Source organism: Motacilla alba, chromosome Z (genome assembly GCF_015832195.1).
Source record: "Motacilla alba alba isolate MOTALB_02 chromosome Z, Motacilla_alba_V1.0_pri, whole genome shotgun sequence".
Classification (NCBI taxonomy): domain Eukaryota; kingdom Metazoa; phylum Chordata; class Aves; order Passeriformes; family Motacillidae; genus Motacilla; species Motacilla alba.
The window spans coordinates 53,287,096-53,408,991 of record NC_052046.1 but is presented as its reverse complement, the minus strand read 5'-3'; the positions used below and the strand labels follow the sequence as shown (position 1 = coordinate 53,408,991).

The following is a 121,896-nucleotide window of genomic DNA, read 5'->3' as shown; positions in this document are numbered from 1 at the left end:
TTTTTTTTTTTTTTTTTTTTTTTTTTTTTTTTTTTTTTTTTTTTTTGTTCTGGTGGTATGAATAAAAGTCCAATTTTTTGTATTTTTCCATCCTTAACACTAAGTTTGATTTCTTGGCATCAGTCATCAGTCTGACTACAGTTGCATTTTGTCCATGTACACAGAAACTTGTGATTCTTAAAGGGGAGCAAGAAAGAGTTTTCCTTGTTCTGTAATTTCCCTTTTTTTTTTTTTTTTTTAGAGTAAGAATGCAATCAAGGCCTTCAAAAATGTGCAACACTTCCAAGCCAGGAACAGCTAATAGTGCATAAAATGAAGGATTTAGAAACTACAGCACTAGACAAGGTTTTCAGGGAGGAAAGTGTTACTCCCTTTTTTTCCTCATTTCTAAGCCTTTGGGCCACACAATTCTACCCCTTCCACTTGGTCAGCTTAGCACTTCTTGGAACCATTGGTCAGCCAAACTGGCTGAAACCCCTGAAAATTAGACTAATAAAGCAGTCAAGCAAAAAGCGCAAGAATAAAGTGGGTTTTTTTCCCACCCAGTTCACTGACAAAGCAGCAGGGCTGACATAAGGGAGAGAGAAAGCTCGGAGTGGATGAAAACCAGGATGAGAGGTCTTAGCTCTGATCCAGAGGAGCGTAGCTCCTTTTAAAAGTAATGAGTTGTGAGAGGGGGTCTGGTGCCTTCATATCAGATACTGATGCCAGGTGTGCTCCTGAGGATCTGGCACTTGTGTATTTTGTGGCAGTTTTTGAATATTCTGGAACTCCTAGATGTTTGGGACGGTATAGTACAAAGTGCTTGGTGATTGGGTGAGATGATTATACCATCTGATGTAAGATTTTAATCACAAGTATGCACAACTTATCACACAGATACAGTTTCTACATCTATTTCACATATCTAAAGGTCACAATAACATTGTAGTTTGTTGACATTATCTTCACTGAGACACAGACATAAAATAAATCCTTTCCTAGTGACTGATCCTTCTCCCATACATTCTGCAACTGGAAGGAAAAATGAGGAACCATTCACTCTTGTCTTTGCCTAGGCAAACAGTTTGCACTCTAGGATTCTTACCTCAACTGTTTTGTTCACGTAATAGAGAACCAACTAATTTTTGCAACTTGCCTGAAATACTATTTCTTCAGTAATGACGATCTAAGATCCACTGATTGTTGACCAGGTATGAGTCAAACTCCTGAAAAGTAGCACTTTGGCCTCTTTCTGTTACTTCTATCATGACACAGGTGAGCAAAAAGATCTAAGAAACACACTACTCTTGCAGTAGTACTGCAATAATCCAAAACTCCTTAAGAAATCTTCCTGTCTGCAAAGTCTGAGTTTTCTTTTCCTGAGACATAGGTTTTATTTCTTTTCTCCCATGCTTCTAAGTTTCCACTGTACACAAGCCAAAAGAACTCCAAACCTTTTATAATACTGTCAAATTACCTTTTCCACTGTAACAAACCCTAAATGTTTTGAACATCTGGCTGTAACAAAGATACTCTGGAAACTGTAATATTCAGACAATGATGATGGAGCATGTATAATTAAAAAGTAATTTTGGAGTAATACATCTCTCCAGTATTTACCATAATAAGAAGCGTTTTGGGAGAACAGTAAGTCCAAATATTCCAGAAAAACTAAATTTCAAGGAATGAAGATGCTATATAGTATGAAGATATGGCAAAAAATATTGTATTTTTTAAGCAACAACATTTTTCAGGGGCAGAAACTGTACAATATTAGTTTTTCAAAAAAACTATTTCCATCCCTCAAGCAACACACAATACATGCATTTAAGTGACACTTTAAGAACAGCAAATATTATTTTAAAATACTTTTAAGTTTAAAAATGCATCTGACACTCCTTCCTTAAAAGAAAAAAAATATTAAGAACTGGTCAAATAAGGATTTCCTGCAGCATGGTGAACAAGAAAATCAGCTTAAACTGTATTCTGAGAGCAAAAAACTTCAAATTATTTACACAAAACTTAATGTATCTTTTGATACTGTTTTCAAAATTTCTATTCCTTTCTTACCTGCAGTATGACTACTGTGAAAAAGCTCAAGATAAACCTACAGTAAAATTCTTTCACCATCTAAGTTGTGACCCCAATGTATTGACTAGATGGAAAAATTTGTTTGCTTGACAGTACTCAAAATGCTACAGATAATCAGAAGGCAAAACAGAGGAAATATCAGTAGCTCCACTTCTCAAACTAAAGCTATTGTTTTGCAAGACTGCTACTAAACTAACAAGTTGGAAAGGCTTTAGTTTTTTAATGTCTATTAAATGCTAGAATTTATGGTTTACATCAAAAGAGGGACCGTATTTGTAAAAGTGTCAATTTCCAACATACCATGGTTAATTAAATACCAGGACATTTAAGTTTTCTAAATTACTTACGTCAGTCTCTCCAAAACATAGCTACTTCACTAATCTCTTAACTAGAGGTAGGTCATGTGTAGGCCTTGTTAATATGCTGTGAACACTTAATTAGTTCACTAATGTAATAGTCTGCAGGATAAATATGCACAGAGCTCCAAGAATAGCAGCACATGTGATAAATTAAATGTCTAAATTTTATTTTTTTCATGTGGGTTAACATGTATTTGTTTTCTCCTAGTATTTCATTCTTTTGTGAAGAATGTTTAACAAGGAAAGGGTCATGAGGTTAAGTAATCTGAAAGTCTTCTGCACCTTACAACTCAAGGCTGAGAGTCTAGCAAAATCTATATGCAGCCCTTTTCCCCCATATAGAGTTTTTGCAAATCATGCAGTCAATTCTGACTGTTATCCAGCATTAAAAGTCTCTTCTCCATTTTCAAACATTAAAAAGTGATTCACAATCATGTGGCAGTATGATTAAAAAGTACAGTCTATACACCTTGACAATCAAAAGAGACTGAATTATAAAAAGTAAACTGCCCTTATAGCTGCATCATCCTACATCTGTAAGGACAGTGACAGTTAATTTGTGAAAAAGGCAAGTTCCAGGTTTCTGTAAAACACGTATTACAGCTTTCTTGTGCTAGTGAACATTTAGAATACACAGGTTCCCAAGACATTTTCCTTCCCTCCTCCCCCATTTATAACATTCAAAGAAAACACATCATTTTGGCAAAGTTAAAAGGGTTTCTGTCTTGATGTTTTTGCCTTCAGTTTCATGTTAGAGGCACAAACTTCTGGACTTAAGCACTATAAGGCATAGTAGAAACCACCAATTAAAACAACAGCACCACCACCACCACCACCACCACCATCACAATGGAATATACTACAAGTGGGAACAGCTGTGTTATTTAAAAAGAAACTGTTTTGTAAACTGTCATACTGCAATGCTGTGTTAGGTGATTCATGTAAAGCTTGCCTTGGCATGCTGAATATTTTTTTTTCCCCAGAACATGCTCAAATGATCTAAACATTGCCACAGGTTCAACTTACCTAAAAAATACCAGAAAATAGCCCAGTGGCACACACTCTTGAAAACTTCTGCAATCACAATATAACTATAAAGCATGAGTAAACTTTTGTTTTGTTTTTATACAAAACTTGGAACCATGTTTCCTTCTCCCCCACCCAATATCCCATAAGGAAAAAAAAACCAACCCAAATCAAAAATCCCCAACTTTTGTTAGACAACCACTGTCTAGGCTTTTAGTTTGGTTGTGTTTGTCTTTTTTTTCTCTTTTTCTTTTTTCTTTTCCCCTCTTTTTTTTTCCCTTCCTTTTTTTGGCTACAGTTCCATTTATAGCACTGAATCCAGTGTGGGCAATGTATTCCCAGGTTAAAAAAACGGATATTATCAACAGCGGAACTGTGAAAACAGAAGCTCTGTTGCATTTATAGCATAATCAGGACCAATTTTCTTAAGCTGTATGTAAGAAAGAGTCACTGTTCTGATCCCCTATTCAGAATGTCAGTGTCACTTTTTATAATCTAGATCTACCTGCTTTATCTTCAATAAATAAAACACTTTAACACCTTAAAATAGTTAACAATAGTGACTTTTTGGTTGTTGTTTTTATACCTAAGGTTTCCACAGTTTCTGAAAGACTGGTCTGATGTTTTGCATTTTATCATGCTATTTTTAGGGCAATAGCATATATGCATTAGTACTTAGGGTACAACGGTTTGAAATCTCTCTGAATTTACTTTTCCAATAGAACTATCTGAAAAGTGAAAATAACCTAATGCAAATCAGTCAAATAAAAAATGAAATTTCTATTTAAAGTTTATGTTCCAATATGAGATATATTAGCATAAGTTCTTGTAATAGGATTGTTTTCTACAGCTGTATAAAGCCCTGACAAGATCTGAGCATTGTTTTGAATGTGAATCATCTCTGTCTTGGTGTCTCCAATTTACTTATACTCAGGAATGTGCAAATGATTTTATACAGCACGATGCTAGTACCGCTCTGTACTATAGTATTTTGTTTTGTAAATAAAAACAACAAAAAATCCCTAGTCAGAAATAAACTGACAAAATTTACATTCTTCTCTCTTAAAAAAGTAAATAAAATAACATTATTTAAAATGTGAATTAGCTATAAGACATACAATACAATTACATAGATACATATCAATACAGCACATTCAATTTGCCAAAAATTAATGATTACAAAGCCAATATGGATGCTGCCATATATATATATATATATATATGTATGTACAATGATTATAGCATTCATAATTGCACTATACCTACAACCAGTTTTAAATTACAAGGTGTTTTAAGAGGGAGCAAAAAATAGCAACTGTTCTTATTATCTTGGAATTCTTTTGAATTTGGGAGGGTTAAGGATGAAAAATATCTCATTAATATTTATTGTTAACTTTGGTAATCAACTAATAAACCATTCTTTTTTCCACCTCCCATCTGCTGCTATGTGGCAGCCGTTTTTGTGTTAAGTGCACTCTAGTGCCAGTTGACATCACAGATAATCAATCCAATTACATGTCTGAACTCTATACAGAGTTTTCTTGCTAGCAATCATGCACCTGGTCAAAAAACCTTTCAACCTAAGCTGCAGAATAAAGGCTCATCAATGAGCGCTGCACTTTTGTTGTAAAAAATTGCACATTTAAGTTTCAAGAATTATTTTCTTACTGCTTCATTTACATTTATAAATCTCTTCTAAAGCACAATGAGAGAGGCTATTTTGCATGAAAGCCTATCAAATGCCTGTGAATCAATTAAAAATCAACCTTATCAAAAAACGTTCCTGAACATGATCTCTCATCAATAACTTCTTGTAATACAACTGAAGGTGCCTTGACATTATTTCAGAAAACAATCTCATGTCATAACTTACAAAATGAGAGATCTAAATTGTCTTTAAATTACTAGACTACATGTGGGTGCATGTTACACCTTATAGAATATTCACTTACATGTTGGTTTTGGCATTAGAAAATGGTAGACTTTCTAAAAAAAGGGAACACATGAGCTGAAACTGTGTGTGTTAATAATTTGGCATTTGATTCAATCAGGTCAGTTCCCAACCCATCCATTTGGCATTTCAATCAGTATCTTATGTTTCAAGCACGTTGGTTTTATAAAAAGCCAGATTTGGCAACATGAATTTTGTACAATAAAAATAATTTTTCTACTGTGGAAAACACAGAACACTTAAAAAAGCTCTAACTTAAGAAAAAACACCCCACACAACTGAGAAAAACATCGTTTCAGGCTGCAGCCACTGAGGAAAATGTAGTGTCTATGACTTTTCTATCTGGCATTTGTGAATAAAAGAAGAGAGAAAAAATGGCACATGGCAATTAGAAAGAGGTTCTAACATTCCATGTACATCCCAGATTGTGTCTTAATTACTTCATTACTGTCTTCTGTGCACCTTTGTTAACTGTAAAACTATGGTTACATTTATTATCCTTAGACAACTGTAATTCTATTTTGCCATCCCAATATTCTAGTCTCAGAAGTGAAGACAGAATGAAGACACCCATGTAAAGAATTTAAAAATCACAGTATCAATACTCTTTGATCCTTCAAAGTACATACTGTAAAATTAGAATGACTGATGACTTAAAACTGTGATGATAGTGTTTTCCTGACCAAATCATTCAACAGAAAATATTTCACCCAGGAATGCAACTGGGGGAAAAAAAAAGGCTATTGTACCTTTTAAAAGATAAGGGAAGCAGGAAAGGAGGGGAAGAGAAGGGGTTAGGTAAAGAGGAAACCAGCTTGATTTTGCTTCAATAGCAAAAAACTGCTATCCTTTGTAAATGTATGACTGAGAATTTGAAACACATTGAGTCACACGGTTTTGCCTAAAAAATGAGGAAATGTGCTGTGAATGTACTTCAGCATCTTTTGTTTTTCCTCCATATACTTTAAATAAAATCATAATATTAACTACAAACTCTGTGGACATTCACAGAGTCCAGGCCGGCAATAAATTAGTATTATGCAAATTGTTTTCACAGATTATAATATAGTCCCTCTTGTATATCTTCAATCACAGAAAGTTGGTTTTGGAGGATGCCCCAGGTACAGTTAGACCAGGTTGTACTCCTTCAGGTTTAACTGTAGGATTGTGTCCTTGACAGCAGCAAAGACGAAGCGGATGTTCTCTGTGTCTGTAGCACATGTGAAGTGAGAGTAGATAATTTTGTCACTGTCTGGATTCAGGTCTACGAACATCTTCAGGATGAACTCTCGTGCTGCCTGTGCATCCCGTTGTGGTCCTGTAAGAGAAATTCAGTTTTCTTAAAGTCAACTTTGTATTCCCACTTCTTTAGAAGAAAATAAGGAAGGCTTAGTCTGTGATCCCCACCTAAAAGAAGATGGGGAATCTTTAACTAATCTATATTATCATATACTGGCTGCATTCCTTGTGGTAAGAAACTATTAAAAATAAAGATGGAAAGAAATCTCAGACATTCACCAAGTCAGAGCTGCTCTTTCACTGCTGACTATCTACTTTCTTCACCAAGATAAATCACCTGCTTTAAAACAGGTGATTTATAAATGCATAGAATGAAAATTTAAAAATTAGCTATATAATTAAATCTTTTAAAAGTTAGTAGAAATAGTGAATGTTCAGTCTAAACCTACTATATTTAAATTATACTTCAGTTATTTTAGCACTGCAAGTTTGTTAATTCTATATGGATTTTAGTAGGAAGCATACAATAATAATATCCTGAATTGGGTCTGACACTGTCATCAATAAACTTAATATACTTTAGGTGATAATAAAATACACAGTTGCTCTCCAGCTGAAACTCTTGCCTGTAGAAGGCTCATGTTCTAACCAATTTAAAGTATCTAGTCTTTTAGTTGGTATCTAAATTATGTAGGCTAATGATCCTTTCAGATCTAAATTAAAGTTGTAACTCTCAGAAGGACAGAGTCAATCTAACCAAAATACATTTTCAGCTTAAAAGATTGCAGAAGGTAAAGTAATTACTTCCAGCCTGGAACAGTGAGGATTCATTCATGTTCACAGCCGAAAGAACAGTGTGGAAGCAAGAGCATAAGCCACATGCTGGTGAATCCTGTTCCATTACTCTAGTGCTGCCACCAAAAGTCATTTGTTCCCTTGTTTTCGTGTTTCTGAAATGTGGGTTTCTGCAGAACACACATTTTCTGTGCTGTTGCCTCCTCTTACTCTTTTAATTAGTCCTGTTGTTACACAGCAATACAAATACCAGCATCCAGCTGTTATTTGTAGCTCTGTTCTTCAGTAATCATAAAATCAATAGTTTGGTGCCCAGCACATGTCCACACATTTCACCAGCTGGATATTTTATTTGCTTCAGACCTTATTTTTAATACTTCAAGCTTAAAACACTTCCAATTTGTGTAACTAAAATTTAGGAAGGGAACGTATGGAAGAGAAAACACATACTTTCTGGTGTGCTGCAAATCTACGTGGAGGAGGAGTAAGCTTTGGCAGTAAACGCGTATGCACGTGAACAGATGTACAAATATGCACATACATACAAACATGACACATTTTCTGAGATTTAGGGATGTAAACAGATAATAAGCTCTCTGAGGCAGGACAGAAGACTATCCAACACTTCTACAGCTTCTAAAACACAACTGGCTCTAGCCTTTAGCTTGGTCACCAGACTCTGTTACAGATGAAGAGCAACAATAATAAGTCTCACAATAGCACATATATATGGGAGTATTTATGAAGAAAACTCTTGGGCTTCCAAAGACAATGATTTCATCAAAATAAATCACTTAGTTTTTTAGACAGTTTCCTAGAATTTCATTAAACAGTTTCACAGTAGCTACACACAGAATTTCCTCAAGATCTACTGGCCTATTCAGAGATATACCCAAGTTTGCACACCTCTACTCTTATGTTATTTAAACTTTTATCTGACTTCAAGCACAGAGAAGTATGTTTATGACCTCAGGAACTTAAAAAAGTTAAATGAGTTAATGTCAAATTTAGATGGCAAAGTGGTTCTGGTCTAAGAAATCTAGAAAAGAACTGTCATGTAAGTTAGTAGCTTTCTTGCCCACCGCTCTTCCTAATCAGCAGTTTTCAATGACTGGCTCTATATGATACCATGAAGATCTATGCAACAAGTGCTACATCAATATTTTTCTCTTCTGTTCCTACCAAGTACAGCCTCTTTTAGTGTTTGCTCTCTCTTCCTCTCCTAGTCTGTGAGTCAATTGTCTAGTACTAGCATACAAAGCGTGTGTTCATGTGACACACTGACCTAGGAGCATGGCTTGGCCCCCCTTTCAAAGCTCTTATTAGTGCACTGTGGAGTAGAATTCCTTAATTTAATTTGCCACCCTGGCCAGCAGTTCTTGTCCCTAGGCTACTTTCTCCCTTCTGAAGATGAGACAAGCAATCCAAGTGAAAAATACCTATTTCTGATACCTTCCTCAGATCTCCCACTTCCCACATCCCCAATATACTGGAGATAGAAGAGCGAATCACATGGTGACCTCTGCAAGCCACAGACTCCACCCTGCCACAAGAAATAATTACATCAAACTGTAACTTTGTCTCTGGAGTTAGGTCCTGCAAGATCTACAGAATTAGGAAACAAAAGATTCTTGAAGACTAGCAGGTCTTCACTCACACATCCTTGATAGTCCATAAAGGCTTTTCCCCTCACCAATGACAAAGGAAAAGAGAAACAAAGTTTCTACTAACTGCTTGAATTAATTTTTTTTCCCCCTGGACAAGCATTTTACACAGGTTTTGTCAACATTTGAGAGGAGGTAACAGAGCAGACTATAGGGTCTACTAACCTTTGGGAAGGGAACCTCCCAAAGTCCTCTAGGGAACTTGTTACACAAAGTAAACTCAGAACAAGCATATTTCTATTCAACTGCCAGTTCTCTTCTGTACATTACTGTGAAACTAAATTTACACTGACTCAAATAATATGATCTGATCCTGCACACTTTTTACTGTTCTCTTCCTCTTTAACAGAAAACAAGAAGTACATTTTTCCCATTATTACTTTCCATATTTGAACACGATAGTTTTAATCTTTTTCTCAGCTTCCCAATCAGCTATTCCTTCCTGGTGGGACAAAATTGATTCTCTCTTTAAAAAAAAGGAACATTTAGTTCTTTAGACCTCTTATTATATGAGTTTGATTTCTCTCTATTACCAAGGCCTCCTCCACTCAGTTACCTCAAAATACGTAGCTTTTCACCTCATGAGAACTTCCTGAAAGTACAGCTTTAACAGAAACACTTATACAGCCCACTATTCTTTTTTTATGGACAAACACATTAACTTCACATAATCAATGTAAAATTAAAGCACAGTTTTAAAAGGTACAATAAAAGGGTGGAAGGGGTGGTTGCTTGTTTCTCTGAATTTTACAGAGAACTTACGACACTTCTTCTTAGGTATTCAATCTTATATAAAAACAAACCTCAAAACACCAAAAATATAGAATACTATATATACAGTTAAGGAATATCTTTGTATTTATTTTTAACTCTTGTATTTCAATTTAAACCTTCACTTAACTTTTGAAAAATGACAAAAAGTGGTTCATTACTAATATGACGAAACTCATCCTAAAGTCAACAATTTCCCAATAGAGGTTCTGCCATCCTACCCCACAAGTCATTACAGTACAAACCAAAATCTTAGCAGTCTAAAAATTCCACAAAAGTTCAATCACATTTTACAATTTTTTAGTATTTTTTTAAAGGAATATACCAAAGGATCTATCTGTCTAGCATTTGGTCAAGGCTAGCACAATTTGTCAGTACTACAGTGTAAACACATGTCATCATACTTACCGTCATACTCTGGAAAATAATCAACTAGATGGGAGTACATAATTTTCTCCTCTAGTAGATCTTTTTTATTTAAGAACAGAATAACTGAAGAGTTCTGGAACCATGGATATGTGATAATTGTCCTAAAAAGTGCTTTGCTTTCTTCCATCCGATTCTGGAATAAAAAAGAGAGCAGAATTTTGGTGGTCATGAGATTTTTTTTTTAAATAAATTCATGCATTTTCACTCCATTTGGCAAAAGGATCCATTTCTTGTTTTGCACTTTCCTACAATATATAAGATCCAATTAATTAAATTAAAAGTAATAAGCAAACAGCAAATTAAATATTCAGGCATCTTCCTTTTGCAAATTCAGCTAGTTAAGCCTAAGTATTCTTTAAAACACTAGTCACGAACATGAAAGTTGTAACAGGAACATTTGCTAAATCTGATTATGCACAGTTACAATCAGCCAACACACTGGTGGTTATTGAAATGCAAGTATTTCATGGTAGAGACATATACAACAACGCAAGACAACCAATTCAAGTTTAAGAACATTATTTATTATACTTGCCTTTCCCAAATTTTGAATAGAGTTCAGCAATTCTTAGAGATCAGCTTAAAATAACTGCAAGTAAATTTAAAACCTGAGAATATTTTGTCAACATCAAAGGTTCATGACACTGAATTTTTTAAAACTGCAAATTGTTAACTTTGTTTCTAGCATTGTTGCCAGATGAAGAATTATTTGCACCCGGACTAATACAATGCTTATTGTTCAGAACTCACTAGCCTACGAAAGAACACAACGCTTATTCTGTAGGAAGAAAAACTGGAAAGCAACCAGCCAGCCCAGTTATGTTAACTTTTACCAGTTTACCAGACAGTCAGGTATGACTTTGGGGTTGCTGACCAGCAGGTACCACCAGAGAACCGCAGGACAAAAGAATGCATGTACAGAGGGAAGGGACCACATGTCAAGGATTTTGGGGAAATGATGATCATACGTATGTTTATTCTGAGAAAATTATTGAATATGTATATAAAATACAGTATATAAAGAGAAAATGTCCTGTACTCAGCATGCACAATATTTGGAGGAGCTACCCCCTTGTGCATCTGGCTAAATAAAAAATGCCTGCTTCTTAATGCTACATTGGGGTTACATTTATTTTTACTGATTTTTTGGAAACAAAGCCATTGGATTAGCCTTTAACTTCTTAGCTGCTCCTGAAACCACTTTGCATTACAGCTGAAATACCAGCAAAAACTACAGTTATTTCTATTTGTAAAACTTATGTCATTGTAGAATAATGTTACAATTAGTTTAGTTCTGAACTGTTAGGCTGACTTGATGTGGTTAATACAGAGCCAGAGCAAATATGGTTTGTAACAGAGGAACTAACTCCTTTTACTATTATTACAATTTAAAGCTGCAGCCCCCTTAAAAGGCTATTTCACCACCAAATAGGGCTCCAGAGGATGATAAGAACATGAATCCTGCAGATTCTGCTGTTGCTGAGCCATACAACAATCTGTCAGATAACTCAGAAAGTTTTGCCGTAAGTGTGTATTTACTTCCATTAATTTGCATTTTAGACAGGCCAACATAAACATAAATGGGAACTTGAAAAACCCAAAACAAACATAAAACAAAACAGGGAAACAAAAAACAAATAGTAAGCTAATTCAATTTTGTAGTGAAAGCTGATGATTTGGTCTGTTAAACTTTATTGCGTGTTCCTGTAGTGCATGAAAATAAATAGTTGAATTTATATATTGAGAAACTAATGCAGACTAATAAAACATTTGCTTTCATGCAGTCAGATCTCATGACTCATTTTGATTTCAACAGTGCCAGGATTTCACTCTGAAAGGAAGGAAACTCTAATGTCAACACAGCTGAGCATAAAACCTAACTCCTTAGACAAACTGTTAATAAGATGGTATTTTCTACTCAACATTCTATATAGATTTCTTCTCTTAACAAGACCTTAAGAAAAGGCAATGGGAACTACCTAGTATAGTTATATCTGTTATATGGTCCACCTCAAAAAGCTTAGCTCCATGGCACACCTGCAACTCCAGAAATACTTGTTGGCAAGTACTAGTGTCTTCTTCACTACACTAAACAAGCTCACGTCTCTCACACTGTCCTCACAGGACACTGGCTCTGAGCTCTTCATGCTTTTCCCAACAGATTAGGTGACCATGAAATTGTATTTATAAACTCTTTGCAAATTATTTCAAAGGGAAATCGAAGCAAATTGTGTAAAGGACAGTAAACTGACATTTTGATATATTGTCATTTATATCTGTAGTCTGCAGATGTTTTGTAGGAATTGAAAAATGGCCTAGAGATTTTCAAGTAAATTTTATCTGCCTGTATAAAGAAAGGCAGTTTGCCATAACAGAATTAAAATGCTACAATTGTTTCATTAATTTACTGTGATTGACTAAGAAAAAATTTCAAGTGATTAATTTTTAACTTATCAATCTCTGCTTAACTTTCTGCTGTCTTTCATCTCTCTGCTTATCCAATTATTAAGGGCAATTCAACTTTTATGGTTGTCACAGCAGATAAAAACAAATTTTATGCCAAAGTAAATTCCTCCAATACTGCTTTTTATCCTCTAAAATTTGTCTTAAACCACTTTTCTGTTTCTAATGATAGCTCATTCCTTTCAATGCTTACTCTTTTCCTTTAATGAACATATGTGCCATAGTATTTTTTATCAGTTTAATTAATCACAAGGTCATATGGTTGAACTATTGTTTTGAAAAAGAAAAACTTTATTGTTGTTAAAAGAAAAACTTTTCTTTAACAGGATGCACTATTTCTTGTGTAAAAGACAGTTTCATGCTACAGTATTTTCCCTGGAAGTAGGGACAGGATTACAAGGAGTATGGAAAGAGACCAGCACTGGGGATCTGACCTTCTGTCAGATGCAACATGAAGGAAGCTTTGCCAAACCAAGCAAGACAGTGTGGCTCTTCAAAAAAAACCCAACCAAACAAAAACAAAACAAAACCCCAAAACAACTCCCCCTCCCCCAAAAAACAACCAACCAACCAACCAAAACCCCCTAAAAAAAAAAAACACGACAACAAACAAAAAACCAAAAACCAGCAACAATGGGGAGTAGGCAATATTTACTAGTTTGTCCAAGTACTTAATCTTCTTTTATGAGCAGTTCTATCTCACCAAACTGTTTCCAGAAAAATCTTATTTTAGTTTCAACAAAAAAATGCTGCAGATGGAAACTTGAATAAGTAATGTACGTAAGTGTGCAGCTAGATGTGGCTCAAGGATTTCTCAGTAGCTGACAGCCAGTGTCAGCAGTGAGGCCATCCTTCAACAGCAACCTCTGTTCAACAGCAGCAACATCTCATCATAGGCCCCCTGGCTTTTCACACGGAAAATTAGCAGCAGGATTACTGTTTTCACCATCCCTAATGATCTGCTGGCCTGGGCAACTTCCCTGCTCAGCTTTTGTCTGCAGTCAATCCCAAATTACATAAAAACATATTGATATCACCAGCTGTTCCTTTGTTTTTCTTGTTAGGATATACAGATGCCAGTGTAAAATTCTCCATCTTCCATACAACCTGACAAAGTTGCCAGCTGAATGTAAAAATATCATTATGAAACAGAGTAAGAAATACAGCAGACATACTCCAATAGTGAATTTGTTAACTATAAACAGGTTACAAAATTTTGAACAAAGTCATCCTAATATTTAAATAAATATAAAGAAAAAACACAGTACTTACTAATAAATTACATGACTGTCCAGTTTTATGACTAGAAATATGTTTATATGAAACAAAAAAAAAGGAATTTCTTTCTGTCATGTATCTCTTATATAAAATATTTTATGTGGAAAGTTTTTGTACAACCATTAAACATTAACACAAATACAAGCAGAAGTATAAACCATGTTTCCCCACATTTTTATCCAAATGCAAACCTACTCTTCCTTAAATTTTAATGGATTAAAAAGGAGTATACTTCCTTCCAATTTTCTTTTTATATGTACACTTTCAATTTTCCTATTAAAATGATGGATTTCTAGTTTGGATGTAAATACTGAAATTCTCTTTGCTATCTGTTGCTCTGGAAAAATGCAATTACTCCCACAATTAGAGTAATAGCAAAATTGAGGTAATTTATAAGCACTCAAGTGTTAGATCCTGAAGAATATCTGCAAGAACGCTAAAACAGCATTTAAAAGCTGTATCAGCTAGTACCCAGTGAAGGGAAAGCAGCATTTCCCAGCTAACAAGCAGTGCTTTGAAAGAAAACACTTTGTAAAATATTAATCTGAAACAACAGAGAAGCACCAGTGGAGTTTCACCCATTATTGTCTTTATGACTATCTAGAGTGGCATCTAGTGGGCGTACTGTAAGTGACACACTGAACGAAAAATGTAGTAATTACTTTTCTCTTTAAAAAATGTTAGCCATTCAAGCAGTGTCTTGTTAGAAAAATCAGGATTTCACATATTCTGAGGAACTACATTTTGTTGGAATGCAGTGAGAGAGAAGGTGGCAAGGAGGTAAACAAACATGCATTTTTCAGAAAACTATTTGCTCTGTGTACGCAACTTGTGTATGCTGGCAAAAATGCTTATTTGAATTAGAGGTGATAATGGTAGAAAATGAGATACTGATGCAAGAGAGCTTCAGAAAAAGCAGAGGTTAATATTTCAGCAGGTTAGTGTCACTGTCATTGGCTCTATTATTTTGGTTGACAAAACCTTTCATTGTGGATGTTTTTTATGTACAACTCTGTATTAAGTCGGAATGTCTCTATTATCCAACTAAGACCTCCAGCAATTATTTTCACAGAAGCAATGTCCATCTGTACAGAAAGACCTACAGTGTATTTCTTGGCTAAAATTTAATGAAGCTGCTATGCAAAACCTGGGAAACAGCAGAGGAAATGAGGAAGTGGGAGGTAAGTGTGGAGTTCTGCACTATGTAAAAATGTAAATACAGTATCGAAATTGGACGCGCTTCGCATTTTTGCCAGCAGTATGAAGTACAATCTTGTAGCTCCACTGCTGTAACTAAGTAAAAACTGCAATGGTTGTACAAAAATTTTAATGAGTAAGAAAAATGCAGTCAGAGGCTATTTCAAACAGAGCTCAGGAATAATTCCTTAATTTTGTTCACTGTCTTCAATCTTTCTGTAAACTAGCCTGAAAAAAATAGCTTCTGGTAGAGGACTGGGAAGATGACTCTGTAGATAAGAATTGTATTTTTAAATCACCTGGAAGAAGAACTCTGAACTCTCCAACAAACTGAATTTGCAACATTGCACTTGAAAGTACACAGCAATTTTATGTACCCAGCAGTGACACAGATGAAGCAAGTGACATCTGAAATCTGTTAAATCAACATGTTCAACAACCATCAAAAAACAAAAATACTGTCCAAAGCAAAAATGATCTATAAAGTAGTCATAAAACATGCTTCAAGTATTGTTGCCAAGTATTTTTAAAATGCAAAAATGGCTCTCAAATTATTTTTCATGATAAAACATTATTGCCAAAAACTTGCTATTTTTATAATACCTACATATATTTGAGAAAAATGAGTGAAAATATTTAAAAATCAAATTGTCCCTGAAAAAAGCTCTTTTCTGGACAGTTCTGACACTGGTTATTCAGAGGAAAAAAAAAAAAGGAAAGAAAAAAGAAAAAAAACCCACCCAAAAACCAGTCACATCTTTTCCAGTAGCAACATTTACAAGCAACATTTCTGGCAGCCTCTGTATGCTGGTTCATGATCATCCAACCCCTCTACTTCCATTATGAACCACCCACAAAAGAGAGAGAGGCTCTGACTCTTCCTAATGAAAATCTTTCCCAGCACTGATAGTTTACATTCAAAAGGTTCTTTATCCACAAGCCAAAAATAAATATGCATTTGTGTGCACAGATACAAAGAGATACAATACATCCAGCAAAGAGGTTTGACCTAAGTAGTAAATGTGCCATTTTCTCAAGTTTCCAAATAAACAATAAATTCTGGAGATTTGATTTCCCATGGGAAAAAATAATTAAATAAGTAAGTATGAAGACTATTTGAGGATTTTACTTGTAACTGCGAGTTTGCATTATCCCTCTGCCATATGCTCAATTGTTCTGGATTGTTGGCTGTTGATGAAAAAACCAGCCAAATGAAGCATTACATTTATTTATGATGTAGAAAGACTGAAGTCCTCTGATCTCAGAATTGTTTTCTTTCAGCCTTCACGCTAAGCCATGTATGACTAACCTGAGAATAAGTAACACAGTGCTGGAAGAGAAGTGAAAGCATGCTCAGATGTGAACAGCATGAGAGTTCTGATGAAAAACTGAAAGATGTTGTTCAGATAATTGCCTGTTTGAACAGTAAACATACTCTGAACTGTGCAGTCTCATGCCATTTCTTATTTTTGCACACCTCAGAACAAAGTGTGACTGGAACACTGTACCAATTTTTCACCTGTTAATGTATTACACAAATGAACACTACACAAGTTCAGTCTAGGCTCATCAGTTTTGCAGATGTATTTTTGTTCGAATTTAAAATTTAAGCTGCAAGCCCTAGGTTTCATGTAATTATTTTAATAAATTAGGTTTTTAATAATTTTAAAATAAATTTAATAAATTAGATTTAATAAATTTTTAATAAATTAGATTTTAACAGCAATATTTTTTAACAAACCAAGCAACATTGATCCTTTCTCTGTGGGGCAATCTACAAACAGTAAATTTTTCCATCAATCAAAAGTACCTTTATTCAGTTACTTGGAGCACAAAAACATTGCAGAAAACCACTCTACAAAGTTTGTTCAGTTTCAATTTGTAGCTGTGGCTGAGATACTGAAGCCCTAATTTTCTTAACACCCTGTTCTGCCTTCAACTGATAAAACTGCAAGACAGTTCTTCAGTGTAAACTAAGTATTGTGAAGGTAACTACATTAATGTAGATATCCACTGTCAAATAAAGTAGGGTTCTTCAGGGGTATTAAAGAAGCTATGGATAAACTTTATGACACGACTACAAAGATGCTCACCAAGGAAACAAAGAAAAAACCACTCCTTTCACACATCATACAATTTTTTTTTCTAGAATCAAAGAAGAAATTACATTGGAGTGGATCTGTACATGGAAGTCATCAGGTACAACTCCTTGCTCCCAGCAGGAAAAACTTTGTCATCAAATCATTTTACTCATGGCTATGTTCAGACAAGCTTTGAACTTCTCTCTTCAGGATGGAGATCATACCTCTCTAAACAAACAATTCTGCTTTCAGTCCTCATGATATAGGAACAACAAATCAGAAACAGTTTTACTGATGGCCATTGTATTTACAGACTATTAAGTCACTTTAATGATCCCCTGGTTGGTAATGTTTCAGACAAAACATTTTTAAGAGCAACTTTCTTCCTGGAGTATTTAGCTCCACGCTGCTTCCATGAAAGACTCAGTCAGATGGTGCCTTCTTTTTTTCATCTATTGTGTTTCAGAAACATAGACATTCTAGCTTGTCTGAGACCCCTTAAACTTCTGAAAGGTATTTTCAATGGCTATTGAAAATGTTGCTCAAACCACCTCCAGACCTACTGGTTCTGTTCACATATGAAATTACAAAATTATGCCTTCTCACTGCTAGTGCCACTTAAACATCTGGTACTGGTAAATGAACCTGATAGTCTACGTTTCAGAAACCTGGAAGACTTGATAGAAGGTCACAGCTGCACTGCTTTGGAAGTCTGTAAGCTCAGGATAAAAAGCTGTAAGACAATGAGATGCTGAAGACAGAATGAGAGAGCATAAAGTTACAGCAGCAGAATTCTCAACCAGTGCAAGCAGAAATCTTCACACACCTGGCTGCTACACCACTGAATGTCACACTGCAGCACAATGGAGAAGGTTTAGACAAGTTTGTGAGGAACTCTTCAGTTCTGAATGAAGATAATTGTACTTCATGCAAAAATCTATGTTAGAATATTTCAAAAGGGACTGATCAAGACTGGAACAAAAAAGATTCAATCTGGTTATCATACCAGGTTAGATGATGCAGGTCCTTAAAGCAGACAAACCACACTGTAAGGAATTGAAAGCCAGTGGACAAAAGATGGAGAAATTATCTTTATGGCATGATTTTTTTTAATGTCCATTGAGCAATACAGCATTTGCCAAGCTCTCAGAAGAGACAGATCCTAGAAAACACCTTAAGATGTGTGAAAGGAGAACAAGCAGGAAGTAATGGCAATATTAGACACAGCTAGAAGACACAGAATCATAGAATGGTTTAGGCTGGAAAAGACTTCTAGGATAATGTGTCTAGGATTTCTTAACCCAAAAAAAAATTTTTCCAATAATTTTAAAATCTCAGAATTCTTAAGCCATTCCTGCCTGCTACATACACTACAATCCTTTACCGCAACAACTGCAATCTGAGATAAAATCTGCAAATACATGGATTATAAGTGGATGGTACTTTTAATAAAACTTCAATGAAAATTGAGTGACAGTTTGATGATAAAAGGGAAGGGAAGGTGCTACTGTTTTAAGATAAATTCCATGGCATTATAATGTTAAAATTACCAATTCTGGCTCCAGCTAAATCAAATGTAATTTCTTAAGACACAGTATGAACTTTAAAAAGGGCTTTAAAACAAAAGGTATTTTTTAAAAGGTACAGTATTCTACTTAACAACAATCTCCTCTTACCAAGGAGAGTCACAATTTCCCTCCAATCCTGTAAGAATTTTACATTTTTCAGTTTAATCAAAATGTATTATCTCTGATGAGAATTATCTAAACTGGCATTTTCCCCCAGTATATTCTGGGCAATGTTCAGAATACTCATAATGACTTACATATAAAAATAATCTTTTATCAATGCATATTTCATGCTGTCCAATGCCTCTGTTGCTTTACAGCTTCTGAAAAAACCTCAGGAAAGATAGCATTTACTTTTTGATAGTTTAGAAAATGATATTCTGTCTTTTCTGGTTTTGATCTGAGAACCCTAGAAAAATAAAAATGTATACATTACCACCACAGATCTATACAAACTATGTGAAATCTTATATACCTTAAGACTTTTAGTGCACTAATAAATATCTACAAGCTTCAATAAACACTGTTCTCTATTTTGCTGCTTCTAAGTACTTAATCAGATGTGCAAAGATAATGAAACCCACTTTTTCATAGAACTTAATTTTACAGATATACTGTTATGTCTCTAGTTCTTCCACAACTGCAAGTGGTTACGGTTGTCTTACAAAGCTGGAACTATTTTTTCTAATTATTGCACTGAGACGCTGAGATTTGATATGTTGAAAGGAGCTATTTCTAACAAATATTCAAATGCAGCATCTCCTGGAAATTTAAAATATAAGAACTTTATTTAAACAAATAAGTTTATTTTAAACATAAGAAAAAGTTCTAAACTGTGCCATTTGATAAAATGGTCAATTTCTCCAAATTTGCTGGCATAATTCAGAGCTAGACAGAGCTAGAGTGTGGCCCACAAGACATATCATAAATCCATTTAACAGAGATATGATTCCTTCATATTTTATCTCACCTTTAATCCTATTGGAGTTTTCTGAAAAGCTGAAAAGGTCTAACATCTAGTAATTTAATTTATAACATGTTGTCGTTTGTCATATCACATCAGACTGATGGAATATTTATTTAATTTACACTACTATTAATGTAATTAGTATATTATGTTCTCTGGTTGAAATTTTGTACTCATTTTTAGCAGTGAATCTATTTTATCTATTCTATTTTATTAAGGGCAGAATTTGGACCAGTTAGTTATCTCTCCTTTGTTAGAAGTGTTTGTGTTTGTTAGAAATATTTCATAACTGTACATCAACTGAAATTTTTGCAGGATGTGTTAAAATATACCATCCTTACTGACTCTTCCTGTTTTGTATTTATGCACCAAAATCAAGTTACCTACAATCTAGAAACACACTTAAAAGGGATGTAATTGGGTCTGAGTATTGCCTGTTAGAGAAATCAATAGCTGAAATACAGTTGGACAGCCAGGCATGCTTATCTTCAGGACTGAAGCTCACAACTCCTCAGGTATTTGTCATGGGAGAGCAATTTCACGGATGTGTCATTTAGAAGTCATCCTGCACATGTCTCTGAATAATGAGCAGTTTCAACTCTTGCCTTATTCTCGATGTATGTCCCCTTATACAAGAGTCACATTCCTCAAAACTTTTAATTCTGAACTCCTTCAAGGGCATGAAAATAGAAACAGTTCCCAGCACCACCTCACATACATCCAGTGAGAGACACTAACAAAGACTCCCAACTAAGTGTAGCCTCATCTGATTTATAATCCAAATGTATTTCTCTTGAATAAGGTAAACAAGGAAACAGATTTACAACTGACCATCCATCAGGCACTACATTTTGAAATAAAAATCAAGAGTCTTTATTTCCTAATGAGGAAGGTCAGATAACCACTACCACCCCCTTCGCCCCTCCCCCCCTCCCCAATTACAAACCAGTAATTTTTAAAGATTTCTATTTACTCATTGAAATTATATTAATGAAAAACTGTATTAACTAAAAAGGATGCCACAAATGATTAAACATTACACTTTTCTTTGCAAAAATGTACTACAGGAAATGAGACTTCAGGCAATATGCAGTGGACTAATTAGAAAAACAAAGTAGGCCACCTTACAAAAACCATAGTTTAATCAGGCCATGAAAGCAATGAAAAGGAAATAGCAGAACACTGTAAATTGTCAAGTCAGATATTTTAATTTCATTATGAGCCACACAGACCAAAGAATTATTAGATTCCATCCTAGTATCACACTGATGGCATACATATTAAGAAAGCAGAACATTCACACATGCTCCCTCCACTTTGGTGCTAAAATTTCAATACTGCTCCACAGTTTAAAGCTAAGCATAAAAAGTATCTCTTGGCTGGTTACCAAAGTCTTCAAGTTAAACCAGTCTTCCCTCCTGAGGTTGTCACACCTCAGTGAAGAACAAAAATAGCTTTGTGGGTTGAATTTCCTAATTCAAGGTGTCAACCAACACATTTAAAGCCGTATTTCTGTCACACCCACATTCAGACAAACGCTTTGTGTAGAATAAATAAATACATTCTTCCATTAATTCTGGGACTGCAATGTTCAGAGATACAGGGCAGTGAAAAAGAAGGGAATAAGGCAGTGTTCTGGCATACCAAGAAAATTTAAACAGACAGGTGACAAGTTTGCTGGAAGGCAAAACTTAAACTGCCCAGATTGGTGCTCAGCTCTAACACTGTCTAGATCCTTTCCAGAGTCAGTGTAACACAGGCCCAAGTGTGCTGGAAAGCCTACTAGGCTATGTATGTGTAACTTGAAAACAAAAACTGGTTTGAATTAAAGTCATGAATATATTTTAAACTAAAAGTCAAAAAGGTTCAGAAGTTTTCCTCTGTTGTTAAAAACATAAATAGTTCAGCATGAAGTGTAAAAACCACCTGCAAGAAAGTTCAGAATTCCATGAAGCTTATTTTGGATAGTTAGAATAGTGTTTGAAAATTATCATAACTAATTTTTCTTTATGCAATTTCCAGTAAATTCTGCTTTGATTTGTATAATTAAAATGCTTAGTATTTGTATGTTGACTTTGTGGCTACAAAAGAATAATGCAAACAGAAAAAGACAGTACCAGAGACCTCCAGTTTGACTTAAAACAAACCAAGTCTGACAGATTTCTCTCTTTTAACTACCTGTGTCTTGCTTCCAAAATTACAGGAGATGAAGCTGGTGCAGACTACATCATAATTTCTGGACATTTGAATGACACAGATAATTACACACTTAACCTAACAATAGCTTTGTTTTATGAAAAACACTACAAATGTAAAAATTTCCAGAGCTTTTGAGCTTTTAAAAAAAAATCCTAAAGAAAGTTCAATATACAAAATGTATATTTGTATACTGTCCAGGGACACCTGTTTTACTTTACATCTACCACTGTTTTAAACAGTGTAACTTGTATCCAGCCATGAAGAAGATATTGTTGAATGCTCTCCTTTCCTCATCTCACTTTTTAAAATATGTGCTGAAAGATTTTCACAGAACAGTGCTAATGAGTAAAATTCATAAAAGTTCAATGAATAACTTTAAAAAAACTCTCAGGAGAGAAAAACTACCTTAAACATAAAAAATCACCCCTAGTCTTCATTCAAAATAATGGATAGTGTGCTTTGAACCCTCAGCCTACCCACTTGCTTACTTATCTTGTTTTTTTGAAATAAAAATACATTATACACCTTGGGCTTTAAGTCAAAGGAATGGAGTTTGCTACCCTGGGGCTGTTCCTTAGGAATCGATAAATTTTATCTTCATTTACACCGCCTATTATTGTGCCTCTGCTCATAACAGTAACTGAACAAACATTTCTCTGTGTTCAACTGTATTCCTCTTCAACACAAAATAGAGACTTATTTGAATCCTTCATTGAGCAGATCAGCTTAGCCCTACTTGAAGATTGAAACCTTCCTCCCCTTTGACCCCTGAAGTGCTTCTTTTTTGGGTGCCAGTTGTGCATGATTGCTCATAGATGCATTTAGAAAACACCTGGGACTGGACTGGTAAAACTGGTTTTTTTTGGACTCATGGTTTTTGCTGACAGTTGCTTACCTCATTATCTGACTCCACAAGCACTTGATCATATTCACTAAGAGCTACTAGGAACATGATAGATGTGACATTTTCAAAGCAATGTATCCATTTTCTTCTTTCTGATCGTTGGCCTCCTACATCCACCATTCTGCAAAATTAACAACCACATCAACTCCATGAACACTTTAAGAGATAAACACTCAACCACAAATACAGCAAAATACAAGAATTTAGTTAAAAACACAGTTTGGTTTGGTTTTCTTAATTTTTTTTTTTCCACCGATATTTAACAGAATCTGTTATAGGCACAGTTAATTATGTTTGCTTTAAGTGTGATGGGTTTTCTGTATTTGAACTATTGTGAACCTCAAACTGCTCGAAGTTATGAGATATAAAGGTCTCATGAGCAAAGATTTGGCAATGCATGCCCCATGTATTCAGCAACAAACAAAAAACAGATGGTGGACCACCTTTTTCTCTACCACATAACAGAATCAAAATCCACAACATGTTAAAGCTGCCCCATTTTAAGCAGACAAACAGAAAACAATATGTATCTACTAAAGGCTTTGACAGCCAAAATCAAAACTCATGTTTGCTTGCAGTGGATTCCCATTTCATGCCATGTCTCAGTGTAAACACAGGTGTCAAACTTGTAATTACAATTCCTTAGTTATTTTTTAAACAATTGTACTTGCACTAAAGTAGGGTGGTATCTCTCTAAAAATCAGCTAAACAAATGGTAACCTTTTATTCCATAATTTACATGAATGACAAGGAGATACAGTCGTATTTTCAGATTATTATGCATAGTGAAACGTTGATATATATTACTGAAAAGATTAATTGCAGATTTTCTATCAGTAAAAACTACTCTCAAAAATAAACAAACTTAATTGTCTTTGATCCTTTTGACATCTTTAACATGAGCTCCTAAATACATGTGGACAATTACATGAAGATAAATTCACCAAGCTCAAATTTTAAAACCAGAATAATTGCTTTTTATGTAGTTTAATTGCTTTTTATGTAGTTTAAATCAATATCCTTACTTGGCATTGCTAATGTAAAAGGAAACAAAGAAGCAAAGCAAGTGGGTGCTGAAACTTTTTTCCTACCTGAAAATGACGCTTTGTAAGTCGAATGGATATTCAATGATCCCTGTTGTTGGGACTCGAACTCTGAGCACATCCTGCTGGGTTGGCAGATAGGTGGAATCTGCTATGCGGTCCAAGTCATTAAGATAGCTATAAACAGGGAGAAACAACAGGAATGCTAGACAGTGACACCATCATCCCACGGAGGAAAAGAGAAAGGAAAACTTGGGAAGGAAGTGGGCTGCAAGGTAGGGAGAAGTACAACAGAAAAAAAAAAAAAAAAAAAGCAAGCATTATCGGCAGAAAAGAGGGGATTAAATATAAAAATGTACTCCGTCCCCACTTACATAGGTTCAAGCTAATTCTCCTACTAGACAGGTAGCATAATTATTATAGTTTTTTTAAAATCCCCTACAACTTTGCTTGGCTTTCACATGTAAATTCACCAAAGTGTCAATAACATAATTCTAGGAAATTCAGAGGCATAGTATTATATAAAGTGTGAAAAATACAAAATTGCTCTGAATCTGCAACATATTTCTTGATATTCAGTCTGCATGAATATCATGACTGAATGAACCTTCCAAAAAACAAATGGACTGCTATAGAATAGACAGCAGTCTATAGCAGTCTCGTAATAGATCATTACCAGTTATAAAATGACAGGAAGATAAAGAGCACTATTTTGAGACTAAATTAAAAATGGAAAAGACCAACCACTGACAATTAAAACACTCTCCAGATCTTGTTACCAGAAGGCAGCACAAACTAATTAGTGGGATCTCTGGCACCTGAACTCCTGCATTCACGCTGAAACTTCTGATTACACTGATAAGGCTGCAGTACTTGAAACACACTCCGGCTGGCTAGCAAATAACCCAAAATTGTATAAAATTGCTTGTAAATGTTCAGTAACTATAACAAAGACCTATTCTGCTTATTGGTTAATGGTGAGTTTCAACTATAAAGCACCAGTGTATTAAAGTATTTAATTAGTTGTCATGAAAAACATCCTCCAAAAAAAGAAGGTACCCATGTGTGTGTCCAGGAGCTGGACATCTAATGAAGTCAGTGCACCATGAAGGTTATGCTCTCCCCATGGTGGAAACGTGGCAGAAGGACTACTGCAGGAAACCAAGTTCTTTGACATTTGGCTAGTTCACAGCAGAAAAGTAACATACAGTTAGCCACTGAGAAGGGATCCCCTCATTCATTCTACGGCATGAGGTCAATGGTTTTGTAATTTATTACATGATGATGAAGTGTCACCAACTTCTGAACATGTTCTTTTCCTTGTAGCAATTAGTGAAGGCATTGTTTTTAAATAAACCCACACAAGAAATAATCAGACTTCTTCTAGATGTTCTGAATTACTTTTTAATAAAATAGTGAGAAGTTATCCTGAACAATGACAGAAACAAACAAGTTTAATTTCTACCTTACAGTAAAAATACAGAAGAGTTTGTTAACTTTTGGAAGAGCCAAATTATTATTGGCTCAATTATAAAATTATCAAATTTCCTTCACCATGTTTTATTAATGGAGTATCAATTCAATAGTAAATACTGATGTGAGAAAGATGTATTGAACACTATCTCAGTTAAGCCAGAAGGTACTAGTCTGAAAATATTTTCTGAGAATGCTAATTAGTTTCTGGCAGTGAGAAAAAGGCTTGAGAGTCTGAGTACTGCATCTGCCATCAGGGTTTTTTTACACAAAAAGCAGCAGGAAAAAGCTCACCATCAATTTGTTGGCAGAAAAGGGGAAAAAAAAGGTGAATGAAATCCATAGCCATCAGCATAAGAAAGTGACAGACTCCAAACTAGATTCTTATTCCCTCCTACCCACAGAACAATTAGTTTTATTTTTTGATAAAATTTTGGAAGAAGATAAAGAAGCATTGCCAGTCATTACACACTACAGTGGTATTCAAAAGAGCAAGAGAATTTTAACTGAATAAGTTGGCAGGTGGCCCATTTACACAATTGTCTTGTTCCATTCCTTTGGCAAGCTTTACCTGCGGTCTCCAAGGTGAGCCTGGTTACTGCATCTTTGAACAGTGGACATGTTACTATCTGGCAATGCACATCTGGCTGATTTTAGAAAGGTGATAAATCAAAGGGATAGATACTTTTAAATTGTTACACCTCCTTTGTGTTTCTAGAAATCAATAAATGAGCAGATGAGTTTTTTTGGGGATTTTTTGGTCTAAAGTTTCAGAAACACTAACTTATCCTTAAAAAATACTTACTTTTTCCTTGTCCTCATCCTTTACGCTCAAGTTCTGCTCACTCAGTAACCAAACACACCTTTTCACTCATTTCACTGTAGCCCCTACAGAGCCTACACAGTCCACAGAAGAGTCCTTATTCATCCTTATGGAGTCTTACTTAATTCCCTGGACTGCTTCACTTAACAGAATAAAGAGTGTTTGGCTCTCTAAGAACTGTCCTGAATTATACATTCAAACCCAGAACGGAAGGAATTAGTGTCAAAATCAGTAGGAGTCTCTCGCAGAAAAAAAACCAAACCCAAACCAGAAGGGTGCACCAAAACCCTAAAAGAAGAAAATCTTATTTACAATCATAATCAGAACCTACAGGCTAACAAAAGCCATTTAGAATATGTCCTGCTTTTTTTGTTATTGTTGTTTTCCAGTAATATTTAGCTCCTATCCCTTTTTCTTCGAACTTAAAACTTAATAAATTAATGTATTATTGTATCAATTTATTTAAATGAAAATATCCCAGGTCTTAGTTGTACAACTTGAAGTCTTTTATTATTGCTATTCTAATGCTGTGACCATACTGCAAATTATCAATTAAATTCTTCCTGGAGAAAAAAAAATTGTTTTAGTTTTGATTTCTGGTTTTTCTGTTTGGTTATTGGTTGTTGTTGTTTGTTTGTTTTAGTTTGAATTTTGTTTGTGTTTTTTCTTGGTTTTTTTTGGAGTTGCTTTATATTTTATTTTAGCAGACTCTTTTAACTTCTGCTGAAAAATTCCTTGTGCTGAAACTCAGATTTAAATCAAGTTTTGCACTATCGGTCTGAAGCAAATGAACCAGTATTTTCTGGTACTGACAGTTCTGCAGACAATTACATTTCCAGTTACCCCACAAAGATATGTAACTTCGTGTTCTATTAACTTCAGGGGGATTAAACATGTTTCTGAAAATCAAACTGAAAGCTCTGCCAGCAGCAACAACACAAAATTGCCTTCAAGATATTCTAACATCACTAAAAGTGCTGCATGTCTCTTTTAAAATTTACATAACCTCAGAAATAAAGTAAGAATTAAAAAACTCCATCTATTTTCTTTAAGTAAGAACATCTGTCATTGGGATTGCCATCAGGGTCTTTCCATTTTATGCACTGTTTTATATCATTGTCTGAAGACTTTTGATATGACAGAAATAAAGTATCTCTTTTCAGTCAGGTGCAATCTTCCTAGAATACCAATGAGGGCAAATCAACAAACATAACCTCAATACATTATCGTACCTTGTGTATTAATTGCAAAACACCACATCTCTACATCCATGGTACTACACAGACAAAACCCAAGGCACTTTCCCTTTATGAAGCCCAAGAATGGATTTTTGCATTGCATTAGAAGGGGTGGGGTGACAATCTGATTATTCTGAACAACTGGTTGTTGAGCTGAGTCACTATTTCAAAATGCTAAGAGGAAATATGTAAGTGAATGCAGCTGACTACATAAAAAGAGAAGACAACTAGAATACAATTAATATTCAAAGATATACCAGCAGCACACACATTTTTCACATACTACTATTCTAAATGCTGCTGTAACATTGAAATTTTATTATCTGGCTTACCATGGTTTATTTACTGTCACAATAAAGACTTTTACTTTTAAATCTTTTTTGTACCAAAAGAATTGGATATTTAACTATTTTTTTAACTGTCATGAAAGCTGGGGCTTAAAGAAATTCCCTGATTACCAGGGAAATGCAGCACACACATAAGCTTTAAACATTCTACAGCTTATCAAACTAGTAATTTGTTTATTTATAGATTAATCAGCTAGCAACTTTAAACTAAAACATCAAAAAGTGCTAGCTAATGCCAATTGTCTTCTCTTTCAACTCTGTTGGCTACACACCACCCTAGCTGCTCCTCTGCCCATCCCCAGCTGCCAGTTCTCTAACCTGCTTTTCAGTGTACAAAACTAAATGTAAACAAGCAATTGTGCAATTGCTTGATAACATATCTCCATCAAAATAATTTGGAATAGTGAAGAAACACTACTAAAACTGTTCCAATTATGGTTTATTTGATGGATATGTCCTTGGATGTGGCAAGTCCATAAACTCCAGCAGGAAAGCAGGGTGGAATTACTTCCTCCACTGGCTTATCTGCCACCAGAAGAAAACTTGTGAAGCCATGGCTATGGGAAATGTGTTGAGTTTTTTAATGCAGATGTATGAGAAGTAAATGAAAATTTGATGAACTTTTGTATGTATCTGCTTACTAATAAACTGATTCACTGTGGTTCTAAAGCACTTAGCTAATGCAGCCCTAAAGTACTGACAGCTATTCTGCCCTCCTGGGTAAAAAAATCCTACATACAAACAAAAAAATTTAAACCCATAAGAGAAATGCACAGTGTGTTTTAGGGTATATGCTCAGTTCGAAATGGATTAACACAAACTGCAATCAGTTTTACCAATGCACTTAACTCTCCAATGTATACTACAACTGGCTACACATGCACTCTTGCAAACAAACCACAAGACTTGACATAGCTACAAATTTACACAAAAGGAGAGTGGCCAATAATTGCACAGACCAGGTATTTTTTCAGGTTATTGGCTTCAAATTTTAAAGTCGTAATAACAATATGGTTGTTGGAAATACTCTGGAAGCCATCCTGAGATCTAGTTCAACAGTGCACCAGCATTACCACAGGAAATTCGGTTGTACAGGCAGCAGCAACTGTGCAAGACATTTAGGTCTCAGCTACATGGTACTCAGAGTTCATTTTCACCACCTACTGAGAAATCTTGTTTTGATGAGTCACACTGTAGTATACGGCCTCTCACCCAAACAGTACCTACTCAGACAGGCATTACAGATAGGAGAGAAAATGAGAAAATACATGGTTCTGAGTAAATCTACAATACAGACCAAGTTTCTAAAGTTAATTATATCTGTAATTAGTTTTAATAAAAATGAATTTTAGTGGCTGTCGAGGTAATTTTCCAAGGGGTTGCTATAGTGACAAGCAGACGGTACATTACTGAGGTGATGAGTATGTAATGAGCTGCTGGCAGTGGACCTCCCTTGACGTCAGGACAAGCTGCCAGCATCTAGCAACATGACCGTGATCTGCACGCTGACCAGAAGCACAGGGAGACTTTTGTTTCCCAGTCAGCACCAAGAGCTAAGTAATTATTTTTAATGCACTTTACATCACCTATGACAAGGTCCAAACCTGCAGCCAGCTTCAGGGAAGCTGCCAAGCTATGGATGTGCTAACAACACCGTTGAAAGAAAGCACATGTCAAAAGTACTGTTGGTCCACATTTCCAAATAAACAGCAGGAACAGGATTATGGGAATAGACTGACTCTGTACTTTCCTACATGTATTTCTCATATAGAAATTGAGCAAGGAAATGAGACTCCTAAGTTTAATAAGCACACCACAGTTGTTTTAACCAGTGAAGTTCTTTAATAAATTGAGTATGACTCCAGTCACCATGCACAAGTAGCACAATGCTGAGCCTTATTCTCCTAGGGCTACACCACCTAATGAAGACAGACCATCAAAACTTACTTGAATTTACTTTCAGAAATCAAGATCTTGGAGCACCTTCAACATGGGGCAGACACTTCAAAGAAACACCTCCTCCAGCTATGAGCTACTACTTACCAGCATCTTTGAGGTCACATTTTTCCAAGTAATCAAGTGATAAAGAAACATTTTCTAAGGAATAAATTCATAGGATGAATTTCTGTAACATTAAACTATATTCTAGTTCTAAACTAGCATATAGCCTAATTATCACGTGCAGGCAGTAAGGCATAAGCAGACAAAGGTAGAAATGATACAGCCTTCAGTCCATCTCTAACATAATTTCCCTTTCTGAGGTTAAAAATGAGACTAGTCTGCTCATCAGTACTGTCTAATAACTTTTCCTAAACTCAGCAGGCAAAACTGATGTAGCAAGGTGCTGAATTAATACTCACTGGCACACTATCAAACCCTTGGCTTAGGAGTGAGAGACATTTTGAGCACAGAAGTCCCTGGAGAGCAGAATGCATCTGAAACACGCTGCTGAGGAAAAAGGATCTGACTGGCACCATATGAGAAACACTATGTTATAAATCTCTAAATAAAACCAAACATGTTGAGATAGAAGTAATTATTGACACTGATAGAAAGGTCAGTACGAAACCAGTAAAGATGATTTATTATCACCCAACCAGCCAACACACCTCTATGAGAATGGGAGAATGAGAGTACAGGGAAAACAGGGAAGGGACAAACTTCAAGAAATTCTACAAATTCTGTTGTTTAACATAAAAGTTTGTTGGTGATTTCAGTATAACCACAGTTATAAAAGCAAGCCTTACCAGCAACATTTCACACGCAAAAGCTTTCTCATTGCATTCAATGACAAGACAGATTTTCGTATGATAGTAACCATAAACATTTACATCTTTTCAACCCCAAAGTTCAGAGGCTTAATGCAAAAAAAAAGTTTTTTTTTTCCTTAAGATTAAGATAGTTCATGGGTATGACCCTCTTGAAATGCTTTATTTCATACACAGATAATAGCAGTGCAAGAGAAAATAGAAACTTAACCCAAGTCTATGACTAAGGATAATTAGGCAAGATATTAAATAATATTTGATATATCTCTGTCCTTTGGAGCCTGACTGTTCTGGAGTGGGGTGGAGCTATACTCCATACTCTTGTTGGGGTTTGTTGTGGTTTTGGAGTGGGGTTGGATTTTCTCAGTTTGTTCTGCAAAACTTTGAGCCAGTTGATGAGGCCACTCTCCTAAAAAACCCTAGCACTAATCTGGACCATGTGCTGAAAAACAAAAGCCTTTCTTTTTTGCATCTTTGAGAAAACACACAACTGGCTTGACTTTCAACAGCAAAATGCTAAAGCTGCTGTAGCAGGATTTTTCCTGCCTCACAGAGCTGCCAGAATAATTGACACAAGTGTTCTCTATGCTGAAAGGCATCAGTCCAGTAAATGGAATTGATTTTCAGTGTACAAAACTAAATGTAAACAAGTACTGGCTGTGTTCTCAGAACTTCTGTAGATGTTTTCTAAGACTCTACACTACTGATGAAAAGTTGAAGTAAATTACCAGTTTCTAGAACTATCTCATCTTAATCTATAGTTTGAAGTGAGCTAGGAAGAAGTCTGCACTAGGAAGAAGTCAGCCTTTTTTTATCCATATTCCACCTAAGTCCTACCTAGCTGTCTTCCTCAATTTCCTACGTCACTAAAAGCCAACCTTAGCAAAGGCTAAAAAGACAAGTCAACAAATAAACAAATATTCATGCAAATTTTTCATTTTAGGAATTGTGGTGTAAAAATTATACAGTCATTAAGAACATGTTTGGGACTGCACAAAAGAATTCCTAAAATAAATACATACTGTACACTGCTTTACATGGTCCCATTTTCCTTTTTTATTTCCCAAGTTGTGGTGCATAGCCTGCAGTTTTTGTATGGGAAGAAGTACTTCGGTATGCATGTCCCATCTTTCTTCAGACATTGCTTTTATTTTTGGGACTATATCTAAAGCATAAGACAGGGTTATCATAGTTCCGCTGCTAGTACTTGATCTCTGAATTTAAGACTTTCATTTTTATTTCCTGTTTCTACTTTATTCTAAACTGTACATAAGGCTGTGTAAACTGTGAATACAGAAAAGCAAAATCTATGATTCTACAACACAAATTGCCATCAAGTATAGCTTTAGGACCTTCAGATATATTTTTACAAATGAAAGTAAGCAAGAACTAATCAACAGTTTATTAAATAATAATGCACTTATGCATCTTTTAAATTATCACTATATAACTATACGGTTTTGTCACTACAATCTAATGACTGCTACACAGATATTCCAGACAGTTGTTCACAACTTGCTATCAGTTCAGCTTCATAGCAGGTCCCAATTTTGGACAGCATTACTACTTCTGAAAGACCCATCAAGCTCTAAGAGTGCCCTACACCTCTATGAAATAAAAAAATGGTTGCTAAAGGGAATGCCAAGAAATGGACTAAACTGTGGTAGTAAAAACTTAAGATTCATGTGCTGATTTTGCCCCCTGTGTACCTCCAAGCACATTGTGTTTAACAGGTGCTAATTCCACTGAAATGTCCCTGTTTCAGAAGAGTAACACAGAAGATGACAGTTTTAGCTGACAGGTATAAATGAATTGTTCAGCTGAAGTTTTGCAAATACTTCACACTCAAATGGAATATTGTCGTAGAAAAATTACTGGATGACCAAAGCCTTACACCTCCTGCAACAAGTTTTACAAAAGGTGTACTTTACTGAGCAGACATCACTAGGTTTCATATCTTTCTTTCCTGTTATAAATCAGAGATAGGTGGTAAATTACCTCAGATTCACACTCTTGATCTCTTATTACACAGTAAAGTATGGGAATCTGCATTTCTATACTATCTGTCCAACTACCTGAGCTCACAGTATATGCAAAGGTGTGCAACTGCAGGAACCGAGCCATTAAAGGTGACCACAAATGCAGAAACAAAAGCCTGAAAGACTATACATGTATAAGATTGCAATGGCATGTATGACTGAACAAGCAGTACATTACATAATATCAAAATGTGCTATAGATATCCACTGACATAGCAAACACAGTAATGGGAAAATTATATTTAATTATCTGAAGTGTTAGAAAACATAGCCATGGAAGGGAAGCTAAACAGAAATGCTCAGCGCTTGTGTAGCAACTAGAAAGTCCTTGGTTGGAGGTACACAGCAGCCAAATACTTCAATTTCATGTGGCCAGAAAAAGATGACATTGAAAATCTAAGCCAAGCAAGGCTCTATGACACTTTCTAGGTCTTAACACTTCCTACATTTTGTCCATGAATGGTAAGACCTTAATGCCATACTGGAGAAATATGGTGATGAATCTTCAAAAATTCCAATTGCAACCTAAATTCTCTAACACAGAAGACTATTGACTCTCCTTTCCTTAGGCTTTGAAAAGGTATGATACAATCAAACTGTTGAATGGTAACCTTTTTACATTTGGGTTAAGGTCTATGCAGCTGGTACAGTATATTCTGAATTATCCTATCTCATCTCACATAGCTACTACTAAAGGCAATTCTCCATCTTAGTTTATATCTGTCTCACACTGTGAAGCAGCATCTTAAAGGGAAGTAATTTGATGTTAATTAAGTGGCTAAGTCACCCAGTAATGCACATGGAAAGCAAATAACCTCTATATACCTCCGGTGCTCTTTACTACAGAGAAGTCTAAAAGTTGATTTTAAAACAACATGAACATCCAAGCTTTGGAGTATCCAATGGTCAGGAAAGAGAATTGAATGTTAAGCCTCCAAGAAGTTCAAATCAACTCCCATAATGCAGGGAATTTTCTTTCTTAGACACTATCCCCTTTTCTAGCAAACATACACTAGATGTATTTTTACAGAGTACAAGCAGTGGGTATAAAATCATCAAAAATGAGGCTAACAATGACAAAGAATGACAAAACAGGCCAAAAGATGGCAGAAAGTGAAAGTAATATGATATACAGGACATACTAGAAACCTGAAATGTAATTTAGAAACAATAAAATAACAGGAAAGACTATGTGTAATCAGAGAACAATTTAGATTGCAAAAGACCTCAAACATCATTAAGTCCACCACTTATCAATCACCACTTCGTCACTTAGACTACAGTACTAAGTACAACACCCAATAACTTCTTGAACAACTCTAGAATGGTGACTCCACGTCGTGGTTTGAGAAGGAAGTGAGTTTTTTGGGAGGCGGTGGTCAAACCAATGGGTGCTCAGATGTGAATATTGGCACCTGGTGTGGCTGCTGAGGATATGGATACGTCTCTGAGAACACGGGTTTAAAAGCAGACGACTGCCAGGGGAATGCTTTCTTGGTTCTGGTCGGTGGAGAGGTCAGACCTCCCCTGCCCACCTGCTGGCTGGGCAGGGGAGGGGAAGCCACAAGGCGAGGTAGGCTGGAGCCTTGGACTGAGAAGGAAGCTGAAGGTCCCTGGCCCCAGCAGGATGGAAGGGTGGAGGAGCATTGAGAGACATCGGGCAGTTTGATAGCGCTGGCCTGGCCGAGAAGGAGAAGCAGGGTGGGGATGTGGCGAGAAGATGCAGCCAGCAGCTGTGGGAGTTCTGGGCAGACAGAGCCCAAGCTTTTTACTCTTTTCTGGGATGATGGAAACCTTACAAATGCTGATCCTCCGGGAGCTGAATGAGAAGAGAGATAGGGATGAAATAGGAGGAAATGGGCAAGTGTGATGCAGAGTTGTACAAGTGAAGGATAACTGAGAGAAGTTGAGAAGACTCCTAGGTGGGAGGAGAGGATGGAGTGGCCTTTGGCTGGACTTTTCTTGTATGGCCATGGACAGAACCATTTTTTCTGTGATACAGAGACTGCGTTTTAGAGGGGGGCAATGGCTTGGAGCCAAAAGAGTGAGCAATGAAGGAGTGGTGTGAACAGAGACGACGGGTGAGGAGGGTGGTGGTGCCCTCGATCTTCAGTGGAGAGAAAGAGCTTTGTTCTCGAGACCCCTTGGCCCCAGGGGGTGAATTTGGAGGGGACTGGTGTCCCGATGGGTGAGAGGCTGTTGTTTTTTGGAACTGGGCAAAGCATCCAGGAAGATCTCTGTTCTCAAGACCCCTCGGCCCCAGGGGGTGAAATCTGGGGGGGACTGGTGTCCCAAAAAGTGAGAGACTGGTTTTTTTCCTGGAACTGGGCAAAGCATCCTTAAAAAGGGAACCCTAGAAGCAGTTCTGGTCCATGTGCAGTGGTGAGAGCACTGGACATGGAAGGAAAAGGTCACAATGTGGCGCAAGAGGGACTCCTCTCTCCTTGATGGACTGAGAATTGATTATTTGAAGGGTGATGAATGAAAATCTAAGGTTTTATTTGATGCTGTGAGGAAATTGAGTGGGGGGAGGAGAAATGTTTTTGAAAGGTTTTCCATTTTGCAGTACATATTCATATAATTGTAAGTTAATAAATTCTTTCTCCTTTATTCCCAAGTTGAGGCCTGCTTTGCTCTATTTCTGGTCACATCTCACAGCAAACACCAGGGAGAGTGTGCTTTCATGGGGGCACTGGCATTGTGCCAGTGCCAAACCACTGACACTCCACCACTTCCCTGAGCAGTCTGTTTCAATGCTTAACAACTCTTTCCAAGAAAAAATTATTCTTAATGCTCAGAAAAATTAACCTCAGCTGGTCCAACTTGAGGCTATGTCCTCTTGTCACCTGGAAAAGTATCTGACCCCCAGCTGGCTACCCTCTCCTTTCAAGGCAGTTGTAGAGAGTGGTAAGTTTACACCTGAGCCCCCTTTACTCCAGGGTAAAGACCTCCAGCTTCTTCAGCTGCTCCTCACAGGACTTGTGCTCCAGACCCTTCACCAGTTCTGTTCCCTTTCTCTGGACATGCTCCAGCCCCTCAGTGTCTGTCCTGCAGTGAGGGGGCCAGAAGCGGGCACAGGATTTGAGATGTGGCCTCAGCAGAGCTGACTGCAGGGGGATGAACCCTTCCACAGTCTTTCTGATACAAGAAATATGAGATGTGGTCCTGACAACTGCACTATATATGATCCAAGCCAGGATGCCATTGGCCTTCTCAGCCACAAGCTGGCTTCATCTGCTGTCAACCAGCACCCTGAGGTCATCTTCTGCTGGGCAGCTTTCCAGCTACTCTGCCCCTGCCTGTATCACTGCCTTGGCCTGCTGTGACCCTAGGGCAGGACTCAGCACTTAACCTTGTTGAAGACTGATGTCAGAAAAGAGCAATATAGGCAGCAGACTGAAAATATTATTACAGCTACTACTACTACTACTACTACTACTACTACTACTACAAAAACACAGTGGAAACTACTGAGAAGATGAGAGGCTTGTGCAAGGAATGAATGAAGAACACACTTCACACAATGAAGACATTGACACATATGATTACCAGACACTGGCATATATGCTTACAAGAGAGCTGGTGGACAACAAACCATTCTTGGTCATGCATCAAGTCAGAAGACAATGAGCACCAAGTGGTTTTTTTGTCTTACTGCCTTGTGAATCCCAGTAGTAGCTTTACAGCAATTTGTTTCCTTGCTTTGTAACATTTATAATGATAATAAATTTGTTTGGGTGGGGTTTTTTTTGGTGGTAAACACACATACTGTATTTTTGAAACAAAGTTTCTTTTGTGTCTGCTGATTTTTTTTTAGTGGACTTACCTACCTGGAAAAAACTCTACTTGCAAACATAAGTATGCATAGCGGCTTTTATAAAAACTCATATACAGTGATCAATAAATCTAATTTAAAAGATTTTGCAGAAGTCCATAGTATAAACTATAATAAAGTCACCAAATCTGCAAAAACTCATGGTAGACTGATAAACATGCTGAGCTTGAGGAATAACCAATCAACTAGCAAATGTACCTTTTGCAAGACAATGTACTAGGAGGTTTTTTTGATAGCTACTTAATGATTATTCCCTACTATTTTTAATGCTACTCAAAAAATCCACTGCCAATTTAATTAAAAGTAGATCAAAACTATGGTATTCAGCATAATGTGATATAAAGTAGCATCAGATCATTATTTCCTACTTAGGAGAGTAATTCTATTTCTAGCCTGTAAGGTAGAGCACACCAAATACATACATTTAGTTCAATTTTAAAAGCAGTATCTTATCTGTTGTGGAAACAGTTAGGACCTACAAATACAAGAAATTCAAAATATGACACGAACTCTACTTCACCTCCTACTTAATCTTGCCACTCATTTCAGTACAGAAACAACATGAAAATATATTGTTAGTAATGTGTTTCTAAAATTTTCTTATCACTGTTTATGCATCATGAAATTTTTCTCTTTATGTAATATGTTTGTTTCCTTACCACCTAAAACCAAAACACAGTATGGTATGTTTGGGGACAGTGAGAATCTAAACAATACAAGAGAGATGTCATTGTGCTTTGCACCACTCTACACCAAAATATATGTGCAAAAATGATGGGTTGGGAAGGTAACCAGGACAGAGAACTGCACAGGACAAGAGAAACCCTATGCATAGGGCAAAGGGAAGTCATGGTGTGGTGATAATATTGCAACAGATCTGAGGAGACTTATGTCATGCATCCATAGTCTTCAGCTGCCGAAATTGGATCAGCAAGATCCTAGCAAGTTCATCTTGACTAATTCCCTTATAAAGTGCAGTACTAGAGAGGGATGCTTAGACTACTGTGCAGATAAATGTCATTACACACCTGTCATGTCTAATGTCCTGCTACAGTGAGCTTAATGGAAGCTTCATTGTGCACTTTCTTAAACAAGAGGCTTCCATTCACATACACATGTCAAATGGAGACTAGAATTATGTCACTGGAATTATTTTTTTTCATAGCTAATACAGAAGCCAATGTAGAACCCATGGAGGTTTTTGCCACGGCTTTAACAAGAAATCACGCTGTATTCTGTAGCACAGGTCAATATCAAAAGGCCATCATCTGTTTCCTTGACAGCAGATGAGAAATTTCACCTGACCTGTATGCTACATCACTATAAAATAACTAAGATTCATTCAGGAGTAAACCTTCAGGCAGACATCAAATTCCAATGACAAATTTCACATATTTTAAAAGTCAGATTCCAGTCCCAAGAAAGAGGTAACATTTCAGTTATTTTTTAGTCACACATGCATTTTTATTATTGTTGCTCTAGAACAAAAAAATTTAGGTGCTTTCCTGATTTGTTCCTGTTCTTTAAAGTTTAGACATTGTTTCCATAATAGAAAGACAATTCAGTAAAAAACAAATCCCTTTGTTTAGTACTGTTTACCTCACCACTAAGACTGCAAATGCCAGACAGGGAAACCAGAAAATCTGGAAAATAGGAGATCTTGAACATTTCAATTTTAATGAATCGTATGGAGGTCTACTTTGGCTGCACTTTCCAGTATTCACTCCTGCCACTCTCCATAAAATTATTTTTGCTCATCTTGCATTTGCGATTATGTGTTGGAAGAGAGTAAGCTGAACAGCTTTAACAAAAATCCCCCCCAGATGAATCATTCCTAGTTTGAATGTTAATTTAAGACTTTGTATGATCACAGACTGTCATTTTGTAAAATAAGCACAGTTATAATCCTAAAATAGATGTATACCACTCCTTAATTCAATTTAGTAAATGTATATTCAGCTATGCTTGTGCTCCATATACATACAAACATGTACACAGACATATAGTACAACAAGCTAAAAAGTAAAAATTACTTTGTTAGAAACAGAAAATTATATATAGTTGTTCATTGCTACCATGTACTTACTATTTAGTTGAATCTGATAATTGATATTCCCGTCGTCTATCGTAGCACTCCTGAATTCCAGGGTCATTCCATAGGCTTCTTATTGCATCTACATAAGGGTTCTCAAAACTTGACACCTTCTCTACATCAACTTCTCGAACTAATAGTGCATGAACCTAATTAAAACCAAACAAAACAGTAAAATGTACCTAATTTTCTATGTTCGCAGACAGCTCATACACAATGAACAGGATTAATAATTCTTCACATTGGTTATATCACCAACATGTATTTAAATTTGAAAAATCAAATATCATGAAGATGATCGTGAAGATGCAAAAAGGAGGTAACTTTTTAGCTAACATCACAGGGAGTGAAGTCGCTCTCGGGAAAACTGCATTTTCTTAGACTTCTTTCTTTTGGGACACCAATAATTGTTATCATAATATTGAAACAAAGAAAAAAATTAAAATAACAGACAAACCAGAAGGATTCTGTAAGTACCACCAAATTCAAACTGGTCATTAAGATCTAACTACTGATAGTTCAACTCAGTTGTTTCACAACCAAAATCTAGACAGTGTAGGTGACTGTTCAGTTCAATACACTTTTGACAACAGCGGACAACATTTTCCATGGCCTTCTGAGAATATAAGAATTTCCCCTTTATTTACCAGAAATCCTGTAGACACTTACTCAATTCTTTTTGGAAAACCATGTCTCATACATTTAGGATCTTCTTCATGGGTTTCTACAAGTATTTAAAACAAGATTCCAGAATAAGAAAACTGGAATTCTTGGGAATTGTCATCATGACATCTCCACTTGAGAAGATATTGAAATAGCAACCATGTCTCCTCCTTCTTTATGCCCCTCAGTAAACTATGGGCAGGGTTAAAAACTGATTCTGAGCTTCAACAGTGCTACAACTTTATGCTGGTTTTCCTGGCAATACTCTTCTTGCCACAATCCATCATATACTTTCAAATGTGTGGTTTTTTTGTATCTAGGCTTCATCACCTCTGTCTTCTTATCTTATTATCTTTATTATCATCTCTTATTTTTATAGTAGTGGGAAAGTAATGGAAAATAATTTCCATTTTCCCAATGCAAAATAATGCCCAAGTTACTAGGAGATACCCAATCCTACAGAACCTACTTCAAAAGAGCTGAAAAAGTTCTCGTAATTCAGCACTATTACTCAGAAAAATGTTCATGCTTTCTCTGTTCTTTGGTTTGTATGACTATGTTAATGGTGGTTAGATTTGCATAAGACCAGTGACCAGTTGACACTTCACTACTGTGAAGCACTTTTTTTCTTTGGCTATTTCTGTGCATTTAAATTAAACTAGGTTTTACCAAAATCCTGTATATATTTTCCTGAACTACCACAGTGGTTATGACAACAAATGGCAGTTAGCTGAATAAACTGAGTAAATAAAAATGTTTAGTGCCAAAAATGTATTTCACTTTTCCACCTATAGGAGGAACTAAATCAGTCATCTTTCTTTGTTTTTTGTTTTTGGTTTTTTTTTTGTTTTTTTTTTTTTGTAAATCAGTGCAAATCTTCAGAGTGAAACACTAGCCAAACCTCTGTGGCAAAACTTCATCACTATAGGCTCTGTATGAAGCAAAAATGCCCAGAGATATATCAGAAATCAGAAGACTGGCCTGTCATTTCTCCTGGACAATTCATTGAAAATGAATTGAAAATGTAAGGGTAAAGCAACCAAGAAGCAGAACATGTTTCCTAAATGCCTGATTTGTAATAAACATGCTAGGAAAGCCTCTCCATAAACATGGTACGGGAAAAGCCACAGACCCGTCTTCTCTTCGCTTTGTTGCTTTATTTGTATGTTTGTCTCCTTTGAAAAAGAGGTACCACCTAAGGACTGGAGAGGATAACCACCCCAGAAATCTGATACTGCCACAGGCTACTGCAGTCCTGTGGCTAAACTGAATTATGAACCAGAAACTGTTTCCAAGTCTGAAATTTCTCTCATAAAAACTGCAACAGGAGTTGCAGCTGACAGACAAATAAAGAAAACCACTGACTGAACAGGAGAAACTAAGAAATAGTTCATCTGCTTGCTGCCAAATGTCTGCCAATGGTGGCTTTCTTGTGAAACTCCCCCAACCCTGAATTAATTTTAATGGACTGATGGACAATAAAAGCAAAGTACAGTGAAGAACTACTTAAATGTTTCCTTACACATTATGTTTTTATTGCTACAAACCATTCACTGCCTAGCTATGTTTGAGATCAGATCACCAGACAAAGTAGGAAAAAAAGAACATTATTAACACAGTTGGAGTGGAAAATGTAGTAAAATAAATACAATAATATCACTTTCCTTAAGCAATGTCTTTGGCTTCTGGATCATACTATATGACACAAAAAATATGAATGAAAGCTAAAGTTGCAATTTCACGTATTAAGCAAGTTAGAATTTTCTACAGCAGTGTTTTTAGAAAGTCAGGACCTACCCAGACAGCATACTTAGTAAGTTCATTTTCAAGAATCATATGCATGAACATCCAAAATTATAGCACACAAAAATTTGTGGGAGATCTCAGAAAAGAGATTTGAAGTAGCTTCTGATCCAAAATGTTTATAATTTAATGGATAACTAAACACTTCCCCGCCCATTCTACCATGCAATTTTCTTGTATTGATATTACTGTATTAAAACACTGATGTGACTTCAGGTGTTTGTGAATACAAGACTTGTATGTACCTGTCTAAAAATCATGCCACAATTTTCATTAAACATCTCTAATTTAGAGTGTCTTACATTTTGTTGAAACATACTAAGACAAAGACTCATAGAATACCCTGAAGTGGAAGGGACCCATGAGGATGATTAAGTCCAACTTCCAGCCTTGTGCAGGACATCCCAAGAGTCACACCATGTGACTGAGAGCATTGTCCAAACGCTTGTTAACTCCCTCAGGCTGGGGCTGTGACCCTGGGGAGCTGTTCCAGCGCCCAACCCCGCTCTGGGTGAAGAACCTTTTTTTAATATCCAGTGTAAAACTCCTCTGCTGCAGAGTTTCATTCAGCCATTCCCTCAGGTCCTGTCACTGTCACCACAGAGAAGAGATCGGAGCCTGCCCCTCCTCTTCCTCTCACAAGGAAGTTATAACTGCAATGAGTTACATCTCCCCTCAGTCTCCTCTTCTTCAGGCTGAACAGACCAAGCAACTGCAGCCACTCCTCCCCCAGCTTCCCCTCAAGGCCCTTCACCATCCTCACGTCCCTCCTTTGGACACTCCCTTACGATTTAATATTTCATGTATTCTGGCACTCAAACCCACACGTTAGACTCAAGGGAAGGCCACCAGAGTGCAGAGCAGAGCACAGCAGAGCAGGACAATCACCACACTGTAAAATCCCAGCTAAAGAATGACAATGGCGCAGCAGCTTTGGATGATCCCAACACTTTCTGGTAGGTTGAACTTAAATGCAACTATGGATGTCTACTGTAACACTTAGAGAATGCTGCAGCTGTCAGACAGTCAGTATGTGCTATATGATAATTTACATATAAGGCTGCCAAACCCTCACAAAACCCGTTAGAGCAGTAGCTTCCTCACCATGGCTCCACTTGCAACATGAAGATACAAACAATGAAGGCACAAAGCGAGAAATAAGGGTATACAACAGCTTATTTGTTTCCTCGTAGTAGAAGGACGAAATCTCAGTTGGGTGAACTGAAATCCATCAGAATTTCAAAGGAACATACACAGAGCCTGTGTAAACCAACCTGTGATGTGGATCTATGTTCACCTTAGTAATGCCATTATGGGGCTACTCAAATATTTAAAATACTACACAAACATGCAAATGAAAACAGTGCATACAATTTGCACAATTCTCATTACTTCCCATAATTATATCATATTTTAATGGCCCTATGACCAAATTGGTTATTTGCAAAACATCCCCAAGAATTAAGGTATCTAATAAACAGATGTAAACTGTGCAGGTAAATAGTTCCATGAAGGAAGTAAACTCTTCCATGAAGGCAGGAAATTGCATGCCATTTCTGCAGAACTACTCAAAAATCTTACATCTCCAAAAATTACTAACATAATTGTAGTATTGTGGGGCATTTTTTTCACCTCCATGGAAGTCTTAATTACCAAAGTATTTCCAATGTTTTGCCTGTGTCTGGTATATAAGGCAATTTACCAGGGATATAGTATCATTTCAGATGTATTGGCACTTCAGAGACTTGAGGCTTGATGTAAAATACAGATATAACTCTGGTTTTCAAAAGCAAAATGAAATTGAAACATTTTCTAATATTTGAAATTATTTGACTACATTTAATGAAAAACATTACAGTAATTTCTAGTCATCTTTTATTCCCTGTGCTGCTGGAATATGAAGAAAAAACAGTTGAAACAAAAAGTACCTGTTATTTGAAGAGAGGGGGAACATCTCGCTCCCCCTCTCTGCTACACAAGACTCAAACGCCACAGAGATAATGCAATAATCTCCTCAACTGCAGTGATGACAGAGGCAAAAGAGAGATTTCACCTTCAGATTTTAATTATTAATTCTCCTTTTATATTTTTCACTGGCTCTAGTTGTTCCACCTATAGACTAAAATATGAAGATTTAATAAACAAAAATTATAGGCTCTTTTATCCTCTCTTTTAAAAGTTTCATACCTCTAACTCTCCAGATCCTCAAGAAGTTTGCCTGTTTTCTTTCTTAGAAGGTGAGATCATTAAGCATTACAACTTTGCTTGTTAATGACTGCATAGGGTGTTACACTCTTCAAATACTGGCATAGCTATAAAAGCTAAGCTGGAAGATGACATCACTGTGCAAAACTGAACAGCAGGTTGCAAAAACCTATCGCAAAAAAATCATAACTAATATTTACTTTTGTGTGTGTGGCATGTTACATTTGCAATGGATTATAAATTAGGCACTTTCATACCTCCTGCAGGTACTAAATGTAGCACCTTACATGAAATTTTCACACACTGGTCCTAAAGTTTTGCAGCTAGTGAATACTTTCCTGATGTGTGCTGTAAAAATGTGTCATTTTTGCTGAGGATCCTAGAAACAGAAACAGCTTTATTCTATGAAAAACAATTTTGCTTTGTAGAGCTGGGGAAATTTCTACAGCTGACTTTCTGAAATATCTCTATGGAGCAATCAACTGCCACATCCTTTCCACTGCTTTAGTAATTCACCTCCAAAGAGCTGGTTTTGTGTTGTTAGGAGACTAGATATTCTGCTCTGAAATTAGCAAAGTTTGCCTAAACATCCTACTTGTTTACATTCGCTTCTAAAATACTTCAAAAAACCCAAACAAACCCCACACATGCAATTTTATTCTAATTGTAAACTGTAGCTTCAATTACAGGATTCATTGATATATATTTAATTGCTTGATTAGGAGTGTATGACATTAATTCACACATTCAATTTATTATCCAGGCTTTGCTGAATTCCTTTATAAAGAAAACAGAGCAATGAGTAAAATACAGTACATGTAAGTAAAGAGAGATCCAAAATAACTAGCAAAAAGTTATTTTTGCTAAGTTACTTCTGGGTTCAAATAGTAAGCAGTCTCATTAAGTCACGTTTTGACTTGTTTTCCAAATGTTACTTTTACTGACAAATTTTCAAAGGTTTTCAGCAGATGATGACATTTTGGGATTAACACTTTGGTTCAGATAAATCCTTAAGACTCCCAAGGATACAATGGAATATACCTACTAATGTTCTGACATTTTCAAAAATTAATTTTAGCATTTGAATTCTAACACTGATAATCTGAACATAAAACTAAATCAAATCTTTTTCTTTAAGACATAGACACTAGCAACAAATTACAATCTCATCAAGTCCTCACAATTAATAACTGACAAGCACAAACAGGTAAAATAATTTTCTAGCAATGAAACCTACTTACAAATTTAATTCAAATCTTCAATGACAGAAACTAACAAAAACCGTTTCAAATTTGAACAAAGGCAAGAACTGGCAACAAGCTCTCCTCTCACAACAGTTTTTGTAGCTAAAAGGAATTATCTAAATTACTGCTCCATCTATAAAAAGATAGTATTATCACCAAGTAATCCTTGAATGTTTACAAAAACACATTCAAGCGTGCTGCTCTAAGCAACCTGGTCTAGTGGAAGATGTCCTTGTCCACAGCAGGGGGGTTGAAACTTGATGAACTTTAAGGTCCCTTCCAGGCCATTCTATGTATCTACAATAATATTTTCAGAAAGATATCAGTGTTCTAAGTATTTTTTCCTATATTTTTTTCTTTTTTTTGTGTGTGTTCTTTGTCTTCTTTTTTTCTCCTGAGGACAACTTTTAAGCTGAGATCATCCAACTATTATTGTGCTATAATCCTACAAATAATTACTGTACACACAACATATAACAAAATACTTCTCCTACTTCATAAACATCTCAGTTTTCAGACCTTTATAATATGCTTCACTGTTTTAGAAGAACAGTGCTTGATAAGTCTTGCAAATGGTACATTTTTCAGCCAAATTTTTGTATAGTGGTTCAGTTGAATTTTTGGAAGAAAATGCAGCAGAAACATGGACATACTGAAACCGTCTTTCCATTTACAAGCAAAATAACTGGCTGTACTTCACAAGCCTCCAAGAACCTGCTACCTCAGTCAATCACTGAAGTACACGACTAAGTGCATTAAAAAAAATAAAATAGAAGGACAATGTTCCAGTACTAGAATTCTCACTTAACAAGCGTACCATTAAACAGATCTCCCATGAGCCTCACTCCTGTGCCTTGGTTCCGCACTACAGACTTTTTTTAAGAGTACAAGCAGTAACAGCCTTGCTTGGTCTCATGGATTCAAACACCTAGAACTGAGAAGATGATGCACCTCTTCAGAGTCATGGACAGTTGATTCAGACAGTTTAGCATCTGCTTGCTTACACAAAAAAACTGCAGGAATTGCACTGCATTTCAGACCTAGAGAAGAACCTATGGTGAACCTAGGGCACGGGGAAACAAACAGCAGGCTCCTTTTAAGGGAATGTCTGGGTTTTGGCTGGGATAACCTTAGTTTTCTTCTTAGCAGCTGATACAGTTTTGGATTTAGTATGACAATAACGTTGACGACAAACTGATGTTTTAGTTGCTGCTGAGTATGTTTACGCTAAGTCAAATTTCCCAATCTCTGTCAGCCAGCAGGTGCACAAGAACTGAGAGGCAGCACAGCCAGGACAGGACAGGTGATCTGAGCTATCAAGGGGATATTCCATACCACAGAATGTCATGACCAGTGTATGAACCAGGGAAAGTCAGCTGAGAGGCACCACTCACTGCTGGGGAATGGGCTAGGCACCGTTCAGCAGGCACTGAGCAGTTGTACTGGGCATGTTTTGTTTCTCTTAGGTTTTGTTCCTCTCTTGCTCTCTTTTTCATTCCTATTATTATGATGTTTTATTTTGATTCAATTAAACTGCTCTCACCTCAGCCCATGAGGTTCAATATTTCTTTCTCTGACTCTTGTCCCCACCATGGATGTAGTGATCAAGTGGCTGTGTGGTACACAGCACTAGACTAGGGATTAAACCAGGACAAGGAAACATGTAATCATATCTGTGTTTCAATTCAGGAGAGAAAGTACTACGTGGAAAAAGAATCCTCTACACAACTCATACTAATTAGAGCTGTGAGATGTGATAAGTTAAAAAAAAAAAAAAGAGTACATAAAAGAAAAGCATTTTGCCTCCATATTTTTAAGCCACACTTTTTTATCTTCAAAGAAGCAGAGTGCCCTCTGCTGACTAATACATAACAGCAGAGGCAGTTATTTCAAACTGGTATTTCTAGAAATATCAGAGAACTGGGAGGGTCCCTTTCAAAATAATGAATGATTCCAGCAAGAATTTTCCTCTGTAAAATTTGCAACTAACTTAAATGGTCACATTTGTGTGCTGTCCAACCAAGGAGACTGTCCTTCTAAACAATTACCTCACTTCTTGGAAATAAACTCTGAAAGCTTCAGACTTACCCTAGGCATGCAAAGCTGCATGACACCCTATCACCTACTTATTTTGAGTGTGCTCATTAATCCCTTGATGTTTAGAACAATGAGTTGGCAAGACTAAAGTAAGGGGGCGAAATGTAATCCCAGATGAAAAGCTGTTGTTTAGAACAGGGTCACACAAGAATCAATTTAGCCCCAAGATGTTAAAGATAGCAAGCCAACATTATTTTCTCTAGAGAAACCACAGACACATTATACCCTGGTGATGAGTAACTATTTGAAAAATGCCTTGAGGGAAAATTAAAATAAAGTTTTATGCCATGTGTGACCTAAAAAAGTGATAGCTTCCTTATAAATTAGGTACTACCTTCTCCATTCCTAGAAATGGACTGTATTAGTGCTGGCTGGTATCAGACACCAAGAAGAGCTTATTTAAAGGAGGATGGCAAAACACTGCTGACTCCTCTTTCAAAGCTCCAAACAGAACACCAGTCCTAAAATATGCTGCCAACTTATATCATTAGGAAGGAGGAAGAAATAACCAATAGAACACATCTTTACAATACTGAAAATATTGAAACAAGTTTTCTATTTTTAAGAGCTCCAAAAGCTACTCACTTTGCTGCCTGGTCTGTTTAAAATTGATTCATATGCATTTTTCAATTATTAACTTAGCTTATTAACTACTCAGTATTTACAGAGAGGTCACAGTAGCCTTTTAAACAACCATTTGGGCAGGCTTATTTATTCACCAAAGCACAGTTGGATGAGACTCCCAGGAGAAATAAGGCATGTTCTTTATAAATGTACCATCAGTCATCACATGAAAGGAAATAAGATTTTTGAAGGGTTATGTTTGTGTCCTTATAGTACATTTTTAATAACCTATATGATTTATTTTATTGTGCTTTCAATAAAAATGACATCTATGCGAAGGTAAACAAAAATGAGGGCCTTTTGGAATTAATTTTGATTAAATTTTATCTGGAAGAAGTGGGGGGTGAATAACACAGGTGTAAAAGTCACAAACACAGTGTATTGAGAAAAACAGTCTCCTCATTACTAGTATAGCAAGGTTTCTGAATTCAGTCACCTAAGCCTGCTCTTCAATATACTCTGGAGATTCTCCAAGCAATGAGATGAAAATCTAGAAGTGAACATGAATGATGAAGCAAACAGTCACATCCAGACAATCATATTGTGTCTCCTGGAGTCAACAGGTTCTACTTAGCCACAAATATCTAAATTTATCCTCTTAATTCTGTCCTTTTTTGTTGTTTGTTAGTTTCAGAAATGTCCAAGGCAATTTCCCAGAAAATCTTCAAAACAAATTTATCAAGTTAATTTAAGGAAGCTGTTGATGTAGAAAAGACAAGCTGTTTGAATTATGTCCTGCTATCCAGGAAGAATGTTTATTAATAGGCCTTATCTACCCTCTTTACAAGTATTATCAGAGACAGGCAGCTACTTAGGAAATCGGCATGCAACTATGACACACATACAAAGAAACATTTTCAGTTGAAATTGCAATATTAATGCAAATGCTGGTACTAAGACTGAACAGGATGGTTAACAAAAATAACCTGTAATTAGTCTTTAGAACAAAATAATTAATTCACTGCAAGAAAAAAAAGACAAGATTTTGTTAAAAAAGCTAGCAAAGCACTCTTGCCTTATCACCTGATGCTATCATTAAAATTTGTTTTCTTCAGTGGGCTTTAAACTCTCTATCAATATGAAAATAACCCTAATTACTTTTTAGACAGGGTAAATAAGTATTTTGTTTCAGACTTCTGCCATAAAATGAATCACAAATTGGACTAAACATTAATAACATTTAGCTTCACTGGATAATCATAGTACATTGACTTAATGCAATCCCCCACCTGTAGAGCACATCTCCAACTAGGAACACTTTTGCATTTTTGCAGGTAGGTCAGGACATTATTAATCAAATAAAAGAGAGCACTGCTGGAGGGGAGGAATCAGAAGAAGCTTTATGCTGGTTTTGTAGCCATCCAACTCCCTCTTCAGAAGTGTTGATCACTAAGTCTGCAAAACACCACAGCCCCACAATCACTCAAATTTGCACTGATGGTGACCGACTTGACAGTGCATGCCACAACACCTGGCAGTTTTTGCATCTAGGTATGTGACCACTGATGTTCTTCAACAATCTCTGCAATGTTACATACAAAACAGCAGGGGACTTGTACAGGACAAAACACTCTTCCACAACTGTCATCACAAATCCTAACATGGAAATGCTATCAGAGGAGGGTAAAAGTTTAGAAGGCTAGAAAGTTGGAGAATACATGATAAGGACATGACTCTGCCACTTTCTTTGTATGCTGGTGAGCTTTCCTTCATACTGTTATTTTCACGCTATTAATAATATACATTCAAATGACTGATTTAAATTACAGATTTAGTTAAAAAGGTCAACATTGAACAGACAGAGAGAGAACACTCAATGATGCATGTTAACCTGATAACTATGGAATGTAATATGGAATGTCCCTCGTAATAAAGTCTGAATTTTATGATCTAAATGCACTTATAGATTGGTTCAGGCATCAACATAACAATGTTAGAGCACCTCCTATTATACAAAAGTACTCTCAGTTGCAATCTGTCATACCATCAAAACGGGGTTTTAACCAAAATCGACTGGCTGTGGATTATAGTGGATTTACAGTAGCTGAATAATTCACTGCACTGGCGCCACACTGGTGGCATTATGTTTAATTGTTTAAAAATCAATTGATGGAAAGACAGAAAATTCACAGTACAGTTCTAATAAAATACTAAACTTTCTCTTACTTGTGTCATGGGACAAAGGAACCACAGAACTTATGTTTTCCAGAAGATTTCAGTTCTGTTTCCCCTGCATCTTCTTCATTTCAGTGACTTCCTCTGATAGCACATTAGTTGTTGTAGCTTAAACTGCTCCACATTGAATTGTTTTAAATTTTAGAATACGGCTTTGAAAGCTGTCTTAGGTTGCAATCCAAGATGTACTCAGAAGTATGTATTCTATTACCATCTGTTAAAACCAGGTGGGACAGTGTTCTTTATCTCTTCCACAACTCATCCTCCCTCCAGGGGAATATCTTCTGTTAATGGGCCATTGAGTATCACTGCATGACTGATAAAATGACATCATCCCACTGTGAGATGCTCCACCCAGGGGGAGGAGCCAAGCATTCCTACCTGGATAAAAATCTGATATTTGGAACACCACAGTTAGCCTTTTCCCACTGGATTCCCAGAGGAAGACTAGACCCATCTACACCACCACTGGACCTTCAGAGGAAGATGAGACCCTTCTACAAGAACACTGCCTTAACAGAATCACATATGTCTCTCCAAAAGGACTGCAACCACCATTTAATCAGACTGCTACCAACACCCTGACTAATAGGGTGTCAGGTTGTATTCTGACTCAGTCAGTGTTTCTGTATTATTGCATTTACTTTAATTTTCCTATTAAATTGTATTTCTGACTAGGGATCCCTCACTGGTTTGCTTTCAAACCAGCACAAAACTCAACAAAAGCTACAACAAAAACCCCTTAGAAAATAGGATATCAAATTCTGTTGTAAGATTTTTTTTTTCCATGCAGTAATCACTCCTTTGATGAAAATGAGTCTTATTATTTTTCAAAATTAAGCTTTTCACAGTACAGAAAAGACTTCCTTATTTAGGGAACCTATGATAGAGAAAGTTACCAGTATATACAGAGGTCCCAGTAATTCACCACCAAGAGAAATATTTATCCAAACGTAAATTTGGATCAGCAATCACATTTACCTTTTCCTAAAACACTAATAACATAACAGTAAAATCATTCCATTCTATGAAAGAAAAAAGTTAGCATTTTGAGGTCAGCAATTCTTTTGCGCTTGTTAGGCCATCCTCTTTTCAGTTTAAGCAGCAGAAAGCTGGAAGCGTTTGCAGTGTTTCCTCCTGAGGGTCAGCACATGACTCAAGTTTAACGGAGGAAAAAATCACATAAAGAACAAAACAGTTTGGAAAAGAACTGCCTATTCTTGTGTGTGCCTGTGCACACTTCTGTGGCTGCTGGTCTGCAGAAGCCACCTCAGCCTCCTGCACCACAATATTACAAGTATTGCATAGCGCTGAGAGGTCCCAAATAGTGCCTCAGCTCTGACAGCCACTTGGAAAACATGTTAGAGAAGAAAAGAGTGAACTAGGTTTTGTTAAAATGCAGGTTGTTGACAAGCAAACACAGGTCTAATCAGAATTCAACTCTGACCCAATGAAGACCAAGGATTTGACAAGCAGTATCATCAAACTGTGTTTATATACATTTGTGGTTGGCGCCTCAATGCTTCCAGAGATGTATCAATGCTTGTTTTTCTCCCACATAATTTACTGTCTAACATAGGAATCGACAAATTCTGTTATGTCTCCTTGCAACTCCATTGCTGTAACTATAAGCAAAGCCTTTAATAAAGAAAAAAAAAGTGCTCAATCATTATCTGCCTTCGAATATACACATCCTTCATCTTTACAACTCACAGGATCAATGGCAACGTATTTGGTCTGACACTAATACTTCCATGTCAAGAAAAAAATGAGAACAGGGAGGCAAAAGAAAGGGAATAAACATCAAGATATAATTCTCTAACTTTTCAGCCGTTTTGCAGCCTCACTTTCTGTCCACTGAAATTTACAGGCAAATAACTCCTGTAATTCTTACTGAATAAGCACTGCGGAAATCACTACTCCTTCAAGAACCCAATAAAATAGGCAAACTCCATCAGGGTCTTACAGAGATCTGTAAGTTGTGTTGTATTTATCCCACTCCTTAACTTGTCTTGGATCAGACCATACTGGAAATACATCAACCATGTATACTTGATGAATGACAGTAAGTGGTTTGAAAGGCTGTGTTGCCTAATGACAGGTTTTGTATGTTCAAAATACCTGGAAATCCTTCTGTAAGCATTACTGTGAATTCTGTGGCCTTTATTTACAGCAAGTCTTACTTCTGTTCATACTAAGTACAGCTCCTGAGTGCATTTTCCTGTTGCATGTGCCACAAAAAATGCCCAAAAGAGCAAAATCAGTCAAGGGACTAAACAAAAAAAGACAACCCAAAATAATGGCAACAAGGAAGAAGAGATGGGAAAGGAAATGATATTTTTAAATACAGTATCCTGTGGGCAATGTCAACTCCTACTCTCAGAAAATCATAGGATTGTAATTATAAAAGGAAGACTGTGTACCCTGAAGTCAGGGAAATATTAAAAATACTCCTAGAATATTTAAACTGATGCTGCTATACTGGTCTCCCCAGTTTCATACAGATTCAGTGGGTGAGGTAAAGAATTTCTTATTTAATAAGAACACCAGAGAAACACAGCTCTAACCATATGGCTATAGATTTTTTTACTATTATTTTCACGGTAAAGGCATATTGCCTTGTTTTATGCTCAACCACCTAAAGCATCTTATTACATGTAAGGATAGCCCAGTATGAAATGTTCAAGTGATGTACCAGCATTACTCACACCAACAGAAAAACAACTGTTGACCCTTAGACACGCACCCCCCAAAAACCCTGAAGACAGATTATGTAAGTAGCCCTTTTCACCAAGAGTACTTGTCCATATTAACACTGGTCTTTCCTCCCAAAATGAATAAATAAATGAAGATGTTGGAACAAGCAACAACCAGAACAAGAACTCAGAGGCACAAAATTACTCATCCAAGTGTCACAGTGACAGCCTGCCATGAGCTTGTGATCCATAGGCAAATGGCATCAAACAAAGCAGAAGCAGCTGTTCCTTCTAAACTGTGTAACAATGGAGATGCCTAGCAGCTTCTACAGAGTAGAAGAAGCTGGGCATGCCCAGTGATTCTACACTTTCATAATTAAATTGTGAACTGCATTTGCAGAATACCAGGGACTGAATTTGACTGTGTACTATATTTGGTAATCCCTAAAGTATGTTGTCTGAGTCAGGCTGCAAAAGAAAAGCTGAAACTGAAGAATCTGGTGAGGGTAATAACTGCAAATAAACCAGGAAGAAGGCTGATAGAAGAAAAGATAATTTATGATTGAGAAGAAATCTCCCTTTTTTCATTCCTGCTTCCATTGCCTTTAGCTCACATTTCAAAGAAGGCTGATGCCAATCCTAAACCCCAAAAAATGTCACCACTACAGTTCCCATCTCAACACCTAAACTTTGACAACAATACTGTATATCTTAAATCTTTACTTTTCATACTAACCAAACGTGTACTTAATCCTAAAAAAAAACTTATGAAGCTGCTTGCCAGAGAGATTATAAATAGCCCATTCAGCTGATCCTTAAGACACACGCATCATCATTTTGGCTACAGTCATACGCAAACACCACACATCTTAATATGACTGTCTAAAAGAAATTGCAGAAACCTTTTACACAGAAGTACTACAGGAATGTATTTTACAAAAAGGTAATTCACATCTACAATCCCAACAAGTCACTGTGTTAGGTATACCAGAGGTAGCAAAACTTTCTGTTCTAGCTGCAATATTGTAGTCTGTTCTTGTGGGAACTCAGGACTCTCCTCTGGGTGTCCTGGATGGCCAGAGCCGCTGGCAGGGGGCTCTGAGACCCTGGCATGCAGCCAAAGACACACGTGGGGTTTTGATCTTAGCCCGGGGAGCAAATTACTAACTCTGTATGAAGAATTACAAGCCACACACACAAGTTTAGGTATTGTAGTAGAAGTAGTCATGAAGTGAAAGGAAGGATTTTTGAGTGCTGTACAGGGGGGTTTTAAGCCTTGTACGCAGGGGTCCAAGTTTTGTACATGGGGGTCAGGGGTTCTAAGATGGAGGGATTTGGGTGTGCCCTGTCCTCTTTCTTTCTCCTTCCTAACCTCCATGTCTTTGGTGATGTTGGCACTCACAGATTGGTCTAGAGTAGAAAGTCACCATTCAATATAGATAGCAGGCATTGGGGAAAAAGTATAAACATGTAGTACGTAATATATGATATAAAAGATGGCACCAGCCCCCTGGGAGGGCAGTGTGCCTTTGTCTGAGCTGCTGAACGGGCCACAGCAGTTCAGGAGAAGAATCTTTTAGATAACCAACAATAAACTACCTTGAGAACAGACAACAGAGGACTACTGAGTCTTTCTTTGAAAGCACAGGTTGGAGGAGAGACTTTTCCATCTTTCAGGGTCACCCAATCCGGGGCTGGAAACCCCACATGTTCTCAAAATTTAAAACAGACTGATCCTTCTGTGTTTGTACAAACCTTAATTTTTAATTTTCAGAAGTCACACACTATTGAAATCACTTACTCTGGACAACATTTACCTGAATGAGCCTATCTGAATCCTAGGGTTTTTTTGGTACAATCTGAATCATTAGCAAAGCCAGTACTGCAACAATAACTCTGGAAGAGAAAACAAGGCTTTGGGAATTGCTGAACATAGAGGAACAGAATAGACCTAAGAGAAGCAGAAGAACAATAATAATAATAGTTATTAATTAATACTGTGAATAAATGCCAGGCACAGCATATGTGCTTCACTACTTTTAAATGGTGTGGCTGAAAATAGTTCACAATTCTTAGTGCAAATGAAAACATGGAGCTACAATAGAAAACACTGAATAGAGGAAATAGTGTGAGAGAGGACCTGAGACTGCCATTTCTCAACTCTGCACTGGAGTTTCTCCAAAAGGCAAAGAGAAAGCAGCTCCAGCGCCTTGAATCAGGGCCTTACAGTGAACTGTATCTATTGACTTACCTGAAAAATGCATATTTATAAACTAAAAAAGGTGATTAGAAAAAAAAAAAAGAGAAAAAAGAGCCAAGCAAAACCCTTTCATATAAAAATTGCTTTCCTTTGCATCATGTGAGATGGGTGAAAGGGCCTTCTCCACCTTCTAACTAAAATCTATGATTATGATTTCACTCTTCTGATCAATACAGAGAAAAAACATTGTCTTTAATTAAAACCTGAAATCACTCATTCAGAATAGATTACCTAGCCTGTATCATCCTGAGGATTAATGTCTCAGCTATCACTAGTATTACTTAACTGGCAAGAAGAAGACTTTTACATAAGAAACTATCAAGCATATGCAATTGTGTTAATGCAATGGTATGCTGCTGGGGGAAGACATACTTCTGGCAACTTTGGAACCAGACAGTAACCCTCTGAAATCAGAACCATTAAGCAGACCAACCAGCAAAAGTGAAAACTGTAGAGCAAAAATTCCAGCAAACAAACCACGAACACGCGCATGAACTCGTCACCACTGCATCCTCAACGGTACTGTTTACACCTTTTTCACCCAAATCATGTTCCTCTTAATCATTTCGTCAGACAACCTTCCACTAGCCATTACTTTATTTTTTATACCACACTAAACTCTTAAAACTTAACAGATATACACAAATAGCTGTATATGAACAGCTCTGCTTGACAGCTCTGTCTGCAATTTTAAAGTCTTCTGTTTGATGAAGGCCTTGTAGGTAAGTCGATAAACTAGCCCCCTTCGAGAAAAACACCCAACAACAAGTAACACATCACTTGTTACTGCACTGCAAAACTAACACACTTTCACCACCTGCTGGAGCACAGCTCAGGAGCCAGACATTTATGCCTTAACTTCCTTTAAAGTTGTTAAACTGTTCTGAGTCCTTTCAGAAAGCTTGTAAGTAATCTAGCTTTTATGTTCCAGAACATCAGTTTATCATATAAAAAAGAGAAGATCAAACAAACAAAAGAAGAGGTACTGTTTACTGAACCCTAAAGGCAAATAACTCCTGTAATTCTGTACTTAATTCTGCACTGTAGATGGGAACAGCCACTTTATTTTCTGGACATAAAAGCTACATACCTAAATTGAGTTCACTCTTTCGGCAGTACGAGAGCTCTTAATGAATCACATTTACTGGATTCCAGCGCGGCATACATTTATCATGCAGTCCTTGAGGAACTGAATTTAAATAATTGCTTTGGGTTTCCTCTTTGATACATTATACAGATATATATATAGTTACATAACAACTGTAGCTCCAGATATGTGCCATGCTTGTTGCAGTTATACTCACTGATTAATTTTTAAATTAATTTAGGCTATTCCTTATGGAACATATTTTGTTCTTTTAAAAAAATTTCTTTGCATACTTTTCTGAACAGTGAGAAATACAATACTGGACTCTAATTTTTAATAAATCTATTTTAAGAATAAATGAAAGAGGTTCCTTCATTTCCCTTTCCTGCACATGTATACACGTAAACCCTCAGAAAAACTAAATGAAGTGTAGACATACTAATTCAGTAATCAGTCCCTCACTCAGATCAGGCTGATTACAGAAAAAAAAAGAGAAGGAATTGTATTAGGATGAAGACTTGGTTTTTATATGGACCTCCTGCTCATCTGTGTGCTCTGCTTTAGTTTGAACCTAGAGTGTGGGACATTTGAGATGCTCACAGATGTTCACAGATGGCATGTATTAATGGAGATTGTTAGTTACTATTTTCTCAATTTCTTGGCCTGGGAATGAAAGACTGGAAAAGACTTCTGAGTGATTTTGGTCTCTTGAGAATAAGGTGAGATACAGCAATTTTCAAGGTGCTAGATTTATTTCTCTAGACCTCCACGTTACAATAAATGTTTATGAAAATAATTTTGATTTATCCCTCATGGGAATAAGATTTTCTGCAAGAAGAATCCACCAGACAGGAAGAACCACATGGGCAGTTTCCAAGTGCAGGTGGTAAATAACACAAAGCACCCTTAACTCTGTTTCACTATGGAAAATTATGAGAGGAGTGGGTAACCAAGAACATCTGGTGTACTGCGAGCCCCTGCAGCTACCTCCATCACAGCAATCCTTGCCCATCCAATGGCAACTGAGAAGGAAAGATGCCAAAATGATTGTATGGAACATAAATGAGGTAAATACCAAGAAAGTTCAGTGGTGTACATATCCTCAGTTTGGATTTACTCATGAGATAGCTACTAGAAATGCTGCCTTTTAAAGGGCAGCAGCCAAAACCTACAGTTTTTTTAGAAATGTAACTGGTCAGCTGACATAAAATAATTTACAGTATTTGAATACAGACTGAAATGTATTTGAACAGAAATGTATTCAAAATGCATAATCCCTGTACAAATTTCTTAAATGTTCTGATTTCTAACATCTATACTACAACAATATCTACAATATCTGAATGAAGATACCACACATCCTGTGCTGTATGCATAATATTAAACTCCTTCTAAAGCTGATGGAGGCTAAAACTTGCTGAATAAAAATAAATCTGTTGTTGTCCTTGCAGCTCTTTAAGTGAGACCCAGAGTTATATCAATATTGCTCCTCTTTCACTAAACAAAGAAGTATTTTTTCACTTGTATAAAAATTTTGAAAAACTGAAGACTTTAAAATGGTGATTCATAAGTTCATTTTATTAAAAAATTACAGCTTAAGTTATAGTTCAATAGAATGGGTTTGATTAGAAGCAAAACATACTGATTCAAGACAAATTTTCCCCTTTTTTTAAGAATCACTATGAGAAACTTAAAACTCTCATTCTTTCTTCCATGTTATTTATTGAAGAAAATGAAGTAGAAGTGTTCATAGTCAGGAACTCTAAAAAATTCTGCAACTGAAAGAAGTCCTGCCCCTACATATGCCATTTACACCTTTTATGACACATTACACAATAAAGAAAGAAGGTGATTAAGTGATTTGTTGCTTTCTGTAACCATTCAGCAGTATTTAGATTTGACCACATATGTGTACCTTACTAAAATACAACTGAAAGCATCTACTGCTGGATGACTTGAAGTTTCTCTTCACACTACTTATTTTTCCAATACTGCTTCTTTCCTTATTAGATAACTCTACTTTGTGAGTTCTGAATATATGAAAATCTTTTCAAGACAGAACAATCTAGCTCTACACTTAAACTGCAAAATGGAAGTTTAACTCTGGAACCACCTTTAGAAAGCAGGCCTTTGGTGGTAACAGTGACTTTTTTCACCACATTATGAATCAAAGGGGCATTTAAGTCACTCTTAGGTGGTTTGGATGAAATAAATATACTGTCTATATGCATTACAACATCTGTTATGACAGAAACATTAGCATTGTATATTGTCCAACAATGAAAACAAAATGCTAAATAGAAAAATACATTTCAGAATGAAAAGGATTCTTTTCATTGGGAAGTTGCAATTCTACTGAAACTTAGGACAATCAAAGAATAACAGTTATCTGCAATTGTTGAACATGGATTGCAACTGGTGTGAATCAGTGTAGATTCACTGAAACCAGTAAGGCTCTGCCAGGATTTTCTAATCTTCACCAGCCTCTTACCCAACACCTTGTATTACATCATCAAACAAGCATCACCTTTTGATGAATATTACTTCAGGCCAGTAAATGGGGGACATATCATTGGTATGAACCCAGAATCTCTTCTGACAAATGGATTCTAACAGTTCACAGCCATTCTGGGTATATGAAGAAACTACCATGTAGCTGAAGTTAGAGATGTCATTACATATAATGTAAATATTTTCAATTAAGGCAATCCACTCTCCTATTGATATCTAATTTCTCCTAGGTATGAAATATATGCCAAATAAGAGGCAGGTATTCAACACAGTTAATAATTATGGTATTTATGACTGGCTTCATATTAGGTTGAGAAAAAGTATATATAAAGCAATGGATAAAAATGGATTCTAGATAACTTCATAAAATTATTAAACTGGAATGATGTGTAAAAATGCAGCTACTTTCAAATTTTCAGACTCCTCTTGGGTGGAATGCTAAGTAGAACACTAAGAAATTTCATAAAAGAATAACATGACTTCAACAGAATATGGCATCACAAACAAAAACCATTTTAGAGATATTAAAAAAAATTTCTTGGGAAAACATGAAATATGTAGAAAGGAGCAAAATATGAGAAACAACTTCCTAGTTGTACTAACTTCTTTAAAGTGTAAGGAAAGTGTTAAATATTACGGAAATTGTAAACAGATAAAATTTATCTGCTTTGTTATAAAATGGTATTTCTTTTTAGAGCTAGAAAATAAGTGTAGTGTAGGTTTTGCTTCTCATCATTTATCTATAGCAAGAGAAAGTAAAAAATGTTGACAAGAGATCATCATTACTTTTGGATCCATAAATTAAGAGGACAACAGCCACAGGCCTCAGAAACAGAAAATCAACAAAAAATTATATGTTATATGCCAATAAGGAGAAAATAACATTTGTAGAAAATAATCTGGAAAGTGAACATGCTGTGTCCATATATATTGACTGTAATGTGCTTAATACAGCTACAACAACCAGCTAATTTGAACTATAAAGCCTGACATTACCTCAAAAGAAGTAAATCCATTCAAATTGCACACCAGTCATCTCTTGCAGGCTGCAATACGTAATCAGAATTTAAACCCACTGAAAAAGGCATGGATGGCATCATCTTAAGAGAACAATGAATTCAAAGTTTTTCACACACTTCAAGGTCTCCCATATAGAACTCTTTTAAGCTTATTAGTCTGCAAGTTCGTGGGCAAGTGGTATTTTTACAGCCTCATGTTTAGTAACATGTATCTTGAAATCATTGGCAGAGATGTGTCTGTCATACGGTGACTGAGATAATGATAATTCATCTTCAGTTTTCAGTATCATTAACAGTTGAATTTAAATTAGAATAATTAATTAAATTATCTAACCTGTTTACTATGTATTTTGAGTTATTTCACTAAGGGAACAACATGAAACAGCATGCACAGAGGGAGTTTTCTTAATTCTGGTCTGTTTTCCAGTTATTTTTTCTCTCAAAAGGAGGCAGGAAGGCGAAGGCCCTTCACTACTTGAGAAGAAAAAAATTAGAGGTGGATAATGAAAAATTTACAGAACCAAGTTTTCAAACAGATACAGCTTCTCCATAAGCAAGGACAGATATTCTCAGTGGGAAGCTAAAAGTAGTAACATTAGCTTGGACTTCCTTACAGAACTCTTTGCACACTTCTCAGTTTATTCTTTCAGTAGCTTTGAGCTCCTACAAAAGTAACGTAATCCCTTTGAAAAACTCTTAAACAGGAGATAAATTGAAGTGGGAAACATAAACAACCCAAGGTAGTTTTGCTGGTCTAGATTACATACAACAGTATGGAGAAGCTCCACTAAAAACTTCCTTTTAAACAGCAGAACTCCTCCCTACTTTCCTGCAAGCCAGTAAGAAAAGTGTTCCCAATCAACTATTTTTTTGGCTCCAATCTAGATAATCAGCAAGATCATCAGAAAAGAAAAAAAAAATTTGAGAGATCAAGTTCTATTTTGTCTTCCAAGTCTGCATGTTCCTGCATGCATGTCAAGCCTTGACTTGGAGGATGCAAGTCTGACAGAAGGTTTACGGCTTAAAGAGAAAAAAAGGGGGCAGCAGGGGGACAGCACAAAAGAGGTGGCTTGAAAAAAACTGCTCGAGAATTTTGAGCACAAAAAGATGCCAGTTCTAGCTACCATTATACAAAATTAGGTGCACTTGACTTCCTTTTTGACTAATCTGTGATTGTTGGGTCTGACACTCCCTCTCTCCCATATCCCTGTCCTCATTCCAATCCTCACACCCTAAGGTCTTTCCTCCAAACTTATTTGCAAACAACACAAAAAAATTTGTTAGCCTGAACAAGGAGCAGAATAAAACAAAAGCCACAAAACCCAGTCAAAAGCAGAAAAGATGCAGAATGCATCTTTTGCAGAAAGCAAAGAACCACACAAAGACAGTAGCTTCTTTATAATTAGGGCTGAAACAAACTTTCCACTAACTTCACCAACACAAAGTTTCCTTTTAAATTTTTTACTCACTGTAATCTGACAGACGATTCTTTGGGAGACAGTGAGGGTTTCAGAAGAGATGAACTAATCACATGAACATTTTTTTTCTTGTAAATATTCAATGAAGATTTGTAACAATTTAAGAGTAATGAGTTCTCTTTTGTCCTCCTTTGTCAAAAAACATACTCAGCTAGATTATGAAACCAGAATACAAAACTCCATGTGAAAAACAGGGAAAGAAATAACTATCATTTTCTAGGATGCCGACGGGTTGCCTTCTAGCCTCTGATCTGTCAAAAAAACAAACCCATTTCCATTCCTCCAGATTCTCCTGTCTAAAGAGTAAGGATAACCCATTCAGTAATGCATTCCCCAAGAACTTTCAGGCATAAAACTCAAGTCCAATATGTAAAATTGTGAAGGAAGAATTTTTTTCCCCTGAAATGCAGTTGCCACATAAACTGTGATTCCCAAGGCTCTTGGTAGGGTAGGCATCCTATGGCTGACATTATATTGCCTCATCAGGCCCACAGAGGACAATATGAATCCCATCCAGGCCCAGAAAAAAGGGTCTAAAGGACAAATTGTAATCACATGAGAACTGAAAGGTAAAACAAAGCAAAGTATAACCATAAAGCATTAGGGACCTTCAAGGGAGGCAGGCAAGCAGGGAGACATCTGGGGCAGAAGGATAAATGGGACTGTTCTGGGACTTACAGGGTAAGCATCAAATTGTTTTCATGATCAATGAGGTTTTTTTCCTCTTATTTCCTGAATATTTACTAGTAAGTTCCTAAGCACTACTACAAATAATGGATGCCCTAACATATGAAGATTTTAGTAGGAATTTTTCCTGTGTAGCCAACGTTGTTTTTTACATCAACTAGAATCTGGTTCTAACCTTATTTTTATATTGTCTTTCTTACACAGCCTATGGTGCTTTCTCTAAGCTTTTAACTGGTATCACCCAGGATGTTAGATTTTTTTTTTATTTAATAGTGAAATGAGTTAACATAAAGTTATTTTAGCACTGATAATTTAGGGTTGGCATGCTTTATCCAGCCTATTCCAAAATTACTTTCGTCAAAAACAATTAAAGCAGCACTGAAAAAAAGATTCCCACAAAAACGTTTATCAGAAGATACATAATCAATGACATAGAGCTTAAAACCAGTTTTTCAAATAGCTTGGAACTTTTTCTGAACAAACTGCAGTAGGACATTCTCTTTTAAAAATGCACATGAAAGTCTGTACTAATAAAGCCAAACATCATAAAACTAAGAGCACTATTAACCAGTTAGCAAAACAAGATAATCGAAGGACAGAACAGTTCTGCAAATCCACTGAGACAAACCTTACCCCAGCAGGAGATTACATGACAAGCCATCTCATTTGTATAGTAACAAACACAGCTATGTTTCTGTAGCCTAACGACTGCCTGGTCACCTGTATGGAACATTTTCTGACCTCTGCCTAACTGTTTGCCATGACTCATGTTGTTGTCAAGCTAAGAGGTAAAAAACAAAACTGCACCAGTGAAGCTCTTCAGTGCTGTGTCACACCTGATGCTCACACAGCTCACTGCCTTCTCCTCTTCAGGGCCTCTCACATCAGCATCACGAATACCAGAGCTACCAGAGCCCGAATTCAAAACACTGCTTCTGGTTCTACAGGGTTCCCCACTTCTCGCTGATATTTTAGAAGAACCTGGTGTCTAAAGGTTTATTTGAATCTTAAATACAGCACATGCAGAGCTTACTGAAAGGCAGACGGAGTTTATGAACTAAGGAGTTAACTGATAAAGCATCTGCCTACTGTGTTTACAGGCAGGGGCAAGTAAGAAGAAGCAAAGCAGTTTCATTGACACCAGCAACATGTTAGGCAGACATAGCCGCGAACAATGAAATGGCCTCCTGCCTCCAACCCCTGAATGACACTCCATTTCACAGTTAATATAACAGCTCACATAGCAAGGTGAAAATCAGCTTGCTTTGTAACAACTATAAGCCACTTTCCTAACTTCCTTGATATGCTTGTTTTCCTTCAGTTTTCAAGCCTATTTCATCAATAACTTAAACTCTAAGTAAAGTATTACCACTTTGCTTTCCTTTTCCTTTTGTATTTACAGAGGTAAGAAGCATGACTCACATGCATATTAAAACAGTGCTGTCCTCCTGAGTTACAGGCCAGAAAGCTAAATTGCTCGTGCTGTTGTTCCTAACTTCAACAAGTTTACAGTCAGATTCATAATTATTTTTTTCAGCATTAGTGACACAATTAAAATACTATGCCAATTTTGTTCTGCTGCAAGTGCTTAAGGGAAGTTACAAAATGCAGAACTGTTGTTCCTCTAGACTTGAGCTCCTATGGAGGAAGAAAACCTTAAATGCAGCCTGAGACATTTATCAAGGGAAACATACACACAGAGGCTTTCATAAAGGCTCCTCTTCTTTCTACCTTGAGCAGGAGTTAAAATGCCATCACCTTGTAATCGGTTTAATGCAAAAGGGAGCTCCAGAAATTCCAGTCTAGGACCTTTAAGATATATAAGAATAACTAAGATAATACCACCTTCCCTTCCCTAGAAGATATTCACTGTGTGTTACTAAGACTTTAAAACAAAAAGTATTGCAAATAGTAGATCTGTGATTGTTTGGTTGATGTAGGGGTTGTGGTGTTTTTTGTGTGTTTTTTGGTTTTGGTTTTGTTTGTTTGTGTTTTGTTTTTGTTTTTTTTTTTTTTTTTTAATAATCTTTATTTTATTTAATTCTAGTACATTATGTTTAGTCTCCTTGGTAAATGGAACAGGAGTGAAAAGTCTCCAAAGAAAAGAGACAAATTAACTGACAGATGAATGACTATGACTATGGTATTTACACATACTACCAAAAAATATGTGACTTTGCCAGGTAACCAGCAAATTCCTCCCATTTACTTCAGCTACTGCCTCAGAAGCAACAACAGAAAAAAATCTCAAACATAACAACATACTGAAATAAAAAAATTTACTCATCATTATAGGATTTACTTCAATCAAGGTCTACAATAAATATTTGTTTCACAGTTAGGAGAAGGAAAAGTAATAACAAAGCAGATTAAAAAGAATACAGTTAGCTAGACAGTGACTCATCAGTAACACAACTAACTCTGCATTAAGTAACATCATCTATTCCTAGTTTGCTTGCCATCAAGCACCCAAATGTAAACCCAAGGAGTTGAGTGCTGCTCCTAAACAATGTATTTCTGGAGAAGGATTGGCATAAAGAGTTGCTGTCTATACAGACTGAAAACACCTTCATCCCGTTAGTGAGCACCTCCTTTTCTTCTTTTTCTTAGCCCCTTAATTAAAAAGGAAACAGTATTTCAGCAGTTACATCTTCAGAAGAGGTCTAAAATTAATTAGTTCAGGCAGTATGATTTGAGGTGTAGTTTTTTTTCACCACCCCCACAGACAGCAGAGCTAAGTGGAAAGAGTGACTAAGGTAGCACAAGGACACTGCCATAGATTTATATGGCTAAGAAAAAACAGTATTAAATATATCAAGTAAAAAAAAAAAATCACAGAATATTCCACTGACAAAAACAACAGTAACTGAATTTCAGTTACTTACTATTGCAATCTTCCTCTGGATGTTTTCCGCATATTTTTCATTTCAGTAAGGTATTCAGTAATATTAACATTTGTTATTCGGGCTCTTAACAAAGAAAATCTTCAGAAAAAAGGAAAACTGTGTCTTACAAAAACTGTGCTCATGTTGCTCACCAACTTGAGCTGGTGACTTACTGAAGTACAGTTTAAAACTTAATTTTAACTGGGTCCTATATAATAAATACAAATCACAGAAATAAATCTTCAATTTTCTTGAACAGAGATTTTATTACTGGCAGGACTCTGCATATCACATTTTGTAGCTCAGCCTTTACACCAAACATAGAAAAGATGCAGTAGGCCCCCTAAGAAGGAGTCTGTTAAGTCCCATACTTTGGGAGAGGAAAGCAGTCAGCTAGAGACTTGCCTTTTGACATTGCAAATATACTGACCAAATTATGAAACCTTTGTTAATGCTTATGAAGCATTTCAGGAATAACCTGGTATTAGTCTGAGCAAGTACTTATCAACATGATTAAGAGGACAACCACTGGACTCGTGACTATTAATGGCAAGTTGTAAGTAACCTTATAAAAGATAATACTTTTGGGCTAGGTCTAATGCATTTTTTACTAAAACAAGCAAAGATTTCTTTGAATACTTGTTTTTTTCCAAAAAGTTTTCACATGAATACTTCCACTAGACTTGTGAAACATGCTTGGAAGGATACTTGATGTCAAGAGGGAATGCCTTGTAGAATGAATAAATGGAAAGAACACAATTTTGGTTATAATTTCAACTACATCTTTAATCTTCATTACTTTGCTGAAGAAAATTTGTAGGGATGTTTTCTATCATCTCTGTGTAATCTGAAATACAGGTACTGTGGCTCCTGAATAAAAGCCTAAATACTATTTAACTGCCAAGAATAACTCCTCCTACTGATAATCTGTGTAAAATCAGAGGCACACAGGTTTCCATGGGTAAATTACCCATTCCTGCTAACTGCATGCGAAACACATGGCACTGGTTCAGCCTGCTGCTCTGCAGTGGTAGTGGGGCGCTGGGTAAATAAATATCGAGAAAGTAACTGTAGATCAAAGATGAAAACTTGGTGTTTCCTGAGCAAAGTTTTTTGATTTTTTTTGTACTGGAAGGTGCTTTGTTTTCTTGCCTTGTACACCCCAATGTCAGTAAACCAAATTTAGCTGCCCTATGGACTACAGACAATGATTGTTCAAGTGCACTATCTGTATGGCAATCACATACCCCACCAACAGTGAACTCACACTGACAAGTCAGAGGGGGAGGAGGAAAACACTTCTTAGCTGAGTCAGACTCTGGAGTCTGAGGCTGGCAATGCAATTAAGAAGTATCTTTCAGAAATCTCAACTGTGCTTTCACTGTTCATCTACTACGCAGAAATCACTTCTGTCAACAGCATTTCACTAGAAGATCTGGCATAGGAGGAAAATAAGCTTTGCCTTCCTAATCCTTATTTCCGACTTCTATTCAGTTGTAAATACCTTTCTGTTTTCATATAATTGAAACAGTGATAGTGGAAAGGTCAAAAAGCAAGTGTGTATTACATTAAAAAGATCAGAGGTGGTAATGCAAGGAAAAAACAGGGTGGTGACAGAAAGCATTAGCATTTATTTACTACAAACTGACTATGCACAATCCCGCAATTTCCAAAATTAGGATTCATTTGTTACAGCTTCTCACAGCAGAGGACAGATTTACTAACCCTAAAAGAAGTAAGGAAAAGGGAGTCAGTGAAAGCAGATTTAGCAGCTCAGATACCAAAAGCCCTTCCTTATGTTTAGAAAATGCTAGTACAATTACCAATACATCAAAAAAAATGCTCCAAAATGGTGCCAGAAATGTTTTAACAAGGAATGGATTTTGGTTTCAACTGTTTTAAAAAAACTGATGCACGAAGAGGCAGCATTAGTTTTGTCCCATTAAGAGAAATGTACTGAACCTCACCTTAAACTGTGTGTCTTGAAGCTAGATTACCTTTTTCCTGCTTGTAACATAGCAAATATTAAAATATTATAAAAATTTTGAAGGTAATTTCTTTATAAACTGCCTTACTTACATGTTAAATGGTAGTTAAATCACTGTTGTTTCATATCCACAATACAGAATTTCACTTCTTAAATATAACTTTCCCACCCTTAAAAAAATGAACACTCAAAAGCAGAACAAAACCCCTGACAATGTGTGAAATTCACATTCAGAAACCAACGAAGGGAGAAAAATTTCTTGACAGGCAACAGTTCACACTTTTAATCTCAAAATTAAGATGAACACATACATTTTTGTACCAGCAAAAATACTTTTCATCTTGATTTTTCTGATAAGTGAATAGTATCAACCTCTATAAGTTAAAATGCAAATAAATCTTCAACAAACAAATCAGGTCGGCAAGAAATGAAACCTGACAGCAAAACTTCAGTTGCTTACTTTAGTTTCACATAGATCACTTAGTTTAGCTCGGAGAAGTAGTCTGTTTCTTGTTTTAATCAATGGAAGGCGTATTCAATTAAGTGCATGATCCTATCAACCAGTATAAACATATATTAAAAATTACCTCCAAAAGGATCTGGTATGGATTTAGTGACAATTTCTAGAATGTTCTATAGTTGCATGTGAGGTCTGAGGTCAAACTTAGAAAATCAGCCAAGCAATAATTAATTAAGAGATAGGGGGTGTGGGGAGGAGATTAGAAAGAAAGACTTAAGTATAAGATAGTGATAAATCATCTTTGTGCCCTCCTTACTGTTGATGCTTTTAGCTTCAGGCACTACTCCAAGTTAAGCTAGAACATCCTCCATGCTGACCTACCTTTCAGCAGCAGCTAGTGAATCTAGCAGACACTGTTGTGCTTTCTCTACATTATCAAAGCCCATGGTGGTCAAATCACATCTCTGTACACTAATACTGAATACTGCAGGGGAGCAGAGGTAAATGTGCAGATCCCGAGGCTGGCCATAAGTAACATGTATCCAAAACCACTGCAGTCCATTTTTTGAACCAGCTCTCAAGACTGTAGAGCATATACTTCTGTATGCATGTGCAGTTGCCCAAGTCACTGAGCCACAAACATGAGTCCAGCATTCAGTTCTGCAGTGATACACGTTTTGAAGCAACACCAAACTAGCAGTGACTAATACTTTGGTACAATGATGGCATAAAGGGAAGAAACAGCTTTGTTTCATTCAAAGGTCAGAAAGGGGAAGAAAAACCAGGCAATTGCCACACTCAAACTACGCTGCTTGACGTTTCCTATTTTTGAATTAACTAACATTAATGTTAATTTAAATGCTGTGAGATACCATCCAAGATCCGTTTTAGGCTCTTAGCTATGCTGCTTGTGGTAAGACTGACATTTTCAGGGCCATATAAGCCACATAAAGTGACAGAGATCGAAGAAAGGATCCCCACAGCCTACTGCGAGTCACCAGGCATGTGAGAGAACTTAGCTCAAAGAGGCTGATAGTTCATGGCGATCCAAGGCAACACATGCTAAGCATGCTTACTGCTCCTCTCCGTTTATGAATCTGTGCTGCAAACTGGATGTGGGCTCATCCTGGGACTGCTCAGGACAAGACTGCTACTGCAAGCAGGACGAAGGGCAGAGTCTGGGACACTGGACAGAATCACAGTTAACGATACTGGAAAGGAGAGAGGAAAAGCTCTGCCTTTGAAGAGTCCCCCCACAACAGCTCTGAACACTTTTTCCAGCACTGAGTACAGAAAAAGTACACTTTTTCTTTACTGAGTACAGGCCTCCACATAGCAAGATGTTGTAAGACGAAAGACAGCAGAGACTAACAATCAGAATGGCAAGATTACCACAGAACAGAAGAAGTATTCTAAGAGCCTTTCCCTTATTCTATAATTGGTTGTGCTGAGGAAAAAAAACAGTTATGAAGTGCAGAGCAGAATACTTAGCTCACTTATTGATTTTATTTATAAATGGTAACAGTGATGGCACTTGTAACATACTGTAACAGTGGAGATTTATCATTGCTTCTTTCATTAGACTCATCTGCTGATGTAGTAAAGCATAATTAAGAGATGGATATGAATACATGTCTGAATTTTGCATGCAGTAGGGTTCTGGTTAAGTGTATTTTTACTCAGCCTTTCAAAACATCTATGAACTCCAATTTCTACTACAAAATTACTTCCTAGTGAAAGCATGCATTACGTTTCTGGTCATCATAAGGACGAGATAGTTACTGTCTCTTCTTTTCTAGTACTGTACAGAAGGGATGTTGTTTGTGCAATGCTGCCAACTGCAGACCCAAAATTATGGCATTGTTTTCTATTTGATTCCTCAGCCACTTGGAAACACTTACTTTTAACAAGAACTGTAGCAAAATTCCCTGGAACTCTGCAGCTGGTGTAAATCTCTATCTGCAAAGCAGGTGCTGGAAAATGCAACTATATCAGAAAGCCTGTGTTTCACAGTCATATCAACCATTTTTCCAACTATGTTAAATACTGACTCATGTGATTACTTCCATTACCCCTGCTGCTAGAGAAAACAAAGACTGTCCTGAGAAACTCACTGAATTCTAAGAAGTCCAAAAGCTCAAAAGGAATATGGGAACCAGGCACAAGGCACAGCAGTGTAAGAGTTCTCATTTAGTACCCTCCCTCACACTCTTCTGCCAAACACAATTGCACAAAATCTGAGAACACACAAAGTGAAAGAAAAAACAAAATCCCACAAACCTTAACACAAGAAGATAGATCTAACTGCCAAATATAAAATTTAAAAAACAGTTGTCTAAGGAAATATCTTACTTGATACCCTGTTGAGAAATAATTGTGTCATGTTCCAAGATTAATGAGACTTAATGAGACCATCTGAACACTGGAAAAGCATTACTAAACAAACTCTCTTCATGAATTAACCCTTTAGAAAGCAGTATCTTTACAACTAAGCCTATATATCAACTATATTCCTCCCTTTGCCCACATCTCTACCAATCCCTCTCCCCAAGGCATATTTATTTAAATTTCCTCTCATTGTAGTAACTTCATACGAGAAATCTAATTTTCATCCCTTTCCAAAGAGGAAAGAACTCATAAAATCTAATTCTTGTGTTTAGACCAGTAATGAAGAACACAATGAGAAATTGCATTACAATCTAGCAAAGCCAGAATTTGATTGCATTTTATGTTGGCAAGGATTCTGTCTGTTTCAGTACATCCAGACATTCACAACACCTGCCTGTGATGCGTTCATAAAAGGTTGTTTTCTACTGCATATTCTAGCCAGTAGATGATAAATCAGAAAAGACCTGCTGGATCACAGAAATCCATCCCAGTGTGCCTTAAGAAAGTAACTCTAAATAGTACTGAACTTCAAAGTAGAAAAACTAAAAACATTACTGTTGCAGGTTCCTTATTTGTCAGACAGGCAAAACACTACCCACACTGCTGATTCATACGGTATTATCAGACAGCAGTGCACAGGAAGCTCTACAGGAAGACCACAAAAGCTAACGAGTGTCCAAAAAGGGACAGATAGGCAGAAACATACCAGGAAGAACTTACACACCCCACTGGAATCAGGAAACTACAAAGCTAGTGAGTGAGCAAGCTATAGCTCCTACCAATCATTAATCTTCAAAAAACTACTTCATGAAAAAGTACACTTTTCTGAAAGAAAAGAGATGAGGAAAATTTGAGTAGTTTTTTACAGCAGAGAACTGCTATTTAAAACATTTTGCAATGACAGAGTACACCACTATAGCAACAGCAGCCAGTGAAAGTCATTGTTTATCACACAAGAAGGACAAGAGCTACAGGGCTTTACTGTCATGTTCCTCTCTGTTTAGGATGGTTTTGTTTATAAAAGCTGCTCCAGAAAAAGAACTCTTTTTTTAAAACAGGGCCATTCACAGTGAGTCTAATAATAATGTCACACAATTTCTTTTCCCTATCAGAAGTACTAGAATATCCCACAGGTGAAACTAAAAACTTCCACGACTCAGCTTAGAAAAATGCTGACGGGTGTTATGACATTTTTCATGAACAGGATTTTCAATAAGTAAGTGAACTATACACAACACAGTATCATTATAAAAATTCTGAAAAGAGTTCCTAAAAATTAACAAGCCTGCAAAAAGACATATCCCCTCAAAATCACAGAAGGGTCCTTAGAACTTTCCTGGCCATACTTTAAATACCACCTGCATGGTATGGTCTATATTCTCTCTTTCAGGAATGCTTCATTTATCTCAGTGTGCAAGCTCCTCTGAAACCTCTGAGAAGATGTGTCCATACATGCATTACTCAATCTTTTCATACACAGTCTTAAACACCTTCCCTTATGAGCAAGTTTGAATAAGATATAAGCAACTCCAACTTTCTTTAATAAAAATCCATTTCATACTGCATACGTAACAGTACATACACGTCCTAAACATATTTTCATGTCTTTTAGTCATGTCTCACTTCAATACTAACAGCTCCTCCATGGCTCATTATCAAAGTACCACTTACCTTGTTTTACTGCAAAAGATTTTTAAAAGCTCCTTACAAAGTGGCAAGTGGTTGGAAAAACTCCATCTTTTTCAAAACCAAGACTAAGTTTTAAGATTAATTTCTTCCCCAAATTCCTACTGCACAGATATATTAAAATATCTATAAATTATTTTTGAAAAATGCCACTACATTTCATTTTCTCCTGTGCCTTTCTTATTTGCAGACAACTGGCTACAGCAGAATTTACAATATCTGATATGTTTTCTCCCTGTTTTGAATGGTTTAATTTTCAGTTCTTCATCATTACCCTTTCAACTTTTTAAAGATCAAGATAGTATTTAAGATTGACACTGAAAGTTCAAGAAAAAAAAAGAGGAAAAAATAACTAAAGCAAATCTATTAAGTTCTAGGGTTATATTTTAGCTTTAAAGAAATCCTTTTTCAATCCAAACTTTGAATAAAAGCAGCTTTAAAAATGCAAAGGGTCAAAGGAATAATAAAAACATACATTAGAAGTGTTTCAAAAACATTCTGTGTTGAAATCGGTTTTACTTGATTCCATGGGTTTACAACTGAGGGTAAAACCTATTAGTACACTGTATCTACAAATTGGCTTAGAAGATTAACAACTAAACAGTAAACTAGATTTTAACACTGGCTAGAAGGTCATATTAAGAAAAATTGTAAGTCGTTATCAGAAACAACCTTAACTACTCTAATTGTACCAGCTTTTCCACAGTATCATTTGTCTCAGAAACTCCTATGTATGACAGGACTAATGAAGAGAGACATGAGAGTTAGAGAAATGTTAGAAAGCAGCTCTTCGTAATTACCACCCCTACAACCCAACATTCAGCTTTTTCTGTCATGTTTGAAACTGTTCACAGAAGTGTCTTGCTAATAATGAATTATTTTCTTACCTATCCAGTAATTTAGGTCCACCATAGCAATCTGAACATTAAACAATCTACAGTCAAGAGCTCTACGCTTTCTCGACAAAGATGAAGCACACAACCATAGCCTTGTGATTGTCTGTTTGTTATGTAACTGTTAGGAAAAAAATTAAATGTAACATGACTAATGTCATGCTTTGATTTTCCTCTGCCAACCTACACTTCCAGAAGCAAAACCCTGGATTCTTGCCTCATGACTCACCTTTATGCAATCACTCAAAGTGAATACAAAATCTAAGAGTGGAGCTACATGTGCCCATAGCCTAAAAACAGGTAGGCATGTGATTGGACTGATGAAGTGTGAACATGTAATCACCTCTTCATGAGCAGACTTTAATACTAATTTAACCAGGGAGAAAAAAAGAGCAAAATAATCTTTCAGAAAAAGCAACAGGTCAATATGAATACCTCTACTAGGCAATATATCCAACAACACAAAACAAATTAAACTTCAGAAACAAAAAAAAAGGGGGTTGAGGGGAGGCAGGAGGGAAGGGCAGATTGCATTTTGATTTTTTTGTGGATTTTTTAACTACTCTTTTGTCAAGCCAAGGCTGAATTTTATTCTAAGAGAAAACCTGCTTGCATCGTAATTTTTACAATATAGGAAGAGCATACTGAACAAGGGACTGACAAAATCTGGAGAAAAATATTGTCCATTTATTCTGAAGAACTATTAATTGATTGCAATAAACCTTATTTCAAGCATCTTGTGCTTACTAGGAATTATAATGAAGAAATAAGTAACTTTTAGTCATTCTACATAATAAAACCAGAACACAACAGGATCTGAATTCCTCAAAAAAAGGTTACTGCGAGAAAGAAATATTCTTCTAAATTTTCAGAGGAAAATATGACAAAAATACTTCAATCTGAAATGAATTTAGAGAAGTATTAGACAAGCTTAGCCTATCTCCTCTAGAAATTAATTAAGTAATTAGGAAACTATGACTTCGAAATATCTCCTTCTTGAAAATACTTATATATGATTATGTTTATCCATTATTTTTACAAAACTATATTGTCTAAATACCTATATGTATATAATGGCTGTTAATCATTAAGAAAGTCAGAACCATTCCAACAGTACACAATCTCGCTACTTTAAAATATATACCAAACTCCCATTACACATAAAAGTTGCCCTGAGCAAATGTCACATCTTCATTGTGAGTGAACACACTCATGTAAACATTCCCTGGAGAAAGGAAGAGTTTTCATTTACCTATATGTTTATTTTAAATAATGTATTTGAAACTCTTCACGCAAGCATTCAACTCTGCTTCTCCAGCTTACTTCTCATATACCATCATCTTCCCTACACATTTGAAAAATGAGCTAGAACTTGGGCTTCTGTTGGGATGAAGTATGAAACACTTGAGCAGAACATGACAAGAGGAAACAAGTAATTTAGTAATCCATTACAGCAATACAGATAAATGGAAGTGCCCTCAGCTCTAAACAGAGAGCAAGCATGAGGGACTAGGAGAACAGAATGTAAACTACTACATATATGGGGAGCTTTCTGCTTGTTAATTTTAATTTTATTCAAATATAAAGAAGGAAAAGAGCAGAAAGTAGGACAAAATGGTATGCCAGAGGTAAGTACATAAAGGTGAAATGCATGTAAGACTGAGAAGGTGCCAGAAAAAAAGGCAGAGAATGAGAAGAGCACATGACTGACAGAAGATAAGAAAGACAGCTGAGGAGAGGCTGCTATCTATTTGAGATAGTTGAAATCCTCACAAAGCTTCTTTACAAAGCACTCAGGAAGAAACTGCTTGTGGCTTCACTGGAAGCCCTAAAGCTCATGGATCAATACCCCCATGGGAGGAAACACAGATATCAGGGAAATGGGCTTTCCCTCATATCACAGCTTCCAGCGAAAAAAAAGCAAGCCGTCTTTAGTTCCTTTGTCTGAATACATGTAGTTCAATGACCACAATATTTTAAATCTTCTATACACTCTTGCATGTTATCTGACTGCAGCTATCTATTTCTTGCTAAAATAATGCCTACGGAGCCTCCTGGTCTTAGAAGCATTTAACTGTTCTGCAAGACTTGCTATTTATTAGGTAATTTTACTTCAGTTTTGAGTGCTTGGAGAAACACCTCAGAGAACCTAAATACTAACCAAGCACTAAACGTTGTTAAATACTAACCAAGAACCATACAGGTTTCTCCATCTGCTTGAAGACCCATTTGATTATATCCATTCTAAAGCAATAAGCATTTTATGTCACTATCCCAAGAACATAATTCTTGCTTTTTTGTTAAATAAAACCCCCCTCTAAACTTAAAGACTTCCCCTTCCATTTTGCACATTAATGCTCTAGATTCAGTCCTTCATGCCCTGTTTCAGGTGAGATGTCTGCAGTAGGTCCTTTCCTCCAAACTATGTTTGTTCAACATCAAATTTCACCAAGAGATTTCACCACTTAACATCCCCAACTGTTTACCCAAGACAAAAGCTTATGCAATCTGATTCCATTCCTGCTCCTACTGTCCCACTTCTGCCTGTAATTTTATTAGCTTTCTCCAGTGGATCTGTCTGACATGGAAAAAAACAAGCTAACAAAACAACTATGGACTTGAAGATAATGCTAGTAAGATTCTGAACTTTGAAAGCATTTCCGATACCTGCTCATTTTCACTGCAAAACATTTCCCAAAGGAAATAGGCACAAATACAGACAAAAATTAATCAGAAAACACTCTTAGTAACTTAACAGCAAATGTCTTCCACAAAACTTGCTTTTATGTTTCTAGCTTCTTGAAAAACTTTCCTGTAGCCTGTTCTTGAAGACTACAGTTTCTCACATTAGTTTTATTGTTATGAATATTTAAGAAGTCTCACAGGAAATTATGGGAATGGGATTCAAGAAAGGTTTCCTGCCTGTTAATCATCATGGAGTGACGCCTTCCTGATACTGTCTGCTGGAACAGAGTAGCGACTTGTTTTTCGAAAGTTACATTAAAATGGAAAAGTATAGGACAAGAGTAGTATTTGGTATTTAGTATAGTAGTAGTTTCATTTGTCTAAAAACACAAACTGCAAAAAGCATAAGCCTGTATTTTTTTTAATATGCATTTGAATACCTGTGGTTGCATGAGTTAGTTCGTACAAACAAAATTTTGCAAAAGACAGGCAATTTTCAAAATTGCTTCTGAACATTTCTATAAAAACTAACACTTTCCCTTATTTCATAAAATACTTCTTACCTTAAAATTGAAAAACCATACAACTTCACAACTTCTAGCTGAGAAATCAATAATGGAAGCACAAAAAATTTACTCAAAAGGAAACTAAAACAGTCTATAAGCAATCATTTCCCATGACAGACAAATTCCTAAAAGAAGAGATGAAGCTCACCCATTATCTTAAACCTCAGAAGAGCTCACATTCAGAAGTTTAAACACATTAAAATGAATGTCTTTCATGATACAATGCTCTACCATCAGTTCTGAGATATCAGCTTCTAAACACAGTTATATTTCTCAATTGGCTTTCACTACTCTGATAATGAATCTTTTAAAACAGTCTAGGTTATTATAATATAAGACAATGCATTTCACTCTCTGCCTCTTTAGTTACATTTGTGACTATGAAAACAAATACAATCTCACAAGAACTGACCTGTGAAATTTAGAACTTGCCAACAGCTATGTTGATTATACTAAAATAGTCCAATGTAAATGCTGTGATGCTGTACACCACAAAAAGAACACAGTTGCCTACTTAACTGACTGCTAGGTATAAGGACACCTCGAATTTCAGCAGTATTCAGAGATTCAAAATACTCCAATTTTAATAAATCACAGTTAAAGGTATGAAAATTAGTACAGTAAGAGAAAACCATTTATACTGTAGCCCCAAAGTCTATTGCAGAACATGAAGAACTTGACCCAAAAAAAGGGTAATTTTTCTTCAGGCCCAACCACATCAATACCAGCTTGACCTGCAATTTTCTAAACTACAGTGTACAACAGCTACCGTGCTAAAAATATTCTGTTACTCAAACTTCGAGATATTCTCTCCAGAGATAGGATTTCCTGATAGGAGATTCAAATTAATAGGAAGTGCCCTTCCTGTGTTTTCTAGACTGCTAGACTAATGAGTTTGTTTTCAACAGCCTGTAAAAAAATGAAGGAGCAGATTTATTTGTTGACTGGTGTTCATTGCTTTGAAGTGAAGTGACTTCGTACACAAAGCCAAAGTGTAGTACACCACAATCATGTCTATTTAGGCACAGTGCTGTAGCACATTTGGTTTTTCCTGCATTCCTGAAGGAATTTGTACAGGAATTGCCTTGAGAGCCTGTTAACTAGTGACTTTTATTTTAGTCTGTAAGTAGCCCTATTAGAAACTGATGGGAATGCTTGTGATGTAGCTGAGCAGAGACCCCTTTTTTCAGCGAAGTAATTTTTATGTAGAGATAGTGAACAGTTCCGGCCATGCATATACAGCTATGGCAAACCCACCTGACTCACTCAGCCATATAGACACACTAGAAAAAGTCAGCACATCTAAAAATAATTACAAAACACATACTCTGTAATATAGTACAAGGAAAAAAAGAACTCTTATCTATCACTAGGATTTCCAGATATTAAGGCTAAGTGACAGTCAACACCAATTTTGAAGAAAAAATGTGCTTTACAATCAATTAACTTTTCAGGCTAGTATGTCTTATGCTTTGCACACAGCAAAAGCATGGAGCCAAAAGACTGAAACGAAAATGCAGTTTTAAAACTAACACATTTGATTGTGATTTATAGAGAATGAGGGGAAAACAGACAGCACCAGAACACAGCTAGACTAGGAAATTTAACAGTCAGGAATCTCACCAACTACAAATTTTTCAATCTTTTTCATGTGCACGAAAAACCCCACCCACCATTAAAGAAGGTTAACAATATTGATGCTGACAGATGGGATCCTATGACTTCCTACTGCATCAAGTCACCCTCCTGCAAGACTTGTTATTGCAACATTACATCACCAACAAAGTGATGATCATCTGCAATGACTTCAGCAAATGCAAATGAAAAAACAACTCATCATTAGCCTGCTAATAGGCTCTATCTTTCCTAATTATAAATCAGCTGTCATAAAATACATACAGCAGTTCATTTCTAAAAATTAAACTTCATATGTTTAGACACAAAAGATTCTACTATTAACCCAAGTTTATCTCATTTTCTCTTTCCCAGGTAATGGATGCTTTTTTTTTTATTGTTTATGTTGCTGCTCTTTGATATTTTCTATTAATGAAAAACAATAGAATAAAAGAACTTTTGAGTAATTTATCGAAGAAAATATTACTTTCATCCAGGACTACGAGATAATCATTCAATATTCTTTCACAAGATGGAAAGAAAGTTGAGCCATCCACTTTGTTATGAATCTTGAATTCTCATTTTGAAAACGTTGCTGATAATGGATCAACAGTAAAAATACAAACAAGTTCTCAGGGAACTGTTATCAAACAGTGCCTGCTTGAGCAGGGAGGTTGGACCAGATGATACACTGTGGTCCCTTCCAATTTGACCTATTCTGTGACTCTGTGACATTGGGAGATATAGACATGTAATTCTGTGGCTTACCAAGTATTTTAAGTAAATAGTAAGCATTTAATTCCTAGTCACAGAAATGAGACAAACTATTGTAGCTACTATACTATTAAAATCTGAACATTAAAAAAAAAAAGTTTAAACTGTTAGGTGTTAAAATTGTTAAAAAACATTAAAAGGTAGTTAGAGATGAACCTTAGAAATATTTTAAATGTATTTTGTACTTTTAAACTGCTGTAACAGCATCAATCTCAGAAGACTCTGACTGTTTTAAGGTCTTGTGTAGAAAATTTTTATGTAACAATCTATTCACACACAAACAGATATCTTCACCTATTTGTCTAATAATTTGAATTTTTTCCACCTGTAATGTAATAGCAATCCTTAAGCAGTACATCGCAAGAATGGTTTAACTGTGCTCTAACCAGAGCACAGCCACATAGGAAAGGACAAGAGTTACGGAAATCAAATGGCAGCCTGCCATTAAAACTCTGTTCTGTGACAATGCCCCCTAGGCATCTTAAGAGAGGTCTCTAGTTTAAAAGCATATTTGTGTTGTAAAAGTAGACAAAAGGCAGAGATTTAAATGCTGGACAGGAAATGCCTTTTCTTCTGAGCCTAAAGTATCACTTTGGCGATGCGTCATCTTTTTGAGACCTTCAGCAAATTTCCAAAAATAAAAAAGACGAAAAACTTCAGCTACAGAAATAAACAAAAATCTCACCTTGTTATTTTCACACTTGTATGGGATTTTGAGGGTATCCATGGCCTTGATCATGGCCTGCATTGCTGTAAATATATTCTGGTACACCAGTTTTGTAAAGCCCCTTTTGTCTTCATCAGAGTAACCTGATCCATGAATGATTCTCATCTGCTTGATAAATGTGCTTTTGCCACTCTCTCCTGTGCCTGCAAGACAAATAAGAAGGATATGCTTTACCCACTGGACACAAACATGACTTTTTTTGCACAATGCTGACAGCTTGCTTACTGCAAGGCTCAACAGTGTCAAATGGTGCTTGGAAGGTAACTACAAGGACCAGTTCAAGGTCAAGCAGCAACATCAGTAGCAACTGAAGAACTGAATTAAAATTTGCACTTTGATTTCACAATTAAACTAAGGAGCAAAATGGCACTCCAAAATATACTTATTATACATGACTTCATATTTAAAAATATTTTTTCTTAAAGATGTAACTGTACAGAACTCTAACTTCATGAGACATTTCATCACAAAAGTTCAGAGAGGAAGAAAAACAATCTAACTCTCAGGACATTACAGTAATCTGGTATTACAAGGGACTGATACATGTGTTTTGGCTTTTTGGTTGGTTTTTTTTTTTTCAGGGGTGTCGGTTTGTTTGGGTTTTGTTTTGTTGTATTTGTTGGTTTGGTTTTTTATTTGTTTGTTTGAGGGGGTGTAGTTGGGTTGTGGCTTTTTTTTGTTTTAGGCTCATATTGGAACAATCAGAGCCCAACAAACTTCAATCTCAGAACCATATGAAATCACTCTTAATTAAAATTTGGTTCATATTTATTAATGAGCAGTCATTCCTTCCACTAAATCTTTTTCATGTCTTTTTTTATACTTTGTATTAAAAGTAGTTCATTGATGAAATATGACTATTTGTCAACTTGAAGTTAAGATCTCCCTGTTGGAAACTTCACAAAGGTTACAACACACAACATTTTTCCTTTTCTCCAATTCAACAAGCTCATCAATGACTACAAGAGCTTATCTGTATTATCCCTGTGTTTGCTTAAGAGGAGGAGTTGAATCTGCACAGCTATGTAAGCCCTGTGTTCACCCAGCTACTCAGCTCTACAGAAAACAAAATGCATTGCTCAGTGCTGTGGTTTTCAGACTTTCAGCCTGGGCTTTATTCTAATCATTTCTGTAACGCTTTCACACCTCATACCGTAATACTCATGTCCAGGACAAAGGCAGCTTTATAGGCCTCTTAGATAATGTTTTCGATCTCTTCTCAAAAAAGTGTGTTTCACAGCAGTGTAGTTTATAGGAGTAACCCTTAACTATTTCTGAGATAGCACACACTGCAAAATCTAAGCCTCTAAAATCTTCTGCCCTTACCACAAGCAAAATTTTGAACCATCACTCCCATTTCCTGCACACATATAATGAACTTCTAATGCAGGTTTTCTTTACACATACATTCCCAGAAAATCAAACATGACAGAATCAGAATGGTTTGGGTTAGAAAGGACCTTAGAGATCATCTAATCACAACACCCCCTTGCCATAAGCAGGGACACCCTCCATTAGACCACACTTCCACCAGACCCCATCTAACCTGGCCTTGAATACTGCCAGAGATGCGGCATCAACAGGATCTCTGGGCAACCTGCACCAGTGCCTTACTACCTTCACATGTAAAGAATTTCTTTCAATATCTTATGTAAACCTACCCTCTTTCAGTTTAAAGCCATTTCTCCTTGTCCAATTACTATATGCCCTCCTAGAAGTTCCTCTCCAGCTTTCTTGTAGGCTCCGTTTAGGTAACGAAAGGCTGCTGGATCATCTCCCTAGAGATCAAGACACTGACTGATATCAATTTGTGCTTTCTACAACCTCATCCATTCATTACAGAACAAGTTAAAAAACACAACCTGGCAATACATTCTAAAAATTTTACCATCTACCATAATTAACAAAAACAACACTGCATAATAGCCTGAACAGGACCCTTGAGCAGGCCTGCTCCACCTGGTAAAAAGAAAACCTGAAATTACGTAAGAAAAAATCTACATATTCTTCTGAGAGAATACGAATGCCTTGTGAGCTCTGTTAGCCACTGCTTCTGCCACCATCATTCTACTAACACCTCCAGTGGATACAAGACAAGAGCAAAGGTGAAACAGTAGTGCAGTGGATCAGCAGAATGGACCAATGAGGGATAAAACTGTACTGAGACCAATTTTCTGCTGGCTACCACAGTACATTTACTTTAGTCTACTCAGTTCTCTGAAGTCAGATATCTGGTATCTTCTCATCTGCCAGAAGACTGCTGAGGCCACACAATGTACCTGAAACTCAATCATAATCAGAGTACCACCACCACACTTCTTCATCTTTTAAAAAACATTACTTTCCTGCCTCATTCCCTCCCTAAAACTAATATAATTCCTCATCTATACTTAGGTGAGAATTCAATATTGTGACTGAATAAAACCCCACATTCCTGGACTCAAGCACACAGCTTGGTTGGTCATCTGACTTTTAAACTTCTTCTCAGATAAAATCAATCTAATGAATGAAAAAAATACTGTCTTCTAAAAATAATAAAGAAATGTCTGTAATAGCGATGAACTCCTCAATCATGGCATAGAGGATTATCAAACTTTGTAAGAGCTTAGCATCTTAAAAACTGAAAATGTCTGAAAACCCCTTTGTTTTGTTATTTTTTTTTCCTTTTCTCTATTTTTCTTGAAATGTTAATAGCTACAACTATCACTGTATCATCAAGAATTTTACAAGCAGAGATCTGAAAGTACTTCTAGCAGTGTTACATCCACAAGCAGAATCAGGAAAAAGAAGCCAGGTTGCTTAAATGCAGAGTAGATCCTTATGCATGCACTTACACCCAGATATATACATATCATGTATAATTTATTTCTCCTGGTACATATCCTGCAAAAATCAAGCTACAGAATGTTGAAATACAACATTCTTTGCTCTGCAAAACTTAAGGAAAAACTTTAAATATAGGTGACAATGCAGCTACTGGAAGAGAGGTTTCAGAACTTGTGGTGACTGACAAAGAAGATACAGGAGATTAATTTAAAGAAAAAAAACCACTGTAGAAGCCTAGAATGACAAGCCTTTCCTTTGTACGGTTGTCCTGTACTTGTTTGTGCTTTTCTCTGCATTGCAACTTCAAAAAAGAATCTTAGGTATAGAACCTTCAGGTCAAATACAAGACTGTTTTTTAACTTAAACAACAAACATACCATTCTCTAAGCAAAATTCACACTGGCATCTCTTAAACAGAAACACTTCTAAACCACACCTGGTTTTTTTTTCTTCAAGTTTATCTATGAAAAGGTACGAAAAACTTGCTATTTTACTGTTTGAAATTTTATATTAAATTAGATAGGACATTCTTAGCATGTAAGGAAGGAGAAAGCCATTGAAATCCACTACTCTGTTAGTCACTGTACACACACACTTGCTAGAACTGTCAAAACAACAGTCTGTACATTTGCAGAAAACTGGCTTTCATCTTGGGGCTTGGATGCAGAAAGAAAGCCTAGAAGTACCTGGAAAGTGAAGATTCATGGGCAAGGGTGGAATCAACATCCTACACAGATGAGCAGAACCATACTATAACCACAATTTCATCAAACATTTACTCAGACAAAGCTGTGAGTTGTACACTGCCTCATAAGTTTACAGAAAAGGGGAGCAATCAACCTCATCAGATAGAAAGTAGCAGAGTAACTCCTAGGAGGAGTAACAGCTAAAACAATAATAGAGAGGTAACGCATGAAAAGAAAAATACTTGATTTCACTTAAAGGTATACTTCACTCGGAAGAAAGTTGAATGTTCTCTATGCTACCACTAATTCAGCAATAGAGAAAACAAAAAATACGGTTTGGTCTGTTGCTGTTCTAGCAGGGCAATGCAGTGGGATCACATTTCCACTGAAACCAAGTATGGGTAAATAAAAACAAAAAACTGTGCAGAATTCAGGCCTTGGACCAGCTTGGCTTTGTAGGTGACAAATCAGTTAAAATGTAGTATGAAATACATGAAGATCCTCCTGGAAACTGAAGCAAAGAAGCCAGTCTGTCCCACCACTTAGAACAGCAGCTTTCAGGGTCACAGTTGAAGGCTACTGCTGTGAGTGATATTCAGTTGGTAAGACTGTAGCAAAATTCCCTGAGGTGGAGGTAAAATTTCCCAGCTCACCCTGCAACATGTATCTGTCCAAGTTCTGGAGCAGAACTAAAGTAGCACTTCTCCATCAAAAGAAGGCAGCAAGGCCAGAGAAACAAGGAGGCTCCCATACAAACAGCTCAGTCCATCTGATGTGGTCATGCACCTAGGCAGACTGCACTCTCATCCTGACATCTCTGAAAGAGATCCTTACCTCTACAACAGCCTTGACCATCACCTCTGTCAACAGCTGCCACAACCGAGTTGACCTGCTTCAAGTTGCTACAGCTATTGATCAGGCAGTCCTTTTTAAGTGAAGTCCACTAGTAAACTATGAACTTTTTCCTCTATTGCTTAGAAAGTATTATCTCCATGACATTGTATCACTGTATCATATCTACTGAAAGATACTTAAGTACCAACCTACACCTCCAACCAATTTATACTACCTCAAGTTAATAACTGAAACTGACCGTTTTCACCTTGGTCATAGAAACAACAAAGAATTTCAGTGACAACTCATCCAGAGACATGAACAGAATTCCTCTAAGGAATTACTAGTCCTGATAATGGATACAGTAGGCATTTTATTATTTTTCACAAAATGAACAGTAGAACTGTTATATCTTCCTTGTGTGATTATCTAACTCATTAAGTGATATTAATAGATTAAACCTCACAAGAGTTGCTTGATGATAGGAAGCATTTCAATGGCATTTCATTTAGAGTTACAGAAAAGCCTATGAAACAGGAAAGCATCTCAAATTTCAAGGGAAAAAAAAAAAAAAAACAGAAAAAGAACTAAGGTGTCCTGAAGTCTGTTCCCACATCAATAGCACCATCTTTTGCAGTTATGTTAAAAACTGAACAGAATAACTATAAAAAGCCAAATTAGGTGAGAACCGCAGGAAAAAAAATTAGGGAGGCCAAAGCTCAGTTTGAACTTAGAATGGCAACTTCTGTAAAGGATAACAAAAAATGTTTTTACAAATACATTAATGCTAGAAGGAAGGGTAAGACCAGCCTTTGCTCTTTATTGGACAAAGGAGGGAACTTAGTATCTACAGATGAGGAGAAGGCAGAAGTGCTTAATGCCTACTTTGCCTCAGTTTTTAGTGGGAAGATGACTTGCCTTCAAGACACCCACCCACTTGGGCTGGTTGATGGTGTCAGGGAGCAGAATGGTTCCCCCCATTATCCAAGAGGAGGCACTCAAAGAATTACTGAAATGCTTGGATGTTCATAAATCTATGGGACCAGATGGGATTCATCCCAGGGTAATGAGAGAGCTGGCAGATGAGCTTGTAAAGCCACTCTCCATCATTTACCAACAGTCCTGGCTCACTGGTGAGGTTCCAGATGACTGGAAGCTGGCCAATGTGACACCCATTCACGAAAAGGGTGCAAAGGAGAATCCTGGTAATTATAGACCAGTCAGCCTGACCTCAGTGCCAGGCAAAATAATGGAACAGTTCATATTAAATGCCATCACACAGAATTTACAGGATGGCCAGGGTATCAGACCCAGTCAGCATGGGTTTAGGAGGGGCAGGTCATGTTTAACCAACCTGGTCACCTTTTATGACCAGGTAACCCGCCTAGTGGATGCAAGGAAGGCTGTAGATGTTGTTTATTTGGATTTCAGCAAGGCCTTTGACACTGTCTCCCACAGCATACTCCTAGATAAGCTGGCAGCCCATGGCTTGGACAGGAGCACTCTGTGCTGGGTTAGGAACTGGCTGCATGGCCGAGTCCAGAGAGTGTTGGTGAGTGGTGTGGCATCCAGCTGGCGGCCAGTCAGCAGTGGTGTCCCTCAGGGGTCTGTGCTGGGGCCAGTTCTGTTTAATATTTTTATTGATGACATGGATGAGGGTTTAGAGTCTTTCATTAGTAAATTTGCAGATGACACGAAGCTGGAAGCATGTGTCGATCTGTTAGAGGGACGGAGGGCTTTGCAGAAGGACTTGGAACGGTTGGATGGATGGGCAGAATCTAATGGGATGAAGTTTGATAAGTCCAAGTGCCGAGTCCTGCACTTTGGCCACAATAACCCCCTGCAATGTTATGGGCTGGGGACGGTGTGGCTGGACAGTGCCCAGGCAGAAAGGGACCTGGGGGTGCTGGTTGGCAGTCGGCTGAACATGAGCCAGCAGTGAGCCCAGGTGGCCAAGAAGGCCAATGGCATCCTGGCCAGTATCAGGAATAGTGTGGCCAGCAGGAGCAGGGAGGTCATTCTTCCCCTGTACTCAGCACTGGTGAGGCCACACCTTGAGTGCTGTGTCCAGTTCTGGGCCCCTCAGTTTAGGAAGGACGTTGAGATGCTTGAGCGTGTCCAAAGGAGAGCAACGAGGCTGGTGAGGGGCTTGGAACACAAGCCGTATGAAGAACAACTGAGGGAGCTGGAGTTGTTCAGCCTGGAGAAAAGGAGACTCAGAGGTGACCTTATCACTCTCTTCAACTTCCTGAAGGGTGGCTGTGGTGAGCTGGGGGTCGGTCTCTTTCTCCAGGCAACAACAGACAGAACAAGAGGACACAGTCTCAAGCTGCGCCAAGGGAGATACAGGCTAGAATTAAGTAGAAGCTTTTCACAGAAAGAGTGGTCAAATACTGGAATCATCTGCCCAGGGAGGTGGTGGAGTCACCATCCCTGGATGTGTTTAAAAAAAGACTGGATGTAGCACTTAGTGCCCTGATCTAATTGAGATGTTAGAACATGGGTTGGACTCGATGATCTTAAAGGTCTCTTCCAACCTAGAAATTCTGTGATTCTGTGTGATTCTGTGAACTCCAGTGATGGTATTTTGAAACTTAACAATGCACAGATTGAAGTTAAGAACCACTTAGAAAAAATGGGAGAGAGGTACAATATTGTTCTATTGCCAAGTGTTTGCTCTACTGACAGAATATCTTTAATTTAAAATCACTACACAATCTTCTTACTTGTTTTGCTTAAAAGGTACATTTGCATATTCCACTTGCTTTTTAAAAAAGAGTAAGCATATAATCATTTCACCATTCACTAAATTATCTCCTCTGTATCATTTTAGTAATTAATAAACATTTCATTAAGATGACTGTCAGAATTCTACATAATATTATTTCATGAATTACTAATGGAACAACAAAAAAGAGCAAGATGAGAAACTATTTATTCCAAAAAAGGATGGATAGAATTTTATGAAGTAGCTCAGGAAGTAGGTAATTACATCAAATAAGGAATATGAAACATCTACATTCATGTAGAGCAATTTGTTTCAAGAATAATCTTGAATCTCTTAAATATTTATGAAAAACTAAGCAAACATTACTCATTACAAATATTACTAAAGTTGTTCCATCATCTCCTTACCTACATGATTGAAATTGTATTGACCATCTTCCTTCAAAAGAGGGAAAAAATACCTGCCATTATGTGGACAGCTAGTCTGAATGTTTTCTACAGAAGAAAAATCCTCTTACAAATTTAATGGTTGTTTTTGAGACTACAATAAAGTTAGTCATTCTAGTGCAGCCACAAAACTTAGAGAAACAAAATACCCATCCTCATTGTACAAGTGATGCACTCAAAATAGTTCAAGTGACTACTACAATAAAGACAGATACTGATTTACTGAAAAACTGGAAGGAAATGGAAGATAGAATTGAAACGTAAAATTCAGCCGATGTTCTGTAGCTTCTTAACTAATGTTAATTCAAGATTTTTTGTGAACCAGAATCCCAAACTCTTTTACAAGGAAATGCAGTTAATCAAATACAGATTTGTGCCAGATAATCAAAACTACACAGCAAAACTACCATTATGCAGCTAGGCACAGCTCATTCCTAAAGTCAGCATTGTCTTCTCCACACCTTCAATTCAGAAAAAATCCCAAACCCACCCACCCAACCAAAAAAAACCCCCAAACCAGCAAGACCCTCCACAAAATCAAAACAACCAGACTAATCAGCAACAAAAAAATACCACCACCGCCTAAGCCTCCACTCAACAAAACAGAACCTCCCCCTTATCTTTTATAGCTACAAACAGATAATTGTCACCATTTTAGAGGTATCTTACTATGGTTTAGGTGTAATTCAGAAGCAAGAAAGCAAGAAAGAGATAAACTGGGTGCCTTCACAGAGGACAAGACATTCCTCAAGAATTTGCACAGCTTTTTGAATGGGTTCAAAGCAGGACAGGATCCCATCTTGTGTGACCTTCTCCTCCCTTCTCTTGAAAGGATCCCTCTGATAAACCACAGATTCCCTAAAGATAATCAACTCTTTCCAATCTGTGCTTAATTTTCCACTTTATATGGTTTGGAACAGCTTCAACAAATTTTGCCTAAAGAACTCATCTGTGCAGAAATAGTGTCACAAATCAAATTTCACCCTCAAAAAATTTTTCTCTATGCTACTCTCAACTCAACCGAACAGCAAACTGTTTAAAGTCAGTCTGTTGGCTGCTGTTCTTCCATGGAAATGTAATAAACAAAACCAGGAGCAAACAACAGCATTTGTAAAAGAAGGTATCATACAAACTCTTACCTTCCTTGCACAGAGGAAAGGCAAAATCTGTCTTTACAAACTTGTCTGTGATTAATTTCAAATGAATGTTTATATGAGGGTGTTGGAAAGCAGACTCCAGTAGATTCCAAGGCACAAGCAAGTCAAAATTGATCATTTATTATCTTCTTTGAGATCAGTATAATACACAACTATTTATAAATCATATAAATATTTTACATAAGCTACTTATTAAAAGAAAATGGTAATAATATGCTGACCGCCACCTGATTCTCTGTGAAAACTACCTTAACTACTAATTCGATAGAGACTGGACTTAGGGTTTAAATCTTTTATGTTTCCTTCATATTACACCAACAGTTCATCACCTCTGCACCCAAGTTGGCCTGAAAATTATGGGGGCTGAGAGAGGCAATACAACACTACATGTTCTGCAGGTCTCCAGGAATTTCAGTATGAGATTTAAGTTTCCCTGCATTCCAAGAAAAGGCTTGAGTTAGCTCTAAACTTTTATTAAGGAAGATCCATAAAATTTATTTACCTAATAATTAAGTCTTTCAAGTTTCTTTCATGTTCTGTTAGTTGGATTATGAACAGACAAACAATACTCCAATTCCTACCAACTCTGAGAGACACTATTTCAGGGACAGTATAAAGCACTATGATTAATCAAAAGCAAGGATAAATACTAGTAGCATTCAAAATTGCAATAGTTTTCCTTTATTTTATTATAGAAGGGAAAAAAAATACCTTAACTACTTTAAACCTTATGTCTTCAGAAAAAAAGCAGTCTTCATGTCTAAGATAACGCAAGAGAGTTTGGCCATCTATGTTTCCCCCATGCCAAGGGCTACCATTCTTCTACCATACAGAAAACTGCAAAAGGTGAATATTTCTCTATTGATATGCTCTATCTGCAAACATAAGTATTAACCACAAGAACATATCAACAAAACAACAGCTGTATTTACCAAGCACACAAAGCCTTACAGTTTGCATGTTCTGCTTTCGTAAGGTATAGTTAGACATTCTGTGACCTTTTTTCCAATCTGTGTTTTAAAGAAGTACTGTAGTACTCAGAGTATATTAGATGTGAATTTGCATCCATCTGAAATACCAATATAAAACAGTATATTATTAAATTTGTTTAACAATATGTTAGCAACAATTAAGTCAAAAAACATGAAAACACCATTTCCAAAGTTTTTTTCCAATTTTTTTAAAATAATATCTATTCTATTCTATGCTTGTGAGCTCTACTTTGAAAGCCTGATATAAACTATTGACCGACCACTCCTACAAAAAGGCACCATCTTTCATCAAAGAGCTGAAAGTACACAGTGCAGCATTTTCTTTCTTAAAATGTGGAAATAAATGCATACAAGTGAATTGCTTTGCTATAACAAAACTAGTATAAATATGAATTTACTGAAAATAAGTTATATGAATAATAACACATTTGTTATGATCCAATAATACAGCATTTCTGATGGCAAATCTTATTATCTGAGATTAGAAACTAAGAACGGCAACTGTTTTTTAGCCTTTTGGTACATTTTTTCCTCAAGAATGGTTGGCCACTGCTTCCAAGAGTGATAGTCACCCCAGTTCCAAGCTTTAGTCTAGATATCCCTGGAAGAAGCAGGAGAAGCACTCCTTCCAGGGGAAAAACAAAAAAGAATGAACAGAAAATCCCTTTGCTTTTCCCCCTTTTTATATGTCCTTCATTCATGCCAAAGAAAGAACATTTTCATATGGATTGAGATGATTTAAAAGAAAGAAAGAAAAGCAAATCATGCTGGTTCTCCTTACACATGAAGATAATAATATTTTTCCCACAAAGCTATTTGGGGTCTTTCTGTACTCCTGAGGAAGACATTTAAGCTCTTCTCTTGGTCTCTTCTGCTTTTGCTTCTTTGCTGCTCATGCTTCAGAGCTCTCTATGACCTCTGTACTAGTACGATAACACGACAGCTGTTGCTGAACACCTAATCAGACAAGAGTCAGCTTACCAATGTAACTATCAAACTTACACTAGAAACATAAAGGAACTATGTATCAAATGTTGGTATGCAGATACTTGTCAGACAGCTTCTCTGGTCCATTCTCAGGCAGCACTAGACTCGAGACACAGGTTTCTTTCAAGCCTCAAATATACCCCCAGCACTAAAATGATGAAGTAATTTTTGCTTTAGTCTAACTGCACACAAACAAGTACAAACAAAGTGCAGGGTCTTGCAAGTAGAGCCCTGAACTGACTGCAGTAAGGAATCGGCTGGGGTAATTAATAGTTTATTTTAATATCACACCTTACAAATGTATTACACATTGTGCATCTTCCTGGTTTCCCAGGGACGCAGATCTTGAGAACATCATAAAGGAAATACTTAATGGTATAAGTGAAAGTTTTACAGCAAGTATTTCTCTCTAGCATTTAACCCCTTTCTCTCATGCTACTGTGAAGGCATTGCTCCTCCTTCCCCAGGGAGACTGAAGAGGTGGTGGTAACTGAAACCCACCCCCACCTGGTCTCAGGACCTCTGACTGAATGAGCACCCATTTCACTCCCACATGCCACCAACCCAGTTACTCCATTTGGGATATCATTGTCATTACAGCTGATCCCAGCATTAAACTGGAAGGAAGGTTGGGTGGGGGGAGCTCAGGCATTTATAAGGAACAAAGAAACCTCAGAAAACAGAATGGGCAGGCAGTTGCAGCAGACATTGGCTGCTGGGAGAGCAAAAAAGGAGGTGAACTGGGGAGCACAAAGGCAAGTCCAGTGCAGAGACTGCTTTGAAATCAGCAGGTGTGAGTAGCCCTGGGAAGAACTTCTGCCATCCCCTACAAGGCAAAGCTCCTCCTGGCTGGCCTTCACCCCATGGACACTGCAGACCTGCGGAGCCCAGGGCTGCCCCTCTTGCCAGCCTCCTCCCATGTGCAAGTTTCTCAGAGGCTATTTAGCAGCCATTAGAAAGACTCTGTCCCCAAAAGACCTGTCCCTTACTACAGGCAGTGTTCCTTCATCTCTTCACCCCCAAGGCACACCCAGAGCTCAGCAGGGCTGACAGACCATGATAAGCAGCTCTGGCACAGCAGCTATACAGTAAGAACACGTGACTCCATTTTTATTTTCATCCCACAAATATTGTGAGAGGCTCAAATTTTGGGTTTGTGTTCATCTTGTTCCTACATTCACAGTGTAGGATGTGTTTCTCGGTGCACGCTGGCAGGGCTGTGCACATACACTGTGAAATCCAGGCAGGCTCCAAGGCCGAGCCTGTTACAAATCCACCCAGAGGGAAGCACAGTTCCAGATATTGTGGCACATTTCCTGCAGCTTGTGGCAGACCATCCTTAACTTGAGAGTGCGTTTTAACTGCTACTTCCCCTGGAGAGCCACTAGTTTTTGAGGGTTTTTGCTGTCCTCTCCTATTTTATGTCTTCTGAGGTATTCCAATAAGTCATACACTACTTAAGCAGCTCCTTCAAAATGAAGGTAGAACTCTTGCACACTTTTTCCTCCTACAAGGAGAGGGGACCTAGGCAAGTCAGATCATTAGCTAGATAGAAGTGACACAACTGCTATATTACTGTAGCTCTTACTACAAACATTTCAAATCTAGCAAATTTGGAATAACACTGAAAAAGTAAAGACTGACCAAACCATGTTCTAATCATGTTCCTTGCATGTCTGAGTATAAATACCACCTATGCACATACTTTCATATGCATACATACACACATAAAGTGACGAAGGCTCTAAAGACATAAATGTACCACTGGCGCTCTCTGAATTTAAGAAATCAGGTCAAGGGTAATATTAGCAAAGAACAATTTTATAATTAAAAAAAATATAATTAGATTCTCCACCCCCCCACCAAAAAAAAAAAATCCCTGCTTTTTGTCAAAAAAAAAAAAAAAAAAAAAAAGAGTAAATTGAATAAGTAAGTTCTGAGAGGACATCCTTGCTAGCTTCACACACTACATCATATAGGTATTTCCATGCTTAACACATGGCAAATGCAGCATGCTTTTCAGATGCTGCATTTGCACAAGCAAACAGATGAAAAATTGAAAAAAACTTTATGCTTGGGTAAAGTGAGGGATGAAAACTACTACTAGGTCAGTAAGAACATGGACTGTTACAGTCAGTAAGAACAGGGACAAGCAGGCAGATTTTACGGTCAAAGCTTCTGGTGCCATCATTTTGCATTTGCATTTTTAACAGCACAGTGTCCTAGCATGCATACCATTTAAAGCATTGCTTTGGTATGGCTGAACTGTGTGACATTTTAATGTTCTGCTTCTCCAGCAGGGAAAGTCAGGTGGTACCACTCGGGAGTACCACAGTGTCACAGACAGAACATTCATGGCCTGTGCCCCTTCAGACTGCCCAGACAGGGCCCAACTCCCATGCCACTAACCTGCTCAGCCAAGCAACTTCGGCAGCTCAAAGGCAGAGTTTCCAGTCACATCTCTGACATGCCAAAACAGACAGCTACATGACTCTTGTTCTCTTCAAGAGAAACTTCTCATCCTCCTTATAATAACCTTGTTGCTGAAGTTACATATTTATTTAGACCTGATTACATAATCTGATTATATACCAGATTATTACTTACTCTAAAAGTTTTTAGATTTTTTTAATATTTTTGTTCACTTTACAAATGCACTATAAACAAAGACTGCATAGATTAATAAATAACTACTTTTTACTTATAAAGGTAATAAAATCTATAAGATAATAAGAGTCAGAACTCACTTAAAATTGTGGATAAGCAACACGCCTTCCTGAGTCACAGGAAAGCATTGTTTTGCTGGACACTCTTACAATATTAGAAGAAATCTCCAGAAATCCATGAACTAGATGGCATCTGAATACAACAAAACAACTACTGTTTTACTCAAACATCAGCTACTCTAGCACATACCACCTAGACTTAGATATGTAACCTAGGAAACGAAACCTCCTTTCTGTCCTAGAGTTGTCTCATTGCTCTGACCTCTTCTGAAATTACATGTGGCTTTCTGTTTAATTAATTAAAGTCCACATGCTGTTCACTTGCATTCAAGTAAGTTACTTGCATTATAAATCCTGGCTCATCTGAGAGAAAGTTCTAAATTCACTTAATATCCTAAGTAATTGGGCATTCTATGGTGACGGGTTCTTGATTTATTCATGTAGGTCTGATTTTCACTTGTTGTACTGGCATCTGGTTTCAAAAATAATTACATTGAATACACCTCTAACCACTTTCAGTGTTATGGCAAAAGATACTCAAGAGCATGATAACACTATAAATCTGTTCCTGTTCTTATTTACTACACCAAAGCAGAAATAAATTTAACTGTCAGGGCAAAGAACTGTAACACAACTGCAGTTCATACAGGCACGAGGTGGCAGGGTGAAGGGCAATTTCTATTTGCCATTATTTTTCTTTCTAGAGGAAACTTTTACTTCCGGGAAGTAAACATTTATTTAACACGTAATTCCTTTGCACGGTAGTCAAATAAGTAGTATGTGAGTCCAAATCTTTATGTTTTAGGCTATTAAAATTTTATCCACCAAGTCAATATTCTTTATAATTTTTTTAAATTCTCATTTCAGTTCAACTAAAAAAACCCCACAACAAAACAACCAAGGGCATATCCAGCTGTCACCACAAACCACAGAGTTAACCATTCAAAGCTAAAGAACTTACTTACAACAACCACAATGGCAAGATGCTGAAAGGTGATGATATTTGGCACCTCTGTATTTACTTCCACTTTTGAATCATTCTTTTTATACCCTTGCAGTAACAATAAAAAACATAACAAAATATCCCCTCCAACACTGTGTAAGTTGATTTACACAGTCAACTTTTGCAGTTTTTTAAAAAGACTTTTTTTGATAAAATATAGTCTTTGATCCCTTTTGTATAGGGTTGGACCGTCTGAAAATCTATCATGAAAAACTCTGGGAAATCCAACAGAAGACATTAAAAATGTTCTTTTTGGTATTGGGCTTGCTCCAGGAGAAAGAAAGGCAGGCAGAAAGAAACAATATGCAATAGCTTACATGACTAGAAAACAGCCCACACCTTTTAGATATTTCTAAAAAATCCCCATGGCGTAACACCCCTATTGCTCTAAAGGCCTTGAATCTTGTGAAATAAAGTTGATTTTATGGAGAATACAAATGATGAAAACACAAAAATTTTTCAAAACAAAGAACAGAGACAGACACCATTTTTCTACACTAACATCACAATTTCTAACCAACAGACCCCTCCACACAGCTTTCACTACTGGTCTGCATAATTTGCAAAATCACCACCAAGCACAAAGGTGCAAGTCTTTACCCAAACCCTCCAGCAGCTGTCCAGCCTCATCCCACAGGTTTCTGCACTGTGCAAGCCAGGAGAGGAGAGATGTGTGTGGCCAAAACAATTTCTGCCTGGGACATGACAGTGGGAGCTGCCAGCCAGCTCTCCCCAGTCAGGCAAAGCTTGGCCCTCAGGGACAGAGTACCAGGAAAGAGCCCTTCCTCCAGTCACTGACTAGAAGCTGACAAGGCAGTTCCCTATAAAGGTCATGGTACAGGATTTATTTCTGGAGAGTTTTAAGCTCCTTCCCCAGACTTCAAGTACAAGCAACACAGACAGAGCCATTTCGCTGCCATCACACTGGTGAGCAAGAGGTGCCTGAAAAGGGGCAAGGATGACACTTTCAGCACCAGAAGCCAGCCCTTAGTCCTTGCTTTGCAAGGCTTATTTTCAAGACAATAGGAAGCAGAAGACAATGTGATAATCAGGGAGTTCTAAACTATCCTTCTTTTTTCCTCTGGTCAGTTGTCAGGTTTTGTTGACTCCAGCTGTCTCATTTGGCAAAAAAAAAAAAAAAAAAAAAAAAAAAAAAAAAAAAAAAAAAAAGAAAGAAAAAGCCCAGCTGCTTCAATATATGTCTACGCTACAGATCCAACCACCACTGGAAGCCTTTCAGCATTAGTAAAAGGTTAACCACTGCACCCTCCCAGGCTGTGGAATTACATTTACACATCCAGTATAATCAACACCTCACACTAATTACCAATTATCTAAAACACTTAAACACTTAAAAAGTGTTTGCCATGATGAAGCTGCAGTCAATTTTCTCTTCTAACATGATCTTTAAAATCATGTAAGCATTCTGACATTTATTACATGAGGAAGGATGCTGGTCCTCTAATCTCTGCCATATGGGAACAAGTCCCATAAAAGACAATCAAAGTGTTTTGGGGATGGTCTTTAATTTGTTGCAGTTCTGGGAAGATGTTACCTACCAAACTCTAGGTTTATCAACTCAGATAAAGTGATTTAGTTCACTAAAATATGCAGTTAAAGACTACTTTCTCACTATGGCTGACAAACAATAAAGCTATGGAAATGTGTTTTAGACAATAGACCAGTGAATCCCAGATGCCCTCTGTTATTCCCGATACAAAATCTAAGATGAATGTTTCTGCTCAGATAAATATGAATCTTTTTTGACTGTCATCAGAGACCACCTGTTTTGTTGGTCAAGCTTTCTCATGCCATCTTAACAGCTTTCTTTATTTCTAAAGATGAAGAAAAATAACTTTAAAAGGCTTTTGCACAAGTTTTCAAAAATTAGCACTTCTGTTAAGTATCATGTAACTCACTCCAAACTGCCAAATTCTTTCTTTCCCCAACAAAAAATTTGATAAGTCAGAAAATTAATAGAGGGATTCCTACACTTTATTAAGAAATTTCCAAACTGTGAAAATCACAAAAGGAGAAATTTGAGTTGTGAGTGCAAAATTGTTCCTGCAATCTAAGTTTGCAGCAGAAAACAAGAGCAAATGCACACTATTAGCATAAAAATATTGATTTTTACACTATGCAGCTTACATTCAATAAGTAAATTTCAACTACCAGAACTACTAAGAAAAAAAAAAAAAAGAAAAAAAAGCGATATTTGTTGCAACTAAAGGGACCAAAACTATGTTCAGGGTATCAGGGTATTTGCAGGATTTGATTTATTCAAACAACTTACCACTCCTCCCTAGCTTTGCAAGCATTACTTTCTTCTATATACTGACTCCTCTCATGTCAGTAGTAAAGAAAAACCAATCATATTTCAAATCAATTAAGTTACTGAAGAGTTTGGAAAAAGAAATTAAAGAAAGTAATAATGACCTCAGGAAAGGTTAATCATACCCCTCCCCCCTCTTTTTTCCTGTGATCTTTATCAAGGATTTTTTCTGCCATCCTTACTCTTTAAGTAGTCCCAACAGATTACTGCAAACTATGGCCTTATTAATATGAATGAGGGTAAAAAACTGAGAGTAGACATAAAGTATACTGCATATCCATTTTAATAATTTTAGAAGTATTCTTGAAAAACAAGGAAGAGGAATAAAGAATAGCAAATGCTTTCCAAAATTCTCTGCCTATCACTTAATAATCAAAGTACCTAAAAAATTTCTTAAGATGGGAGAGAGTCTAAGAACAGAGTTATCATGGTGTGACCAGTTACCACCTATTAGCTGCTCCATAGTGGTTTTTGCCTAGGTAGCTTCAGTTACGTGCAAATGTCAAGTTTTATCAAACTGATTTGTTAGACCTTTTTTATTTCAGTAAATCTTGCTGAACTAAACAGCTAATGAGAAAATTAAATACCTTTAAACACTGTCCTAAAAAGTGACTTCACCTATGTTATACCATATTAGCAAATGAAAAAAAATGTATTTGAAGAATGAAGTACACAACTTTGTAGAAACTAATTTATTTTTGAACTAAAGTATCAGATGAAAGTAGAAGAAGACCTAAAGTTTTACTAATTCTCTGATTCTATTCTACTGCAGCTCTGCTGTTACAAGTATATTATTAACCTGTTTTTTAACTTCTACTTGAGAAACAATTCTTTGGCAAGCTATTTCATTATGTCACACAGCTAAGTGAACAGGTCATGATCCCACTCCTTCTCAACACAGAGGTGAAACATATATTTACCTGAATGAGAATATTTCAGCACAGTGTGGTTACAGCCATTGTGTGTGATATACCAATCCTCTGAACAATTCCTTATGAATGTGTTTATGCTACTGTTGTTAATTCTTGTAACAACAACAAAAAAAAATCACTTATTCTACTCACTAAACAATCAAACAGACCAGTTATTAATGACCTGTTTCTTAATTACTTTTAAAGACTACTGGTACCTAACCAATAAGCACCAATTTCACCACTATTCTTCTTGAGGTTTTTTTGCCTTCCTATAAATCTCATCTGCTTGCCAGATTTTAGTGAGACTTAGAAAAAAAATCAACTTACCATTTTTCTACATGAGCTATCCTTTTCAAATCAGTTACTGAAATGTTATCTTCGTTGTTGCTTTACATACTTGGATTTTTTAAAACAAAATCCAGTATCAAGAATAATCTCAATGCAGAGAAGGTGCTCCATTCTGACCACATCTCCACACACTGCCATTTGCATTTATTCAAAACTCTGCTTACATGCATTCCATGATCACACACATTCCTTTTTGACTCCATACCCTCCACAAGAAGTTGTGCTAGGCTATCTTCAGTAAAAGATAGATACTGTGACAGCAACCTGGGAAGAAGTAAGTGCAGATGGAATGGCTTGTATCTTATACTGTGTATTGGCTTCCAATAACCCAAAACTTTTTCTCTCAAACAACACGACTGCAGGCAATCTAGTATTTGCTAAACTCTGGAAGGCATATGAAATTTAAAATAAAAGTTCTACATCCTCAAAGCCCTAAATACTGTGGCCTAAAACCAAAATTGAGTACCTTCAATTCTTCTCTTGCCTTGCACAGGTATTTTCTGAATTATCAAGACTGAAATGCAACCACTTCTATTTCTGTAGAAGAGCAATATACAAACTTTATGTTGGAAGACACTTTTAGCACTGGGTTTCAGACTGCAACTAGTTAAGCCACTGCATCACCACGGTAACTTCCTAGGACAAGGAGAGAGCTCCTTTATGTCAACTACTGATGCACGGCTATTGATTCATATGCAATACTGTACATATGATTTAAGACTTTACAATCATAAACCAGTTATTAAACAAAAATACTGATTTGACTTTTGCAAGGAAGGAGTGCTGACATAATGCTACATGAATAGATGTGTCTTTTTATATATTTTACCAGCAGTTTCAGTTAGAATCTAATGCATCATATAATTACACTATGATTTGTTTGCTTGAACTGATCATCTTTCTAATGAAATAAGCTTTCCAAAAATCAAACTTATACAAATACATTTCCTATCTCTTTACTAAATTAAAATTTTCTTTCCCAATTTTACTGGTAACCAAAAATCTCCTGAGGAATGTGTAAAAGACAAGTGTACATCAAGTTAAAGGCATTGAGCTCAGTTTAAAGCATGAAAAAGTTCCATGTGGAGTAATTTTGTAGACATAAAACCAACACATGGGAAAGCCAGCATCAAACCTCTCATTCTAATGACTCTGTTGTGTAGCTACATAAAATCTTTGGGTCAAAACTATTTTAAAGGTTGCATGAATATACTTGCACATGCAAAGAGAGATAGAAGGATAGCTATTCTTTTGCTTCCAGAAAAAAGACAGCCTATAAGGATTGTATTTTTCCCTGCTCAATTCCTAATTTTTAAGTTAAAAAACATGTTAAAATCTGTTTTTCTGATGCTTCTGTTGAAGAATATTGGTATGAATTGACAGTACAGTAGCTGCTACCATTAACTGAAACAAGAAGTCAAATCAAACAAAACGGACTGGTAATTTAGATGTCAGCAAAGACACTGCCTAACCAAAGAATAAACACTTCTCTGATCAGTTAGTGATGTTGCAATTTAAACTTACTGCAGGTTCCAACATCAAAGGCAAAGCAAAGGGGGAGTGAAATGTCATTAAGGGTTCAGACAATTTAGAACAAAAAAGACCATAAAGAGGACAACTTAATCCAGGTTTTTTCACATAATGGACTAATTACTTCTGGCACTGAAACACAGAAAAGGAGAGTAAGTAGCTCATGTTCTTCATGAAAATCAAACTTGATCAGAAGATGTTTTTCAACATATATCAATCTACTTCAAAGAATTAATATTTCATTATCTCTCAGCAGTTATAGGGAAAGGAAAACTCCCAAGGTGAAATGCGAGTTCCATCACCTTCATGCAAAGTAACAGCCAACTGCTAAGACCAGAACCCTTTTCATGTATATAAAATGCTATTGGGAGATGCTTTGCAAGCACAAATCTCTGTTCAGTTGAAGTACCCTTAGCAGCTCTGAAAATCACAGAAGTAAAGAATTATTTAGGTTGGAAAAGACCTTCAAGATCTCCATGTCCACCCATTAACCTAACACTGCCAGCTCCACCACTAAGCACCCTTCAAGGATGCGGACTTGATCACTTCCCTGAGCATCCAGTTCTAGTGTTTGACAACTGTTCCCATGAAGAAACTTTTACTGATACCCCATCTAAATCTCCTCCAGCACAACCTGAAGCCATTTCCTCTTGTCGTATTACTTGTTACTTGGAAGATTAATCCCCACTTTGCTACAACCACTTTTGGGTAGTTGTAGAGACCCCCTGAGCCTCCCTCTTTCCAGGCTAAACAACTAACCTGCAGACATAGTGAAGCTCCCCTGCTGAAACCATCTGCCAGAATGTCCCTGTGGGTAGACATATACTAGTGTTTATTTCAAAAGTGTTCTTCTGAACCTTGCTTAAACTTCCTCAACTTCTTCACAGACTGTGCTCTTTCCCATTGCTATGAAAGTATCCCTAGGTGAGAACATGGATTTCTTTACAATGAAACCAGCAAAAATTGAAGTTAAGGACCACCACAACTAATGCACTCTAACTACAAACAGGCATTTAGTCCTTAGGATCAGATTAGACCTGGCTAAAGCAAAAAAAAAACCCCTTGACCATGGACATTGGGTTCTCCGCACCTATTGTTTTACCCTAGAGACCCACTCTCATTCACAGGACTTGCTAACTTAGAAATAGCTTTTGTCTGCACTCCACCACCTAACACCACAAGGATAGTAATTATGAACCCTATGGAGGTGACAGAGTAACTGATTAGCTAGTAAGTGGGCAGTATTTTGAAAATCTGCAGCGCTATGTAGCTATTCCCTCTTATTACAAATACTTTTGTGCAGGTACCATCCAAAAAGACAGCAGTGTATAACCAAGAACACCCTATCTGGAACACCCTTGGTTTTTCTACAGTACCAGTTTGATCCACCTGCTGAAGCCACTCTGGTGACAGCAGGTTTATTTCATGAAGCTTAACAATGATCTGACATGTCCAGTCAAAGTACATGCATTGATTATAGCTAGGATGCTGTTCAGTTCAGCAGAAGTCTGCCTGTGGAAACACAAGTCTGTCCATATAGTATAAGCTTTTCTATATCTTAAAAGGTTATTCAGTATTTATCAGTCAGGATCCAAAAACCCATGAACAACAAAATGACTCCTCAATACTACTGCTATCAGAAGCAACAAGTACCTACTGTTGTTCTCATGCATCTCCTGCTTATTTATTCTTGCTTAATAAAACCAAAGACAATATGAAGAATCTATTAATAAGTACTTTAGAGATTGTAGTTTTGTTAATTACTATCTTTCATGTTTCATTTTGGCACTGTAGTTTTGCTTCCAGAGTTCCTTACCTCCTAGGCTTTGCAGTATGGCAATAGCCCCAGAGGGGCTCACCTGAGGAGTCAAGTCTACCAGAGCAAGCCTCATATAGTGTAAGGACATTTTCTCTCCTCCGAAATACAGGTACAGGAGAAAACAACCCTGTCTACTTCAAACAGCTTTCTGCTTAGCTTAGTCATAGACTACAAAGAAGAACTTGAATTACCTTCTCTTGTTCGGCAAAATCAGTTCAAACTCCCAGTTTCAAACTCTCGAGAAAGATAACCTGCTGTCCAACTATGATACCATGTTAAAGTTAGTCTCAGCTAAAAAGACTGAGTTAGTCTCAAAAGTTAGTCTCAGCTTCTGATCCTGCCAGTTCTAGCTACTTGGGCACATGCTTACTCATTCACCCAACTGTCTCGGGGCTTCTAAATCAGATCAAAGGATTGATAAGTACTTCAATGCTCGCTGGCAGTGGTCACAGTTCTCTCCAGGAAACCTGCAATCCCTCTGAACAGCTTCTCCACCTAAACAGTATGGCATGATGAAGGCGAACACGAACCCTTGTGTGTCCAAGAATGCCAAAAGTTGCCGTTTGAAAAACCAGTAACTAAAGAAGCTAGATGTACTGCAGATAAATTAATGAATTTCAATGCTCTTAAACAGATGTTTAGAGGAGTGACAGGACCTTTTATATACACATTAAAAAATATTAGTCAAAATTACTTTCAAATACCAGTATGACTACATGGGTTAGACCAAATAAAAGAGAACATTAAAATACATTTTACAGGAAGGTTTTTCAGAAAAAAAATTAACTACTGGTGCCATCAAAAACATAAGTACCTGATTGTACATGATAGAAAGAATTAAAAGGAACTTCTATAAATAGTCACATTTTATGGAATTGTAACAAGATGTTCCCAAGATATTAAAATATTAAGTTTAGTTCAGACATTAAGACAGTATTGGCGAAGACGTGAAAAACTTACTACTCCTAGGCAAGCATTTCCAGTCCAAGGTAAACTAAAATCCACCTCTTTGGTAGCATTGGTACCTCAGCCTCTTTTCTATCTCAGAGTATAAATTGGGTGATATGCTACAGGGGGAAACAGCATCACCTATGAAAGTAACAAATAGTGCCTTTCTACTTTCCCTACTTGAAATTAAAGTTTCAGTATGACACTTTTCCAAAAAGAAAAGCTATTGTGTGAAGGTAAGAAAATGATCCACAAAGCCTTGAGTTAAAGCCTTATCATTTAGGAAAGAATCATGCATTATGATCCAAACCATGGTAATTATTTTAAGTGGATCGCAGAAAACCAGCAAAATTGGCAACATGCTGTCATTCCCAGGTAATTTACAGCATCAGAAGCATTACAAAGTAAATGAAAAGAAAAAAAGAAAAAAACTGCAACCAAACCCAACCCTTGATCAGTCTGAATCATGATTTTGATGAGAAATTATATGGATTCATTAAATGATCCAAGAATAAAGCTTGGTGTCATTTCCAGTATAATTCTGAAATGTAATTCATAACACTATAATTACAAAGAGATTACTGGGCAGAGCAAGCAGATCAAGATACTTAGTTACAGAGATACCGTAGAAAAAGAAGAAATACTCCTAGGTGTCTTTCACATCACAACATAGAATCAGAAAAAACATTCCTTGCTGATCGACTAAAAAATAATCTACCTGGCTTGCTAAAGGACTGCCTGAAATTGAGTAATAGATTACTGTGAAAGCAATAAACTTCACAATTTGCATTACGAGTTGTTCAGGAAGGTTTTCTGCTTCAAAAGAACTTCATCAGAAAATCATTTTCCCCTCTCTGTGAAAGCAGATTTATTAAAAAGGCAAGTCCAAAGAAGAATGGCAGGAAGGTTTATTTTTCATCTACAATTAATTTAAAATTGCAAAACTGTGAATTTCATTTACAATTGCAAACCTGATTTATTTCAAGGTAGCTCCATAACATGGAAGAGCGCTGGTTTGTTTTGTTTTCTGGGATTTGTTTGTTTTTTCTAAGAATGTGGGGTTTTTTTCCTTATTTTTGGTTTTGATGCTTTTTATTTTAAACATACCTTATTCTGAGGAGGAGTGGGGAAGACCAAAAGACAAATCTTCATAGGAGGCAAAGGCTCTATGTCCATGTCCTTCCTTGTACACTTAAAACAGGCTATCAAGAAAGGACAGGGAAAAAGATAATCCGGCATTCAAATGACTTTTACCTTCTTTCCATGTATTGGTTTTCACAAAGAGAAGAAAATAGTGTACTCCCAGACAGCTGACTCATTACTGGCATTATTTCAGGAGAGCCTGGAAAACAACTTGCCATCATTTCATTTTACAAGTAAAGATGCAAAGAAATCCTACAGGTTGAGAGCTCCAAAGACAACCAAAATCCAACACAAACAAACAAATTCCCAACACTACACAGTGTTATGACAAGTGGAAAATAAACCCAGAAGTTCATTCCTAAAAAGTAACATCAAAAGTAACATTTTTATAAAGTAACAGCAAAGAGCCAAGCACAACTACATACTCATTTGCTAAGGTCCAACCCTCCTCATGAAATTCAGTGCCCAGTTTCCATAGGACCATTGAGCACCAGTCTTCAAAACAGAGACCTATGGATGGGGCCAAGGCTCCAACTCCAGTGCAACCTGACAAGCGTCTCATGTCTCCTTAACTGTACTGAATGAGATGTTTTACCGTAAGACCACGCCAATATCTCCATTCCTCCCTGCAGCACAGCAAAGGCAGACAGAGCCAAGGTGTGCTTCACAGCCTCCCTCACGCTTCACTGTCCCAGATATCACAGTCGTCAGTGGACATTAAGACAGCAGATACTTTAAGGTACTGGAGATGGTACACTGGAGATGTGATGTATCACATCACTCAACTGTAGGGTACAGGCTTATCTTCAAACACTAGCTAGGAGGAGCATTCTTAAAGAAAGAAATAAGGACGGAACAGGACTCACTTTAGAAGTGGATGCCTCTCTGCATAAAAGCCTATATCCTGCCCCACCATTCCCTAAATTCCCTTAAGGGAAGCCACCAGGCCCTCTAGCAGGCATGCACATACTAAAGCGCAAAGTCCTGCCAGCTCAGACAGTAAAACTCTGCCAAGAGCCAAGGCAGGTGCTGGTTGCTGCGCTATTCCAGTATCCACATGGCCGGGCTATAGAGTGGCAGTACAGGCACTTCTTCCTCAAGTACAGGCACTTCTTCCTCAACCGTGTCAACCTTGACTGAACAGGCTAGTTGTTTTAAAAAATTATTTGCATGTATTTTAAAATACACATATTTGGTGCACAGTATCTTTGTAGAGAATCACAAGTCTTATTCATTTCTTTCTCTCATGAATGTACACACTGAGAATTAACATTCATCTCTGCAAATAATCTTCTGACTTTGCAGCACACTTCTACCAGTGACAAGTATTTTGAGGGTAGGAGAAGAGACTATTTTTCTTTCTGCTACTTTATCCAGAAATAATTTGTCTTCTGCAAAAAGAATTTGCTGACAGCAGATAGAGCATCTTTTTGAGTACCACCAAAACAACAGTTTGTCATCACATCCATGTGCCACTTATCAGGATGTGCGGGCACTGACCTGGGCTTACATGCACAGTTAGCATCATGCACCTAGTTTACAACAGGGTCTCAGGATGTTGCCAAAGTGTATGTTTACAAGGGCTTCAATCCTGCTGTGTCTATTTAGTTTATAATAATGTGTCAAAGCCCTAAAACCATAACGACCCTATATAATGATGCATAATGATATGACATTACCAAGAGCACTGAGACTGGATCAGGCCCAGAGGCTGCTCAGCCTACAATCAACTGCTTGAAGCTACAGCCTGTGTCAGTCCTGTAGCTATTTAGGGACCAGGTGAAAGACAGCCCTATATCAGCCCACAATTCAGGGTAATGAGCTACCTTGCTGTCTTCCCAGACAGACTTAAGCTGCCATAGGTGGCTTCTCTGGGAAAAGCATGCTGGCATACTGCCACTGCAAGACTTCTGAACCACAGAACTAGTATTTTCACTCAGGTAACTGGTCACAGTGGTCCAGGACTACTTACAAAATGATTCTTTGTACACCTATAACCACAGATGAGTGTAGCATAATGAAATATAAATCCCACAGGATTTCCCCCACATTGTATGATTAAAGGTCAGGGTCAACTGGTGACTCAGCTGATCCAGTGCTGCAGCATAGCCATTGTATTTCACAGAAAGATAAATTGGTTGAGGTCAGAAGGGATCTCAAGCAGGATCACAACACGCTGCCCAGGACCATGTTTTCTTAACAGAAGGCATACGCTACAACCACCCTGGGCAACCGGTGACAATGTTCAGTCATCCTCACAGTAAAAAAGGGTTTCCTGATGTTCAGAATCTCCCATGTTTCAGCCTCTGCCCATTGCCTCTTGCCCTATCACCTGTCATCACTGAAAAGAGCCTGACTCGGTCCTCTTTGCAAGTTTCCTTTGAGTACTTATATAAATTGGTAAGATCCCTCCCTGAGTCTTCTCCTGGCTGAACAGTCCTAGCTCTCAGCATTTCCTTACAGTAGAGTATTCAAGTCGCTTCATTACCTTAGACACTCCTTGCTTGAGTCCCTCCAGAAGTTCCACACCTATCTCTCTGGTACTGGTGAGCTTAACCTCAGACTCACTGCCCACCAGTCAAGAGGAAAAGAAGGCTAAGTGCTCTCTCTACTTGATAAGGAAGCCTTTTCCCCAGAGCATTCAGGTTGCATCTGTGTCAGTACAGTGTCAAGTCCTGACCATGCTTCAGCTGTGTTAATGTACATCTGAAAATCATGTTAGAACTTTCAGAGCTCTATAGGTACAGAAGAAAACACAGTCCCACAGGTAAGAAGTGGTCCTATAGGCCTCAAATTCTCATTTTTGTAAGATTCAATCTATTTATGAAAGTCTGCTGTCAGAACCCAGGACACCCCTCTGGGTGCTCTGGATGGCCCATGCCCCTGGCCGGGGGCTCTGAGACCCTGGCATGCAGCCAAAGACACGTGGGGTTTCGATCTTAGCCCATGGAGCAAATTACCAACTCTGTATGAAGAATTACAAGTCATAAAAGTTTAGATAGCACAACAGTAATAATCACAGGTGAAGGGAAAAGTTTTTGAGTGCTGTACAGGGGGATTTGGATTTTGTACATGGGGGTCAGGAGTCCTAAGATGAAGGAATCAGGGCGTGCCTTGTCTTTCTTCCTTCTTCCTAGCCTCCATGATTTGGGTGATGGTGGCACTTTTAGATTGGTTTAGAATAGAAGCTGACTGTCTAACATAGGTGACAGGTATTGGAACAGAACTGTAAATACAATACACGTAGTTTTTAGCATAAAAGATAACACCAGCCTCGTGGGCGGGGAGTGTGCCTTTGGCTGACCTGCTGAACGGACTGCAACAGCTCAGGAAGAAAATCTTTTAGATAACACACAATAAACAACCTTGAGACCGGATGACTGAAGACTACTGAGTCTTTCTTTGAAGGCAAGGGTTGGAGGAGAGACTTTTCCATCTTTCGGGGTCACCCCAGTCTGGGGGTGAGCCCTGACAGTCTGCCATCTAGACTAGGGTAAGTGGAAGAAAGTACCCTGTAAGCATCCCAGACTATTCCAACTGCAGTTAAATCCTGGAACATCCAGTTCTTCCTTGATATCAAGCAGTATTCACTTTCCAAGGATAAATCTGATTCTTCTGCAGAAGATGCAGAACTCCTAACAGCAGGCCTCTAGAGCCAGCATTTCTAAAGGTGCAACCTAAAGCTGTTTTCATATTTCATACAAGAGCTAAGCCGCTGCTACCAGCATTCACCAAGCATTGACCCTTACACAAAAGCAATGGTGTGTAGTCTGTATGGTCAGACAGTGCTCCCAAGGCGGATGAGCCATGACCACTGTGCATGCAGTAAACAGGAGAAGCCAGCAGGTACGGAGGCATAGGCACAGATCACTGGGATTCTTACGTCATCACACTGCACTCTATTTGGATACAAGCAAGACCCCACAAATAGCTCAAAGGGATTGTTCAACACTATTTAATAGAAATAATGACAGCAATATGGTATATGTGCCTCAAGTACGCTCCATCAGAATAATTACTCTGAATCTTGTAAATTATAAACACCTAAACACCTAACAATTGGACACCTGACAAGTTTAAACATATACTGTGCTATATACTAGAAGGAACCAGAAAAACCTGGAGGTAAACTCCTGGATGGGAAAAGAATACTCGACAGAGTTCCGGGCAGGGGACTAGTCCCTGGATTTCTGTGGATGACGGAAGCTGCAGAATTTGGGCAATTTCCATTGTTAGAAGAGGAAGAAAAGCATTCTGAAAGGCAGGTTGGCCAGAGAGATTGGAGTATCCTTGCACTGTTGAAAGTGAAGGGGATGATGGGGAGCAGAGTGCACTTATTTAGCAGAAAAATCAAAGAAGGATTAAAATTAAATGAATAATCAAATAAAATTGAGAGGTTGAAACTGATTGTTCAACAGGTGAAATATTCTAGATATTCCAGACAGGCGATAAACCCACAGAATTGCTGATATAACAGATGTTGATTTGAAGAAAGAGGTATAACTAAAGAAAGGATTTACCAAGTTGAATTTCAGTGGCTGGCTTTATTTCATACTTCAGAACTGGCTGGCAGCTAGAGATCTTCATATTTTTGTTTTAAATTCTAATAGGGAAAAATTGAAACAAAAGCTGATGGCATAGCAGATGACAGTCTCAGGTAATGTGACAGGGCAAGCAAGTGGAGCCCCTCTAGTGCTTTCATGAAAATGGAAAAGTATAACCTCCTAAGGCCATGTAACTGATGCTAAAGGTCTCTGGCAAATTACCTTGGTATTTCTGCAAGTTTAAAAATTGCGATTCCTAAACCAGAAAAGCACCATACAGAAATACCTCCTAAGAAAAGGGGCACATGTCAGAACCATAGTCAAAAGTAACTGCAGGAGCATATGATTACAACTGTACACCATCTGCTGTGTGTAAATGAACAAATTTCAAAACCAGTAGTAAAGGCATGTTATAAGCACATTGTGTTCATGAGACCTACTTTAGCAAAAACCTGACAGAATTACAAGTGTAAGTTACTGGATTTAGATTTTAAAACTGGGAGTTATTTCAGAACATTTCATGAAATAGCCTAGACAGCCACCATTATACAAAGAAAAAAGAAAAACGATAAAACTAGCCTGGATAAGAGAGGAAGTAAAAGAAAAAAATTGAAATAGGTAAGCCAAAAACATGGGAAATCTCAACTACTTTTAAGAGAAAAAGTCAAATTATGACCTCTGGGGCTCTACATAAAATCTCACCTTTTTTTAAATCACAAACCACACTGGTCCCTCATGAAACTGTTGCTGTAGAATACTTAATATTTATTAACACAGAAAAACACCCATGTAATTTTCAATATTTTTTTTTTTTAGGGAAGCACAGACCACATTTGCAATGACAATGAAAGAGTGCCCACTGAAGATGAACAACAACACGGAGGATTTATTCAAGTCAGAACACAAGTCAGAGGGTACAAAGGTTTTAGAAGGACTGGCTAGGAAGGCATAGTAACTTGAAACTCTTGAATTATCACCCAAAAAACCCCAGAGGGTAAAAAAACAGGTGAGGGAAAGAGATTGCACACCAAGAGCGATGGAGCTACAGTATTTGGATGGTCTGCTGTCAAAGTCAGTGGTTTTGAAGAACTAGGCATCTGCTAAGCAACTGACCATACAACAAACCAACACCACATGCATTCAGTAACAGTTGCTTAAACAGTTAAGTAGTAAAGTACACAGGCAAAAGTCCTCAGCAGACAACTGTCTTCCAAACAGGATCCCAACAATATTAAGACTTTAAAAAAACCTTAGAAATCTTCACCCATAAGATAAAATAAAAACATAAAATCATTACTGACAGTACTTGTAGGGGATGCAAAAGCTGTGAACTGCTAAACAATGATGATGATATGATGCTGAAAACTATATCAGAATAATCTGTAAAACAGAAAGAGGCAAATACTGTGTATCCAAATACTGTTAAATATAAACTTGCCAAACAATTACTAAACCAACCCTAAAAAGTAATTATTTAGAAAAGCATTTAAGTTACAGCAGTCATCTAAACATGAATAGTTTAATGTCATGGCTCAGTAGGCTGTTACACTCCTGGAACACCTCAACAATGGTATTCCACCTAGCAGTACTTACATACTTGTAATAAAAAGTACATACACATCACTGTTCAATTCTCATGATCTGTACTTTAGTACTGACCTTGAATTGGAAAGAAGTCAAAAAACAGCTACAAACACAATTAAAGGATCATAAAATCCACTCTACAGCTACAAAGTTAGAACTGAACTATGGAACCATCCAGACTGAAACCCAAGATACTGGAGTATTTTCTTTCTGTCCTTGAAGTGGATAACAAATATAATGTTCATGGTTATGATGAACTTAAAAACTGAGTAGTGCAGTTATTTTACTTCTTATGCTTTATTTAATGTCAGAAAAGAAATTCTATAATATATTAAGAAAGAGCTTATCAGACAGGTTGCTAGCATTTTGTGCAACCGTATCTTTTGGTTCAAAAAACCATGTATCACTTAAAAGATACGCACACTCACAAAAGAAAACCCCATCATACATACCCACAAAAATAAACCTTTCTAAACCTACAAAAAAGCCTGAGCAATTGAGTACAGTGATATATACAATTAATGTCACTATACCTAAACTACAGTCTAGATTGGCCGGTTGAAATAGTGTTTTAAATAAGACTGACACTCAGTCAACAAATAAACATTTGTCTTGCTTATGGCTCTGTTTTGAGTACTTCTGCAGAGTTTTGATCTTCTGTGCATGTAAAAAAAAAAAAGCTGCAAAGAAATAGGAAGGTGCAAGAAAATTCCATGTCACTAAGCAGAAGTAGCTTGGTATCATGTAAACAAGACAAAACAAACACAGAAGGTGATCACATCTTTCTGCAGCTATAGATTATTCCAGAAAGTACTGTCACACCTTGAAAATCACTAAAATATAAAGCAAAAGCATTACAAAGTATATTCATGATAGTGTCCCTGCCTTTTCAAGCAATTCTAACAAAAGACTGTGTCCTAGCAGCCTGACAAATCACAGAGTCATATATAGTAATTTTGCATAATTGCCAGTTAAAGAAATCCCACCATATTTTGTCATTTTAAACAACAACAACAAAAAGACAATCTCCTCCTGCTTTATTGGTTTTATATTATTTAATGAGAAAACTCCATAGACGAAAAATGTAAGGTAATTAAATTTATCCTTCTCACTTTATTACATGAAACTGTAGACCAAAAAAGTCCATAAATCAAAAGGTATTTTCTGAGAACAACCAAATAAAAATGCACTAATAAAACTAACATGGTTGCAAATTTACAAAACAAAACAAACAAAAAAGCACAAAAATGTCATTACCCAGAGAATGTGTCATAAATTTCTCCAAGAAAACAATTTAAAGGCATACATAACTCCACTGCTCAGCATCAGAGGTTTCCATTTGGTGTAGGAAATACAGCCACAACTAAGCTATTAACAAATTCTGCTCATGTTGCTTCTGTAGTTTTGGTTCAAAGGCCACAATCTTCAGAGATTATCATGAGTCTAATTCTTAGCCCTAATTAAATCTAATAATTAATAGGAGTGTATAATTATGATGTGGAGCCAAACGCAGAACAAAATCAAAGTGAATCCGAATTCACGATTATCTTGCCTTGCAGGTAAGAAAACAGGATGAATGCAATTAAGTAAATAAACCCCAAGAGAACAAAAATTGTTCTGGGCAGAGAATGTTTCTGGACTTCTATGAACACCAACGGCATTAAAATCCAAGCTTAAAGGGTTGTAAGACAAGTCATTTTACTGATGCTGACTGTGAGGGTGGCAGGGCACTAACACAGATTGCCCAGAGAAGCTGTGAATGCTCCAGCCCCAGCAGTGCTCAAGGCCAGGCTGTATGGGGGACTGAGCAACCTGGTCTAGTGCACAGTCCCTGCCCATGGCAGGAGGTTGGAACTTTAAGATCCTTTCCTACTCAAACCATTCTGTCATTTCTACGAAGCATGCTGTTAGTCAGTTTAATGAAATACAGTAATTACAGTGAATCTTTGTTCCATTTGCAGAAAATACCCAGTCTTATATTTAGATAAAAGCCAATTTACTCCTAAATTGTCTGTTCTGCTTTTCTATGAAATAAGCTGCTGAACCAGGAGAGAGAGTCACCTAAATAAAATCCATCTTTGCATCACTTAAATGTTTATTATCTCCTTTAATTTATTTACCAATTCAATGCTGAGATAAACAGAGATCAAGAGGAAACTAAACACAGTACAAAAAAACCCCTCTTCATCTTATTTTCTCTCAATATTCTCTTCTTATCAAGAAAAACCAAAGTATGTTTAGGTGCATTTTGTGTTTTCAGACAGGGAAAAATACATATATAAAGCATTGTTTCTTAAAGCTATCAAGTTAGGAAGATGTACAACAGCTCTAACTTCAGGAAATCACTTATTACCACAGCAGTCCAAACACAGCATCACAGAGCAGTCTGGGTCAGAAGGTACCTTCAAAAATCATCTACGGCACCCACCACACCAGGTTGCTCAAAGACCCCTCCAGCCTGGCCTTGTACACTTCCAATGATAGGGCATCCACAGCCTCTCTGAGCAGCCTCTTCCAGTGTCTCACCTGCCCCCCCAAAAATACTTCTTCTGTGAATCCAAACTCAATCTACTCACTTTCAGCTCCAACCCATTACTCCTTGTCCTCTTACTGACAGACCCATGTAAAAAATCTTTCTACAGCTTCCTTATGTACACTCCTGGTATACTGAAAGGCTGCTCCATGGTCTCTCTGGCATCTTCTTTTCTCCTGGTTGAAACACTCACACTATCTCAGACTCTCTTCATAGGAGAGGTGCTTCAACCCTCTGATAATTTTTGTGGCTCTTTTCACTCAGACTTCTGATGCAGGCCTGGCTTTCCAGGTTCCAAGAGCAAGTTTTCATTCACCAGTAGCCCATGTCTTCCTGCAGAGGGCTACTCTCAATCCATTCATCCCCTACACGGTACTGATGTCAAGGGCTGTCCCAAATCACAGACCACGCACTCACGACCTTGGACTTGGCCCTGCTGAACCTTGTTGAGGTTCCAATAGGCCCTCTCACCTCCTGTATCAACTGTACCTCTCAGACTGCTGTCACCTGGAAATCTGCTGAGGGTGCAACTTCCCACTGCTTATGTCATAACGAAGGTATTAAAAAGTATGATTACTTGAGGGACACCACTCATTACTGTTTCCACTTGGACATTAAACCATTGACCGTAACTCCTTAAATGCAGTCATTATGTCAATTCTTTATTCATCAAAGAGTCTATCCATCCAACTTCCCTCACTCCAATTTAACAGTATGAATGTTGGGAGGGGACACTGTATCAAAGGCCTAACAGAAGGCTAGACAGATGACATCTCTACCTCTTCCTTTGTCCACTGATACAGTTACTCCATGATAGAAGGCCAAAAGATTAGTCAGGCAGTTAGTCCTTCGCACATCTTGTTGGCTGACTCCATAATGAACACCTCCACATCTTTCGTATGTTTCAATAAATGTTTAAAGAATATTTGTTCTATTATCTAAAGCCTAAATTATAGCCTGAGTTTTGCCTTGAGTTTTAATACTACCAGAGAGGTTTCCCCTGCTTGGTGGGATTAAAAAATTTTTCTCAAGTGTTTGTCATGGGGTTTTATACTAAATTCTTTTTCAATGACATGCAACACCTGTAACTTCCCAGATCAAACCTCCGTCAAAAAATCACTTAGAGGACTTAATGGATTGGAGGAATGGTAATGAGATAAGCAGATTTTGATCTCTAAATCTCTCTTTTAATAATGGGCTAAGTCAGTTGGAAAGCTGTCTGGTGGCCTGCACTCTGGGATTAACTACTAATCCCATCACTGTTGAAGATGACCAGGTGCATACATCAGAACCAGCCCTCAAAAAAATGGGCAATCACAGGACAGGAGAGATTCAAGTGGCATGAAGATTGTTGCTGTGTATGAAAGCACTTCTAGGCATCAGGTTCTATTAATACACAAACAAGAAATTAAAAGAAGGAAAAGAGAATTTACCAGAGATATTCAAATATAGGTGTAATAATATGTCTTTTATTCTTTAGCCTTTTCTCTCCAGCACAACTACACAGCATGTCTGTTTCCAGGGTACTATTATTTTCTTTTTAAAAACAAACAAACAGAAATACAAGTGAGAAGTATTGTAAAAAACATTATTTTCCCTCCTAAAAGATTAACTGAGTTAAAACAAATTTTACAAAGGAGTACTTTGGGTTTGTTTTTTGTTTTTATTTCTCCTTTTCGTAAAACCCTCTTTGAAAGATTTTAACCATCAACATAAATATTTCATTTAAACACCATCCAGGTAACACTCCAAAAACACAAGCATCAGATCCTCCAAGTATGTGAACAGCTTGTAAGAATCTATTCAAGATGTGTGAATGATGCCTTTATTTTTCAGCATTTAATTTCAACTGCCTTTGCTGCTCTGGTCTGAGAGACTAAGAGGCACTCACAGTGCTCCGCAAATCCATTATCAGAGCAAAATATAAGTTTCATAATTGATCACCAGTTTCCCAAGCCTGACCAGTTGCCAAAAACATAAAGAATGATGGCATCTTTTCCAACCTCTATGTCTTCTGTGTTTTTCTGGCATTCTGAGTTACCAGCTGCTTCAGAAACGTTCTGCTTGACTTTCTGGATGATGCTGTTCACCCAGAACTGTGGGCTGGAATACCTTTCAGCATTCTTTTTCAACATTCTCTAATTTAAGCAAGATAATGAACATTAACATTGAGCACTTAGGAGTTAAAAACTCTCCTGTGACCGGTTTCATTGTTATAGAACAACGAAATAAAGGAAATTTTCCCCAATTCACAGAAATATTCTGATTCAGTATAAAGATTCTTGACAAAGATTATCATTAGAGCAGTGAATTAGCCAAGGACCAAGAAGCTTATACAAGTGTCTAGTGAGCATACAGGTCAGGGACAGTGACAAGACGCACTAACAAAACTAGAAAGCAATGTATATTTTGTGCCATAAGAATAAGTACTTTTATAATTAAAATATTATTTCCTAATGTATAATTTCAAAGTGTACCTAAAACATGTTCACTACTTTATACTGTAGCTTATAAAAGTATGATCAATGGGATCACGGGATCTCATGGGTTGACTGGGATCTCTTCAGGTTGATTTCATGGCTGTAGAGTAACTAAATGAGTAATTTCTACCTTGATTCCCGTTTACTCAAAGAATCTCTAACATGTTGTCTTTCTTTCACATCCATATACATGAAGTTCCTACAGAACACAAATCAGCGCTCTTACCTTGAATTTAACTTAAAGGTGGCTAACCCTATCTGGGCAAACACTACTCTGATCCACATTTGGTGATACTTAACAAGATCTCAGCTGTATTTTTCAGTTAACTTCAAAAGACTTAAGGATCTAACAGCACTCAGCTCTTCAGAGAAAAGAAAATTTGGGGTAGAGGGAAGAAATATAACATATTTCAAATTTTTAATACCCTTTCCACAATTTCCTTTGGGAAAACCAAATCCTCCTTGAAAATACTTTTGACAGCTGGGACTGAGTAGCAAAGTACTTCAATAAGGACCACAATGGCATTCTCCTAGATACAAAAGATACAGATATCAATGGGAATGGGAGCTTGAGTAGAAATCTCATCCATGTACTCTAAGGCAAACAGACTCACTCTGGCACTAGTCAAAACTACCTAGTCATTTACTCCTATCAATGCTTCTTCCACACACAGATCAATCTAAATTACAAATAGCAAAGCTCTCAGATGAAGCTGTCAATACACAGCTCAGCTGTGCTGAGGCAATAGTGATCTAGTCTTTATCTTTTCAATTTACTGAATCAGTGGTTGCTTCCACTTTTGTCAGCTTTCTAATATTCTGTTGCTTATTCAAGCAATACATGTATTGCACACCACCTGCTTTCCACAGAAAGATGAGCTGAACCAATACAGTGGGGCTCACATAAATCATTACAGTAGTTTGTCAGATGATTCTGCCTTAACATATTGACAAAGGAGGAGTCTTGCTTGGTAGGGTTTATTTTTGTTCCTGGAATAGCCACACCACCTTCTCAAGTGCAGAATTAAATGAACAGTACTTTTCTGTTGGCAACTGCATCTGCATCAGGGTTCTGGGATAAAACTCTGCACTACTGATAAACAGCAAACAGAGTGTACAAATTAGGCAGTTTAATTATTCCCTGCCATTTGTCCTTTGAAAACTTACAAAGTACAAAAATCTGTAGAAAATCACACTTGAGTTTAGCCTCAGTATCAGCACTATTTATTGAGGGAACAATGTGCTTTCAGAACATGTTGGATTTAAACGTTAGTTTAGCCTGAAAAAACATTTGTGCTGTTCCTGGAACTTTCCAGGAACAGGAGACTTTCAAAACTTTTAAATTCTAAAACATTGGTATCTCTTGGACTTCTCTTATCCAGTTTTAACACACCTAACTTCTTTGAAGAGAGTTAATAATATTTAAAACCTGTGGTATGCTTCCTCCTTTTTGGCCAACACCATCTGTATGGCTTCCTAGTGTTTCTTATATGTTAATTCTTCCTTTGTTTTCTCCTGCTTTCCTGCTCTTTGTTCTTGCCAGGTTTGATAATTACAGTAAATAAAAGGTGAATACTGAAAAACTTCCATAATTTCATCAGTAACAGCTGTTCATACACAGCTGCATTTGTGTACAAAACCAGATTTTTTTCAGTCTTCTACCATTCAGCTTAAGGAAGTTCATAGAAAAAGATACTGTGCTTATAGGATTCTATTCCTGCAACAAAGCTAATCATCATTAATAGGACAACTATCTTACTTTATTTCACAACTCTGTGATTAGTTTCTCAGAGATTGCAAGGTAGTGCTTTCCCCTATGAAATTGCTGTTACCTTACAACAACAATATTAGTTTGAAGCAACTAAACAAGGAGAATTATTATTTCTTCATTTTGCAGCACACACTCAAATGTCCATTCTCCAATGATGTCTCTGCTCAGCATGTACTTTTTCATCCTACATTTATTCAACATTGTTTGCCAGTGTAACCTACAAATTAGGGGTCACTTGGCTCTTTGAAATATAAATAAAGATAAATCTGTCTGAATTCCTTAACTGTTCAGACCCTCCAGTAGTTCCTATTAACTTTGGTGAGTGTAGATCACTTACCGAGTAGTAAAAATGAAAGAGTAGCAAACACTTTTTAATGGCTGCACATAGGGTATCCTTTTGTGGTGCACCAAAAATAAATGTTCTTAAATATTTTCTAAATATATGTTCTTCACATTATCACACTGAGGTCCAAATGTGTTTTCCTACCCCACAAAAAATGTTCTTATATATGGACATATCTGTGTATATGAGAATACATCAAGGTGTTAAACATCCAGAATGAAATTATATTTCCTTAGAAACAGCTTCTGCTGAACAAGATCTAGTTACAATATGTATGAAGAGATAAGTTAATTATTTGTTCATTTTACAGTAGTAGATATGTACTGTGGCAATTACCTAAAATTATTTGAAAGAGTTCAGTGTTAGCAGTGTAAACTGATAAAAATACAAGTTACAAGAAAAATAAGGAAGTTTGTTCCTCCAGCTGAAGAAGTCATATGAACAAGAGTCTGCCATTGTTGGCTTAATGGACCCATTTCCTCTTCAATGTATCTACACAAAGTCTGCCTCTGTGAATACACCAAGTTCTGCATGTTCAATGTCTAATTTGGCTGACATGGGTTTAAGAAATAATACATACAGTCACCTTATGTTCAAGAGCATCTTTTGGCATAAGATTGATGGCTGCTCACGCCAATTTAAATGGCTTATCGTCCATCTAGTTTCTGTGCTACAGCACAGAGAACAGAAGGACACTTGTATCAAGGCAAGCCTCTTCACTGACACATTTGCTATCTTCAACATAAGAGGTACCTAACTCCTAAAAAACCATGCTTTGCACATGACACAACACCAACCAATATGCTGCAAAAAAATAGCACTGTCACACACATCTGCAGTACCTAATCTGGCCAGGGTTTACAGACACATGCGTAGCTAGCACAACACCTAGATTATTTTCTTAGATACTCAAGGCATTTCCCAGTGAGAAAATAGTGTACAATATTAATGTATACAGTCTACAGGCAGACTATGTCCAGGCTACAACCTGTCATGCATGCTCAAATGCTGCTTTTTGAGTCCCTGGAAAATTTACATGGATGTCAGGAAAAAATTACATATGGAAGTATGACAAAAAAAAATATATACGTAAGTATATAGCTCTTACTACTTTAAAATAAATATATACAGAAATGCTTAAAATAAAAGCAAGCAGAACACATTGGCACAAGCAAATATGAAACATTAGAACACCTCTTCATTTTCTCCCCTAATTATAAAAACAATGTGTTTTTTACAGCTAACAGCAAACAACAGATGGATATTAACAACTGTAAGCTCTGGAGAACAATCACAGGGTTTTACAAAGTGTTCATCAGTAATGACATGCAGAAGAGTTAAAACACAGATTAAAATCAAATTCAGTGGAAGACTGAATTTGTTCCAAAGTGCCTTGAAACACTACAGCCAAGTTGTGCTAGCTGAAACTACTACTATGTAATGCGCTTCAGTGCATATTTATGGATTCTGGCTTTCCACAATTACAACTGTAAAAAGTACTTTGTCCCGTTCTAATATTTTAAAAAAAAATCAAATAATGATGTACAAAAAAGTACCTAAAACTGGTATTTAATGTTTAATCAAAGAGTGTTTATTTTTAAACTAAAACCTAAAAATAATCTTAGCACACAGTGAAAGTTTTACACAAATTACTTCCAACTTTTAGCTCTTTCATTTCATGAAAAGTAAAAAGATACCATGAGCACATTAGGCAGGGTGTATGTGTGTCTGTCTGTGACACAGTAACAATTCGGACAAACCTAAGTTTTGGAGAAGGCACTGTGTCTTTCACAAGTTAAGGAGAGAAAAAAACCTTTTACTCTGAAGCAAAAAGATTTTTTCTTTGTTTGCTACCTATGTGCATTTTTATGTGTGTACCTCTAAGTTTTAAGCAAGATTGATAATAAAACAACCTAGCACAGATACACTTGTTTGTGCCTTTAAAGGTTGATAATATCTTTCACTTTGCACTTGCAACTAGTCTGAAAAACCTGCATAGCTACTTAACAAGGCTCAGCTTAAACTGCACTAATATTCTTCTTTAAAAGTCAAAGGATATTCCTTAGTTCTGTATTTAAAAACCTTAACATGCTTATGTTTTTCAGACCCATAATACTTGAGGAAGTGGGACTGAGAAATTGGCACTTCCAGAAAAGAAAAAAAAAAAAAAAAAAGAAGAAAATTTTATGTAAGCGTACGTGAACATGTTTGAGTTAAGTTGCACCAGTGATTTTCTCCCTAAAAATGAGGGGGAAAGAAATTAAATGGGGCAGTAAACATCTACTCAGTATTAAAAAAATCAGATAATTTTAAACATGTTCATATGGTTTTCCTGATACCGGCTTCACCATTTTTAATGAATATATTTTCATTTGAAAACTGTTTTATCTGTCTCATAACCATGTGAATGACCCATACAAATAACCAACCTAGTAACAGAGCATTTGCTTATGCTGAGAAGCAATGAAAGTGTCTAAAAGAAAAAAGTGCTCTAAGGTACTTAAGATAAGTACCCACTTATGAAAGAAGTTTCCCTAAATTTCTTTTAGAAATTGAAATTTGATTCTGCAAAATACCAAGACACCAAGAGTCCTTCATTACACACAGCATTTCATAAGACAAGATCATTAAGCAAATGTGCACATACTCTTTCTTTCAGTCAAACCTATGACAGAGGCTGACAAAAGACAAAAAATGCGTGCACAGGAACAATTTCTCTACTGCTTTTATTACCCAGGTATATGGATGCGCTGTTAGGTACATGCAGCCAAAAGTTCACCCCTCCAGATCGCTACATCATGCCTCCACTTTTACAAGCCTGCTGGAACTCTTAGCTGGCATTGAGGATGAATGCAGAAATCTTTTATACAGGAACTCAATAGAGTTTTCCCTAATTCCTTCTATGGTTTGGCTTCTCCCCCTGTTCTTCTGCAAATCACCACACATTATCTGGTCCAAAGCAATGCCGTAACTGGACTCCAGTCTACCACCATCTACCCCAATACTTCATGTTAGTGGTGGGAGGACCTTGCAAAGCAGCTCAAGTTCTGCATTCTTAACTGCAGAAGTGAATCTCTGAATTTCTTGTCTATGTAATATATTCAGGGGAATATACTCTAGATGGTATATTCAAGTCTCACTCAGTGGATTTCATACATTTCTGAAAATCTGGGAGATGCCTCTAGCACTACTGTAAGAGAAATCAAGAATATATAGAAAAAATCTGGACCTGAGTAACAGGTCAAATGTATGAACTGCCTCTCCTGAAGGAAGTGTCTATCATTAAACATACCTAGACATCCATAATATTAAGCAAAGGCAATCTATTTTATCTTCTTTGTGAATCTTGAAAATCACACCATGCACTGCCATAAACCAAAATCAGGCCAAAATCCAACCGAACATTATTACTGTGAGTGCTGCATCCATTACTTCTCTCCTAGAACAGTTAGAGATCCCAACCTTTTCTATATCCAGAAGAAAACCTTCAGGAAAATAGCATATTCATATGGAAGCATTAAAACGTATTAAAACTTTTCCTTCCAACTTGCCTTACCTCACTGAACAGGCAGTTTACTTCCTCCGTATAAACCACTACTTCCATATATGTGGCCCAAGAAAAACATTATCCCCGTAAACATCCCACATCCATTTGGAACACACTCATCCACTCACCAGACAGTAGTGCTAAAATACATAAAAGCCTATGAGCCCAGGCAGGAACTATTACCAGGGAGATACGCGACACAGTGCATCACACTGAACACAGGCAGGTATATTTTTATTCAAAAGCCTTATTTTAAGATAAGCCAAATTTCTATTAGATAAATGCCACCTCCACATACTTGCAGGTCTAAAATAGCAAACTCTGTTTTAATTAAGGAGAAACAATACAGCTGATTTTATTTCCTGACCAGTGGGTGGATGCCAACGGTATTAAAGATCCCGAAATCATCCAGCACACTTCAGGTTACCCCTCAGCTTGCCATGTGCATCTGGGCCTTTGCGGCTCCCTTTCCTTTACAGAAACCGGTACGCAAGCTGAGCACAAGCCCCTTATCCAACTTTACCTCAAGAAATAAAAATCACAATAAAAAATTCAACCGGTGAGCTAACAACCTTCCCGAAGCCCACAGAACAATGCAGATATCACACCCGCCACCATCGACCTGCACAGCGACTCCCCTTGCGAATCCCTTCCTTAATCCGCTTCGCTACCATCGCTCTCCCACACACATCGACATTTGCCCCTCGTCCCGCAGCCCCCTCACTCATCCGTTCCCTCTCCATTTTGGAAGGCCTCTTCCCGTTCCACACCGAACCCACCCGCCGACGATGCCCGCGGGCGGGCACACACGCCCCGTTCCCCGCGGCGGGGGCTCGGCCTGCGGCTCCCCGCGGCGGGGGCGACGTGCGCCCAGAGGTACCGCAGGCATTGCCGCTGCCGCCCCGTCCCCGCCGCCGGGTACCCGCGCCCCGGCTCAGACCGCGCCAGCGGCGATGCCCGGGCGGCAGCCCGGCGGCACCTGGGGCGTGCGCGCCGGCGGCGGCCCGAGGCGAGCGGCCCGAGGCGGGAGGAGGAAGCCCCGCACTCACCCAGCAGCAGCAGCTTCAGCTCGCGGCGGGCGTCCCGCTTGTCCCGACGCAGCTGCCGCTCGATCTCGTCGTTGATCCGCCGGGCTTCCTTGGCTTCCTCGCTCAGGCAGCACGCCATGATGGACTCCAGAGTCATTCTTCCTAACTGGTTCAGACACAGCCCCCACCCCCCCTAAACCCGCACGCACACTCGCACACAAGCACCCTGCCGCCGCTCCGGCCCCGGGGGGCACAGGCGCTCTGCGAGAGCCCGGGGGCCGCCGCAGGGCAGGCACGCAGGCAGAGCAGCCTCGATGCCACAGAGGGGCAAGAAGAAAGGCAGGGCCGCTGGCGGCGCGGATCCCCGCTCCCTGCCGCTGACACCCGCCGCTGCCAACTCCTCCTCTCCTCTAAATCATGCACCGAGCAACATGGAAACATCCACCGCGGCAGCAGCACCAGCGCTATCCAGCCGAGCCGCCCCTCGTCCCCCTGCTCCCCTTCCCTCGCCCCTGCCAGCAGCCTGCGCGGTCGCCGAATGTCCCTGGCGGCCGCCGACACCCCCGCCGCCTTCCGACGCGACCACCCCACCCCCGTGGAAGCGCTAATGCCCACTAATCCCTCCCCCGCCCCGCACACGCACACATCTCCCCGCCGCTCCCCGCCCCCAGAGCGGTTGCCCGGCTCCTGCGGGGTGGGCGAGACCGCAGCTGCCCGGCAGGAAGAGCTTCCCCGCGGGCGCTCCTCCTTCCCGCCGCCTCGGCCGCTCGCCCTTCCAGGAAGGAGGCGGGGGTGGTGGTGAGGAAAAGCGGAGCTCACTATCAGAGAGCTGCCGCGGTTCGGCTCCGTGAGGTTCGGCCCTGCTCGCCTTGCCGACAGAGCAGCGGAAAGAGAAACGAGTGCACTAGCAGGGGTCGAGCTCGACCGGCTTTTAAATGGTTGGGCGCCGCGGGCGTGGTGCGGCAGGAATATGGCGGCCCGTCTCCCGCCGCCGCTCCCGCTCTCTCTCCGCCCCGCTGCGCCAGGGGGGCGAGCGGCCGGAGCAGCCGAGCCCCCGCCCGCGCTGGGCCGCCCCCCTGGGCCGTGCCGCCCGCCCTGCGGCGGCGGAGGAGGAGGGCGAAGGAGGAGGTGCGGGAAGAGACTGAACGGATTCTCGCTCCAAATGGCTGCTAGGAGCTGTGCCTGCTCTGGTTTCTCCTGCCGGGCAGCGCCTTCCCTAACGCCTTGTTTGCTTTCGCTTCCTTTGCTTTTAGTCGTGGGCACACATTTTATTCGGTTCCCATCCTAGGAGAGATGAGTTGGGTTGGCAGGGAGTGGCGGAAAATGTGGCCAGCTGAAAGGAAGGAAGAAGTAAGGAGCCGAAAATGCCTTTTCCACCTTTGGCCGGAATGGGAAGGCAGAGCGGGATACAGGCACGCCGTCAGGCACCCGGAAGGTTTAGCGCCCTGACTCCTTGCTGGGAAGGCAAAGCCATGCGTTCGGCACGAACGCGCTGGGATACCCCACGGAATGCCACCGGTGTGGCCGATACTCGGCTGCGGTGAGTTCTGTTCGCCCCACGCCTCAGCCCCTGCCTCAGGCCCAGTCTTTGGAAAGCTGTCCCCATGTAGCTTTCGGTAGCCCTCAGGCATACAACCGAGCAGAACGCACTGATGCACCTTCTAGTTTTTGTGAATTCATGAGCTCTTCACAGAATTCCCACACCTGCACTTCCTTTGGCCACCTCCATTTTAAGCTACTTGTATCTAGGAATGTTGCCAAATCGGTTGTGAATCTGGTATTAGCCTAGGTAGTAGGTAGAAAGGCACATCATTCTCTGTCTTCTAGCTCCATGTCTGATACCTCACCAGCACCTGCTGACATCTGTTTTGAAATTCGTATGCTCTTTCCTAAAAGCTTCCATATGTACTGACAAAATTATTTAAGTAAGGTCTGCTATAAAGAGTAAGACAATGAGGGAATTAAAAATAAACAAAAAAGATAACAAAACAATCAAGAAAATAATTCAATCAATTTTTTTTGAGCGTAAAAAACCCATTACTTATTTAAAAATGCATAATTTTCATGTAGATCTATATTGTACTGGTATATATAGTGTATAAAAATGATTTAATACAACTTGGAATCTTTTTTCTTTATTCCAGTCAATGACTTTTAGTCAAAATTGAGTAGTTTCAGCTACTAAGAATAGATTATATTTCACTCAAAGCATATTCTCTCCTTTAAAATCTCTATGTATAGAAGTGTATCTATGTATTCACCTGTATTGTGTACTGGTCCCAGATGTATTAATATTACATGAAATAAAGATTTCTAAAGTGCCAACACTGAATAACAGAGACAACCACAAAAAAGAGGGTGAGGTTACTTCAAGAAAATAATTATTAGGGTTTTTGAGATAAATACTAGGGTTTTCTTCGAAATGTCAGAGTTCAAAAGAGTGATGGTGGGTGTGGTAAAGCTCACAAGAAATACTTGCTGGATGTTTTCTACATTGTACCCAAATCCACAGCAATCATCTCCAGGAATCACATCTTGAAAAAAGGTTAGGAACAGGTCAATGAGTTTCCAACCTTTAGGTAAACTGAATCAGTATCCTCTCCGAAACTGAGGGCACACTGTTCTAATAAAAACTGTAATAGTCTGCAGTAGAAGAAGTTGGACTAAACTTTCTTAACTGTTTTATATGCTCGGTATAAAAGGCATGAACACAGTGTATACCTCAAATGCAGAACTGTCATTTAATTTTGCATTTTTAATGAGACAAGACACCCTACAGACCAAAACTGCATGTACCACTTCTGTTGATAT

At 37.4% G+C, this 121,896-nt stretch overlaps 1 protein-coding gene across 2 annotated transcripts; it reads right to left on the bottom strand.

Annotated features, from left to right (window-relative positions):
- Positions 1–212: 212 nt before the first annotated feature.
- LOC119695238 (guanine nucleotide-binding protein G(q) subunit alpha) lies at positions 213–119,280 on the bottom strand. Of its 2 annotated transcripts, none has more exons than XM_038123267.1 (7): positions 90,902–91,312; positions 77,795–77,979; positions 38,617–38,771; positions 24,056–24,184; positions 22,956–23,085; positions 10,287–10,440; positions 213–6,727 (listed from the first exon to the last, which is right to left on the bottom strand). In XM_038123267.1, the coding sequence occupies exons 2-7, from the start codon at positions 77,939–77,941 to the stop codon at positions 6,537–6,539; spliced, it is 906 nt and encodes a 301-aa protein (XP_037979195.1). In that variant the 5' UTR covers positions 77,942–77,979; positions 90,902–91,312; the 3' UTR covers positions 213–6,536. The 2 variants fall into 2 exon arrangements, with proteins under 2 accessions (XP_037979195.1, XP_037979194.1); XM_038123266.1 differs by lacking the exon at positions 90,902–91,312 and adding an exon at positions 119,107–119,280 and having other exon boundaries at positions 2,579–6,727.
- Positions 119,281–121,896: the final 2,616 nt, after the last annotated feature.

Excerpts from the sequence above, each read along its gene's own strand:
- LOC119695238 (XM_038123266.1), bottom strand. The coding sequence starts at position 119,242 with ATGACTCTGGAGTCCATCATGGCGTGCTGCCTGAGCGAGGAAGCCAAG. Across the intron at positions 38,772-77,794 it reads ACAAGTGTGAAAATAACAAG|GTTCATGCACTATTAGTTCG; the intron begins GTGAGATTTTTG and ends GGTTTTAATTAG. Across the intron at positions 23,086-24,055 it reads TTACAAAGCGTCATTTTCAG|AATGGTGGATGTAGGAGGCC; the intron begins GTAGGAAAAAAG and ends TTAATTTTGCAG.